General features: G+C 42.6%; 3 protein-coding genes across 6 annotated transcripts; 2 read left to right on the forward strand and 1 right to left on the reverse strand.

Moving 5' to 3' along the window:
* Positions 1 to 575: 575 nt before the first annotated feature.
* Positions 576 to 15,166, forward strand: LOC139397748 (polypeptide N-acetylgalactosaminyltransferase 3-like). Its single transcript, XM_071144213.1, has 11 exons — positions 576 to 956; positions 1,303 to 1,878; positions 2,602 to 2,774; positions 4,808 to 4,957; positions 5,398 to 5,632; positions 5,787 to 5,904; positions 6,101 to 6,301; positions 12,235 to 12,366; positions 12,589 to 12,690; positions 12,803 to 12,955; positions 13,165 to 15,166. Exons 2-11 carry the CDS (start codon positions 1,379 to 1,381, stop codon positions 13,276 to 13,278), a joined length of 1,878 nt encoding a protein of 625 aa, XP_071000314.1. The 5' UTR covers positions 576 to 956; positions 1,303 to 1,378; the 3' UTR covers positions 13,279 to 15,166.
* Positions 15,167 to 15,178: 12 nt separating this feature from the next.
* Positions 15,179 to 49,776, reverse strand: LOC139397764 (cysteine/serine-rich nuclear protein 3-like). Of its 3 annotated transcripts, XM_071144216.1 has the most exons (7): positions 49,556 to 49,596; positions 48,640 to 48,683; positions 32,853 to 33,024; positions 23,268 to 23,447; positions 19,465 to 19,724; positions 18,559 to 18,855; positions 16,085 to 18,272 (listed from the first exon to the last, which is right to left on the reverse strand). In XM_071144216.1, exons 4-7 carry the CDS (start codon positions 23,416 to 23,418, stop codon positions 17,166 to 17,168), a joined length of 1,815 nt encoding a protein of 604 aa, XP_071000317.1. In that variant the 5' UTR covers positions 23,419 to 23,447; positions 32,853 to 33,024; positions 48,640 to 48,683; positions 49,556 to 49,596; the 3' UTR covers positions 16,085 to 17,165. The 3 variants fall into 3 exon arrangements, with proteins under 3 accessions (XP_071000315.1, XP_071000317.1, XP_071000319.1); XM_071144214.1 differs by lacking the exon at positions 32,853 to 33,024 and having other exon boundaries at positions 15,179 to 18,272; positions 49,556 to 49,776; XM_071144218.1 differs by lacking the exons at positions 48,640 to 48,683; positions 49,556 to 49,596 and having other exon boundaries at positions 32,853 to 33,121.
* Positions 49,777 to 83,787: 34,011 nt separating this feature from the next.
* Positions 83,788 to 107,434, forward strand: LOC139397796 (xin actin-binding repeat-containing protein 2-like). 2 transcript variants are annotated; one of them, XM_071144228.1, is made up of 9 exons: positions 83,788 to 84,176; positions 88,861 to 89,438; positions 90,399 to 90,527; positions 91,409 to 91,501; positions 91,778 to 91,835; positions 93,457 to 93,545; positions 93,953 to 103,886; positions 105,531 to 105,661; positions 106,069 to 107,434. In XM_071144228.1, the coding sequence occupies exons 2-8, from the start codon at positions 89,379 to 89,381 to the stop codon at positions 105,620 to 105,622; spliced, it is 10,455 nt and encodes a 3,484-aa protein (XP_071000329.1). In that variant the 5' UTR covers positions 83,788 to 84,176; positions 88,861 to 89,378; the 3' UTR covers positions 105,623 to 105,661; positions 106,069 to 107,434. The 2 variants fall into 2 exon arrangements, with proteins under 2 accessions (XP_071000329.1, XP_071000337.1); XM_071144236.1 differs by lacking the exon at positions 88,861 to 89,438 and having other exon boundaries at positions 83,866 to 84,176.
* Positions 107,435 to 111,008: the final 3,574 nt, after the last annotated feature.

The following is a 111,008-nucleotide window of genomic DNA, read 5'->3' on the forward strand; positions in this document are numbered from 1 at the left end:
TCCTTTTCTTCAGGCTAAAAACTTAAGCTTGGACTTTGTTTCTAGTGTAAACCGCAACGTTAAACGTGTACGTCTTTACTGAGCCATCTGATAAGTTATTCTGTAGCTACCGGTTTTGCTTGAATATTTGACCATTCAATATTTGACCGACAGTTCGCTCTCTTATTGTATGACTGACTATACATAACATTATCTAGCATAGCTCAAATTAATATACAGCTATGCTCATTTATTTCTGAAGGGTAGACCTATACCGCGTCTTATGTAGGCGACATTCTGTTATTCTTCTAAGTAGCCTGATTGGATGCGGTGCTTATGAGAGAGGTATAGGATACGTTCCTCCGCTATTTGTAACCCAGCAACCGTCTCAATGAATGGCTGGCTGAACAAATCCTATTATTTTAAGAATTGACACCATTATTAGATCAGTCCTATCCCGCAGAGTCGACTATTTCCAATATTGCCTGAGACAAAGTGACTGCAAGATAATACTTTTTTTATTTTTTTTATTTGGGGCACACGGAGAGGTCTAGCTTTGTAGCTGGAGTAAGTCAAAGTGAGTTTTGCAACTGACACAAATAGACGCATACTTTATGTGCCAAATGACAAATTCATAATTTGTTCTCAGAATGCCTGCTGCTTTGCAATGTTTCACTCGTAATAATTGCATGGCTTTGGGGTTTGACAGAAAGATCCGTTCTACGTACACGTGCCAACTAAAAAGGGTTCCACCCTCTACCTGAAAGGAGCGCACCTGGATCCAACGAGACGGAAGTAGTTTGTAGAGATTGAGAAACGCTCCACAACTGACTCTATTCTTTTGGGGCAACAATATATCTGGAATCCGCATATTTTGAAGAGGATTTTCTTTTAGCGATATTCTTGACATAAATTAATTGACTTTTTTTCATCAAGGGTTTGGATTGCAGTTCCCATCCTTATTATGTAATGTCCAGGTAAGTCACATTATTTTTCCGAAAAGAATGTTAAACTGCAGTGCTATGACGAGTACATTGTATAGTAAGTAGCCTGATCTCTCCTGTCGTTTAGGAGACAGTAAAACGTTTCTCCAACTCTTTTAATGGACAAAGTACTAGAGCCAAACAATCACATATCTTGTTACTTTCCTGCTTTCACGTGTGGAAGTTCATAATTCAAATAGCATGTAACAGTTCATTCTGTTCACAGCTTTGAAGAAAAACGTTTTTTTTTCCCATGCATGTGAGACTGAGTTATGATCTTGCTTATTGCCTCAGTTTATTTGGCACATTTGTCACATTTCTTTCTAATTTACTTTTTAAGGTTACCTCCTTGCAACTGACTGTGTGTTTGGTGAAGTGCTGTGTCAAATAAATCTACCCCACCCATCTCCAGAAGAATGAGTGGTTTCCGCAGAGTTTTCCGAAGGCGATTACACCCCTTGAAACTGGTGATAGTGGCCCTTATCTTTGTCACATTTTTGTTCCTTATACAACGTGAGGTAGTAAGCCAAAGTCCCACACAAGAAGAGCCCTGGCTGAAGGAGATAGCTGTCAAGCGGGATGCCGTGCTGGGCATGGTGATGGGGGCAGTCAATAACTTCAGGGACGCCATGCCAAAAATGCAGATCAGAGCCCCAGTGCGCCAGCAGGAGACTGCAGGGGACTTTTCCTGTTTGTCAGGGACTTACACGGCTGCTGAGCTGAGGCCAGTCCTAGAGCGTCCACCTCAGGACCCCAACGACCCCGGAGCCTCTGGGAAGCCCTTTCACACAGACAAACTGAGCCCTGCTGAACAGAAGGAGAAGGATCGGGGAGAGGAGAAACACTGCTTTAACCTCTACGCCAGCGACCACATCTCTCTCAGCCGTGACCTGGGCCCTGACACCAGACCACCGGAGTATGTTATTTCTCAATAATTAACTAGCCATTTTTGTACTGTTATGGTAGCTTTCACAGTTGTTTCCATATACATGCTCTAAAATGTATTGCCGCAGTGCCATATGCTTCAGTTCAAACCAACATGGCCATGTAAAAATGTCTAGTAAATCTTGGGGTCAGTGGCCCTGTTTATTATGAAAATTCTATCATTATCGGTTCTGTTGTAAAACAATCTAATGTGAAGCGAACATCTCGAAGGAGGTTTCTCCTCATCACATAGCAGCTCCACCGTGTGGTGTTCAATAGAACCATTCCTCTGTAGAGGGATTCAGTTTCCATATATTTATATGTTTTGTCTCAGTGGCTCAGTATGAAACCAAAGTCACATACTGAATGACCACAGGAAGGAAGGAGAAAACAACATTATATAATGTGTCTCCAACGGACAGAATGGTTTTAACCCAGACAAGTCTTTGATATTTTCTTTTAGTTATTGAGGAAAATTTCACTCCATAGTTTTTCTGTCTGAAACATTGTTTCAGCATGTGTGCCCAGTAACTGTGACTGGGGGACTGTGTCTGAGTTTGTTGGCATTTTCAAGGGAGTCCCATATCCCAATGACACAACTGAAACATGCATCTCTTTAAGGGAGGACTTCAGATGTTTCAGCCACAGTCCTGCACTGAAAGCCCTCTCAGGGACCATAAAAGACACCACCTAATTTTGTTATTTTCTTTTGCAGATGTATCGAGCAAACATTCAAGCGTTGTCCACCCTTGCTGACCACCAGCGTGATCATTGTGTTTCACAACGAAGGTTGGAGCACTCTGCTGAGGACGGTGTACAGCGTCCTCCACACCTCCCCTGCCATCTTCCTCAAGGAGATCATCCTGGTGGACGATGCCAGTGTGGACGGTAAGGAACTAACCAGCCGGCCAGGCAGATGGCAAGACCACCGTGTTCTCACTTTTAATTTTAGTCAGGCAGCCTGCTTGGCGGCCCGCTGGTGTGCCATGAAATGTGCAGGCTGGCGCCCTGGCTTCTTGTGAAGGGGGTTATAGCAGGAAGCAGCACTGCTAGTGAGAGGGGCTAGCTAGTCTGTGGAGAATTGAGTCAGAGTTTGCTCTTGTAAACAGGCGTCAGGCTGAGGGAAACAAGGCCGAGGGAAAATAGGATGGTCATTCCACCTCGAAAAAGCATAAGAAAGATGATTTTTAACACCACCATCTTAGATTGTTCTGAAATCGTTTCTGTAATTAGAAACCGATAGGATTAGCATTTATGCAACATTATTTTGTTGAAATATAATTTTATCTCTGAGAAATTAAGCTAATTGATAACACCCAAATTTGCCATTTTAATTTATAGGATCCATATATAGTACCTAACATCCGATTTGGACCAAACTTTTTTCTAACAATGAGTTAGAAATTAAGCGGGCCTCCCGAATGAAGGCACCGCCTTGTGGCGGACCTGGCGCCTGCAAGCTGACTTCGGTTGCCAGCTGGACGGTGTTTCCTCCTACACATTGGTGCAGCTGGCTTCTGGGTTAAGCGAGCAGTGTGTCAAGAAGCAGTGCAGTTTGGCAGGGTTGTGTTTCGGAGGACACGTGGCTCTTGACCTTCGCCTCTACCGAGTCCGTAGGGGAGTTGCAGCGATGGGACAAAACTGTAACTACGAGTTGGATACCATGAAAAGGGGGTGAAAGTATACTTTATTACAATTTTTATGAAGAATCTAAAGACATTTTCAAAAGCCCCCCCCCCCCCCACACACACATACACACACACACCCCATGCCAATCCCATCCCGACAACAAGTATATAGTATCACTTCTCTGTGTCTGACAAGTACTAGCTGAGCTGCAGCTCAGAGCATTGATTTTTCATCCTATGTTATGTATTCTCAGTGAATTTGGTGACAGTTTCTTTCCCCTGTTTAGTGAAATTAGTCATTGAAGTTGTTTGGTTTATGCCCCATCCTACATCCTGATTTTGCCAGGTTCTGACCACTAGATGGTGCTGTTCCTGCTATTAGGTGATTCTTTTCTAAATAATTTTTGTACCTAACATCCAATTAGGACCAAAACATTTTGTAAAAACGAGAAAGACATGAAATGACGAATCCAAAGAAATGATCTATAATTATTGAACATTATGTGAATCCTGTACATTTAAAATGGCAAATTTGTGTGCAATCAATAAACTAGAATTTAGCTATCTTGTCTGTTTCTAACTACAGAAATGTTTTCAGGACAATCTGAGATGGTGGGTCTCATGACTTGCTGATATGACATGGAACGTCCCAGGATGTTTTGCTAAAGGAAATAGTCAAATGTTAGTGAACCGGGAGAGATGGGTTAGTATGGGGACAGCTGAGGGTTGTAAATAAGATTAGAGAGTACTGTATATGTGAGTGACGATAGCTGTGAATAGCAGTAGAAGGTGTATTGTTGGCAGTTAGGGGTGGTAGGTTTGAAATAAAATAAAAATGGAGGGATTAGAAATTCTGCAAACCATTATTTTGATATAACCCCAAAACTATCTGCAATATTATACCTGTGATTCCCCGCAGGCAATGCAACCCCATTATGTGACACTCAAAACTCTGTCATTTGTTGGGAATAGCCTGCTATTAGATGAAAGCCAGGCATCTCACTCACTCTTTCATTCACTCCGTTGAAGTGTAAGCTTCCACACTGGGGGGCCAAGTTGAGGTAGAGGCCTACTCCCCCGGAAACAGTCACTGCACTGAGGTAGGAATTTTAGCAGAAGATGAAATGACCTGATCATTTCATTGTATTTTGCTTATTGGTTTATTTTTACATTTTAAAGCTTTTTGTCTGTAGGTCGCTCTAGTAAGTCCTCTCGTATTCAACCTGATTGGCACTGTCCATTTATAGATTGGCAGTTCCACAGCTAATGCAGTTGGCTAATTTCCTTTCACAGATGCATTGAAGGAGGAGCTGGATGAGTATTTGAAGCGGCTGCACATTGTGCGCGTGGTACGTCAGCGCGAGAGAAAGGGCCTGATCACTGCTCGGCTGCTGGGAGCCTCTGTGGCCACTGGAGACATCCTCACCTTCCTCGATGCTCACTGTTAGTCCACACACACGCACACACACCATAGCAGTGACGTCAAAACAGCTGAGTCATCAGACTGGAACAACCAGAACAGCTCAGCCTTTTAGACGTTTGTTAATCCACCTACACACTAATACTCAGAATGCTAGCAAAATTCACATGCTGTTTAGTGCAAGGCATTAATACCACAACATATTATTGGTATTGGACTGTAACATATCTTCTGTTTTTGCGGTGGCTGCTTCCAGGTGGCCTGGTAAAATATCAAATGAGTGTTACATTTATTTGTTCAGCTCACAGGTGATTTAACTTGTGGTATTTTAGGTATATTCTCAAAGGGATTGCTTTTGTACCACAGGCTTCCATGTTCCTTGTCGATAAAGTGTTTCACATTTAAAATGCAATGCTATTTAGTGGTTGTATTGTTCGGCTGATGGTGAATGCGTATCCAACAGGTGAATGCTTCAATGGCTGGCTGGAGCCTCTACTGGCCAGGATAGCAGAGAATTACACTGCGGTAGTGAGTCCTGACATCACAACCATTGACCTCAACACCTTTGAGTTTATGAAGCCCTCGCCATACGGACAGAACCACAACCGTGGTAACTTTGACTGGGGCCTGTCCTTTGGCTGGGAGAGTCTACCGGACCACGAGAAACAACGGAGAAAGGATGAGACTTATCCTATCAAGTGAGAAGAACTATGTGAATGCCTACTTTCAGGCATGTCAAACACCTCTGTGTATTCCTTGATAGGTGGTTGTGAATGGTCTATTCCTCAGCTGAGTGTAAAAAAATCAAAAAGATCTGGACCCTCTATTCAGTGGATTTCTTTTACTTCACAGGACACCAACTTTTGCTGGGGGACTCTTCTCTATCTCCAAGGACTACTTCTATCTTATCGGAAGCTATGATGAGCAAATGGAAATCTGGGGAGGCGAGAATATCGAAATGTCTTTCAGAGTAAGAGAGGGATCACTTGCCTTTCTACATAGATAGATGGACAACAGCATGTGTTAGGGTGTCTTCAGTGCTATTGTAAGTGATTCATCCTGTTTTCATATAATGCAGCAATACCGGTTACAGTATAGTCATCGTGCCAAGTATTTCTAACAGTGCTGGGTGTGTTACCTACGTCTGTCTGCCTGCCTGTCTGTAGGTGTGGCAGTGTGGGGGTCAGCTAGAAATAATCCCTTGCTCCATCGTGGGTCATGTGTTCCGCACCAAGAGTCCGCACACCTTCCCCAAGGGCACCCAGGTGATCGCACGCAACCAGGTGCGGCTGGCCGAGGTCTGGATGGATGACTACAAGGAAATCTTCTACCGACGCAACCAACAAGCTGCACAGCTGGCCAAAGACGTATGTGGTATTTCTGAGTGACATTGTTATATTTTTGTACATTTAAACTCAGATAGGCAGGCTGATAACCCCAGAAATAGGACAGGCGTTCTAAAACCATTAATCCATCCCCTACAGCAGGGATAGGTAACTCGCGTCTGGTCCCCCTTTTGAAGGCCCTTGTGTGTGTATTTTATTTATTTACAGTATACCAAATATTAAGAATTAATATTGATTTGCACCACCCCTGCTGTAGGAGTTGAGGTCAGGGCTCTGTGCAGTCCAGTCAACTTCTTCCACACTGATCTCGACAAACCATTTCTGTATGGACCTCGCTTGGTGCACAGGGGCATTGTCATGCTGAGACAGGAAAGGGCCTTCTCCAAACTGTTGCCACAAAGTTGAAAGCACAGAATTGTCTAGAATGTCATTGTAGGCTGTACTGTTAAGGGGCCTAGCCCGAACCATGAAAAACAGGCAGTTTGGAACTCGGTAGTGAGTGTTGCAACTGAGGACAAAAATGTATATGCACTTCAGCACTTGGCGGTCCCATTCTGTGAACTTGTGTGGCTTACCACTTCGCGGCTGAGACGTTGTTGCTCTTAGACGTTTCCACTTCACAATAACAGTACTTAAAGTTGAACGGGGCAACTCTAGCAGAACAGAATTTGACATGCTGATATTTTGGAAAGGTGGCATCCTATGATTGTGCCACGTTGAAAATCACTGAGCTCTTAAGTAAGACTATTCTACTGCCAGTGTTTGTCTATGGAGATTGTATGTCTTTGTGCTTGATTTTATACACCTGTCAGCAACAGGTGTGGCTGAAATAGTCAAATCCACTCATTTGAAGGGGTGTCCACATACTTTTGTACTTATAGTGTGTGTGTGTGTGTGTGTGTGTGTATGTATAAATGACTGAACAACTTACTGTTACGATTTAGAATAGTAGAATACACAAGATGCAATTTCGAAATTTGGTTGAGCATCAGCAGTTTTCATCTTGTGATATCAGTCTCTGATAGTCTGTCAATTAGTCCATGTCAACAAACATTTTGTAGATTGGAAGGTTAGTTTAGCGGACAGCTATCTAAACTTGTTTTCACGGTCGAATTACCGGCCAGGTGGCCCCCATTGATTTTGTTAGTCAGTCTCACTCAGATATCATATTAAACACGGCTAACCTTTCTCTCCACCCTATGGGAGAATGTATAGAATTGCAGCAAACTTGCTTTAAAACTGCAACAGTTTCTCTACACCATGGCAAAATATGTAGAACTGCACGAAATCATTGACATTTTTATCTCGGTTTATATGTTTGTCGTGGGCCCCACCGCCAGCAAAGTTGCCCACCCCTGCCCAACAGTAATGTTTTAACAGTAGCAGTTTGCTCTGGACACACTGATGTTCTCATTCTGACTGCAGATTAGTTATTATCCCACTTGTAAGGGAACATTATTATAAGCCTTCCTCCCCTCGGCAGCCTTCCTCCCCTCGGCAGCCTCCTGTGCCACACTCTGGGCCTAGGCCGCCTGTTGGTTACGTATAGTCTGAACAAGGTCACATATGCAAACACATTCTCCAGAAGGGAACATCAATTTTGATGTCCATTGTACAGTAAGTACAATGGACATTGTATGAGATGTGAAATAAGAAGAATTGACTAATATCCTTTGTGACTGAGAGAAATCCATTTGAGGAAAACCTTCTGTGCTCAAGGCTATTAGTAGTTTATAGTTGTTAACAGGCAGGATGTCTCTAATAGCTTCATGGAGCACAGCTACAGCAGTTATCAGCACACACACTGCTGTTTACATCATCTGCGTCACTGTCTCTCTCAAATGCTCTCATTACTGAAAGCCTGTCTGGAGAAGATTTCTCAGTTCCGTGAAATACTCTGCGTTTGTGCTGTGTGTGAATCAATAACTGAGTAATGTCTGTTCTGCACTCTTTTGAAACGTTGCACGCTGGGTTGATTCCATGAATAAATTTAAATGAAGCAAAGAGAGGGAAAAGGCAGACATTTCTGGACTAGAGGGTTCATCATTTGCAATGGTATTTCAGCTGAGTTGTCTTATGTACAGATTTAGGATCTTAATTTGAGCCAGTTTGCTACAGCAGGAAAATAACGAAATTCAGAAGCCTTTTTAATACTCAAATACACTATAAGCATTGCAGGAAAGTTCTCCTGCAACGGGAGGATCAAATTAAGATTCTACATCTGTATGTGTACAAAATATTTTTGGTGCGTGCAAATGACTTGAAACGGGATTGGGTAGACTGAAACTCTGCCATACATGGCGCTGTCTTTCGAGCCGTCACCCATCAAGTCAATCAATCAATCAAACTTTATTTTTCACATGTGCCGAGTACAACGAGTGTAGACCTTAACGTGAAATACTTACATACAAGCCCTTAACCAACAGTGCTGTTCAAGAAGTGTTAAGATAATATTTACCAAATAAAGTAAAGTAAAGTTTTTTCTAAATAACAATAAATAAATGCATAAAAATGAAATATATAAAAAATACATAGTAACACAATTACATAACAATAACAATGATATTTGCGGGGGTACAGGTTATTTGAGGTAATTTTTACATGTACAGTTGAAGTCGGAAGTTTACATACACTTATGTTGGAGTCATTAAAACTAGTTTTTCAACCACTCCACCAATTTTTTTGTTAACAAACTATAGTTTTGGCAAGTCAGTTAGGACGTCTACTGCGTGCATGACACAAGTAATTTTTCAAGCAATTGTTTACAGACAGATTATTTCACTTCTAATTAACTGTATCACAATTCCAGTGGGTCAGAAGTTTACATACACTAAGTTAACTGTGCCTTTTTAAACAGCTTGGAAAATGTCAGAACATGATGTCATGGCTTCTGATAGGCTAAATGGTTAATCCTTGGAAGCAATTTCCAAATGCCTGAAGGTACCACGTTCATCTGTACAAGCAATAGCACGCAAGTATTAACACCATGGGACCAAATTTGATAAGCGGTCTTATGGCTTGGAGGTAGAAGCTGTTAAGGAGCCTTTTGGTCCTAGACTTATCGCTCCGGTACCACTTGCCATGCGGTAGCAGAAAGGACAGTCTATGACGTGGGTGACTGGAGTCTGACAATTTTATGGCTTTCCTCTGACGCCACCTATTATATAGGTCATGGATGGCAGGAAGCTTGGCCCGGTGATGTACTGGGCCGTACGCACTACCCTCTGTAGTGCCTTGCGCTCTGATGCCGAGCAGTTGCCAAACCAGGCGGTGATGCAACCGGTCAGGATGCTCTTGATGGCACAGCTGTAGAACGTTTTGAGGATCTGGGGACCCATGCCACATATTTTCAGTCTCCTGATGGGGAAAGGTTTTGTCATGCCTTCTTCACGACTGTTGGTGTGTTTGGACCATGATAGTTCTTTGGTGATGTGGACACTAAGGAACTTAACCCTTGACCCGCTCCCCTACAGCCCCGTTGATGTTAATGGGGGCCTGTTTGGCCTACCTTTTCCTGTAGTCCACGATCAGCTCTTTTGTCTTGCTCACATTGAGGGAGAGGTTGTTGTCCTGGCACCAATCTGCCAGGTCTCTGACCTCCTCCCTGTAGGCTGTCTCATCGTTGTCGGTGATCAGGCCTACCACTGTTGTGTCGTCAGCAAACTTCATGATGGTGTTGGAGTCATGTTTGGCCATGCAGTTGTAGGTGAACAGGGAGTACAGGAGGGGACTAAGTACACACCCCTGAGGGGCCCCAGTGTTGAGGATCAGTGTGGCAGACGTGTTGTTATCTACCCTTACCACCTGGGGGTCGCCCGTCAGGAAGTCCAGGAACCAGTGGCAGAGGGAGGTGTTTATTCCCAGGGTCCTTAGCTTAGTGAAGACCTTTGTGTGCACTATGGTGTTGAAAGCTGAGCTGTAGTCAATGAACAGCATTCTCACATGGGTGTTCCTTTTGTCTAGGTGGGAAAGGGCAGTGTGGAGTGCGATTGAGATTGAGCCATCTGTGGATCTGTTGGGGTGGTATGCTAATTGGAGTGAGTCTAGGGTGCCTGGGAGGATGCTGTTATGAGCCATGACCAGCCTTTAAAAGCACTTCATGGCTACCGACGTGAGTTCTACGGGGAGGTAATCATTTAGGCAGGTTACCTTTCCTACCTTGGGCACAGGGACTATTGTGGTCTGCTTGAAACATGTTGCTATTACAGACTCAGTCAGGGAGAGGTTGAAAATGTCAGTGAAGACACTTGCCAGTTGGTCCATGCATGCCCTGAGTACACGTCCTGGTAATCCATCTGGCCCTGCAGCTTTGTGAATATTCGCCTGTTTAAAGGTTATCACACAGTCATCCAGAACAGCTGGTGCTTTCGGGCATGCTTCAGTGTTGCTTGCCTCAAAGCGAGCATAAAAGGCATTTAGCTCATCTGGTAGGCTCGCTTCGCTGGGGAGCTCGTTGCTGGGTTTCCCTCTGTAGTCCGTAATAATAGTTTTCAAGCCCTGCCACACCCGATGAGCGTCAGATCCGGTGTAGTAGGATTCAATCTTAATCCTGTATTGACACTTTGCTTGTTTGATTGTTCATCTGAGGGCATAGCGGGACTTCTTATAAGCGTCCGGATTAGTGTCCCGCTCCTTGAAAGCGGCAGCTCTAGCCTTTAGCTCGATGCGGATGTTGCCTGTATTCCATGGCTTCTGGTTGGGATATGTGTACGGTCACTGGGGGATCGACGTCGTCGACGCACCCGACGACTGCGGTGGTATACTCCTCAATGCCATTGGATGAATCCCGGAACTTATTCCAGTCTGTGCTACTAAAACAGTCCTGTAGCATCCGCGTCATCTGACCACTTCCATAATTGGCGAGTCACTGGTACTTCCTGTTTTAGCTTGTAAGCAGGAATCAGGAGGATAGAATTATGGTCAGGTTTTCCAAATGTAGGGCGGGGGAGAGCTTTGTATGCATCTCTTTGTGTGGAGTAAAGGTGGTATAGAGTTTTTTTTTTTTTTTTTTTTTTTTTTCCTCTGGTGGCACTTGACAATTTTGTAAAACTGATTTAAGTTTGCATGCATTACAGTCCCCGGCCACTAGGAGTGCCGCTTCTGGATGAGCATTTTCTTGTTTGCTTATGGCCTTACAGAGTTGGTTGAGTGCGGCCTTAGTGCCAGCATCGGTCTGGTGGTAAGTAGACAAATAATATAGATGAGAACTCTCTTGGTAGATAGTGTGGTCTACAGCTTATCATAAGGTACTCTACTTCATGCGAGCAATACCTCGATACTTCTTTAATATTAGACATTGCGCACCAACTATTATTGGCAAAAAGACCCTCCCCTAGCTTCTCTGTTCTGCCGGTGCATTGAAAATCCTGCCAGCTCTATATTATCCGTGTCATCATTATTACAGTTCCTAATGTCCTGTTGGTAGGATAATCGTAATCATAGGTCATCAATTTTATTTTCCAATGATTGCACGTTAGCGAAGTAGGATTCTCAGAAGGCAGCCCGATCTGCGTCCTTTTTTCCTCCGTCTTTTCTTCACGCAAATGATGGGGATCTGGGCCTGTTCCCTGGAGAGCAGTATATCCTTCTCGTCAGACTGGTTAAAGGAAAAAGTTTCTTCCAGTTTGTGGTGAGTAGCGATTCTGATGTCCAGAAATTATTTTCGGTCATAAGAGACGGTAGCAGCAACATTTGTATACAGAATAAGTTTTAAAAAGAAGTTACAAACAACGCAAATCAAACTAAATAGCACAATTGGTTAGGAGCATGTAAGACCTCAGCCATCCTCTTCGGCGCCATCTTCAACCACGGAGCTCCAGCGTTAGACGGGCTGTGGGGAAGTGGTAATGAAGGCTTCCCTCCCAGTTCAAAGCCTGGACAGTGTGAGTAATTAAGAAAGTTCTACCCCCCCCCCCCCCCCCTTTAATGGCTGCTGCCTGGAATTGTTTCCACAGAGGGCCTTCGGAGACGTCGCGCAGCGTGTGGACCTCCGGGAGCGGCTGCAGTGCAAGAGCTTCTCCTGGTATTTGAAGAACGTGTATCCAGAGGTCTTCATGCCCGATCTCAACCCACTCCACTTTGGCTCGGTAAGCCCCCACGTCATTATCCCCTCTCCTAGGCTCTTTCCTGACCACAGAGAGATACAGTATGTCTGGCCACAGTGGGTTTCCATTTAGCAGCTCCAGAGGGCTCAGAGGAGGGCTCCAGGCCAGGGGAGTGAGCATCTTCGCACCACTTAAGGTAGACGCAGCTGGGCTTGTTTGAACCGCTTGTGTGGCTCACTGAAATCCCTTTCCTTGTGCCTCCAGGTGAAGAATGTGGGTAAAGACTCGTGTCTGGATGCAGGGGAGAACAACGAGGGAGGGAAGCGGCTGATCTTGTATCCATGCCACGGACTCGGAGGAAACCAGGTCAGAGGGAAGGGAATAAAGTGACTGGGTTCAGTCATGAAGGAATTAAGTACTTTACCTGTCACTTTCGAAATCAAGAGGATGACTCATCGTGCTCTTTGTGATCCCTCAGTATTTTGAGTACTCGACCCATCACGAGATCCGGCACAATATTCAGAAGGAGCTGTGTTTGCATGGGACGGAGGCAGACGTGAAGCTGGAAGACTGCCAGTATAAAGGCCGCATCACATTTGTAGGAGCAGAACAGAAGTGGGAGTTAAGGGAGGTGAGACCAAAGACCCACGTCTCTACTCTAATGGGCTCAGTCAAGATTTCTACTTGAAGTCCTGAGGTTCATCCTTTTGACTGTGAAATAATACCAAATTGTTGGGTGTTGATGCCTGCTTCTCTTTCATTGTCTTCACCATAGACGTGGATGTTAGTTATTTCCTACTGAGGATGTTGGTGACTAATCTGTTTCTTCTCTCTGCGTAGAACCAGTTATTCTTCATCCCGGGATGGAATCTGTGTCTGAGTGCCCGTCATGAGCACCCCTCCTTGGTTGCCTGTAACCCCTCAGACAGATACCAACTGTGGCTCTTTGTCTGAGGACATGACACATGGACCTCGGCACTAGTGATGACGTGTGCCTGGGCATTCTAGGACCTTTTAGAACAAGTAGCAATTGGCGTGCATTTTTAAACATATTATCAAATTGAATGTGTATTTATTTTTAAATGTAGAAGAACTGCTGCTGGAAAGTTGGGGATTTTGAGGAGAATATGCAACCTCGGGAAGGAAGCATTCAAACTGATACTGAAGACTTAAAAAGGAATACACTTTTTTATTTTTATCACAGTTCGGGTTAAGGGATTATTTTTCTTCTGCCATTCAAGCCAACCGCTGCTTGTGGATTGACGGCACTACCTGGGACTGAAATGAGTGACTTTGGATGGGTACTTAATGAAGAGATTTCCACTTGTCTTTGTCTCTTCTGTTTCTGTCTTACTCCAGAGGGAAATCAACGTTCCATTTGATTGTATTTAATTACAAAGGCTTGTTCTTTATTGCCTACACTGAATAATTTATTAATGCAGTAGATATGTGAAAACCAACAACAAAATAGAGTCTCAAACAATGCAATAGTGAACGTGCCTTTTGCATGAACAGAATAACTAAGATTGTATGCACCAAAGACTCGTCAAGGGTTACTTTTGTATTAAAAGAAATGTTTGTATTATAGGTTATTCAATATCTACCACTACTGCCTCTTTTTGTTATGCAAAGTAATTATATCAGGAAGGTACTAGACATGCATTCTCCCTTACCACCGCTATAGGGTCTGATTCCCCTCTCACCCAGCTGGTTTTCCTCACAAGCCAATTGAGGATCAGAGGCGCTGTCCATACAGTGCCTCTGGTTATCTTATGTATATACTGTACTTTATGAACAGATAATTATGATTTAAATGTAAATTCTCCAAAGTTGCATTTTAACCAAGGGGCTTGAGTTGTGTGCTACTGTTATAGTTGGCATCCCAAATTCATAATGATCTGGTATTTGCAAGATGAGTCATCTTTTCTTTTGCTTTTCCGTATTGCTTTGACGGGGAGTTCAGAGGTGTTTTAATCATAAGTATGTTTACCTTTCTGGGACAGGCTTTAGTAACGTAACATTTTCAAACACAATTCCACAGTCACAGAGGTGGTATTTGAAACAATCTGTTGTGTACAGTTTGACTGCATACCCCCCAAAAATGTAACTTTATATCTCTACAAGAATAGCTGGATTTTTCTTGGGGCCCCAGCCCCCAGGTACTTTAAGCAAAACATTGAATAAAGTAAACTGTTTTAGATGTTAGGGAATAATGTAAGGTTGACACATCTTAACAAGAGGTACTTTTGGATAGTTTAGTTCTTTGTAATGTCTTTTTCTATGCTTGACAACGCATTTAGAAAAATATTTTTCTTTAGAATAAAATGCATTTACATGTTTTTGTATAATGTTCATGGGGATTGCAAATGTTTTTTAATATGTAGGCTAAAATGGGATCTGAAGAAAGGGAAACATTTTAAGCTTTGTTTACAACATGGAATAAATGATTGTAGTTTTGATTCAAGTCTGAGTTCCCAGTATCCCACAAACATCAGTGTTTTGATCCAAGGATGTGGGATAGATTTGTATAAACTGTTTGTGTCAGTGTTAACTGACAATGGAATGTTAGAATTTTGTTGAATTTGGGGATATGCCTGGTCCTGGAACCGAATGCCCTCGTGACTGACTCTTCTATTTGGATACTTGAGGTTTTTCATTTCTTATGTTCAACAGGAGAGGGCGCTATGCACAAAATAAATCATCCTTGACGCATCCCTGTCCGTAATTTTTACTGGGCCTTCAGTTATTGCAGGTGTACCCTTTCTCTAAACACACGTACAGCAGATATTTTTTTTACAGAAAGAGTTCAAGCTAAAATCATTAAACATATGAAGAAAAGTAACACATGGTTTAATTTTATTTCCAAGCGATGTATTGTTAAAAAGCAGAAACACAACAAAAACAAAACATTTTGGCTTTATCTAACGTTAAGAAACCAAAACACATATTGAAACATTTATACCATTTTGGGCAAAAAAGATTGTTTCACAGAAGCAAACATGATAGTAACCAACATAATGAAATCAGGCATGTGGAGCTGTACAATTCACAACCATCATAAAACAAGTGAAATTTAAGACCAAAACGTGTTTTTATTCAATACAGACTGTTCAGTATACCACAAATACACATTTAAATATCATTCATAATAAGCACTGAAAATCATACACACAGCAGAATGACTCAACTGGATAAAATGTCACTATGTTGCCTTCTCTTAAATGCTTTGGCACTGATACTAAGTCATACTAATACAGTGGTACTGATTCCCTGACAGCTGGATACACTTGACTTTGCCACTGAGGTGGTAACATTATTACTCACCTCAGTGAGGAGTCAGGAGCAGAAACTTAAATCAAGTAGTAATCATATACAGGAGTGTATGAGCATGTTGGATGACTACTCCCACTTTAGGCTTCGAATAGGACATGCAGGGGTTCCCACTCTTTTTTATGGTGAGGGAATGTTGGTAGTTAATTGTAAAGGCTGTTTGGAGTCACTGCTGTCCCTAACATTTCAGAACAGTTAAAGCAATACATATCTGGAGAATTTAGTTCAATGGCCTTTTATTTGTAAGTTATTTGAAGGTGGTCACAGTTATTTACAGATTTTTGGCTAATTATACTTTCCTACCAATCACCCGTGCTGATCAGTCATTTCTTAACTCGGTGCTGATATGAATCATTGGTGTGATTTAACCTTTGATTGTCCAACCTCAAATGTTTTTTTATTTTATATATATATATATATATTTTTTACAGTAACTGAGATCTGCATTTCATGCGCAACACTGATGTGGCTCTCAAGACTATGACGTGTAGTGATCGTTTGAGCTGTCGTTAAACACTTCCACGTGTAAGTTTCATTTTGCATTTCCTGTTACCATTGCACCGTTCAATAATTGCGTCACACAATGTTTGTGCAGACACAAACATCAATCTCTTCATGTATTTACGGTCAGTCGTCATACGAGAATGGAATGCGGAGCTAAATATGTCCTTGAAATCATTCCCCTGTCCAACTCAGCAATATAGTGTCCTCAGTTAAAAGAGTTACATATTTTATATTGACATGTATTTGAAATGAGGCCCCCATAAAATAGTAGTTATTGATTGGATAGTTGTATATGATCTTTGAGAAATGAAGGTCAAAGTGCCGCATTAGTATATCACCTTCACAAAAGTGCAAACAGCTGTGAATCATTTAGACTTCAATGTCATCCATGAAATAATGCTCTTAGCGTTACAATTCCAAATAAATAACAAAACGTTGTAGTCCGTTTCAAGCTTTTCCAAACAATGTAAAAGATCACAGGCGACAACACAATAAAGGTTTGTACAGTACATTAATACAGATTTTATAAACCCAAATTGAACATGGTCAATTTCTCATAAATGCCATTTGAAAGACCCAAAATAACATGCATTTATAAATATCAAACCATTTATAGGTATACACGTACTTCAGAACCAATAAATAAACTGGGGACAATTCATTTTTTGCACATTTGACATATAGACATAGAAAAGTTCCATTCACAATATATCCTTAAAACTTTACCTTTAAAATGACAAGATACATTGCACGGGCGTACAGCTTTCAGTTTTTGTTGACTGATTCCATCTCGCAGTTTAGAATACTAGAAATCAAGGGTTTCATTAGAAATGTTTCTCATCATGGAACCTGTAGCTAAATAATGTCATCTAATGTATAGTCTTGTAAATGACTTGGTAAGTTGAGCTCCCATTAAAAGGCCATATTCTCCATAAATAACACTTGGTCAGCCTTGTTCATTAACAAAAGACAACATGAAGCCTACACAGACAGGTGAGTTAGGCCCACTAAACTGGTGCGACCTGGGGGAGATTCTCTGCTAATGCAGGGATCTTTGTGCTGACTGCTAAAGAAGGCCCTTCAGATAGACCATTAACGCTAGAGACTTCCTTTGGCTGCTCTGCCACAAAACACTTCTTATTGTTCAGGTAGTTGTTGTGGAACTCCATCTGGCTGAGGCCCCCAGGCTGCTCAGGGAATGTTCCTTTAGACGGGACCATGTTGTTCCCCAGGTCAGGTGTGCAGCAGCCCATGGCTGTGGTTGCTGCTGTGCCATTGGTCAGGGTGAAGTGCTGATTGGCGTACTGTTCCTCAGCCTGGCGGGGGTAATCTGTGTACTGCTCTGCAATGTCCACGGCCATGTTAAATGGTCCTTGTGGCACGGCACCGTTAGTAGTGCTTACTGTGTGTGGGAATGATAAGACCTCTCCATAGGGTTCACTGGGTTGGCTGGCTGTCCCGTTGGCTGAGGCAACAGCACTGGGGGTCTCCAACTGATAATAATCTGCTGGGGTGCTGAATAAATAAGAGTTTCCATTCATGTGGTCGTCAATGTGGTTGTCGTGTGGCAGAGTGGCATCAGAGTAACACAACACAGAGGACAGGGGGGCAACCTCTGTGTTGGCGACAGGCGGCTTGCTGACTCCATTCTCAAAGTCCTCTGACGTGTCCTCCTCATCGCCATCCTCTTCCTCAGAGTCACTGTTCGCCAAGCTCTGAGTGCTGGAGTCAGACAGTCCACTGCATAAACTGCTGCTGTCCTCTTCATCCTCGTCATCTTCCTCATTCTCCTCGTCATCCTCATCTTCGTCTTCATCATCCAGAGGCTCGTCCATGTCGTCAGCAGTCTGGAGGTGCATGATGGCAGACTGTTGGACTGTTGGGTCTGACAGAGAGTATTGGGTCTGGACCAGCGGGTTGCCATAGCCGTTGCTTTCGCCATGGTAACCGTTGGCAGGGGAGGCCTGCTGCTGCTCGCGGCTCTTCTCCAGCTCTAGCTTCATGATGGTGTGCAGGAAGTGGGTCCGCACGCGGATGGGGTTAAACTCCACCCGGCCGGCCGCGTTGCTACAGCCCTCCTTGGTACAGCCACAGGGAAAAGACATGCGGTCCACCTGTAGATTGGACCACCTTGGGTTATATGACCATATATTCTGCAGTTTGCATGTAATAGATTAATGAATGTAATACTTTGGCAATATCAGATAAGCTACTGTAAATGATACAGTACTTTCATCTACAACTTCTAAAATATTTGATCGCTTAATCACCCTTCTATTGAAATGCATTTGCCTGAAGACTAGGGGCCGCATAGAAGGCTTAATTCCAGAGCGGATAGAGTGGCACATCTGTGTCAATATGAGAGCGTGTACAGTATGGTCAGACTACCCAGGGATTTACCTGGCACTTGATTCCTGCTACGCTGCATGCACAGGTCTCTGGGTCACAGAACACTCTGCAGTCGCAGCCACAGTCCTCCCTGGACACCCGGATGGCCCGCAGCTCGTGCTTCTCCTCCACGTCAATCTTCTTCACCCCCGAGGTCCGCAGCAGAGCCCGGCGCTTCTTAGTGGTGAGGGGCTGTAGAAAGAAGTACTCGTCCACCTCTGTGTTTTCCAGATCAATGTCATCGTCAGAGATGTCCTCTGCCATGAGCGTGTTAGCCTCTTCCGACTCCACTGTACCGTTCTTAGTCAGCTGAAAACAAACGAGAAGGGATCAAATTTAGTCCGGTTTGAACCAGCTGAAACCAATGACATGCTGCTTCTCAGAAGAACACACAGAGTGAGCAGTTGGAAACATATAACATTCTATATTTATAAAAGGACACAATTTGTCATAACTGTATTTATAAACTGGATGGTTCGAGCCCTGAATGCTGATTGGCTGACAGCCGTGGGTTATCAGACCGTATGCCACGGGTATGACAAAACCATTTTTTACTCTTGTAATTTCGTTGGTAACCAGTTTATAATAGAAATAAGGCACCACGGGGGGGTTGTGGTATACGGCCAATATACCACAGCTTAGCGCTGTATCCAGGCACTCCACGTTGCATCATGCTTAAGAACAGCACTTAGCCATGGTATATTGGCCATATATCAAACCCCCTCGGGCCTTATTGCTTAAGTATTTCTTTATTTTATTTAACCTTTATTTAACTAGGCAAGTCAGTTAAGGACAAATTCTTATTTGCAATGACGGCCTACATTGGCCAAACCCGGATGACGCTGGGCCAATTGTGCGCCGCCTCATGCGACTCCCAATCACGGCCGGTTGTGATACAGCCTGGATTCGAACCAATACCTTGAGTTTCATGGAGTTGAGTTTCTCCTCCTTCAGATGGTCTCGGAGCATGTCTCTGTGGATTCTCTCTTGCTCCAGGGCAAACTCTCCCAGGGAGTACTGCCTGACACCGCTGTGTCTGTTGGACATGCCCAGAGTACTGCCCCCCTGACTGGGCACACTGGTGAAGCCCTGGCGCCGGCTGAAGTAGTACACCGTCACATTGTCAAAATGTACCCTCCTTGTTCTCACACGCTTCTCCCTCTTCAGTATAGAATCAGCTACAGAGTCAAAAGACGAGGGGAGAAGATGGTGAAAGGAAGCTGGTGATAGCCCACTTCTTCATACATATAAATAATAGGGAAAGCAGGGTTATTGGCTCATACATGGATGAAAGATTAACCAGTTCGATGTGGTGGAAAGAATAGCCCATTTTAAAATCAAGAAAAAGAATGTGAAATCACCAGTATGAGAAAAAGCTAGATTAACCACCTTGACAACATACACGCACACTGTTTCAAGAGAAAGCACTTATTTAAAATCGGAATCATGTACATAGGAAAGAGTTGTATGTTGTTGCTCACCATGTGCTCTCAGTGGTGTACAGTATGTGTGTAGCCATACTATAACAAGATAAAACGCTAGTCTGCTTGCTTACGATTTGCAGGATTTGAATGCCTGCTTTTATTTGACTTTTAATGAACCTCGGGAGTCCTCTTGCTAACACTCAGACAACTCAACCCAGCTTAGTAGAGCAGTGTTTCATCATCCCAACTCTGCCAATTGGCATGTCAGTACTACGTGTGGTTTTTTAAAGGACCGTTCTATGAGAGGGAGGGAAGGAGGGAAGGAGGGAAGGAGGGAAGGAGGGAGGGAAGGAGGGAGGAAAAAGAAAGCAAAGACAGAGAGCATAAATAATCCCCCTCCTGGCTCAGATCTGGAGTGGTTGAGCACAGCTTTCCCAGCGCTCACTTGATGTCAGAAAAACAGGACAAATGGGAACCATCTGGTTCCAGCAGCACTCCACCCTGTGCCATAAGGACAATGCATTCATTACAGGCATGGCAGCGCCAGTCTGGCCTTGTTGATGGGAATTTCGCTTTATCCCCCCCCCCCCCCCCCCAAAAAAAAGTTTATCAGACTTTGTTTAGGGTATCCATGTGGTTTTACTGAATGAGAAATCAATTACATGCAGAGGTCATTTTCAAGCTTGCAATACGTAAGAGAGTTCGATATCTCTGTATTTCTTCCTATTTCTTGTTCGGCCATCTTCTAGTGACTTGTGATATTAGGGTTGCTATGACCATGTAGTTCTAACAATAAATCTGTGAGAATACATAGAAACCCTTCGTCAAAGACCTCCCGATTCAGATTCAGAAATTCCAAGGCTTTGTTTTGCTCCTCTAAAAGCAATTCCACAAGGAGAGGGGCTGGACTATTTCCCCAACACTAACGCAGCCCAAGACGGAGTTGTACTGTATTCTCCAGGCAACAATGCTACTGTACATCTCAGCACCACGCCTGACACAGTGCGACACCTCTTTAGTGAGGAGAAGCTCTGGGAGCCGTGTGCTCTGCTGCATGAACTGCTCTCTGATTCCCTTGGTTTAAAGCAACATCCTCCTGGTTGCCTTTATCTGCAGCAGCTGACCCAGAAGGCTCAGGAGTCTGGGGAAACAGCACCCTTGTCCCTGATCCCCTTGCCCCCCATCCCCACCCCCAAACACGTGCGCACGTATGGACCTACACAAACACAAGCGCATACGTGCACACCAGAGGAGGCTGGTGGGAGGCGCTAAAGGAGGAGGGGCTCATTGTAATGGCTGGAATGGAATAAATGTTTGATATCGTTACATTTATTCCCTTTTCAGCCATTACAATGAGTCCGTCCTCCTATAGCTCCTCCTACCAGCGTCCTCTGGCACACACGCACATGTAAACACAACACAGGGAGGAGCCCTGTCACTTACACCCACAATAAACCAGGGTAAGGTTACTGTATCCGTCTTTCCCCAACACACAACATAGATCTGTCACCTGAGGAACCAACCACTGACAATCCACACATTTTCCCCCAGGCTGACTACCAATAACATCATATCTGCTCATAGAAAAAAACAGGCCATCTAAAACACAGGTCTTTTTTAAAATTTTTATCAGTGGCACCATCAGAGGTGCCTGCCAAACTGACTGAAGCATTTCCGATGACAAGCTTACTCAACTCATAGCTTCTCAGAGCCTGCCAGACACACCACAACGCTAGAGACTAGAGAGCATCAGCTCATTCATCAGGCTGTACTGTGCTGTGCCTGCTGACGCAACACCTAATGAGAGACTATTGTGCTGCTGCGGCGCTGCATTCATTCCCCTTTATTACAGCCCAGCTACACCAGCCCAGCACAGTCTATCCAGCCGTCCTCATAGCTACTCAGCTGTCCACACAGACACCAGCCCAGCACAGTCCATCCAGCCGTCCTCATAGCTACTCAGCTGTCCACACAGACACCAGCCCAGCACAGTCTATCCAGCCGTCCTCATGACTACTCAGATGTCCACACAGACACCAGCCCAGCACAGTCCATCCAGCCGTCCTCATGGCTACTCAGCTGTCCACACAGACACCAGCCCAACACAGTCTATCCAGCCATCCTCATGGCTACTCAGCTGTCCACACAGACACCAGCCCAGCACAGTCCATCCAGCCGTCCTCATGGCTACTCAGCTGTCCACACAGACACCAGCACAGTCCATCCAGCCGTCCTCATGGCTACTCAGCTGTCCACACAGACACCAGCCCAGCACAGTCCATCCAGCCGTCCTCATGGCTACTCAGCTGTCCACACAGACACCAGCACAGTCTATCCAGCCGTCCTCATAGCTACTCAGCTGTCCACACAGACACCAGCCCAGCACAGTCTATCCAGCCGTCCTCATGACTACTCAGCTGTCCACACAGACACCAGCCCAGCACAGTCCATCCAGCCGTCCTCATGGCTACTCAGCTGTCCACACAGACACCAGCCCAGCACAGTCCATCCAGCCGTCCTCATGACTACTCAGCTGTCCACACAGACACCAGCCCAGCACAGTCCATCCAGCCGTCCTCATGGCTACTCAGCTGTCCACACAGACACCAGCTCAGCACAGTCCATCCAGCCGTCCTCATGGCTACTCAGCTGTCCACACAGACACCAGCACAGTCCATCCAGCCGTCCTCATGGTTTCTCAGCTGTCCACACAGATACCAGCACAGTCCATCCAGCCGTCCTCATGGTTACTCAGCTGTCCACACAGACACCAGCCCAGCACAGTCCATCCAGCCATCCTCATGGCTACTCAGCTGTCCACACAGACACCAGCACAGTCCATCCAGCCGTCCTCATGGCTACTCAGCTGTCCACACAGACACCAGCTCAGCTCAGCACAATGCCCTGGATTGCATCTCTTCTCCTCTTTTAAAGCACATCCATTGATGCAGCTTTTTGAATTTCCTCTTCAACCGAGTTATCTGAATGACATTTCTAACCGAGGGTTGTAATTGTGCTTCAGCAAGTCATCACAATGACGTGTTATTGTCATGCTGTTTCCTAATACACTCAACGTCCATTTTAGAAGCAACAATTACGATACAGAAGTATAATCTGAATGACACATGCTTCATTCAAAAAGTCTCTTTCACTAAACTACAATATGAATAATGCATGTAGCTTTTTGTCTGTTCGTGTCAGACTGTATCAGTGTTGAGTATACGTATAGCGGGAGAGAGCAGTGTGTGTGTGTGTGTGTGTGTGTGTGTGTGTGTGTGTGTGTGTGTGCGCGCTCACGGGTGAAGGGGCCTGAGGCGGAAGGGTTGACACTGTCACTGCTGTCTCCGCTCTCGCTGCAGGAGACCTCGTCATCAGACTCCTGCAAGGAGGAGCACGGCGAGGAGGACGCCTCCACCTCGTCAAACTTCCTCTTAAGTATACCGCTCATGGCCCTCCTCTCTGTCTCCGCCGCTGCACCTGCAACAGCCAGCACAAGGAAGGGTACACATTATTTAATGCCCAGCTTAGGTCCCGCCGGCCTCCACAGTCCTCCTCAACACAGTCAATTAGCAGTGAGCCACAGAACACAACAACCCCTCCTGCTACCCAGCCCCCCCCCCTGCTGTCACTACCTACCCGATGGTCCCCAGGCAATTGATCACCTTGACACAAAGGAGCTCGGGATGCGAGGCGAAGGATGCTAATTGCATGACGTGTCTACCTTGTTCACTCTGCTGTCTTTGATTGAGCGACGACAGAAAAGGGACACTGGGGTGAGATTTTGCTTACTTTGCCCTGCATTCATGATGGTATTTCTAAAAACACTGCCTGAATATTTTTTTATCACAAAAGAACAACATGGAGCAAAAATTAAATGAGACGTTTCCGCCCAAAGCAGGATTGTAATATCTGCCCACAGCAGCATATGCAAACTAAAAACATAATGTGACTGTACTTAATTGCTGTTGCACCTCAAAAACACAATGCATGCATCCAGCCGGCTACTGATTGAAAATATCCCTTGGCTTCAAAATTAATTAATTTCCATCTTATGGGAAATTTAAAAAAGGCCTGACTGCGGCTTTACTTATTCTGGGATAGGCAGTGAATTTAAATATGCCTGAATGTGTGTGCATGCACACGTGAATGTGTGCGCGTGTGGCCGTGCGTGCGCATGTGTGTGCATAAGTAAAATAGTGATTTTGTAAAATGTGTAATGTTGCACATTCAGTGCTCCCTAGGGGGGGTTCCAATCTGGGGCATGACTGAAGATAGTTTATAGTGGTTAGGAGGATATTATGACTGACATGGTTATACCCTCTATAGAAGAAAGAACGTGAAAATGTTCAAATGGACCGGGGGGAGCACCCAGAGGGATGTGAAGTGCTGCTGAAGTCAGAGTGTTTAATAGCTCCCAGGTTCATAGAAACTGAGGACAGGCCCTGGCTGCATCTCAAATTGCACCCTATTCCCTATATAGCACACTACTTTTGACCAGGGCTCTGGTCAACAGTAATGCACTACGGTGTCTTCAGAAAGTATTCCTACCCCTTGACTTATTCCACATTTGGCTGTGTTACAGTCTGAATTCAAAATGGGTGAAATAATATAGTTTTCCCCCCTCATCCGTCTACACACAATACCCCATAATGACAAAGTGAAAATATTTTTTGAGAAATGTTTGCAAATATATTGAAAATAAAAGACAGAAATATAAATTTTAAAAATTTAAAAGTATTGAGTATACAATACATGTTAGAATCACCTTTGGAAAAAGCAACTCCAGTTTTATATCAAATCAAATCAAATCAAATCAAATTTTATTTGTCACATACACATGGTTAGCAGATGTTAATGCGAGTGTAGCGAAATGCTTGTGCTTCTAGTTCCGACAATGCAGTAATAACAAGTAATCTAACTAACAATTCCAAAACTACTGTCTTGTACACAGTGTAAGGGGATAAAGAATATGTACATAAGGATATATGAATGAGTGATGGTACAGAGCAGCATAGGCAAGATACAGTAGATGGTATCGGGTACAGTATGTACAAATGAGATGAGTATGTAAACAAAGTGGCATAGTATAGTATAAAGTGGCTAGTGATACATGTATTACATAAGGATACCGTCGATGATATAGAGTACAGTATATACGTATGCGTATGAGATGAATAATGTAGGGTAAGTAACATTTATATAAGGTAGCATTGTTTAAAGTGGCTAGTGATATATTTACATCATTTCCCATCAATTCCCATTATTAAAGTGGCTGGAGTTGAGTCAGTGTCAGTGTGTTGGCAGCAGCCACTCAGTGTTAGTGGTGGCTGTTTAACAGTCTGATGGCCTTGAGATAGAAGCTGTTTTTCAGTCTCTCGGTCCCAGCTTTGATGCACCTGTACTGACCTCGCCTTCTGGATGATAGCGGGGTGAACAGGCAGTGGCTCGGGTGGTTGATGTCCTTGATGATCTTTATGGCCTTCCTGTGACATCGGGTGGTGTAGGTGTCCTGGAGGGCAGGTAGTTTGCCCCCGGTGATGCGTTGTGCAGACCTCACTACCCTCTGGAGAGCCTTACGGTTGAGGGCGGTGCAGTTGCCATACCAGGCGGTGATACAGCCCGCCAGGATGCTCTCGATTGTGCATCTGTAGAAGTTTGTGAGTGCTTTTGGTGACAAGCCGAATTTCTTCAGCCTCCTGAGGTTGAAGAGGCGCTGCTGCGCCTTCTTCACGATGCTGTCTGTGTGAGTGGACCAATTCAGTTTGTCTGTGATGTGTATGCCGAGGAACTTAAAACTTGCTACCCTCTCCACTACTGTTCCATCGATGTGGATAGGGGGGTGTTCCCTCTGCTGTTTCCTGAAGTCCACAATCATCTCCTTAGTTTTGTTGACGTTGAGTGTGAGGTTGTTTTCCTGACACCACACTCCGAGGGCCCTCACCTCCTCCCTGTAGGCCGTCTCATCGTTGTTGGTAATCAAGCCTACCACTGTTGTGTCGTCCGCAAACTTGATGATTGAGTTGGAGGCGTGCGTGGCCACGCAGTCGTGGGTGAACAGGGAGTACAGGAGAGGGCTCAGAACGCAACCTTGTGGGGCCCCAGTGTTGAGGATCAGCGGGGAGGAGATGTTGTTGCCTACCCTCACCACCTGGGGGCGGCCCGTCAGGAAGTCCAGTACCCAGTTGCACAGGGCGGGGTCGAGACCCAGGGTCTCGAGCTTGATGACGAGCTTGGAGGGTACTATGGTGTTGAATGCCGAGCTGTAGTCGATGAACAGCATTCTCACATAGGTATTCCTCTTGTCCAGATGGGTTAGGGCAGTGTGCAGTGTGGTTGAGATTGCATCGTCTGTGGAGATTGCATCGTCTGTGGACCTATTTGTCCTTGTGTTTGGGGTTATTGTCCTTCTCAAAGGTGAATTTGTCTCCCAGTGTCTGTTGGAAAGCAGACTGAACCAGGTTTTCCTCTAAGATTTTGCATGTGCTTAGCTCTATTCCATTTATTTTAATCCTAAAAAAATGTCCTAGTCCTCAGTGATTTGTGATACTCAGTGATGTGTTGTGTTGGATTTGCACCAAACATAACGCTTTGTATTCAGGATATTTCTTTGAATTTTTTTTTGCAGTTTTACTTTAGTAAACAGGATGCATGTTTTGGAATATTTTTTCTGTAAAGGCTTCCTTCTTTTAATTTAGATTAGTATTGTCATGTAACTACAATGTTGTTGATACATCCTCTGTTTTCTCCTATCACACCATTAAACTCTGTAACTGTTTTAAAGTCACCATTGACCTCATGGTGAAATCCCTGAGCGGTTTCCTTCCTCTCCGGCAACTGAGTTAGGAAATACACCTGTATCTTTGCAGTGACTGAGTCTATTGAAACACCATGCAAAGTGTAATTAATAACTTCACCATGCTCAAAGGGATATTCAATGTCAACTTTTAAAATGTTTACCCATCTACCAATAGGTGCCCTACTTTGGAAAACCTCCCTGGTCTTTGTGGTTGAATCTGTTTTTGAAATGTACTACTCGACTGATGGACCTTACATGTGTAGGGTACAGAGATGGGGTAGTCATTAAAAAAATCATGATAAACCCTATATTTGCAGAGTGATTCCATGACACTTATGTGACATGTTAAGCAAATATTTACTCCTGAACTTATTTAGGCTTGACATAACAAAAGGAGTTGAATACTTATTGACTCAAGACATTTCAGCTTTTCATTTTTTTTTATCAATTTGTTTAAAAAAAAAATATCTAAAAACATAATTCCACTTTGACATTATGGGGTATTGTGTGTAGGCCAGTGACACAGCATTTATATTGAATCCATTTTAAGTTCAGCCAGTAACACAACAAAATGTGGAAAAAAGTGTGAATACTTTCTGAAGGCACTGTATATAGGGAATAGGTTGCCATTAGGAATAGAGTGCCATTTGGGATGCACACCTTGCCGAGTCACTCATCCTCCCCAATGCCACTACAGAGGCCAGTGGAGAACAGCCACCAGTGACAGCCATTAAACTCTGACTGATGGTGTAATTAAACAAATCAAAACAAGACCTGGGTCATCAGTCAACTGCACAAATACTACTGTAAGTGCCAAATTAGGCTACTGTAATAAGTGTTGAATTGTAACTGTCAAACAATGGGTTGTTGGAACTTGCTGCCTTTCCTCACAAATCATTCTCCATATTTCCATCAACATGTCTTCAGCCAGCCATTGCTTATATCAGTAATCAAGTTGCAATTATTTTTGATGCATTTGGTCTAATATGTCCCTAAACACAGTTGATGTAGTGTATGTGACAACAACAGTCTGGCTTTTGGTTCTCTTACTACATGATGTGGGATGCCATCTTCTAAAACACATCTAATAAGATTTTTTTATGTTTAGGGGGTGGATCAGCTTTAATATTGCAAATAGATTGTGGCTTCTATCAATGTAATTGTCTGCATCATTTCCAATTCCATATACAGTGAGGCAAAAAAGTATTTAGTCAGCCACCAATTGTGCAAGTTCTCCCACTTAAAAAGATGAGAGAGGCCTGTATCTTTCATCATAGGTACACTTCAACTATGACAGACAAAATTAGAAGAAAAAAATCCAGAAAATCACATTGTAGGATTTTTTTATGAATTAATTTGCAAAATAAGTATTTGGTCACCTACAAACAAGCAAGATTTCTGGCTCTCACAGACCTGTAACTTCTTCTTTAAGAGGCTCCTCTGTCCTCCACTCGTTACCTGTATTAATGGCACCTGTTTGAACTTGTTATCAGTATAAAAGACAACTGTCCACAATCTCAAACAGTCACACTCCAAACTCCACTATGGCCAAGACCAAAGAGCTGTCAAAGGACACCAGAAACAAAATTGTAGACCTGCACCAGGCTGGGAAGACTAAATCTGCAATAGGTAAGCAGCTTGGTTTGAAGAAATCAACTGTGGGAGCAATTATTAGGAAATGGAAGACATACAAGACCACTGATAATCTCCCTCGATCTGTGGCTCCACGCAAGATCTCACCCCGTGGGGTCAAAATTATCACAAGAACGGTGAGCAAAAATCCCAGAACCACACAGGGGGACCTAGTGAATGACCTGCAGAGAGCTGGGACCAAAGTAACAAAGCCTACCATCAGTAACACACTACGCCACCAGGGACTCAAATCCTGCAGTGCCAGACGTGTCCCCCTGCTTAAGCCAGTACATGTCCAGGCCCGTCTGAAGTTTGCTAGAGAGCATTTGGATGATCCAGAAGAAGATTGGGAGAATGTCATATGGTCAGATGAAACCAAAATATAACTTTTTGGTAAAAACTCAACTCGTCATGTTTGGAGGACAAAGAATGCTGAGTTGCATCCAAAGAACACCATACCTACTGTGAAGCATGGGGGTGGAAACATCATGCTTTGGGGCTGTTTTTCTGCAAAGGGACCAGGACGACTGATCCGTGTAAAGGAAAGAATGAATTGGGCCATGTATCGTGAGATTTTGAGTGAAAACCTCCTTCCATCAGCAAGGGCATTGAAGAGGAAACGTGGCTGGGTCTTTCAGCATGACAATGATCCCAAACACACCACCCGGGCAACGAAGGAGTGGCTTCGTAAGAAGCATTTCAAGGTCCTGGAGTGGCCTAGCCAGTCTCCAGATCTCAACCACATAGAAAATCTTTGGAGGGAGTTGAAAGTCCGTGTTGCCCAGCAACAGCCCCAAAACATCACTGCTCTAGAGGAGATTTGCATGGAGGAATGGGCCAAAAAACCAGCAACAGTGTGTGAAAACCTTGTGAAGACTTACAGAAAACGTTTGACCTCTGTCATTGCCAACAAAGGGTATATAACAAAGTATTGAGATAAACTTTTGTTATTGACCAAATACTTATTTTCCACCATAATTTGCAAATAAATTCATTCAAAATCCTACAATGTGATTTTCTGGATTTTTTTCTCATTTTGTCTGTCATATTTGAAGTGTACCTATGATGAAAATTACAGGCCTCTCTCATTTTTAAGCGGGAGAACTTGCACAATTGGTGGCTGACTCAATAGTTTTTTGCCCCACTGTGGTATATATATATATACATTTTTTTCCTTTATTATTTTCCCCTAACCCTACCACCGCTCCCTTAATTGGAGTAAACTAATTGACAACACCACTTAGGCTTCTACTTCCAGCTTATACATACTATATTTGTTTAATGGACACAGTATATTTTACAATAGTTCTATTTTGTTTGTTTTTAGTCCCATCCTTCAGCTACCATCAACCCCTCCCATCCATCTTTTAAACATCATCCAGTTTTGATTTATTTTTGTCATACATTTTTCAACTGTGCTGTGATGTTTCACGTCAGTTCTGAACCTTTCTATTCTCATAGTTTCTACAGATTGTAAATTAAAGATAACAATTTTGGCTAAGAGTATTATTATATTATTTATATATTGACTATGACTTTTCAGATCACCCAGCAGTGCTATTTGCGGAGTTAACTCCAGGTAAATGTTGCAATTCTTCAGCCATTCCTGAACCTGTGACCAAAAACAAGCTACATATGGACAGTACCCAAACAAATGATCTAATAATTCTGTCTCTTCCCAGCAAAATATTCAGAGCTGGGATAATTGTACCCCCATATATATAACATTATATTGGTTGCAAGAATTTTGTATGATAAATTAAATGGAAAAACTATGTTTTGAATCCGCCTTCGTTTTGTGTATCAGTTCATAAACCATGTGCCATGAAATACATTTTACATCTGAAATCTCTTCCCAACTATTTTGCAATCTGTATGGCACAGCTGTCAATGTTTTGGTCCTTAAATGTAATTGGTATACTTTTTTATTCATCACTCTCCGACTCATCTTTGACACGGAAATAAAGAAACAGTGTTCAGCTTCAGTCTCAGTCCCAGTATCAGCCTGAGCAGCTTGTGGTGGAGTTCCATTCAGAGAGACGTGCCCATTCATCTGGAGCCGCTCTCTGCTATCAACTCATTACACATGCAAATACTGCTGCTGCCTTAAGGACAGTGTATGCGCCCCTATGTAGTGCATTACCTTCACATACATCCCAAATGGCACTATAGTCCCTATATTGTGCACTACTTTTGCACTATATAGGGAATAAGGTGCCATTTGGGACACATCCAGTGTGGTGGAACCTGGAGAGAAATCACGCCGCTGCCAAAGGACCATTGTTCCCAAGTGTCTGTGGTTGTACTGTGACATGGGACTGCTTGCACCTGGAGGAGATCCAACGTAAACTACAGTACTTAGCGCTGTGGAATGTTCAATGTTTGGCACCAGGTCACCCATTTTAATGATTGTCTGTCCCTCTGCACAGTAGACCAATTATTCAAATACACTAAAGCTAACATATGGAATTGTTTGTTTGGTTTTGAATTTTAGGACCCCTGTAGGTATTGAAAAAAAACATTAAACCATTACTACTATAGACCATAGAAACGCATTGAATAACACATTCATAAATGGCAAAACAGACAGATAAAAAATAAATCATGAAGAATATGGATTTAACGTGTATTTCCTATATATAAGAAAGCTAATTATTTGTTTTTTGGGGGGGAACACACATATTTAGCCTTTTTTATTTTGGGGCACACTACCTCCGCACTTCCATAAAAATGTTTCGACCGGTAACGGTGTCCAGTGAGAGTCTCATCTGTCCATAGAGTGGCCATATTAGTTTGTAGCCCAAACAGTTCGGACGCCACAGACGTTTTTGTGAAAAGACACATTTTCGGGGTGTCTTATGTTCTGACAAACACCGCTGTAGCTTGGCCAGCTTCCACGGAGGATTAAAACAAACTCTACATATTTTGAACCAAAACATATCAGCGTTTCCTGTTGGTACCGTTGATGAAATATTGAATCAGTCTAAAATGGTTACTGGCCCTCATCATTTAGCATTAAAGGTTGCACAAATAATACAGCTATCAGAGACTGCCTGAATGCAAATACATTTTTATGTAGCCTATAACCAATGGAATTACATTTTTATGTAGCCTATAACCAATGGAATTACATTTTTATATAGCCTATAACCAATGGAATTACATTTTTATATAGCCTATAACCAATGGAATGACATTTTTATGTAGCTTATAACCAATGGAATGACATTTTTATGTAGCTTATAACCAATGGAATTACATTTTTATGTAGCTTATAACCAATGGAATGACATTTGTATGTAGCTTATAACCAATTGAATTAAATGTTTAAATGCATTAGTTACTTAGTACCTCCTTTTCTACGGTTGCCATAATGGGCAGCTGGACAATCCTCACTGTAATTCAGGAAGAATACAAAATAGTACAGACAATTTAGTTCTATTTTCCACATGGGATGGCCCAAGTCTATTTTGTAATCATTTTAATTAGTTCCCCATTGTTGGAAATCCATTCGTATTCTTAGCCCTCAGCAGATGCTGCAATATGCTATGATAGCCAAAGTGGTTTCCATGGCGATGCCAACATATGAGCAGAAATAGTGATTTCATGTCTGAAAGTGATTCTGCTCCAGTCCTCATGTCTGTGAAACATAAATATGACTACATCTGACAACACATTATCACAGTATAGTTTAAAGAGGAAGATTTGAGGCACACAATTAAGAAAAATTGAATAAGATGGATATAGCTACACTCAAAATCCAAATCAATGCATATCGTTTTCTGTACGAACAAGGATTACGCTTATTTCATATTGTAGCTGTCCTAAAATAGACCGATCCAATCTGGATAGGGTATCATCTCCTTAACACAGTGAATAGGCATGACATCAAATGCAACTCAGTGGTTCATGCAAGCAGACTTCACTTCTTCGGGGCTTAGCAGCACAAGCCAGAGAGCAGAGCTAGTTCCTACTCGACATTTCTTTGTCTCCTCCACTGTTGTGTTCCAACTAATCATGGCTAGGCTGGGCATACACCACAGTGCAAGAGAAGATGCTGGGTGGAAATAATGCAGCAAAAGTCTGCTTGCAAAAGCCCCTCCCTGTGCTGGCTTCACTGAGCGCACACACATGCACTGTACAAAACAACTGTATTCCTTTATGAACTGCATCCACAGCCCTACGTGACACACGCATATTCTGAATCAAAACAGATCATGTTCCCCGTAAGGTTCATCTATCACTGTACACAGAGGTGACACAAAAGCCTCACGCTGCAGACCTGCCATACAGAGAGAGTCACAACGAAAGCTCTCGTTCCCAAGCAATACTAACAAGCCCCAGCATCTGTAGCAAGTCGTCACACATCAGCCCTGCAAAAAAAAAAAAAAAAAAAAAAAAAAAAAAAAAAGATAACAGGGCACTTTGTGCCAGCCCTGTTAGAAACCACTGACCTGTGTCCACTGGCGTGTTCCGACTCCTCTGGCCCCCTTTATTAACGTGACACTTGGGAGAAAAATCTAAATGAAGCACTTAGAATGAAGTGAAACATGATAAATGATAGGCTCCCATTTTGCTTTAGTCCACTGACTTGCTGCGACCCCAGTACTCTGAGGGCATGAGAACCTGGTGAGAGGGAGGGAGAGGGAGACACACAGAGACTTGTCAATTTCCCAGCCCTGACGGCCACTGCCGGTACCGTATGCTTTATTGTTAAATGACAATATTTAACTCTCCCTCTCCCTTCCTTTATTGTTTAAACGACAATAGGTGCCTCTCTTTAACTCTCCCTCTCCCTTCCCTCCTTCTCTCTCTTATTCACCCTAGCCACACAAAGACTCATTAGTTGCTGCCGGCTGAAAGGCTGGAGCCTGACTGGAGCAGAGGGAGGCAGCCTGTGAGATCACATGGGTGGTATGTCTGAGAGAGAGTCAGGCGTGCCTCTGCTCCTGCTGTCTGCAGATCATTTTACCAGCATGAGCCAGGGAGGGAAGAGAGAGAGAGAGAGAGAGAGAGAGAGAGAGAGAGAGAGAGAGAGAGAGAGAGAGAGAGAGATGCTGAAGAAGCGAGAATGGTGAAGGGGAGGGGGAGGGGGAAGAGAGTTAGAGCGAGTGAGTGAGTGAGAGAATAAAGAGGAGAGAGAGGGGCAGGGAGAGGAAGAGAAAGATTTGATTTCAGGCACAGCACAATAACCCAGTCCGATGAATGGGCACAAGGCTTAAAACCGCAGGAGAAAACATTGTGTGGTTCACAACATCGACATTAGAAGCCAAATCTCCAAGAAGTGAGAAATCCAGCATGAGAACATTCTTTGTGCTTATTTTAAAAGTCTTCTATCCACGGAAAAATGATGTATGCCTCAGACAAAAGGGAATTACCACATACAAGCTAATTAAACTTAAGTTACCATCATAGGGATCACAGTGAATGCTACAGTATATGACCCACAGCCTGTATATCTATGTAATAGTTATCCCCATTGAAGTGATTACAGTACAACCACTTCCTATCCCAGGAAGTCCTGGTGATTGTAAGTGAGGCCACGGCCAGTGAAGTGAAAGAGGAATGATATCATTCTCACACTCAATTAAAGCACTGCACTTCCTCCAATAGCTTTGGCCTAATCTACTGCATTACAGCCAGCAGGGAAATAGAATCACCGCTGGAGCAGTCCTGTATTAAGGAGCATGGCACAATCACTAACGTGGCTGATTGCAGACAAAAGACAAACATACAGAGCCAAAGTTACAACAAAGGTCAATAAATCTACTTCATTACACGCACAAACACATTCTATTTACTCCTCTGCTGAGGAAATGTGTATTCCAAGATGAAGACATGTAACAAATTGTGCCAGTGCCTTATACACAGTGCATAATGTACATTAAATCCACCAGTGCATCTGTCAAATGCCGATGTTAAGTGAGCAGTTTCAGTGTGACGAGCATGTTTTTTGACAGTGTGACGGGATTACATTGTTTTATTGATGAACCATTAAAACCCAACTGCCATTCCTCCCAGGTAGTGGCAGTCTGCTGCTTCACATGTGTCCTCGCTGAACCTACTGAAATTTCCCTTGACAGAGATTCTGCTGCCCTCCTCCTAACCTCTCCTCTCCTCCTCCCAGAAGACTTATCTTCCACTCTGCTGTGACAAGTAGCCTAAATCAAGTCCTGGCACAGGATGAACTCACCAACCACAGACAGACCATTACAGTATCTACAGTGAGGCATGTCACCTTTACACTTCGACCTACGGCTCTTCGACATGAACCACGATGCTTGAGTCATATAGCTATTATACAGGGACTGAAGAGGACCTCTGTTGACAGGAGGCTACAGTTGATCCCTATGTTGATTAGTCCTCTATGCCAAAACAGTTCATAATTTAAACCAGACCCTGGTCACTGTGTTGCCTTGGGTCGGGTTTTCGAGCCTATTTGTTGATCCCTTTGTGTTACAGTAGATCCCTTTGTGTTAACTAGCATATGTTTTCTGTAACATCATTTATGAGACCATATTAGTCTGAAGGAGGTTTTTATACTTTGTGAACGCAGCGAGAAGTCATTCTGGCCTTTAAGAGACGTGGCTGCTTTGGTACAAGTGATTAACATACCAGCCACAGTGCACATTGTGAACAAGCCCAACGGTTATGCATATTGATAGCGATCTGTGAGCTGCTGAGCTCTCCAACACAAGATTAGAGTAAATCAACTCAAGCTGGACCAGATGTATCACAAGACATGCAAGTTTAATGTCATTCTTTCAGCATTGCTCTACTGCTTTAATAACAGTGGATACTTCAATGACAGTAGGTTAGGCATAGTGAGTTGGTGACTTGTCAAAATAAAAAAGACATTTATGAATGATAAATAGCACACAGCATAAAAATCTAGTGAGAATATATAGTGCATTCAGAAAGTATTCAGACCCCTTGACTTTTTCCACATTGTGTTACGTTACAGCCTTATTCTAAAATGGATTAAAACGAAATGTTTTCATCAATCTACACACAATACCCCATAATGAAAAGGTTTTTAGACATTTTTGAAAAATGTATAAATAAAAAACATATTTACATGATTATTCAGACCCTTTGCTATGAGACTCGAAATTGAGCTTGGGTGCATCCTGTTTCCATTGATCATCCTTGAGATGATTCTACAACTTGATTGGAGTCCACCTGTGGTAAATTCAATTGATTGGACATGATTTGGTAAGATCCCGCAGTTAACAGTACATGTCAGAGCAAAAAACAAGCCACGAGGTCGAAAGGATTGTCCGTAGAGCTCCGAGACAGGATTATGTGGAGGCACAGATCAAGGGAAGGGTAACAAAACATTTCTGCAGCATTGAAGGTCCCCAAGAACAGAGGGGCCTCCATCATTCTTCAATGGAAGAGGTTTAGAACCACCAAGACTCTTCCTAGAGCTGGCGACCCGGCTGAACTGAGCAATCGGGGGAGAAGGGCCTTGGTCAGGTAGGTGACCAAGAACACGATGGTCACTCTGACAAAACTCCAGAGTTCCTCTGTGGAGATGGGAGAACCTTCCAGGAGGACAACCGTCTCTGCAGTACTCCACCAATCAGGCCTTAATGGTAGAGTGACCAGACATGAACCACTACTCAGTAAAAAGGCACATGACAGCCCGTTTGGAGTTTGCCAAAAGGCACTTAAAGACTTTTAGACCATGAGAAACAAGATTTTTTGGTCTGATGAAACCAAGATTGAACTCTTGGCCTGAATGCGAAGCATCACGCCTGGAGGAAACCTGGCACCATCCCTACGGTGGCGGCAGCATCATGCTGTGCGAATGTTTTTCAGCGGCAGGGACTGGGAGACTAGTCAGGATCGAGGGAAAGATGAACGGCGCAACGTACAGAGAGATCGTTGATGAAGTCCTGAGCGCTCTGGACCAGGTTCTCAGACTGGGCGAAGGTTCACCATCCAACAGGACAATGACCATAAGCACAAACCCAAGACAATGCTGGAGTGGCTTGGGGACATGTCTCTGAATGTCCTTGAGAGACCCAGCCAGAGCCGGGTCTTGAAACCGATCGAACATCTCTGGAGAGACATGGTAATAGCTGTGCAGCGACACTCCCCAGCCAACCTGAAAGTGCTTGAGAGGATCTGCAGAGAAGAATGGGAGAAACTCCCCAAATGCAGGTGAGCCAAGCTTGTAGCATCATACCCAAGAAGACTTGAGGCTATAATCGCTGCCAAAGGTGCTTCAACAAAGTACTGAGTAAAGGGTATGAATACTTATGTAAATGTGATATTTCAGCTTTTCTTTTTTTTAACCTTTTTTTGCGTTGTCATTATGGGCTATTGTGTGTAGATTTATTAAATCGTTTTTTTTCCCCCATCAATTTTGGAATAAGGTTGTAATGTAACAAAATGTCAAGGGGTCTGAATACTTTCCGAATGCACTGTACACTGAACAAAAATATAAATGCAACATGTAAAGTGTTGGTCCCATGTTTTGTGCACATTTTGTTTTACATCCCTGTTAGTGAGCTTTTCTCATTTGCCAAGATAAGATGTCTATAATAAAGCCCATTTTGTGGGGAAAAACATATTCTTATTGGCTGGGCCTGGCTCCCCACTGGGTGGGCCTATGCCCTCCAAGGCCCACCTATGGCTACACCCCTGCACAGTCATGTCACATCCATATATTAAGTCCTAATAACATGTATTTAAATTGACTGATTTCCTAATATGACATGTAGCTCAGTCAAATCTTAGTAACTGTTGCATGTTGCGTTTATATTTTTATTCCGTATACTTTTACTCCGTACTATTTACCCCTTACTTCTTCTCTAACTAAATATCCATCATTTTCTAAATGGAATGCAGTACCTTATCTGTATTCTGTTGTATCCTTCTCTTATGGGTATCACATACTTTATGCAGCTACATTACATAAAAATGCAAAACATAAGCTAGAGAGATGGCATTTTGTTATAAACACTACCATTGCACCACGGCTATTGACCTATATTGTCTGATTTGCAAGAGGAGTTTTTGATTTTGATGAAGCAAGTTTGTGACAGCAGGCATGAAAATAAACATACAGAAAAATATATTTTAATCATCTGTGCCCAAGCTGTGCTGTTGTATTGAGGTCATATGCTAATGACATGTCTGACCCAGAATGCTCAGTCAAGACATGATATTAGAAAATAGGAAATATAATTGAAGAAACATTTTGAAATAAATATATTTACTGTATCTCATGCATTGGTGAATAACTAATAATACTGTCCTAGAGTCATATTTCCTCCATAAACACATACCTGTTGTTCATCATAAACACAGGGTCAAATAGGCATTTCTGTGTAATTATCTTAAATCTTGAAGCCGACATTGTGTGGATTGGCTGAGCTGTGACTGAGATTGTATCTGATTAATATGTGTTATCCTACACATAGTTTTTAAAGCCTACATGCACATCTCCACCTTGAGTTTGTGCTTCTTGCTGATCGTTTTAAACTAATCAAGGGCTGAAGAAGCATTAGCAGGAGCCCATATTTCAGGTTTTACTCTATTGAAAATCATATGCACAGTCTCTCTAGATCCCTTGACACTGTAGTAGTGGTGATGTTGTTGCATAGGTGATTTAAATATTGACTGGCTTTCATCAAGCTGCCCACTCAAGAAAAAGCTTCAAACTAATTCAGGTTATCAGTCAACCAGCACAGGAATTAAATCATCAACATGTATGTGTCACACCCTGACCTTAGAGAGATGTTTTATTTCTCTACTTGGTGAGGTCAGGGTGTGATGTGGGGTGGGCATTCTATATTTTGTATTTCGCCGAGTGTGGTTCCCAATCCGAGGCAGCTGCCGATCGTTGTCTCTGATTGGGAATCATACTTAGGTAGCCTTTTTTCCCACCTATGTTGTGGGATCTTGTTTTTGTACAGCTCTTGTAGCCTACGGAACGGTACGTTCGTTTTGGTTTCACTTTGTTATTTTGTTGCTGGTTCTCATTGAAATAAATATGATGACCACAAATTACGCTGCGCCTTGGTCCCCTTCAAACAACGTACGTTACAGTATCGATCAAATCTTTACTAATGCTGCAGAAATTTTCTTTACAGCAGTATCCGAAATCCATTGGATGTAGTGATCACAATATAGTAGCCATATCTATGAAAACCAAAGTTCCAAAGGCTGGACCTAATATAGTGTATAAGAGGTAATACAATAAGTTTTGTAGTGATTCCTATGTTGTTGATGTAAATAATATTTTTGGGGTCTGTGGTGTGTAATGAGTAGCAACCAGACGCTGCACTTCTATGAAATTGCTTATTCCAGTTACACTTAAGCATTCACCCAATAAGAAAATGACTGTAAAAATGGTTAAATCCCTGTGGATTGATGAGGAATTTAAAAGATGGTATGTTTGAGAGGGATGAGGCAAAAGGAATGGCATATAAGGCTGGCTGCACAACTGATTTGCAAGTGTACTTAAAATTGAGAATTCATGTGACTAAACTGAATAAAAAGAGAAGAAACTATACTACGAAACAAAGATAAATGATAGCAAATGATAGTAAAAAGCTTTGGAGCACTTTAAATGAATTTTTGGGCAAACTCACTCTATCATTCATTGAATCAGATGGCTCATTCATCACAAAACCCACTAATATTGCAAATCACTTCACTCATTGGCAAGATTAGCAAACTTAGTCATGACATACCAGCAACAAACGCTGACACTACACATCCGAGTATAAATTAACAAATTATGAAAGACAAGCATTGTAATTTTGAATTCCGTAAAGTGAGTGTGGAAGAGGATGAAAAACGTATTGCTGTCTAACAGCAATGACAAGCCACCAAGGTCTGACAACTGGGAATATTACTGAGGATATTAGTGGACGATATTGCCACTCCAAATTTGTCATATCTTTAATCTAAGCCTACTAGAAAGTGTGTGCCCTCAGGCCTGGAGGGAAGCAAAAGTAATTCCGCTACCCAAGAATAGTAAAGCCACTTTACCGGCTCAAATAGTCGACCAATCAGCCTGTTACCAACCCTTAGTAAACTTTTGGGGAAACTGTGTTTGACCAGATACAATGCTATTTTACTGTAAATAAATTGACAACAAACTTTCAGCACGCTTATAGGGAAGAACATTCAACAAGCACGGCACTTACACTAATGACCAATGATTGGCTGAGAGAAATTGTTGATAAAAAGATTGTTAGACTTCAATGCGGCTGTTGACATTATCAATCACAATCTGCTGATGGAAAAACATATGTGTTGTGGCTTTACACCCCCTGCTATATTGTGGATAAAGAGTTACCTGTCTAACAGAACACAGAGGGTGTTCTTTAATGGAAGCATCTCCAACATAATCCAGGTAGAATCAGGAATTCCCCAGGGCAGCTGTCTAGGCCTCTTACTTTTTAAAATATTTACTAATGACATGCCAATGGCCTTGAGTAAAGCCAGTGTGTCTATGTATGCGGATGACTCAATACTATAATCCCTGCAAAACTTAACAAAGAGCTGTAGTTAGTTTCAGAATGGGTGGCAAGGAATAAGTTAGTCCTACATATTTCAAAAACTAAAAGCATTGTATTTGGGACAAATCATTCACTAAACCCTAAACCTCAACTAAAACTTGCAATAAATAATGTGGATATTGAGCAAATTGAGGTGACTAAACTGCTTGGAGTAGCCCTGGATTGTAAACTGTCATGGTCCAAACATGTTGATACAACAGTAGCTAACAAGCGGTGCTCTGACTTTTTAACAACACTATCAACAAGGCAAGTCCTACAGGTACTAGTTTTGTCGCACCTGGACTACTGTTCAGTCGTGTGGTCAGGCGCCACAAAGAGGGACCTCGGGAAAATTACAATTGGTTCAGAACAGGGCAGCACGGCTGGCCCTTAAACGTACACAGGGGGCTAACATTAATAACGTGCATGTCAATCACTCATGGCTCAAAGTGGAGGAGAAATTGACTTCATCACTACTTGTTTTTGTAAGTGTTGACATGCTGAATGCCCCGAGGTGCCTGTTTAAACTATTAGTACACAGCTCAGACACCCATGCATACCCCACAAGACATGCCACCAGAGGTCTCTTCACAATCACCAAGTTAAGAACAGACTGTGAGGCGCACAGTACTACAAAGAGCCATGGCTACATAACTCTATTTGTCACGACTTCTGCCGAAGTCGTTGCCTCTCCTTGTTCGGGCGGTGCTCGGCGTTCGACGTCACCAGTCTTCTAGCCATCATTGATCTATTTTTCATTTTCCATTGGTTTTGTCTTGTCTTCCCACACACCTGTTTTCAATCCCATTCGTTAACTGTTGTGTATTTAACCCTCTGTTTCCCCTCATGTCTTTGTCAGAGATTGTTTTATTGTCAGTGTTGTTTATTTGTTGTATTGGTGCGCGATGGGTCCTCGTACCCATGTTTTTTCATGTCCGTACTATTTAGTGTTATGGAGCATGTTCTGTGGACAGTTATTAAAAGACTCCATTTACACACTATTTCGACTCTCCTGCGCCTGACTTCCTTGCCACCTATACACATATACACGTTGACACTATTCCACATCAGGTAACTGATGTAAGTAGTAGAATCAGATTTTAAAACAGATAAAAATACAACTTTATGGAACAGCAGGGACTGTGAAGAGAAACACACAGGCACAGACACACAAACATACACGGATAAGACATGCACTCTACACACACCTACACATGGATTTTGTATTGTAGATATTGGATCGTAGAGTAGTGGCCTGAGAGAACGCAATTGATGTGTTGTGAAAAGTAATGTCATGTAATATTTTAAATTGTATATAACTGGCTTAATGTTGCTGGACTCCAGGAAGAGTAGCTGCTGACTTGGCAGCTAATGGGGATCCCTAATAAATACCAATACAATACAATAGGAGCAACCTGGTCTCAGAGCATTTTGTATTATTCTGTACATAAATCTGTGACACTCAATTTAGTATGATATGTTACGTTTGGTATGGTTACATAAGACAGATGGTTATGTAAGGTAAAAACGAAAGGAAGGTGGTTGGTTGGGGTGGATGGGTGTCATTTGGAATGTAGGCTGTGGTGTCTATAGTCAGTTCCCTTGTCTCTAGCTTCACAATATCAGAGTATAACGCAAATGTCTAACAGCCCAAAGGTTGCAAGTTTGAATCTCATCACAGACAACGGTTATCATTTTAGCTAATTAGCAAATGTTCAACTACTTGCTACTTTTTAGTTACTTTACAACTACTTAGCATGTTAGCTAACCCTTCCCCCTAACTACTAAACTTAACACTAACCCCTAGACTCGCTAATGTTAGTGAGCTAGCTAACGTTAGCCACCTAGCAAGAATTCGTAACATATACGTTTAGCAAATTTGTAACATATAATACAAATTGTAATGCTAAACATATATGAAATGGGTGATGGACATCCACAAATGAATACATACCATACGAAACTCAACATGCCTCGGATTTACGTACAGAATAATATGAAATGCTCTGAGACCAGGTTGATAATGGACATTGGTGCAGGGAGTGGGCAATGTATTTCTGATATTGTGAAGCTAGAGACAAGGGAACCGACTATAGACACCACAGCCTACATTCCAAATGACACCCTATTCCCTACATAGTGCACTACTTTTTGAGGGCCCATAGGAAATAGGGTGTAATTTGGGACATATTCCTGTCGCTCTCTCTCTCTGAAGCCTGGGGAGAGGACCTCGCCAGTCTTAGCTAACACTCAATATGGCGTCTCATTCCAAAGTGCTAGTGTTTTAATTGTCATCATTCAGCACTGTGCAAACATCCACGCAACCCAGATGGCTAGGCTGATTTTTGTCTAGTGGGAGATTCAGCTATGTGCCAATAGGCAGACTGTCTGGGCGACTAGGGCCATTAAAGCCATACAATGAGATTGCACAGTGAAGAAGAAGAACCCTAAACCACTAAAGATCTTCTGCCATGTTAGCAGTCCAAGGTTGGGCTTAACCTCATAAATCACTGGTGTGAGGCACGGCCATAAACAGCAACCTTTAGAGGCAGGCAGGGTCTCAGCTGGGCTCCCTGAGGAGAAGCTGTGGCCTGGATGATTATAGATCTACAGATGATGTCGATGGAGGATTCCTGCAACCGATGGCGGAGGGAACATAAACACAACGTTGATGGATTTCACATTCAATGGCACTGTTTAAAAATAAATTATACATGAAAAGGCCACAGAGGAATATGTTTGGTGAGGGGGTCAGAGGGGACTCGCTCTCTCTCTCATAATCATGGGTTCAGGAATAACAGAATGCTCAAGGCAATTTTGTCAAAATTGAGTTATTGACATAGCCTTGTTCTGTTCAATTTTCTCCTCTATATAGTACTCTAAATACCCAAATTCATGTTGTTAAATTCAAAAGAATACAAGATAGAAAAATTGTTGACACCATTCAAATCAATGAGGGTTCGGAACTTTAAAGCCAATTATCTCAGAATCATCTTTTGCAGATAGAACCTTATTGTCCCAAGCTTCCGGTATATCAATCTGCACACAAAATCGAATGACATGCATTTGCATACTTAACTATGAAATAATTAAATATGGTGGAGAGGGCATATTTATATTCAAACACTCAACGTTTCTGAGGCACCAATAACACAATAATATAATCTACATCTTACTCATCCATGATCAGATCATGGTCAAATTAAATTGAGAGGAGAACAACAAAGAGTCCAAGAGAATTGGAAAGTCACATGCACAAGGAACCATACACCAATTAAACACAAAGGAATCCATTTAAGGAAATGTAGCACATCTACAGACTTATGCAAATCAGACTTTCGAAATGCGCTCTGTACATTTGTTAACTTGCAGCTGCCTGAGGCTGTAGACTGCTCCACACACATGAAAGGAAAGGAGGGAGTCAGACCAGCCCACTGCTGTACACGGAGAGAGCTTGCCTGCCTGCTGCAGCTAGCACAGGGACCATTGATCTATCTCCCCCTCCTCACAGAACAATAGAGGAAACGCCAGCGCTGTCTTTTATCAATGCAGGTCCAGGGATAAGTGAGATAGAGGCTAATGCCATGGCATTAGGATGTTTAGGGTGATATTATATCAAACTGGGCTGCTCTGTTCCATTTCATAACATCGATAATGCATCGACATACAACTCCAAATAATATGAGTTCAGAGTTGCTAAGGGGGATGTTGTCATTACAATTCAATGATGGGTAAATAAAATAACATTATGTTGTATGCACCCAATATGGTTGGTTATTGTTTGGTTATTTTCAAAGGCAATTTGTGTATAAAAAAAAAGCAGGTCATTTTATTATTTACATTTCCTCTTTTAAACATGCATTTATAAAATGCTACAGTATTACTAAAAGGCAAAAGCTGATACTTTTGTGTTGAGTGATGCTTGCAAGAAGCAGCACATGAATTCATCTGACATTAGTCCGACAACATTCACTGAGTATACAAAACATTAAGAACACCTGCTTTTTCCATGACAGGTGAATCCAGGTGAAAGCCATGATCCCTCATTAATGTCACTTGTTAAATCCACCCCAATCAGTGTAGATGAAGGGGAGGAAACAGGTTAAATAAGGATTTTTAAGCCTTGAGACATGAATTGTGTATGTGTGCCATTCAGAGGGTGAATGGGCAAGACAAAATATTGAAGTGCCAGGCGCATCGGTTTGTGTCAAGAACTGCAACGCTGCTGGGTTTTTCACACTCAAACAATTTCCTGCATGTATCAAGAATGGTCCACCACCCAAAGGACAGTTGGGAAGCATTGGAGTCAACATTGGGGGGGGGGGGGGGGGGGGACTCAATATTAGGAAGGTGTTCACTGTATATCAATCCCTTTTGTCTGCCATAATTAGTCAACCGAATGATGCAAAAACAGCTAAACTTGTTGGTGTAATTCCAGTCATGCACTGTGGAGGCATAATTGGGTACTTTCACCCTAGTTGTCAATCACAATCCTCAGCCAAATTATTCATAAAAGCATATTTTATTTATGGATGCATTTTCCCAAGCTACCTAAAAGTTTGCATAAGCCCTAGCTCTGGCAGAGACAGAACTGCCAAGGCACCTCACAGAGACATAGATGCTTTCATCTCTCATACAAGCGGAGGGAGCCAAGGTGGTGTTGGTCCATGTTCGGCAGACATTCTTATGATTTATATATAGTATTATCTGTTGAGATCTTCAAGCATTTTCACATGCAAAACATTAGCTCTGTTATTTGGGAAAATTCATGAAGCAGGTTATACTGTAGTTGTAGGTGGACAGTGCAAATCTAATTATATTCATCTGAAATGAGAGAGCAAGAAATAAAGATTTCAATTTGAAGATATATTTTATTTGTACTATAAATAATCTAAATAGACCAAATGAAAACATATCGCCTTTGTAGGCTAAAAACGATATGCAGCTCTCACATTTCGGAGGCTAAATTTAGCCTAATTAACTAACTTCATCCTAACAGATACGGACTCGATCAAGCCGCCTCGGAGATAGAAATAGAGTCATCACCACCAGACAAACTCAGTTATCCATATACAAAAACATCATTTTACTCACATGATTTTCTTTGTCACTAGAATATCTACTGTAAATGAAAATCGTATACAGTCCATGAATGCAGGGGGATGCAAAAATATGATCATATTGTTATACTCACATAAATATAATGATTGTTTTAATTATGTGGTTACATTAAATCAACCCTTGGTGATTCACACATTTACTGTAAAAAAAATATATATATTAATTTGACAGTATTACATTATTTCTGACTAATGATCTGACAAAATAAAAACATATACCACAATGGTAGTCAATTTACCAAAGAGTTTTTCGCCACATTAAAACTGGTTGCCATAGTGATGGCAGGCATAATGAGCAGATTAACTGCATGCTGGAAATCATTTGTTGAGAATTTATTCAGAGAAATGTGACATCCCCAAACTCGTAGGAATAGGAAAAGGGGTGCTCTTAATTTTCCATGGAATCAAAACAAATTGAGAAAAATTCACTTCCAAACGAAAACAAGTCTTGATAAGTATGCAGGCCCATTACCAATGAGAGTACATCAAATGAGATAGCATAATTATGGTTATAGGTTATAGTTGGCATAATTATGGTACTGTATCTATCACATTCAGAGTTACTAACAGTAGTAAAATGCAGGATTTACAGGGCAATATGTTTATGTGGGCTGGGCTCCAGCAACTAACTGTTCATGTCAGATCCTAGTCATTTATTTCCAGTGATACAAAATAAACTACAAGACATAGATAGACTGGGACAGTAACCGAAAGGTTGCTGGATCAAATCCCCGAGCTGACAAGGTAAAAATCTGTCGTTCTGCCCCTGAGGAAGCCAGTTAACCCACTGTTCCCCGTGCGCCGAAGACGTGGATGTCGAGGGCAGCCCCCCCCCCCCCCGCACCTCTCTGATTCAGAGGGGTTGGGTTAAATGCGGAAGACACATTTCAGTTGAATACATTCAGTTGGACAACTGACTAGGTAGCCCCCTTTCCCTTTCCTTATAAATAGAACCATCACTTTAAGCTCATCTAAATAAAATGGAGGAGAAAAAAAAACAATTTCAAGTCAACCTATAATAAGCAGGAGAGAGAAAGCACTTTCCACATTGGTGTCATGGCAACATCTCATGGGAGCCAGCCAAACCCTGAACAACCTCGCTAGCCTGCACAGAGCCAGACCAAAGACCCTCAAGGACTCGTCACATCATAGACATTAAGATTAGAAACCAACATTCCTTCTGAGAGTGAGACAATTATTCTGTTTATATGAGTTGATATTTGTGCTGTTTGACTTAATTCAATACTGGAATACATATTAAGTCGATAAAATGGATTGACATGGTCTTCCATTTGCAAGAGGGGTGTTACATTTAGTTGAGACATTAAAGCCTTCAGGTGAGAAAATAAGAATATCATAAAATCATTGTTTCTCCAAGATAGATTTTTAAAAAATAGTGTAATTGTTTTTTTTATGATTTTGTTTCACTAAACAATAAACAGACAATGTCCTGTTCAGCCTACAGACATGCTTCCTACAGGGCAGAACATTCCAACTGATAAACAAGATGTGAACCGGTGATCTAAGGCACAAGCTACTCCCTACCCAAAACAATCTTCTAGCTTGACCTTTTTGCTCGTTTTACAAGTCACTATGAATGGAGCTGCAGGTCAACTTTAAAGCCAAGCATGAATCCCTGTCATTTCCACATAAAAGGATGCCAAATTGATTTGGCGCTGAATGTGAACCTCCGTGTGAAGACTACTCACCCGCGCAGGAGTCGTGCAGGGAGATTCTACTCTGTACGGTTATCTTTAAAAGCCGTGCCACCTTCCCTGTGAATCTTTAATGGACCCCATTCAATGTGACAGAGCCCAAGCCATCTGTGCTACAATATGTAATAGCAACACATGGCAGATTCAATGTACCAGATTAATGATCCAGCCTAGCACCCAGTAAATACATTTAGTGAATGTTTCAATGTCCCCTAACTATGTCACATGTACTAATTCTATTATATTGCTGATCGATTGGATATACAAACAGATGGATCAGGGAGGACAAAATTCACAGCCAAGGTAAGAGAAGGAGCTCCACTCTTGCCTCACAGATATCAATCTCTTTGCTGGAATGTGTGTGTGTGTGTGTGCTGCACATTGCTGTCTCAGTGGCTACTTCCTGTTTGACAAAAGAGGATGGTTGAGGGACAACAAAGAGGGTAGTGCTGGATAATGAGGCACGTTGCCATATTCAAACCCAGTTCACTGCTTTACTGGCACAGCGTGTCTTCCCAGCTGCTGCCAATGCTGACATCCAATTACATGACCTTTGCCATCTAACCCATTTTGATAAGGCATTGAATAATCAGCCTTGCAATTATACCTAAAATCTAATGCTATTTTTCGTTTTTTAAACAACTAATTGACCGATGTCGATTAAAATATTGAAATTCTATTTAGCTTTTTTTCTGAGCTCAATGCACAGTTTCTCTAAAGATGAATCAGATCAAGCCCGAACAAGGCGATGTATGAGTTATAGTTTCCAACAGGCCAATATTCTACATAGTATAGTGCAGAAAACGTGGTAATTGACTACAATGCCCATAATCCATTGCATTCCTACTTGTCCGGTCTGTGTGGCAACGGAGAGAAGAACGTGAGATTGAGAGGGATAGAGAGCAATTGCTTCGCGAGGCAACTCTACCTGAAAATACATGATCTAAGTGATTGATAGTTGGTATTCAGCAGTCATAAAAGTATACCTCATTTACTTTGAAGAACTACAAACATTTTGATTTTGTCAGCATAGGCAGCAGCTCTAAAGAGATGAGATGATGACCTGGAATGAAATAATAAAGTCATAAAATAAAACGAATGTAATATACACAACAACTGAAATATTTTAGTAAAGTAATGTAAATAAATGATGGTTAATAATAAGCCAAAAAAATTATCAAAACTGAAATTTAAAAAAAATATATTATTTTTTAATAACCTAACCGAAACGACCGCAAAAAGCACACATTTTTTGGTCTTCTAAAATGGCACTCATCATACTGACGTATACTACTACTTGGTAAAGCCTGTATTGTGTCTGTTGAAGAAAATAAAGGCACATCCACCATCAAGGACTACCTTTTCAGCCTATTATCAACAAGGCCCTATAATGTAAGCCACTGGGTGTTTCCCCGCATCAAAAGCCATTGGGAAATTATTTCATGTACTGTAGATTCTGACACATTGCAGCATGTATTGAGTACCTAATGTCTTATTATAATCTCATAATGATCATGACTGAATAACAGCCAACATGCACATGTCATAGATGTTACAATGTGTTTTGTATTCATTTAATATACCAGAAGCTGTGCCTTGTCTAACAATTCCTGACTACTGTATCGTTGTTTCTACTTCATAACCAGTCACTGTTGAGAAGACACTGTAACACAGTTCTCTCTCTGAATATCAAGATCAAATCTTAAGATAGCTTGTTGAGATATTTTGTAGCAAAACTGCAACAGCTGTGCAAAGCTTTTAATTGATTCTCAGAGCCAACGAATTCTACCAAAGGCAGGTGGCATCACATTTCTGCATTCCACTGAAACACATGACATGTTAGGCAGTATAAATGAGAGATACAATATACTCAGCTAGTCTTACCTTAAATAAAAGATGTAGGTATGCTGTAGCAAATTGTCTCTATTCTGTGGAAGAAAATAAATTAATTTAGATGTAAATGAGCCTAGAGTCAACTATTATTTCCAGAGGCAGTGCCACATAAAAATCAGGTTGAAAGTGACTATAAAATATAACCACCAATGAACTCAAGGTGATACAGGTAACAGAGAATCTGTAAAGATTGACCCGTTGGAAATTATGTGTTTTTCATTATTCCTTTGAATAATAGTCACAGCAGCGTTAAAAATAACTACTGTAAATGAATAAATTGCTCAGTTAAACATGGAAAATGTATCTTGTCATGCCAGCAAGCTCTGTTATAGGAAAAAATATACTGAAAATGTGTGTTGATTAAAATCATGGTAGTAGCCGATTGGCAGTGCTCTTTCTGCACTCACCCTCTCAGTAAGAGAGAGGGAGTAGAGTGTGCACTATGCCTGACACAGATACATGTTCTCCAGGAGGACTCTGCAGAGAGCCAGCCTCTCCCTCTCCCAAATCTCACTGCTCTGCATGGGAGCATTTTAGCTACTTGGGTTCACATGTATGTACAGATACTAATAACACACATACAGGCATGCATTTAAACGCGCGCGCACACACGCGCGCACACGCACCACACACACACACACACACACACGCACCACACACACACACGCACCACACACACACACGCACCACACACACACACGCACCACACACACACACACACACACACACACACACACACACACACACACACACACACACACACACACACACACACACACACACAATATTCAATTATATGCCCCAATATATACACAGATCATACCGTCAATGAAAACTGTAACCAAACACATGATTTAACTCTATGCCAGATTGATAAGGATAATAAGGTTCAAGTTGCGGCACTTACCATTCATTTCATGTTTTAGCCGTTGCAACGCCTGCTTGTTCAATGACGTCCCTCTCTCTGAGTAGCCTAATTAAGCATCTAAATTATACGTGTTTTTTTTGAGAATGTCATTCACTCCATTCATAAAAAAGCTTTTTTAGGCGCACACTATTTAAGATTTGCCTACCTGGCACAGTCGTGTCACATCCACAGTGCACATTCATAGGCAGTTCTTCCGGTTTCTCTTGGAACAATGGTGCAGCATCGGTCTGACAGATACATCAGCAACGTGACTTCCCTTAACCAATCATTTCACATGGTTTAAGGAATCAGGAATCGTCCTCTCAAACCTTTATAGACGGTTTTTGCCTACTTTAGGCAAAGCTGGGAAGACAATGTGCATCAATGCTAGCAACTATAGCCAATGGCAATATGGCGTTTATACACTCAACGTGGATACAATTGTATATTTTAAAGTCAACGGTGTCGAACTTGGCATATGCATAACCTTGTCCCACGGAAGTGTCTGGGAACGGGATTAGTTTATAAATGACAATTAAAAATAATCACATGGTGTTGTTCTCCTACCACATTTAATTTCAATATAAAGTATTCATAAATAACCTATGAATATAGTCACTACCATCTTCTCTGTTTTAATGTATTATGTTATTGACAAAACATTGTAGGGGAGTGGGGTAAAATTAGCTATTTTTTACATTCAGCATCACACTGTCAAGGGAAATATAGTATTCTTTCTAACAAAGATATGTGTATATTTCAGGATGTTGCATATCCCTGAAATAATGTAAACATTACAGGTTTGGAAACATAGCTTGTCCCAAAAAAGGTGGTCTCTTGGCACAATTTACCCCGGTATGGGGTAAGTTTAGCCACGGGACAGGGTAAGTTAAGCCGCCTACAAATTTCTGTACTTAATGAAATATTACCTCTACCTTTTTAAAATCATGTCTATCTTTATTTGCCCCAAGGCAAACATTTTGACTATATTAGCCCACACAGCTACAAGGATGCACTTCCATGCTAGGTTTAGGACCTCATATTGAAGCTTTTAGAGACCCCCAACTGATGTATAGAACAATGATCTACTTTGGTTTAGATACAAGCGTCATGAAACCTCTAACACAATACATTCATTTGTGTTGGTAAAACTCGTTTTTCAGACCTAACTTGCGTACCACTTTTTCTATATGGTTTCTTCCCTCACAGACTCCATAAAATGATGGCATCTTCCTAAATATTTGGTCAAATTAATTTTGTGTATGGTTTCCTAGAAACAAAGGTGGCTCAATTTACCGGACTCTCCCCTATTAGTACACATTACATAGACCTAGAAAAAAAAAAATCTATAGTCTACACTATGTTAAGTATTTGGGAAATGATCAAAACCATAATCCTCGTGTTTACCACCATGATTTGCCTTGATTTAAGTTTCTGACTGTTGCAGATTGCTGAAGTACACTCCCATCTAGTGGATACTATATGAAGATACATTACTTTCTCAACAACGTGTGAGAGATGTTTACCACAGTATTGCACACCCTCTATTGATCAATTCCACCCAGGCCTATGGAAGAAGGGACTCAGAAGACCGACTTCTTTGAGATCCTAAGTCAAAGACGGTACACGTGTGCAGTAGCCTGTGCATTTCAGTCTACGTAGACACCCACGTTCTATGTACACAATGTTCTCTCTAACACCATGGCAGCTGGGTGGGGGATGTGCTTCTCTGAAAGAACAGTAGATGATGCTAGTAGTTCACTTGCAGCAGGGATGTGTAGAAATACACAATATGCTACGGTACTCATTCATTATGCAGTGATCATTATTTTTGAAATGTTTTCCTTATTTTACACATTCTCATTTACAGCAACGACCTGGGGAATAGTTACATTTTCAGTGCTGTTTCCTGTACTATTGTATAAAGAGCAATTCATCTACAAGAGGCCTGAATAGAGAATACACATATTACACTGTCACTGTAAATTACCATTTAACATCCAATTGGTTTGGACTATTTGTGTATTATGAACTACATTATTACATTGTTTCAATTGGATGAATACTGTAGTCATAAATGGTTTAAATGAGGGAAAACCATAAGGGAACCAGTGTCATCCCACTACTCAGATGTAATGTGTAATTCTCTGACACAGATTAAACCGTGTCTGGGTAGTAGATTATATTGTAGAAGAGGTTTGGGTTATTACTGTAACTAACATGCTATTGGCCATTTCACTGTCACTGCATTCTCCCAGCACTGTCATTGGGCTAAAAAAGACCCCCCCCCCCCCCCCCCCATCTAATCATTCAGCCTCCATAACTAATTTACATTGGCACTCAAGTGAGTCTGCAGGAATTGTTAAAAATAAAACAAATTGTGATACATTGCAGTGACTACAGTATGAATTGTGTGAAGATCTACCATTATATAAAATGATTTACTCTACTACTTAGATTAATGAAGTGAACTAACTGTTTTAAATTCATGTTGTGTTTTGTAATTCCCTCATCCTTGTTTTACTCAGGGTGACTATTTGTTTTTGGCATCTCCATTAGAATGTATCTGAAGAATTTCCTCTGCAATGCTTATTAGCCCCTGGCACATTACAAAATAGTATAATTATAACCAATGTGTTTATATTCTATGAGAAACAAGGTGCTCATTATTGACTTCATTAATTTCAAAGTTTGAGACAATAATGGCAGCTGTGCTATTATGACTAATGGTGAAAAGTCTGTGTTTGCCTGTTAAAGCCGTGTGTAGTAGTATCTTAATTGTCTTTGGTCTAGCTGCCTCCGGGGTGTGTAACACAAGCATTCTGAATAGATAGAGGATCCAGCTCAATGTGACACCCTGCTCTGGCCTGTCCTGAATTATGCAATCATCTCAAGTGAACTGAGGATATCTGATGTCCTTCCATCACCTTTGTATTTTGGAGACATGTGTCATGGTCGTGCATTAGGATGAAACCTCTCTTCAGTCACAGCAAGCAATGTCTACATTTAGGGAACATTTAAAAGTTAGGGTTTTAAAGTCATGCTGCGAGTTACGGTGTGGTCAAGTTGAAACGTTAACACTGAAGTATGAAATGTGGTGTAAAAAAAAGAGTGTTGAACACAGTAGAATTTCAGTGTGTGCGTGTCTGTGTGTGTGTGCTCCTCAGAGGTCTTAATGTCCAAAGCCAGTCAGTTACCTCAGTCTGTTGAAAGAGACCTCTCAGACTTCAAAGAAAGTGGAACCCTGTGGAGTGTATTGAGCTGTGTCCTCCCTCCCCATACATGTAGCCTGTGTACCTGGACCAGGCCGATACAGTTTCCCAACGATTGAAATTCAATCAACCTGCGTATCAACCTTCATAAGTGAGAGGAGCCCCGACCACAAACGCTCCCGTCTATCTCCAAACCACAAGTGGCCACTGCCTCTTAGGGCTGGGACTTGCCAGGGACCTCATGATACGATATTATCATGATACTTTGGTGCCGATACGATATATATTGCGATTCTCACGATTCTATATGTATTGTGATTTGATATTGTGGTTTTATTGCGATTCAATGTTCCAAACATATTGCTCACCATATGTTTGCTGCAGAGGCACAGGAGAGTTTGTTTTGGTGCAGGTACAGCCAACTAGTGCAAAAATACTATTGCAACTATACGATATATTGTCAAAAGTAATATCCCAAAATGTAACTGCATAGTCTTCCCCCCCACATCACTACTGCCTATAATACACCGGCTAAGGGAGAACTCCAAGTCAACAAGAAGAGAAGGGAGGTTAGGTATTTCAGAGGTAAGACTGAAGAATCCCTCAGCACAGCAAACTGGGAGTATGTTGTTCTCTCATGTTATCAAAACACTTGTATTTTTATTTATTCCATTTATGTAGATGGAGATATGGCATTTGGATCATTTTGAAGAAAAGCTTTGTGTAACTTGAGATATGCTGCATGGATTGTACGTCTCTAGAGCAGGTCTCAATTGAAATGCACTCGTAAAATAAATAGAGACAAAGTGGAGTTCTGAATGAATTTGTCTCAATACAAGTGCACCATTTCTTTCTGTGACACCATAAACATTTACGGAAGTGTGTAATTTACATGCATAAAAGCAGCAGGCCCACTGTTACCGAGTGATACAGTCCAGCTCTTTTCTTTCTTCTATAAACCATCATTATAGCTAACCTAACGTAGTAGGAGTAAAAGCAATGCCTGAAACTAGATCAAATCTAATTCAAATCTAATGTATTTATATAGCCCTTCGTACATCAGCTGATATCTCAAAGTGCTGTACAGAAACCCAGCCTAAAATCCCAAACAGCAAGTAATGCAGGTGTTGAAGCACGTTGGCTAGGAAAAACTCCCTAGAAAGGCCAAAACCTAGGAAGAAACCTAGAGAGGAACCAGGCTATGAGGGGTGGCCAATCCTCTTCTGGCTGTGCCAGGTGGAGATTATAACAGAACATGGCCAAGATGTTCAAATGTTCATAAATGACTAGCATGGTCAAATAATAGGTCTGGGACAGGTAGCACGTCCGGTGAACAGGTCAGGATTCCATAGCCGCAGGGAGAACAGTTGAAACTGGAGCAGCAGCACGGCCAGGTGGACTGGGGACAGCAAGGAGTCATCTTGCCAGGTAGTCCTGAGGCATGGTCCTTGGGCTCAGGTCCTCCGAGAGAGAGAAAGAGAGAGAGAATTAGAGAGAGCATACTTAAATTCACACAGGACACCGGATAAGACAGAAGTACTCCAGATATAACAAACTGACCCTAGCCTCCCGACACATAAACTACTGCAGCATAAATACTGGAGGCTGAGATAGGAGGGGTCAGAAGACACTGTGGCCCCATCCGATGATACCCCCGGACAGGGCCAAACAGGAAGGATATAACCCCACCTACTTTGCAAAAGCACAGCCCCCACACCACTAGAGTGATATCTTCAATCACCAACTTACCATCCTGAGACAAGGCCGAGTATAGCCCACAAAGGTCTCCGCCACGGCACAACCCAAGGGGGGGGCGCCAACCCAGACAGGAAGATCACATCAGTGACTCAAACCACTCAAGTGACGCACTCCTCCTAGGGACGACATGAAAGAGCACCAGTAAGCCAGTGACTCAGCCCCTGTAATAGGGTTAGAGGCAGAGAATCCCAGTGGAGAAAGGGGAACCGGCCAGGCAGAGACAGCAAGGGCGGTTCGTTGCTCCAGAGCCTTTCCGTTCACCTTCACACTCCTGGGCCAGACTACACTCAAGCATAAGACACACTGAAGAGATGAGTCTTCAGTAAAGACTTAACGGTTGAGACCGAGTTTGCGTCTCTCACATGGGTAGGCAGACCATTCCATAAAAATGGAGCTCTATAGGAGAAAGCCCTGCCTCCAGCTGTTTGCTTAGAAATTCTAGGGACAATTAGGAAGCCTACGTCTTGTGACCATAGCGTACGTGTAGGCATGTACGGCAGGACCAAATCAGAGAGATAGGTAGGAGCAAGCCCATATAATGCTTTGTAGGTTAGCAGTAAAACCTTGAAATCAGCCCTTGACAGGAAGCCATTGTAGGGAGGCTAGCACCGGAGTAATATGATCAAATGTTTTGGTTCTAGTCACGATTCTAGCAGTCGTATTTAGCACTAACTGAAGTTTATTTAGTGCTTTATCCGGGTAGCCGGAAAGTAGAGCATTGCAGTAGTCTAACCTGTAAGTAACAAAAGCATGGATTCATTTTTCTGCATAATTTTTGGACAGAAAGTTTCTAATTTCTGCAATGTTACGTAGATGGAAAAAATCTGTCCTTGAAACAGTCTTGATATGTTCGTCAAAAGAGAGATCAGGGTCCAGAGTAACACCGAGGTCCTTCATAGTTTTTTTTGAGACAACTGTACAACCATTAAGATTAATTGTCAGATTCAACAGAAGATCCCCTGCAAACTGGTCTTGACTAGAAGGGGAAAAAAACTGTCAGGGGAGGTTCTCTTCTGCACTGTTCAACCAATCCAGTGGATGTGGAGGAGGAGTTAAGATGGAGTGTATCCTTGTTTACGTCCAAAATCAGAAGTTTTCTTTCCATTTCAGCTGAAAACTGGAACATCCAGATGTTTGGGACTCGGCAGAGGCTATACACCAGCAAACATGATATCCTCTTTCATGTTTCATCCATCCCACCTTTTACAATCATAAGTGCTCGACATAAAAGCACTAGGGATAGTGTCAAAACCTGAGCAAGTGATGACGTTACCTCAACAAAACATGGCCTGAGTGCCGTTTTAAGTACACAAGTAGTACATTACCGCACACAATCTTCATTCAACATTCAAGGACTGCTGCTTCACCTTCGCATCACAAGTAGGTTTGGATAATGTTAAAAACTGAAAACAGTTTCAGTGAGTGAGGAGATAAACAGTCAAAAGCACTCCACGTCTCTGTGGGGTTTATGATGACAACTATGAGATGATCCAAGGTAATTGAGGACCCACCCGCCTAGATTTTTCGCACTCATTTATATGATTATGATTTCACTGTAGCCTATTTGTGATGATTAGGCAACATTCTCTTGGTGTCTAACCAGTGGCAGGTTGTGTCTCTGGTTCATTGAGTTGGGTGATTTTTTCCCCCCTTCCCCTTATCCTGATATAATACCTTGTTAGAATAATGTGCTTTCTGTCATGTCAGAGGGAATTCAAGCAGTCTGAAATCCTTGGGTGCTACTCCTACGATATACACTGAACAAAAATATAAATGCAACATGTAAAGTGTTGGTCCCATGTTTCATGAGCTGAAATAAAAGATCCCAGAAATGTTATGCACAAAAAGCTTATTTCTCTAAAATGTTGTGCACACATTTTTTACACCTCTGTTAGTGAGTATTTATCATTTGCCAAGATAATCCATCCACCTGACAGGTGTGGCATATCAAGACTGATTAAACAGAATGATCATTACAAAGGTGCACCTTGTGCTGGGGACAATAAAAGCCCACATTAAAATGTGCAGTTTTGTCACACAACACAATGCCACAGATGTCTCAAGTTTTGAGGGAGCGTGCAATTGGCATGCTGACTGCAGGAGTGTCCACCAGGGCTGTTGCCAAAGCGTTTGTTTATTTTTCTACCATAAGCCGCCTCCAACGTTGTTTTAGAGAATTTGGCAGCACGTCCAATCGGCCTCATAACTGCAGACCACATGTAACCACACCAGCCAAGGACCTCCACATCCAGCTTCTTCTGAGACCAGCCATCCCGAGAGCTGACAAAACTGTGGGTTTGCACAACTGAAGAATTTCTGCACACACTGTCAGAAACCGTCTCAGGCAAGCTCATCTGCGTGCTCGCCGTCCTCACCAGGGTCTTGACCTGACTGCAGTTCGGCGTCGTAACCGACTTCAGTGGGTAAATGCTCACCTTCGATGGCCACTGGCACTCTAGAGAGGGGAGATGGCATGGCGTAGTGTGGGCAGGTGGTTTTCTGATGCCAACGGTGTGAACAGAGTGCCCGATGGTGGCGGTGGGGTTATGATATGGGTAGGCATAAGCTATAGACAATGAACACAATTGCATTTTATTGATGACAATTTGAATGCACAGAGATAATGTGACAAGATCCCGAGGCCCATTGTCGCACCATTCATCTGCCCCCATCACCTCATGTTTCACCATGGTAATGCACGGCCCCATGTCACAATTCCTGGAAGCTGAAAATGTCCCAGTTCTTTCATGGCCTGCATACTCACCAGACATGTCACCGATTGAGCATGTTTGGGATGCTCTGGGTCTACGTGTACAACAACAGGTTCCAGTTCCTGCCAATATCGAGCAACTTCACATAGCCATTGAAGAGGAGTGGGACAACATTCCACATGCCACAATCAACAGCCTGATCAACTCTATGCGAAGGAGATGTTGCACTGCATGGTGGTTACACCAGATACTGACTGGTTTTCTGATCCACAACGCTACTTTTTTTTTAAAGGTATCTGTGACAAACATATGCTTATCTGTATTCCCAGTCATGTGAAATCCATAGATTAGGACCTAATGAATTTATTTCCATTGACTGATTTTCTTATATGAACTGTTACTCAGTAAAATCGCTGAAATTGTTGCACGTTGCATTTATATTTTTGTTCATTGTAGAAATATCTGAATTATTGAATTCAAGTAACACAGCCCTGTAAATGCTGGGTATTTGCACCCCGCAAGAACAAATAAGATTTGTTTTAATGGCCTAAGATTCAAACTCAAAATACATTATTCCTGCAAGTCAAAGACATTTGATTCCATTAAAATGTATACGAATAGGGATCTATGGATGACTCACCGTCTTGATACAGTAATAAGACCATTTAAAAACATTAAACATGACATCCACTTTGTTCCAGATTCGGGTGACCCTTAACTCTCATTACTATTATCTGATAGCAGTGTGAAAGTTTAGGTCAGGCTTTGACTAACTTTGTGGATTGTGAGCGTGTGGCTATGAGAGGACTAGACTTGTCTTGATTTGTCTAACTTTGGGATAGGAGAGCAGGATTAGGACAGACCTAACAGCGACCCTAATTGCTAGTCTAATGTTGCCCTGACCAAAACGTGCACCAAGTTTTGCTCCTCTGTAGGAAAAAGCCAATCCTCGTACTGTGTGAGACGGCAAGGCTCACGGTGACCACTGATTAGAATGCCCAGTGCATTCACACACTCTCTCTATCCAGGAGTGACCTGGTTGATATGTCTGGGATGAATGTCTGTCACTTCTGTCTGTGTCTAATTTGCTTGAGTAATATATTTTGACCTTCCCTGTATTATAAATAATGAGTTTTAATGACACATGCCCTCTTGTCATTTTCTTTACGGCCACCATCTTGTCCCCCTCTGTCTGTGGGGATTGTTTAATTCACTTTCATCCTGAATCAGATTATTGCTGTGGTCTCGTTTGCAACAAGGTGACCTGATATAAATAATGAGCATGTCTCATGCTGGTGGTAATTATACTCGATCAAGTTGTGGCATTGTGACTGAACTCATGACATTTAATTCTGTAGATTAGGGGATTCAAAAGCCAATCAAATTGTCAGTATGTTCTTCATCACTGTCATTTGTGTACCCCCCCCCCCCTGACAAAGTCACGGCTGGACTTCGTAACGTAATATAGGCTATGGCTGTTAACACAATGCAGGGTAATAGACCTCATTGTTTTTACATTAAATACCACAAAGCCTTAGCCGAGTCAATTGGGTAAAGAATTTTTCTCTAATGTTTCAGATTTAACTTTGCTTTATTGGATGGTTATGTTGTGCAAGAGACAACAAGCACGTAGACTTACACTAATACGAATATATTTTATTTGGAAAGGCAGTCCTATAGCAAGACATGCATGATTACTAGCTTCTTATTCTGCTAATGGAAGCCAATCTTGTCGCTTGTCAGCCCTGTGTACGGCTGATGGATCAGAGTGACAGGACATTAGTGAGTAAATGACAGCCGTGTGATCCATGACAGGCTCGCCATTGTCTAGCTAGTAGCTGTATGGCAGTGCAGGTAAAAGATTTGTGCTTGAACATGACTTTGAACGATCCCTACCATAGTTGAACACTGTAAGGTGTTGTGTGATTATGTTATGTTCGATTCATAGTTGAGAATTTTGTATAGGCTCTCTGCAATGCATTGCAGGCGGTCTTCAGTATAGTGTAATGACTTGACTCTACCATAGAGTGGCAGCCAAGAGTCTAGACACCAGAAAATCCAGTGTTCCTCAACCTTTTCTATTATGTACCATGGACTGACTCTTTGAGGTTTGGGCCCCCTTCTTGAAAGACTGCCTAAATTGAGCTCACAATGTGACAGACAGGTTCTGTGGCAGTTGATGTATTGGTTGTTTGTCAATAAGTTTGCCAAAACCAAATATCTGTAAAAAAATATATATATAATTTTTAAAATGTCGCCCTGTGTCAATATGTTTATCATAGCAGGATTTGACAGGCATTTTTATGTTACATATCAGTCTCGTGTTATTTCTTCTGAGATGGCCTCGTGAGTCTCTGGCTGCAGTGCATAGAGCCTTTTGGTTTTCTCAGATACAGTCAGTATCACACCCATGTCATCATGGCCTCCTGAGAAGATGTTGTTTCATGTACTGTACCTACTATACATAAGCAGTCATTTCAGGCAACACTCCAACGAGACACACAGCTACAGTACCAGTCAAAAATTTGGACACACCTACTAATTCCATTTTGTAATTACACAACAGTAGAATTACACGACAGTAGAATAATAGTGAAGACATCAAAACTATGAAATAATACATATGGAATCATGTAGTAACCATAAGAGTGTTAAATATATTAGGATTTGTTTGATATTCTTCAAAGTAGCCACCCTTTGCCTTGATGATCATAACCACCATCGATAAAAGACAGTACTGTGCAGCCGTCTTCATCAACCTGGCCAAAGCTTTCGACTCTGCCAATCACCATATTCTTATCGGCAGACTCAGTAGCCTTGGTTTTTCTAATGACTGCATTTCCTGGTTCACCAACTACTTTGCAGACAGAGTTCAGTGTGGCAAATCGGAGGGCATGTTGTCCGGTCTCTGGCAGTCTCTATGGGGGTACCACAGGGTTCAATTCTCGGGCCGACTCTTTTCTCTGTATATATCAATGATGTTGCTCTTGCTGCGGGTGATTCCCTGATCCACCTCTACGCAGACGACACCATTCTGTATACTTCTGGCCCTTCCTTGGACACTGTGCTATCTAACCTCCAAACGAGCTTCAATGCCATACAACACTCCTTCCGTGGCCTCCAATGCATGCTTTTCAACCGTTCGCTGCCTGCACCGGCACGCTGGACTAGCATCACCACCCTGGATGGTTCCGACCTAGAATATGTGGACATCTATAAGTACCTAGGTGTCTGGCTAGACTGCAAACTCTCCTTCCAGACTCATATCAAACATCTCCAATCCAAAATCAAATCTAGAGTCGGCTTTCTATTTCGTAACAAAGCCTCCTTCACTCACGCCGCCAAACTTACCCTAGTAAAACTGACTATCGACTTTGGGCGATGTCATCTACAAAACAGCTTCCAATACTCTACTCAGCAAACTGGATGCAGTTTATCACAGTGCCATCAGTTTTGTTACTAAAGCACCTTATACCACCCACCACTGCGACCTGTATGCTCTAGTCGGCTGGCCCCTGCTACATGTTCGTCGCCAGACCCACTGGCTCCAGGTTATCTACAAGTCTATGCTAGGTAAAGCACCGCCTTATCTCAGTTCACTGGTCACGATGGCAACACCCACCCGTAGCACACGCTCCAGCAGGTGTATCTCACTGATCATCCCTAAAGCTAAAACCTCATTTGGCCGCCTTTCCTTCCAGTTCTCTGCTGCCTGCGACTGGAACGAATTGCAAAAATCGCTAAAGTTGGAGACTTTTATCTCCCTCACCAACTTTAAACATCTGCTATCTGAGCAGCTAACCGATCGCTGCAGCTGTACACAGTCCATCGGTAAATAGCCCACCCAATTTACCTACGTCATCCCCATACTGTTTTTATTTATTTACTTTTCTGCTCTTTTGCACACCAGTATCTCTGCCTGCACATGTTCATCTGATCATTTATCACGCCAGTGTTAATCTGCTAAATTGTAATTATTCACTCCTATGGCCTATTTATTGCCTACCTCCTCATACCTTTTGCACCTTTTTTTTCCTACTATGTTATTGACTTGTTTATTGTTTATTCTTTACTCTATGTGTAACTCTGTGTTGTTGTTTGTTCACACTGCTATGCTTTATCTTGGCCAGGTCGCAGTTGCAAATGAGAACTTGTTCTCAACTAGCCTACCTGGTTAAATAAAGCTTTGCACACATTCCCATGGGTAAAATATGTTTTAACGGATGAACGGATGATCTCCGCTTGTGTCATGGCTCTTTTTTTTTATCTTAAGACAGTTATTTTTAGATAATTTCTTTGAGTTTCCGTCGTGGCTTTGAGGGTCTGGGATTGGGTGTCAGGCTCAGGCTTGACAGTGTGTCATAGGACAAGCACAGGCTAAATATATGTTCCTGTTACTATCAATGTGGACCTTGTGCTCATCCTAACATGTCCTGCTGTCTGCTTGACAGCCGCTGTGTTTGCTGTGTATTTCACACCTTAAGATATGTTTGGTCACAAGTCTTTGAAGCCGAGTTGGGTACATGGTTGCGTTGGGATATTTGTCATCTCTCAGTCCACACGTCACTTGTTTTCTCTGTGTGAATGCATCCTTTTTTAGGTGTCTCGTTTAGCTGGATTTTACACATTTGTCTGTTATGGTCTTGTTCCTAGCCTCACCATTATCTTTATACTGCTCCTCAGGGCAGCTGGGCCTCATGTTGTGGTAAAGTTAAGAGATGGACAAACTTCTGGTAGATGAGGGTGAAGTCACGGGGGATTGTTTTACAGAGACCTGAGGGTGTAAGTCACGGACAGCTGTGCGTGTATGTGTGTGGGTAGGCAGAACAGCCATATGTCTGCCTTGTTTCTGTTCGACATAATGATTTGTGGGGAAGGCCATACCTGACATTACATTTGAATGATGTGCCTGCTCAGGTAGAATATCTACCCAAATAGTTTATCAACCTCTGTGCAATCTTCTTATTACAAGTCATGTCAGACATCGAGCAAAATAAGTGATACTAATTCACAAAATCTTTGTTTTAATGGCTCTATATCTCCTGTGGTGTGACAGAGTAAAGTAAGAGGGTAAACCATTTGAATCACAATATGTGAGTCAGATTGGAATATTGGATGTGTCATTTTAATCATCCTCCCAAGTAGTAATCCTCCTCCCAAAAATCTGCCAATCTAATTTTTGAATTACATTTCAAAACTTGGCCACGGATCTAATTGAGGTGAGGAAAGCTCTCTGACTGGCGTAGAGCTCTCTCACATGTGCTGAATCCCTCCTATTTGTATTTGTATTTATTATGGATCCCCATTAGCAGCTACCCTTCCTGGGGTCCAGCAAAATTAAGGCAGTTATACATTTTTAAACATTACAATACATTCATAACAGATTTCACAACATATTAACTGTGTGTCTTCAGGCCCCTACTCTACTACCACATATCTATAACACTAAATACATGGGTACGTGTGTGTATAGTGTTATCATGTGTTTCTATTCATGTGTCTATGTTTTGTGTTGCTTCACAGTCCCTGCTGTTCCATAAGGTATATTTTTATCTGTTTTTTAAAAATCTAATTTTACTGCTTGCATGAGTTACTTACGTGGAATAGAGTATCATGTAGTCATGGCTCTATGTAGTGCTGTGCGCCTCCCATAGTCTGTTCTGGACTTGGGGACTGTGAAGAAACCTCTGGTGGCATGTCTTGTGGGGTATGCATGGGTGTACCTCTCACAAATACAAGTAGTGATGAAGTAGATCTCTCCTTCACTTTGAGCCAGGAAAGACTGACATGCTTATTATTAATGTTAGCTCTCTGTTTATATCCAAGGGCCAGCCGTGCTGCCCTGTTCTAAGCCAATTTAAATTTTCCTAAATCCCTCTTTGTTGCCCCTGACCATAAGACTGAACAGTAGTCTTGGTGCGACAAAACTAGGGCCTGTAGTGTGGTGTGGTGACCATGAAGAACACAGGTAGACCAAGCTAATGCTATACTCCAGTCCTTCAGCACTGACCCTCCAGCACCCAGCCTTCCGTCTCTACTCTGTCCTTCAGCACTGACCCTCCAGCACCCAGCCTTCTGTCTCTACTCTGTCCTTCAGCACTGACCCTCCAGCACCCAACCGTACGTCTCTACTCTGTCCTTCAGCACTGACCCTCCAGCACCCAGCCTCACGTCTCTACTCTGTCCTTCAGCACTGACCCTCCAGCACCCAGCCTCACGTCTCTACTCTGTCCTTCAGCACTGACCCTCCAGCACCCAGCCTCACGTCTCTACTCTGTCCTTCAGCACTGACCCTCCAGCACCCAGCCTTAAGTCTCTACTCTGTCCTTCAACACCCAGTCTTACGTCTCTACTCTGTCCTTCAGCCCTGACCCTCCAGCACCCAGCCTTACGTCTCTACTCTGTCCTTCAGCACTGACCCTCCAGCACCCAGACTTACGTCTCTACTTTGTCCTTCAGCACTGACCCTCCAGCACCCAGCCTTATGTCTCTACTCTGAATTAAACATCCAGCCCATACATCCAGCCTTTTCCCATTCTGCCTGCCTGCCTGCATGAATCCAAACGGGTCATTCCTCACATTGTCAAACTGCCATTTGGTTCTTTCCAGTGAGGAGTTTTCTGTGCTGCCACTAAGCTTCACACAAATTAGAATTTTTAATCCACCCACATCCTCGTGAGACCCAGACATCCTTGGTGAGAGGAAGCAATATGCTCTCTGCCTCAGCATGAATTATTCCAACAAAAAGTGTTATCTTCAGGCACACCCTGTCGCAGACCACCACAATACAGCTTCTTAGCCAAATACAGTCAGGGGTTTTATACAGTATATGGTGCATTGTTTTCTTTGTGGAACATAATGTAATAAAGCTCACTAGAAAACCCGAGAGGTGGGGCAAGTACTGGATTGAGCAGAGTAGCGTGATGCTGCCACCACATTCGTTTGACCGGTATGGTCAGCGTCAGAGGGTAGAACACCAAAACTCAACACAGATATAGCAAACAATGATCTTTATTAACGACATCATTTCACAAGACGGCGTGCATGAAGTGCTAGGCGACCTACCTAATTCCTGCAGTCTCTGTAACCCAATCAGAAGTGCAGCAATGACCTGAAGAAGGTGTAAGACACCCGTGCTATTAAGTGTGATAACGTGCTAAAATGTGACACTACACACACTAGAGAGGTATACAGTTAAAGAGAACTAAACATCCAAGGTTCTGCTACTACCTCACTGCAAACCGGGCCTAGCCCAATGAAACGCAATCGAACAACCATTTCAAATTCACTGCACACAGAGTCATAATAACCTACACACGGTCCAGAGACCCACACATGATAATAAAGTCTTAGACCCCCCCCCCCCCCCCTCCCCCATGGGGTTTGGCGTTTGGTGTGGCTAATGGCAATACGGCAGTGGATAAGTGTCCATGGTGCACTGAATAAGTCATACCATGGATCATTTTGCTATTTGATTTAGAATTTTAGGTATCAAAAAAATATTTAATTTGGCCTTTACCACTTTAGCCCGTAGAAACACATGAAACAATGTTTTTTTTTGACACATAATAAGGGGTTAAATATTATTTAACCTCTTGTTTTTGTTGGCACAAAACTACCATACTTCCATTTGTTTGTATTGTTTGTATTTGTTTGTATGGGTTATGTTCAGACGAGTCCTGTGACACTTGTTCGTGAGAGTCTCCCCTTTCCATAAGATGGTCATATTCATTTGTAGGCCAAACCGTTCAGACGTTTTCTTTTCGTCTCATGGTCTGACAAACACCGCTGTAGCTCGGCCACCTTCCAACTTCCAGATGCGGACGACCGACATAGGAGGATGCTATGGATTGAGATGCAGCCCATGCTTAAACTAACGGATTTTGATGCTGATTTTCTTATTGTGTTACGAAGATTGACGCAGGGGTGGTTTTAGCCTGATTAATTACGTAGAATAGAGGAGAACACTACACGCACGCTCTGTTTGCAAACACTGATCAAGCTTAGATAATTAATTTGCATGTCAAAGAACATGCTACAACACGTAACAGGTGTCTTGCTTTATCAAAGATCAGCTAGTATACCCCACCACATGCTCCAATCCTCCCTCCTCTTGGGATAGTACAGCTCCTATACCTTCTTTGCTAGCATCAGTAACTAAGATAAACGTATTGTGAGGGTCTGGGTAGGACAAGACTGGTGCCGTAGTGAGGTTAACTTTCAACAGCGTGAATGACCGCTGGCAGTTTCACCCTCGTTGAAACCGTCTTCCTTTTTCAGCAAACTGGTGCAAAGGGCGGGGCTATTTCAGCTAACCTTTTCACAGGCCGCCTATAACAAGACGCCAGCCCCACAAACCTCTTTACTTCAGTCTGGTTCTTAGGAATGCAGTTTCTACCATGGCTGGATCTGCCATCACCCTTTCGGCTGACATTTGGCCCAGATACTGTACTTGAGAGACAAAGAGATTGCACTTGGAGGCCTTGACCTTGAGATGAACCTGGCACAGCTTGGATAAAACGTCATACAAATGGAGGAGATTTTCTTGAAAGGTACAACCGAACACGATAACGTCATCCAAATGTGAATCTGCTAGGACTACGTCCATCAACCTCTGGAAGGTTCTTGGTGCATTGCATAAACCAAAACTTCAAACGAATTTAAACAAGATATAGTTTTTGGTCTGTCTTTGGGGTCCACTTCGACCTGCTTGTGGCCACTGGCCATGTCGAGGGTGGAGAACCAGCGAGCCTTGCTCAAACTGTCAAAAGCATTGTTAATTCTCAGGAGTGGGTAAGCATCTTCCTCAGTGACATCATTGAGTCTCCGATAATCAGCACAGAAGCGTAACGGGCTGCCCATGAGCTACATGACGGGAGGAGGATGCCAGGAACATCTGCTCAATGTGGTCTATGGCTTCCTATTTCAGTTGAAGGGTGATTCTGAGCGGGGCCATCTGCCTTACTGGTATCTAACTGATCCATCGTAAGGCGAGTTCGCCCTAGATCTGTATCTACTGAACTAAACACAGAAGTCTGTCGATGGAGCAGTTCACAAATGGAAGGAAGTTCCAAACCAAATTGTACCACAAGGGTGTTTACAGACCAGGGCGGCGTGACACCCTCTTCATTCCACTTTTCGGAGTCTCCTGCTTTACTGTGTACCTCCACCTGAGTGAACAGTGTGCCAATTTTCATGCCCAGTTTTAGAGTTTGGGCCTCATCAGTCACATTAATTACAGTTTAAGTCGGAAGTTTACATACACTGAAGCCAAATACAGCTAAATTAACGTTAGCTAGCAAGTGCAAGCTAACTAGCTAAATTGCCATACATGTTTAATGCTTTTCGACCTGTCCCCAAATTAATGTCATTGGTTCAGAGTTTGTTTTGATATTTTAACCTGCGTGTCGTGATCGCGTTTGGTGTGGGGGGGCAAAATCAATGTATGCACGATAGCGCACGCGTGCAGCCGGTTTGGGTTCCGTGTTAGGTCAGTAAGGATCACCACTTTATTTTAAGAATGTGAAATGTCAAAATAATGGTAGAGAGAATGATTTATTTCAGCTTTTATTTCTTTCATCACAATCCCAGTGGGTCAGAAGTTTACATACACTCAATTAGTATTTGGTAGCATTGCCTTTAAATTGTTTAACTTTGGTCAACCGTTTCGGGTAGCCTTTCACAAGCTTCCAACAATAAGTTGGGTGAATTTTGGCCCATTCCTCCTGACAGAGCTGGTGGAACTGAGTCAGATTTGTAGACCTCCTTGCTCGCACAAGCTTTAACAATTCTGCCCACAAATTGTCTATAGGATTGAGGTCAGGGCTTTGTGATGGCCACTCCAATACCTTGACTTTGTTGTCCTTAAGCCATTTTGCCACAACTTTGGAAGTATGCTTGGGGTCATTGTCCATTTGGAAGACCCATTTGCGACCAAGCTTTAACATCCTGACTGATGTCTTGAGATGTTGCTTCAATATATCTACATAATTTTCCTTCCTTGTGATGCTCATCTATTTTGGGAAGTGCACCAGTCACTCCTGCAGCAAAGCACCCCCACAACATGATGCTGCCATCCCGTGCTTTGCGGTTGGGATGGTGTTATTCGGCTTGCAAACTTCCCCCTTTTTCCCCCAAACATAACGATGGTCATTATGGCCAACAAGTTATATTTTTTGTTTCATCAGACCAGAGGACATTTCTCCAAAAAGTACGATCTTTGTCCCCATGTGCAGTGGCAAACCGTAGTCTGCCGTTTTTATGGTGGTTTTGGAGCAGTGGCTTCTTCCTTGCTGAACGCCCTTTCAGGTTATGTCGATATAGGACTCGTTTTACTGTTGATATTGATCGTTTTGTACCTGTTTCCTTCAGCATCTTCACAAGGTCCTTTGCTTTTGTTCTGGGATTGATTTGCACTTTTCGCACCAAAGTGTGTTCATCTCTAGGAGACAGAACACGTCTCCTTCCTGAGTGGTATGACGGCTGCGTGGTGCCATGGTGTTTATACTTGCGCGCTATTGCTTGTACAGATGAACGTGGTACCTTCAGGTTGCTGCCAAGGACAAACCAGACTTGTGGAGGTCTACAATTTTTTTTCTGAGGTCTTGGCGGATTTCTTTAGATTTTCCCATGATTCTCCCATGAGTATCAACTAGTAGATGAGTGTCCCACCAACTTAGTTTAGCATTGAGGTAGACCCCGGAAGTGTTCTTGTCACATCGAGAAGCCAGTCTAGAAGAAGGAGGAAGGGGGACGAGCATTTGGCCTGCCGTGCATGCCCCCTCTAGTTTCCCGGCAGGTAGGGGCAGTTTCGCCACATATGACTGTTACATACACATTCCCAGCAGACTTCGCCCCGGCCTCTGTTCCCTTGGTCAAAAGCAAGCCCACTTTATCCCAGAGCGCCGGGTACGCTTGTCACGTGTACCGGGTCAGCTGGTCTATTGGAGGGAGGGGCTTGGCCCCTTTTTTATCTCTGCGTGCAAGCCTTTTACCTCTTGTCGAAATCCTTCTACTACTCCGAGAAAAACCTCCATTTGAGCATCACTAGTTGACACGCCCCGAACCCTGGCATATGACTGTTACATACACATTCCCAGCAGACTTCGCCCCGGCCTCTGTTCCCTTGGTCAAAAGCAAGCCCACTTTATCCCAGAGCGCCGGGTACGCTTGTCACGTGTACCGGGTCAGCTGGTCTATTGGAGGGAGGGGCTTGGCCCCTTTTTTATCTCTGCGTGCAAGCCTTTTACCTCTTGTCGAAATCCTTCTACTACTCCGAGAAAAACCTCCATTTGAGCATCACTAGTTGACACGCCCCGAACCCTGGCATCGGGTTTATGTGACTATGTTCCAAACTTCTGATGACTTCCATATCGGAAGCAGTACTTATGGCCTGCTCCAGCGTAGCAGGCCTAGCAGACCGGAGACTGACTCGCGTGTCCCCACTAATAAATCCAGGGTTGTGGCCTCTGCAATTGGGTACGCTTTCTCCATTGACCAACATAGAGCATTGCCAAATTCACGGGCTGTTTCGTTATGCAGCCTCCCCCTAGCCAGTAAGTAAGTTAGCACGGTTCCCATTGCGACTGTCACAAGGGCCTAAACATTTCCCCATTGCATTTTTCAACTGTAATTAGCCACTTCTATCCTCAATGGAGAGGAGGAGACAAGTTAATGAAGGATTTTTAAGCCTTGAGATAATTGAGACATGGTGAACATCAAATCAAATTTTATTAGTCACATACACGTGTTTAGCAGATGTTATTGCGGGTTTAGAGAAATGCTTGTATTTCTAGCCCCGACAGTGCAGGATTAGCTAACAAGTAATATCTAACAATTTCACAACATATACCCAATACACACCAATCTTAGTAAATAAATGGAATTAAGAATATATAAATATATGGACGAGCAATGTCAGAGAGGCATAGACTAAGATACAGTAGAATAGAATACAGTATATACATATGAGATGAGTAATGCAAAATATGTAAACATTATTAAAGTGACTAGTGTTCCATTTATTAAAGTGGCCAGTGATTTTAATGTCTATGTATATAAGCAGCAGCCTCTAACATGCTAGTGATTACTATTTAACAGTCTGATGGCCTTGAGATAGAAGCTGTTTTTCAGTCTCTTGTTCCCAGCGTTGATGCACCTGTACTGACCTCACCTTCTGGATGATAGTGGGGTGAACAGGCAGTGGCTCGGTTGGTTGTTGTCCCTGATAATCTTTTTGGCCTTCCTTTGACATCGGGTGCTGTAAGTGTCCTGGAGGGCAGTTAGTTTGCCCTTGGTGATGCATTGGGCAGACCGCATCACCCTCTGGAGAGCCCTATGGTTGCGGGCGGTGCAGTTACCATACCAGGTGGCGATACAGCACAACAGGATGCTCTCAACTGTGCACCTGTAAAACTTGGTGAGGGATTTAGGTACAAAGCCAAATTTATTCAGCCTCCTGAGATTGAAGATGCACTGTTGTGACTTCTTCACCATACTCTGTGTGGGTGGACCATTTCAGTATGTCAGTGATGTGTACGTCGAGGAACTTGAAGGTTTCCACCTTCTCCACTGCGGTCCCGTCGATGTGGATAGGGAGGTGCTCCCTCTGCTGCTTCCTGAAGTCCACGATCATCTCGTTTGTTTTGTTGACGTTGAGTGAGAGGTTATTTTTCTGGCACCACACTCCCAGAGCCCTCACCTCCTCCCTGTAGGCTGTCTCGTCATTGTTGGTAATCAAGCCTACTACTGTTGTGCCGTCTGCAAACTTGATGATTGAGTTGGCCTTGCAGTCATGGGTGAACAAGGAGTATAGGAGGGGGCTGAGCACGTACCCTTGCGGGGCTCCAGTGTTGAGGATCAGTGAAGTGGAGGTGTTGTTTCCTACCTTCACCACCTGGGGGCGGCCCACCAGGAAGTCCAGGACCCAGTTGCACAGGGTCAAACTATTTAAGTGCCTTTGAACAGGGTATGATTGTAGATGCCAGGAGCACCTGTTTGTGTCAAGAACTGCAATGCTGCTGGGTTTTTCACGCCACCAAAAGAACATCATGCCAACTTGACACAACTGTGGGAAACATTGGAGTCAACATGTGCCAGCATCCGTGTGGAACACTTTCGACACCTTGTAGAGTCCATGCCCGACATATTGAGGCTGTTCTGAGGACAAAAGGTGCGGTGCAACTCAATATTAGGAAGGTGTTTGTTATGTTCTGTTAATCACTGATGTCCCCTTTAAGAATAGAGCGCCCTTGGTTATGCGCAGTGTTGTTCTAAGTTATTCTGGTACTAACTCATTTTAGTAAATGTGAAGCTCCAGTTCAATTTCTTGTATTCAGAGTCTTTCTTATTATATAAATAACTAATAAGAGCTAAGACACTACAATGGCGACAAGGATGATTACCTGCAGTGTGCATCACGAATGCAGATGGAGCTCGTAGGAAGAGAGGAAGATTTTGACCCTGTAGCAGAACAGCTAGCAAGCAGTGACGACGAGGGGAGAGCTGACGAGAACGAGGCGGCAGATCAAAGACCCGTGGAGCCGGAGGTAAAGAGAATGGCTAGCATCAGGAAAAGAGATGTGTTTGAAGACATGCAATAAAACTGGGCAACTTACATTGAACGACTGGAACAGTACTTCATTGCAATGACATTGCTGATAACAAGAGAGTACCAGCGTTGTTGAGTTTAATTGGCCCAAAAACGTACAGTTTGCTAAGAGATCTGACTGCCCCTCTGAAGCCCTCAAATAAAACATTCACAGAGATTGTGGAGATATTGCAAAATCACCTATCACTCCTCATCGCGGAACGTTTTCATTTCCAGAAGAGAGATCAGAATGAGGGGGAAGGTGTTAGTACATATGTAGCAGAGTTGAAGAAACTGTCTGAACATTGCCAGTTTGGAGAGAACATAAATTACACATTAAGGGATAGATTTGTTTGTGGACTGAAACATGAACACATTCAAAAACGTTTGCTCACAGAATCAGATCTCACGTTTGCAAAGGCTGTTGAAATTGCTGTGGCTATGGAAATCGCGACTAAAGATGCATTTGAGTTAAAGTAAAATAAATACTGACCTGTCACAAACTTCCCTGCACAAGTTTTCACACAGCCGACAGCGCCCCCGTGTGGCTGAAAAATGCAACAGGCGTGACAGAGATGGTCACAGAGATTGCCGTTTCAAAGACGAAATTTGTCACAAATGCAGTAGAAGGGGGCACATTCAAAGAGCATGCAGAGCAAAATTCAGTCACAACAGGAAAACTGAGAAAATGAAAGGGTCTGTGAATGCACTAGCAGAGAACAGTGGCAGTGATTCAGATGAACGATTAATTGGTACAATGGAGTTAAACACAGTGACTTCTCCCAGCAGTAGCATAATATGGGTGACACCAGATATCGACGGCAAACCCCTCAAAATGGAGCTGGACAACTGATCTGCAGTGTCTATAATTTCCACTACTGTCTACAATGAGCACTTCAAGGCTATCAAGCTGAAAATACACAAGTGTGTTGTTGAAGACCTACTCAGGAGAGAGATTGAGCCCAATGGGGGCATTGCAGGTTAGAGTGCGTTATGATGGGCAAACACAGCATTTATGTGGTGCCTGGAACTGGCCCCCCATTATTTGGCAGGGAAAGGCTTTCAAAAATAAAGCTGAACTGGTGTGACTTGAAAATGCTCCACACGTTCCAGTCCAAAGAGAAATTCACAGACCAAACACTGGAACACTTGCGGAAGAAATACAACACAGTTTTCAGTGATCAGATGGGAACAGTAAAAGGCTTCACAGCAAAACTTATACTAAGAGATGACGCAACCCCAAAACTCTGCAAAGCCAGATCTGTTCCATACTCCCTGAGACCAAAGGTGGAAGCGGAAATCGATCGCTTGCAGGATACAGGGATCTGACGAAAGTGGACAGAAGCGAATGGGCCACACCCATAGTTCCTATTGTGAAGAAAGAAGGGTCTGTTAGAATGTGTGGGGACTTCAAGGTAACCAATATGCCCTACCATGTCTGGATGAAATCTTTGCTGAACTAGCTGGTGGGAAACACTTCAGTCAAATCGATCTGAAACAGGCTTACCTGCAGCTACCGGTTGAAGAGAGCTCCAAACAGTACTTGACACTAAACACACACAAAGGTCTATACAGGTATAACCGCCTGGTCTTTGGCATTGCATCAGCCCCAGCCATTTGGCAACGAACTATTGACCAGATTTTGCAAGGAATCCCAGGAACCCAGTGTATCCTGGATGACATGATCATAACAGGACACACCGCAAAGAGCACCTGGCTAACTTGGAAGAGGTCCTGAAAAGACTGAAAGAGTATGGTCTACAGGCAAACTTACAGAAGTGTGAGTTATCCAAAGACAAGATTGTCTTCTGTGGACATGAAATTGACTGCAATGGATTGCACAAAACACAGGACAAAATCGAGGCAGTGGTATAGGCACCACGACCACAAAATATCACAGAAGTGAGATCTTTAACGGGACTGATCAATTACTACAGAAGATTCCTCCCAAACCTTTCAGCAGTACTCCAGCCTCTAAATCAGCTCCTGGAAAAGAATAGGACATGGCAGTGGACAGAACAGTGTGAAAATGCATTTCTTGAGGCATAATGGCTCATCACATCTGAACAGGTCCTGATGCATTATGACCCTGAACTGCCAGTGAAGTTGGCTTGTGATGCGTCCCCTTATGGCTTAGGGGCCATCCTTTCACACACACTGAAAGATGGGTCAGAGAGGACAGTTGCATTTGCATCACGAACATTGAATGATGCAGAGAAAAACTACTCACAAATTGACAAAGAAGCACTGGCACTAGTGTGGGGCGTCAAGAAATTCCACGCATACCTATATAGCAAGCGTTTCACACTGGTTACGGATCACCAGACGTTGCTTTCCATTTTCAGTCCAAAGAAAGGCATTCCGGCAATGACAGCAGCCAGGTTACAGCGATATGCCCTGTTCCTTGCCAGTCATATGTATGACATTGAGTTTAAGCCGTCGTCCCTCCACACAAATGCAGATGGATTATCCAGACTGCCGTGTACAAGAGAAAGACAAAGGAGTGTGGATTCTGTGGACATTTTCCATTTTCCAGTTATCAAACAGGAGACAAGGAAAGATGTGACCTTGTCAAAAGTGTACACCTACACCATGTCAGGATGGCCAGCTACTGGCAGAAAGGAGCTGACTCCGTATTTCCAGCGGAGAAACGAAATTACAACGTACCAAGGATGTTTGATGTGGGGAATGAGAGTCATGATACCCCAGAAATGCCAACATCAGGTTTTGCAGCAACTACATGAAGGTCATGTTGGAATTGTCAAAATGAAGCTGCTCGCAAGGAGCCACTTCTGGTGGCCAGGTCTGGATCAACAGATAGAAAATATGGTGAAGAACTGTAGTGGATGTTTGGAAACCCTTCACATGCCTGCTCCTGTCCCAGTCCACCCATGGGAATGGCCCACAGAGCCATGGCAGAGAATGCATGTGGACTACGCTGGTCCCTTTGAAAAGCACATGTTTCTGGTTATAGTTGATGCCCATTCCAAATGGCCAGAGGTGTTTTGCACTGACTCCACCACCTCAGCTCAGACGATAGAGTGTCTCAGAACAACGTTTGCACGCTTCGGATTGCTGCTGCAGCTGGTAAGTGACAACGCGCAAGCTTTTGTAAGTGACGAGTTTACAAGATTCATGTCAGTAAATGGAATCAAACACTCAACCTCAGCTCCGTACCACCCTGCCACCAACGGGCTGGCAGAACGCTTTGTGCAAACCCTAAAACAAGGACTCCGTGCAGCAAAACGAGAGGAAGGGACTTCGCAAACAGAACTGGTCAAGTTCCTGGCCTCCTACCGAAACACCCCACATGCCACGACAAATGAAAGACCAGCCGCACTGATGTTCGGGAGGCCTCTCCGCACACAGCTGGACATCATGAAGCCAAACAGGCGTAATAAAGTGCTGAACAAACAAGCCAAGATGCTCTCCGGTGGCCGGGAGCGCCATCTCCAAACAGGACAGGAAGTGATGTTGCGAGACTACAGAAGAGGAGGGAAATGGACAAGAGGGACCGTACACACACAAACATGACCCAGAACTTACCAGGTTCAAGTGAGCCCAGACATAATGTGGCGGCGTCACATTAACCAAATGCATTCCACGGAAAACAGCACAACAACCGAGAGAGAACAGGCACAGAGAGATCCTGAGAATGACACACAGGGAACTGTAGAGGACGGTGGGGCAGTAAAGAGACCCCAGGCTGAAAGAAGGGAACGTGTTGATGAAGGTGCTGCTATAGCAGAAGCTATAATGGAACAAGCACACACTGAGGATGTTCAGGAGCCTCCAGACAATCCGAGGCGCTGCCCACCAGACAGACTGGACTTATAAACAAACAAACAGAAACGAACTGTTCAAGTTCAAATTAAAAGATGCAAAATAACTACAACAAGTTCTGGGAAATATTTCAGTTGTGGTTTGGTACAAAATAACTCTGATTGTATAAGAGAAGGAATGTTATGTTCTGTTAATTACTGATGTCCCCTTTAAGAATGGAGCACCCTTGGTCAAGCGCAGTGTTGTTCTATGTTATTCTGGTACTATCTCGTTTTAGTAAATGTGAAGCTCCAGTTCAATTTATTGTATTCAGAGACTTTCTTATTATATAAATAACTAATAAGAGCTAAGACACTACAGTGTTCTTAATGTTTTGTACACTCAGTGTATATGAATGCATCTAAGAAAAAAAAGACATAAATGCAATAAATGCAATATCTGAATTGCCATCAAAATCACTGAACAAGAGTAAAATGTTGTATGTGCTAAATTTAAGTCAATATCTGCTGTTTTATAAAAATGCAAAACGTTTGGAGTATCTTCATCTATTGTCCAACTGTTGCATTTATTAGAATTGTTTTAAAAACCTTTTAACAATTTCGATGACCATTGCTAGTTGTATAGCACACATATTCCCTCTTAGGTGTCATCAACTACATAATCTATTGGCCCTGATATAGCAACAAACACATTATCTTTATATACTGTATGTACTGTAGCACTAAAGGCCCCAAACAGTCCTCGGACATCCACTCAGACAATCCCATAAGCCAGGTTAGTCTACCCTCTCCCATGCTTGAACGGTGGTAAACCCCTAGAAGCCAGTTCAGTGCAGCGTTCAGCACTCTGTTGTGTCTGAGACAGTGGCAGAGCTGTGTCTGCAGCTCCATGGCTGGTGCATGTAGGAAAATTTCCTCTTGATAAAGCCTACAGTGTTGGCTACACATTTATCCAGTCATCAGGGCGGACGGACAGTGCACTTGGTCTCCAATTACCATCTCACAAACACACACACACACACACACACACACACACACACACACACATACTGTGCCTGGTGAGGAAGCAGGTCCGCGGTCCACTGCTCATCCACGGTCCCCTGCCATTGCACTTGTCCTCTCACATCAGAAACAAAGAACTGCATAGAGCATCATAACAGTCTGATTTGATTTGATATTGGGGCTGTGTTGTGAATACACAGGCTAATGTACTCTTCCAGTGTTAATGCTTATGTAGATGCAAAAAAGAGACTTATGTACATTGACAGTTTTAGCTCTGAATCAATATGGACAATACTTGAGGCGAGGTAAATCACATGAAATATATGTACTTGAAGCTTAATGTCCTCAGCTTTGATATTCATAAGACATTATTTTTCTGTCTGTGTTTTACTGTTACCAACTGATTGTGTAATAGGCCTGTTGAATATGTCCACCTTCTTAGGCAGAAAGTTGACGCTAATCAGCAGCAAAGACTTGACAGAGATTGCAACAGAAAACGTCCCAATCCAGAAAACGATCATGCAAGGCAGTTATGCACAAAATGATGAGCCTGGGAGAAAGAGAGAGCGGGAGAGAGATCTGGAATTTGAATTGAACACTCCTCCTGAACAGTCACACATGAGCTGCCTCTGTCCGTCAGCTTTTTCAAATAAGGCATCCCCAAAAGGCCAAGCTGGGAGGGAGAGATAGAGCTGCTTTTCACACAAATCCCTGGTCTTCCTATCATCGGTGGTGCTCAACAGTCTACAGCAGCACAGGTTACATCTCAATCTGTCTCGCTGATCTGGGTAATCACAATTGGAAATCAGTTGGCACACCCGAAAAACTGACAGACAGATCCACACTGTTTGATGCGTGGTGGTGGCCGGGAATGCTTTCCCCCATAACTGATTGGCAGGGTTGGGTGAATGAAACCATAGTGGCTGCACCATGAGTGTAGAATGATGAATTTTGCTGCTGATAGCTCAGATGTTTATGTGTATTGTCTGTGTACAGTATATTTCAACAGAATCCTGTATTAGAGCTATTTGAGGACAAACTGGATTTAGTGCCAAATGGAATGTTGTTGCAATTACTGCAAATTACATTGCTATTTACTTTTGGAAGAATAGATGTTTACCTTTTTAAGCATAGACAGATTAAGTGTTAGTTAGTTACTTTCTCCAGTAATCCAACACCGTCTGGGACCTAAATATGTCTGAGATAAACATAGATATGGATATGTTCCTGAAACCCGGACTCCGAACTCCCGTTTAAATCCGGCACGCTTAATCCTGCCCTCAAACGCAGCACGTCTATATGTATCAGCGTTGATATGTCAGTAAGAAGAATAAAAAAACAACCGTTTTTTTTTGCTCAACATAAATATTTTATTTACCTCGCCGCAAGCCAACAGAATGCATTAGTGGGGAACAATCTGTGTTATGTGCTATGAGCTGCAGTGTGGGGTACAAAAGATCACAGTGTATTTTTGAGATATGTTAAAGAGGGAAAGCAGACGTTCTGAGGAAACTAAGGAAGGCAATAATTTGATCCAGGGGGAGGCTTTCAATTATTTTTTTTCTTCTCTCCTCTGACTGTTTAGCATTACTGATCTTCCCGGGCTTGGGATTACAGGCAGGCATCACACAAAGCTTTAAAAGTGAGGTTTGAGTTACTTGTGCTTTGCTGGTTGTTAGAGAGGTTTGGCTCTATCTACCTCCCCCTTCTCTACCTAATCCCCCAGAGAGCCTTTTGGGAACCATAGTCAGGGGCGTATTTTGATTTGCAAACAATTTTGAAAACAAAAGAGAAGTATTTCTGTGCCCTGTAGGGCTGATTAGCAGCTAGGAATATATACTCACAGCTTTAGCTTCTCGCTCCCCTAAGAGCTTTTATACAAAACACAAGAAGTAAGCATATTTTGTGTGTGATGTCACTTATCTTCTCCTCCGTGGCAATTAGGATACAGCTGTTGGATCTGTTGCAGTGAAATGTTTCTATCCTGTTTCAGACAGTGAGGATGGCATACCGCACAAAACTCACTGCAAATGATGTATGGAATGTGTGGGGAATTTATATGAATACAAAAAAGACCCATCTTGCAGTGGGATTTGGATTATTTTTAGGGTATGCTGTTAAGACAGGGAGCATGAATAGCACTGTCATCATTACTCCTTGGTTGTCCTCGCCCCAATCTCTCTCTGGGACAGAAATGTCTGCCAGTACATTAGACAGCACATCACAGACATCTCTCTGGGGAGACGTGCCTGGATGGCCTATCTAGGAGAACTGTAGGTCAGAGGAACAGACCACCAGTGTGACAGAGAAGTGTTTCCCAAATGGCACCCTATATCCTTCATAGTGCACTACTTTTGTTCCAAAGTACTGAACTAAATAGGAAATAGGATGCCACCACTTTTTAGACAGTATTTCTGAAAGTAGTGCTCAGGAGACAAAAGTGGTCCTGGAAAATATGTACAGATACAGTATGTGCACCACGTCATTGCTCTCTCTCTCTCTCTTTCTCTCTCGCTCTGCTGTGTGTGCTTCTTGCTAGTTGTCACTCAAATGGCGAGGGGCTGAAGCTCATTGGCTTAAATCCGAATTGCTAGGGGGCTGGCCCAAAAATTGGGGAAAATGGCATAGCACAACTTCTAGGAAACAGTCACTTTAAAACTAGGGATTTCGTGGATAATGTAGGTAAGACAGTAATTATGCTCATAGATTACGCATGTATGAACTACACATTGACACATTCAGCTCAAAGTGGGAGGTTAAAAAAATACAAACGTTAAAGAGCATGTCTTCAGTTGACCACAATATCAACATTTTGCAACGGTCTCCGGACTTGAAACCCATTGAAAACCTGTGGTTTCAATTGAAAAGGGCAGTCTATAAGCGCAGAAAAAGGATATCAAGGATCTGGAAGGATTCTGTATGGAGGAATGGTCTGTGTTCTAAAACTTTTTTAGAAAAAGGCAAAGTGAGGTATTGAAAACAGAGGTGTCAATCATTTTCAAATGTTTATTACAGATAGTGCACTGTCAATCAGTCGTATTATCGGATGATAAAAGAGTGTGATAAAACCCAAGACGCCTAGTAATTTATTGTTCCATATCTAATAGCATCTCACCTCATTCGGATGCACCCCACCGTGGTACCTATCTGCCTTTCGTCTGCCTGCCCTGCAGTGTTCAATGAGCTCAGGAGTAACGCCAACGACAGTAAGGCTCTCTCACTTCTAAAGCCAGAATCAAAAGCAGTTCTATTGCAGCAGTGCTGTACTTTACTGTACAGATGCTGTGAGGAGTCTAGTAAAATAGCACTATGTGACAACCAGTCTGTGAGAGAGGCCAAGGCTGGACACGGACAGTGACATTTGTCTCTGAAGTGCCTGCTTTAGGCACTTAGTGACGGGCATGCTGATTCCTGACATGAGGGTCAGTTGTAGACCACCAGATGGTGTTATCGCTGAAACCCTGGAATGGCTAATTCCCTGCAGTGTGCAGGATCATCACTCACTTCACATAAACCAGAGAATGGAAAGAGGTGACATTCACGTAACAGTAATAGCACTTGGTTATTACTCTACAGTTAGAATTGGTGACGGTACAGTCATTTCAGTTGACGTGTCTGACGGCTGGGCTATTTAATTAACACTGGCAACATTCTGCGTGATTCTCCAATGATTAAACTGTTGTATTAAAAGCACAGCAGGGAAAAGGTAGATTACATTTCTCATTGTAATTTTAGAATGTTCGGGAGAACATTAGCATTCAATAGGGAAAAAATAACTATTTGTAGACACACATTAAACAAACAAATGGGTTTTTTATTAGCTGGAATATGATGATGTTTCGCAGCCATAACATGACCATTACAGAGGAAGAAATGCTGCTCAATGCACATTTTCTTTTGCATTTATAATTTGGTCTGCATCTAACTGTAAGCCTACTGTACAACAATAAGAATAAAAAGCCAATAATACAATTCCCTGTTAAATCGTGTAGGGATTGAAACACGCCATTTGATGACTCAAAGGAGGGCTTACAATACATTTAAAGAATTCATTACAAAAGGAAAGGTAATAAAGTGCTTCTCTCAGGCAATGGAGATTGTGCCAGAAATACATCAGACAACGATATTTGATGGCTTTTGTGACTTAACTCTGTCTGAACTCTCTTAAACCCGCTCAGTAGAGGAGAACATGTTGTGCTTTCACCGAGTGTCTGTTTATATAAATATAGCTTGAAGACATGTTTCACTGGTCTCTCTTGAAAAGGTACAGGATGTGTACTGTAGGCCTATTTGCCATCCCGGTGTACTGTAGATCTTGGTCCTGGACCTTTCTTGTCTCCCTTGCATGTGCCGTTTTTTTTGTCACATAGAAAAAAATAGTGATGCGCATTCTGAGTCATTCCAGTGAGCCGCGTCATTTGGCTCTGTTGACGTAAAAGAGCCGCGTCATTTGGCTCCCAAATGGCTCTACATTCAAAATGCTTGAAAATCGACCTACTGTAGGACCATGTAAAACGTGCAAATCTCTAATGTAAAGCCAAAAATGTAGGCTCGCATTATGTCAGATGGTGATATGCACCTTCAAATACATTTTTTAGCTGGCCTTCAAAATATATACAGTGCATCCTGAAAATATTCAGAGCCCTTGACTTTTTCCACATGTTGTTACGTTACAGCCTTATTCTAAAATGTATTAAATCGTTTTTTAACCTCATCAAAAAATATTTTGTTCGCTTTGTCATTATGGGGTATTGTGTGTAGATTGCTGAGGAACAAAAATTATTTAATACATTTTAGAAGGCTGTAACATAACAAACTGTGGAAAAAGTCCTCACAGTTCCTCAATTGACAGCTTCATTAAATAGTATTCGCAAAACACCAATCTCAAAGTCAACAGTGAAGAGATGACTCCGGGATGCTGGCCTTCTAGGCAGAGTTCCTCTGTCCAGTGTCTGTGTTCTTTTTATCTGACTCTTTTCTTTGAGATATGGCTTTTTCTTTGCAACTCTGCCTAGAAGGCCAGCATCCCGGAGTCGCCTGTTTTGTGGGTACTATTTAATGAAGCTGCCAGTTGAGGACTTGTGAGGCATTTGTTTCTCAAACTAGACACTCTAATGTACTTGTCCTCTTGCTCAATTGTGCACCGGGCCTTTCTTTCCACTCCTCTTTCTATTCTGGTTAGAGCCAGTTTGCCCTGTTCTGTGAAGGGACTAGTACACAGCGTTGTATGAGATCTTCAGTTTCTTGGCATTTTCTCACATGGAATAGCCTTCATTTCTCAGAACAAGAATAGACTGACGAGTTTCAGAAGAAAGTTATTTGTTTCTAGATATTTTGAGCCTGTAATCGAACCCACAAATGCTTACGCTCCAGATACTCAACTAGTCTAAAGAAGGCCAGTTTTATTGCTTCTTTAATCAGGACAACAGTTTTCAACTGTGCTAACATAATTGAAAAATGTTTTTCTAATGATCAATTAGCCTTTTAAAATGATAAACTTGGATTAGCTAACATAACATACCGTTGGAACACAGGAGTGATGGTTGCTGATAATGGTCCTCTGTACACCTATGTAGATATTCCATTTAAAAAATCTGTCTTTTCAAGATAGAATAGTCATTTACAATATTAACAATGTCTACACTGTATTTCTTATCAATTTGATGCTATTTTAATGGACAAAAAATTTGCTTTTCTTTCGAAAACAAGGACATTTCTAAGTGACCATACACTTTTGAACAGTAGTGCAAAAATGAGCGTGGACCAGAATGACGTGCTCTCCCCACTATTTATTGTATCTGCAGTGACGATTCACCGTCTTCAGATAATTATTTTTTTTTAAACATTTTGCAGATAATCTTTGTTTGAAGCTCAAAAAGCAGTAGCAGTATGCAAATCAAGGAGCCAAATGAACGTCTCTTTCTGCGATGCAATCCCCAACGCTCAACAAAAAGAGCCGTTCAAGAAGAGAAAATGTCCCTTTATGAAAGATGTAAATGCATTTTGATACTGTACATTGTGTTCTCTGCAGCAGGCAGTGACAAATATATGAATTTCAACATTTTCCTTTATGGGAAACATTGTCTGTTGATTTAAGTAAAGGGCAATGAATGAGCTCACGCTGCAGTTTCTCTTGAGACCAGTTTAGATTGTTTGCTGAGTTTTCATATGTAAGATATTATGCATAGTGTGCTTGTCTGTCCTTACCAGTAGGCTAATATAAACATACTGTACGCTTACATAATCCCAGACTGTATTGTTACCTACAGTATGTATAGGGTTCTGTCCTACTGTATTCTAAAGCTGTCTGTAGAGAAACAGTAACTCATAGTAGCATGTATCTGGGGCCAGAATGAAAGACAGCATGGCACTTATCCCATGGAGCAGAGGTAGTGAAAGATACTGTCTCTGAAACAGTTAGCGCATTATTCCTTTCCTGGCACGCTTGACATCTGTTCAGTGATATGCAAAGGCTCTAAAGCCTTGTTCACACTGCGTGTCTTAACGCTCAAATCAGTTTTGTTTTTCAAATCCGTTTTGGATTATTGACTGTCCAAACAGCAAGTTACATGTGACCAAATCGGATTTGTGTGTGTTCTGACAGCAGTCATTTGCTGACATGGCTATGCTAGTTGTCATAGTAATGACGGGCATGTGAGCAGTGGTGAAGGCATATTGTTGGTGGTGCTCGTGCTTCCTATCACTCAAAAGTTGTGTAGCAAGCTAACGTAACAACAATGACTGCCATGGATGTTTCCCAGTTGATTTGCATGTTCAAAATCATAGTGTAAGAACACTTTTAAAGCCTCAAAGGAAAAAAATTATCCAACTTTTAAAACGAGTCCTTTTTGGCTATCCACACCAGTCAACTAGCTAGCTAGCCACACCAGTCAACTAGCTAGCTAGCCACACCAGTCAACTAGCTAGCCAGGTAACGTTAGCTGTTTAGCTCTCTAGCACGTTCACTAATGTGTTTGTAAACAATTAACACCTAGTTATCTTCCACATGTTCTTGTCAAACTGTCAACAGAGTAGCTAGTGACCAACAAGATATGCCAAATAACAGTCTAAAAACCACACGAGGGCAAATAAATCAGATTTGACCGTTCAGACATGTCACATGGCCAGGAATCAGATATGTATCTGTGGCTTGAAATATCCAATTCCATGTGCTTTTTTGGCTGTTCAGGATATGCAAAGAAATAGGATTTGAGTCACTTCAAACCAATGTGAACAAGGCTTTAGTGTCTGATGGAAGTCCCTTCTTATCTCCAGTGAGGGGCTGGGTATGGGAATGGGTCTACCTGACAGGCTCTGCTAGTGGAGAGGCTGCTGCTGCCTCCTCTCCACCACTCTGCATGACTTACCCCTCTGTTATGGATCAGAGAACTAACTCCAAGCAGAATAAAAAGAGCCGCTATGAAAATAAGATGAGGCTTAATAAATTCCCTGAAAGTTGGCTGATTGTATTCACATTGACAGTTTCTTTCACTCACTGAGATTGAATGGATAACTAACTTCGGCACCTCCCTACCCTTTAAGAGTAATGTGACTTGTTGTTTGGACATTTACTCAAGCCACGAGAAGCGTCCTGTCTCAAATGAATTGAGGCTGTCTCCATGATCAAGATTCATTGGAGAGTGTGGTGTTCGAAAGATCTTAGGTTTCCGTGTAGAGTGGCGGCGGTAGGAATGCGTCAGACGGGGTTCTTTAGGGCAGGTGACATATAGAGAGGCGGGTGTGGGTTACACATGGGGTAGACGGGCCCTGCGGTGATGCATGGCTGCCACGTCTGGCCTCCACACATCCCCGGCCTTCAGGGCATAGCAGAGTCAGCCTAGCACCGCTGCACTCCAGCTGGGCTAAAGAGGACAAATGAGAGGAGTGAGAGGAGCGAGAGCTCTCCGAACCTCAGGTGTCTCTTGCAATATCTGCCTTTAGCATTACATCACCGCTGACCCCATTCCAAACCCCTGGATGACGCATCACATGGGTCCGATTTCTCTCTAACTGTAACTGTTATCATTCAAATGAGCAGCACTTTCCTGGGATCGAGCAGCTCACGCTGCGAGGGGTAATTTAAGACTGTAGAACGGTAGAGATACCTAAAGCATTAGATATATGACTGAATGTGTATGTTTTTGGCGTGTATAAATAGGTCATGATGACAGCTGTAGTTGCAGAGTGGACAGTGAGCTATGATGGAATCTGTGATGATGAAACTGCAGTGTTCGGATTTATTAGTAGAGTAGGCTGTAAAAGAGGGTGGCCTAGGAAGTATTCACATGTATATTCCCCGGACTCAACATGGAAGGCACCAAGGCCTCACCCTCTAAAAAAAGCACCTCTGGCCCATCTTACGGAGGGGGGGGGGGGGGTCTAAAATAAAATCAGCTGTCACTGTCTGCTCGTTGGACAGAGGTGATCACGTACTGCTGGAGCTGGACTCCAACGCCAAAAGGGATTTGACTTGTGGCGAGGAAAGACGCCCTGCGGGCCAGGGGTTTCAGTGGCCTTCCTGTGGGATTCTATCGACTGAGTTGCATTTTTCTATTTTTCACAGACCTGGTAGGTGGAGAAGCGTCTTGGAGCAACTTTGTCTGTGTTGGTTGGGTGGTCTTTGACTTCTACATAGCTAATGTTGTTGTTCATAAGCCATTCAAAAGTGATTCATTGATGCATGCATAAATGGCTCCGTTTGCTACTTTTGCACATCATAGGCTTTCTGAGTCATGTAGTATTCATTGATTTCAGTCATTAATATGATGTTAGGAAGCAGAACAGTTGAATTAATATTCGCAGTGGAGAAATAAAAATGTGCTTTAGTTCTCCTTCTCCCATGTTTTCATTATGTGTCAGTATTCGATTATGTTATTTAATGCATGGACATAACTAGTAGTTAGAAGGAGAGCTGAGGGGCAAGGTTTTGTTCTTGTGCTGTTTGAAAGCCTTATTATTTTCCTCACAGAGCAGACATTGTCTTTGAGGTTCTTTCTTGCGAAGTAACAGGCAAATCAGAACTTCCCAAGGGCCAGTAGAACTGTAATTAAATATTTTGGATTCGGACAGTAAGCTAACCTTGAGTAATGTGAACTGCATTTTTATCTGGAAAATACTGGATTCGCCTCTGTAGCCTTATTGCCCAAGTGGACAGACTGTCATTCCTTGTCTCATAATCGCAGATAGCTGTGTTGATGTCATAGACCACAGCTGAGTTCAATATAGCTTTTGAGCTCTGCATACCAAAAGCAAGGCTCCTGTCTGTCTGAAAACAGTTCCTCAGAAGGTTATTACTGCCATAGACTACTGAGAGTTTTGAATGGCAAATACAATTAAACTCACTTGATGTATGGAGGTAAGAACATTGTAGGTGTGACCTCAGACACACAAAAAATGTATTTACATATTACTGTAAGTCCAAAACAGGACAGTGTCACGATTCTGGAAATGGGTCTTCCAAGCATTAAAAATCTTGTCCTCCCAGTTTGTCTCCAGCTCTCACTGAGAAATACGACTCTGCAAGACTCCAAAGTTTAAAATAGGTTGGATTTATTTTTGCAGGTAGTTGGCGCCTAGATTACTTCACTTTCCTGTTATGTGAGCTCTCAACTGAACATAACATGTCACAAGATATCCAAAGATTGTTGACACATTTCTGGGCCTTACAGTTTCCAAAATCCTTAATTAACATTATAGCTGCATGGCCTCCAGTTGCCAAAGGCAATGGTAGAGATTGAACTTTCTCCTATATCTGATATAAGAAAAATGTCCTATGGCGCCAGGTACAGTGCCTTGCGAAAGTATTCGGCCCCCTTGAACTTTACGACCTTTTGCCACATTTCAGGCTTCAAACATAAAGATATAAAACTGTATTTTTTGTGAAGAATCAACAACCAGTGGGACACAATCATGAAGTGGAACGACATTTATTGGATATTTTAAACTTTTTTAACAAATCAAAAACTGAAAAATTGGGCGTGCAAAATTATTCAGCCCCCTTAAGTTAATACTTTGTAGCGCCACCTTTTGCTGCGATTACAGCTGTAAGTCGCTTGGGGTATGTCTCTATCAGTTTTGCACATCGAGAGACTGACATTTTTTCCCATTCCTCCTTGCAAAACAGCTCGAGCTCAGTGAGGTTGGATGAAGAGCATTTGTGAACAGCAGTTTTCAGTTCTTTCCACAGATTCTCGATTGGATTCAGGTCTGGACTTTGACTTGGCCATTCTAACACCTGGATATGTTTATTTTTGAACCATTCCATTGTAGATTTTGCTTTATGTTTTGGATCATTGTCTTGTTGGAAGACAAATCTCCGTCCCAGTCTCAGGTCTTTTGCAGACTCCATCAGGTTTTCTTCCAGAATGGTCCTGTATTTGTCTCCATCCATCTTCCCATCAATTTTAACCATCTTCCCTGTCCCTGCTGAAGAAAAGCAGGCCCAAACCATGATGCTGCCACCACCATGTTTGACAGTGGGGATGGTGTGTTCAGCTGTGTTGCTTTTACGCCAAACATAACGTTTTGCATTGTTGCCAAAAAGTTCAATTTTGGTTTCATCTGACCAGAGCACCTTTTTCCACGTGTTTGGTGTGTCTCCCAGGTGACATGTGGCAAACTTTAAACGACACTTTTTATGGATATCTTTAAGAAATGGCTTTCTTCTTGCCACTCTTCCATAAAGGCCAGATTTGTGCAATATACGACTGATTGTTGTCCTATGGACAGAGTCTCCCACCTCAGCTGTAGATCTCTGCAGTTCATCTAGAGTGATCATGGGCCTCTTGGCTGCATCTCTGATCAGTCTTCTCCTTGTATGAGCTGAAAGTTTAGAGGGACGGCCAGGTCTTGGTAGATTTGCAGTGGTCTGATACTCCTTCCATTTCAATATTATCGCTTGCACAGTGCTCCTTGGGATGTTTAAAGCTTGGGAAATCTTTTTGTATCCAAATCCGGCTTTAAACTTCTTCACAACAGTATCTCGGACCTGCCTGGTGTGTTCCTTGTTCTTCATGATGCTCTCTGCGCTTTTAACGGACCTCTGAAACTATCACAGTGCAGGTGCATTTATACGGAGACTTGATTACACACAGGTGGATTGTATTTATCATCATTAGTCATTTAGGTCAACATTGGATCATTCAGAGATCCTCAATGAACTTCTGGAGAGAGTTTGCTGCACTGAAAGTAAAGGGGCTGAATAATTTTGCACGCCCAATTTTTCAGTTTTTGATTTGTTAAAAAAGTTTGAAATATCCAATAAATGTCATTCCACTTCATGATTGTGTCCCACTTGTTGTTGATTCTTCACAAAAAAATACAGTTTTATATATTTATGTTTGAAGCCTGAAATGTGGCAAAAGGTCACAAAGTTCAAGGGGGCCGAATACTTTCGCAAGGCACTGTATGTTGAAGCTACCTGGATTTATGGTGTTGGACCAGGGCGAAACGTATCTTATTTTGGGAGGTGGCTATGCTTGTCCCGCTCCCATCCCTCTTGACAGGCTGATAGGTTTACACTAGCATGCTGATCATGCCTCTAGGCTAAAATAGATGGTCCGTTACAGCTTTGCCCCAACACTGTCTTGTCCACACAATCCTATGATACTGTACTTATCAACAGCATCAATCCCCAGCAGGACTATGTACGCCTATCATTAGGTTTTCATTGTCTTCCTGGGTGATCAAACGTTTATAGTCTCAAATACGTTTATAGAATGTTTAGAGCACAAATAGATAAGTGTAACAGTGACTAGCCTATTTGTGGCTTCAAGGCAGTATGCATATCCTTCAGATAAAAAAATATATTATTTACAGCATTTAAAGCTATGAAATACAGTTTGATTTGAAGTGATTAAATCTATAATTTCCTGTCATAATTCATATTATGTAAGTGAAATATCATCTCCAGTCTATTTTTTGCTGATGGTATTCTTCATTTTTCATTCAGTTTGAGAAAGCAACCATTTGTGGCTGTACAGAGATCCAACTTTGTGTAATGCACGTTGAATCTGTTTTTAATTTGATTCATGCTGATTAGGCTTCATACAGCCTGCCAATTAAAAAAAAACTGAAATTCTCATGAATTAGGACTTTCCTCTTAATAAGTGTCCCTTACGTGATTCCAAAGTGATGCTTTTACGGTGCTGTATGTTCCACAAACCCCAAATTATCTTTAGTGCCTCTGTAGTGCAACGTGAAACTGTGCATCCATGCTTCCCTAAAACCAGACCACCAGAGCTGAAGTATGCCCCCATCACATGTCATGAGGTGTCCATGCTGGCTCAGCACCAAGGCTAATGTGCACTCTGTGTGGGTTATAAACAGTTTGGGGTGTCAGGGAAACATTACCATAACCATGTTTTACAGCACACCGACAAACATAAATCTTTATTCTCCCACTGTTTAATTGACCATCCACTGGGACGGCTGTAATTGATTTGAATGATGCTCCTGTGTTGGAGAGGGACTGTCTCATTCACTAGAGCACCTGTGCACCCTCATGGGAAACACTGTGAATTCCCTTTCTCCTGGATGTGTATGGTCGCTGTGTAAGAAACAGTTACAACAAAGAATGACTTCACCCACTCTCCATGTCACGATGTTGATTACAGAACAAAAAATTATAGTCTACTGTCAATGTTAGATTTAAAGATTGCAGTTGCCAGTCATTCATGTGGATGTTTGTGTATGTACCCTTCCTTTAAAATAATGCCAAATGGCAGAATGGCACATAAAGCGAACATACTGTCTATCCCTGTGCTTTAAGATTGGACTGTAAACTCGTTGTAAGGTCTTCAGCTGTATTAAAACAATTGTCACCAGTTTGCACTCATTTAATGTATGTTAACAGTCGAAAGCATGCCATGTGATTGCACTGTTCCCTTTATAAATGTACTGTGTAGCTACAAAATAGATCTCCTTCTCTTAAATCTGTGTCCCCTATTTGAACTGGTGAGGGAGGTATTGATATTGTAGCTCTGCAAAGCCGCCTGATCTCGCGCGCTTTGCGAAGCGAATATCCATGTAAACCCGCGAGATCAGACGGCTTGTGGGGCAATTGATATTCTGCAACTCCATGTAATGCACCTCTTTCATAAGCAAGCTTATTATCGCCCCCATGGCAACTCAACGCTGGTCACAGACAACACATTGCCCTAAATGCTCTACTAGTGAAATAGTCCAACCATGTGATTGTGTATAGCATAGACTGTTGGGTAAATGTTATAATTAATGACGGTTGTTCCCTTAGCTGCTGGCAGCGCAGGTGTAACAACCAGGTTAGGACTTCCTGAGGAAGCTGTGAACTCAGAGGAACAGGATTCACTCTGAAGACTCAGATCCCATTGACAGGAACCAACTGACAAGACCTCCTGACACCAGGATCCACTGACACCAGGATATATTGACCACCAGTACCCACTGACACCAGTAGCCACTGACACCAGGATCCACTGACACCAGGATCCACTGACACCAGTAGCCACTGACACCAGGATCCACTGACACCAGGATCCACTGACACCAGTAGCCACTGACACCAGGATCCACTGACACCAGTAGCCACTGACACCAGGATCCACTGACACCAGGATCCACTGACACCAGTAGCCACTGACACCAGTAGCCACTGACACCAGTAGCCACTGACACCAGGATCCACTGACACTAGGATCCACTGACACCAGTAGCCACTGACACCAGGATCCACTGACACCAGTAGCCACTGACACCAGGATCCACTGACACCAGGATCCACTGACCGTACCCATGGCCATGTATCAGCAGGCAGCTGACTCCAAGCAGCATGACAACATCTTCTCCAGCGGGGTAGGCAGGCACACACAATACATGATAAAGATATGGTCATACATTTATGGATGTATTCTTCAATGACCAGTTTTAGGCCGTACTACCTGACTTACTGACATACCTAACCATAGAAGCCTCTAACAATGTAGGTGATAAGATTTTTTTTAAATATATATTTTTAGTGTCCATTGTAATGAGCCAACTACATAATTTTTAGATGAATTGTGTATTTCGTCATGCCCACCCTGTTTAACCCTGCCATGTTTAGTGTGACTGTAAGGACTTGGGACGTTAGATTTTGCAGTCTAGAAGTCATTTATTCCACATTTTGAATCAGGTTGCATAATTCTGGTATTCACAGTAGATCATTCCGAGCATGTTCTTAAGCAGTTGCAGTCATGCAAAGAAAGAGTCAAAGTGTTGTGATTGTTGTGAAAGCCACTGATGGCTTTGTGGTGCTATGTTAGTGGAAAGTGATGACAGCTGACCAGTGGGAGAGTTCAGTGGCCCTGCAGACCCACGGAAACATGACTCCTCTCATGGGGCTCAGAGTGGAAACAAGGGCAGACAGGCAACACAATGGGCAATCTGTGCCCCCTGCAGGATCCCATTAGTCATGTTTTAGACCTCAAAAGCTGTCAACTCCACTCTGCAGGGTGGGCAAAACAACTATCTGCCTGGACAACATGCTGTGACGCACCACCCCCAAAAAGCAAGCAACTAGAAAGATTGCTCTGCCATTGTGTAAACATAATGCCACATGGTGTCAGGAGGCCTACATTGAAATGGGCATGTGTGTGTGTGTGTGCATCTGTGTGTGTAAACACTCTGCAGTCTCAGTACTGGCTGCTCCAGTATTTTCTATGAATTTGCAGAAGTCTGCAATGAAACCCAAGTTCAATAGGCATATCAGGCATAAGTCTGATCCCAGGCCATGTAGACATGCAGGCAGCTAATGATGTTTCACCGCTTCATTAGGTCATGGAGGAGTCGGAGGTCTGCTCCGTGCCTGGGGGGCTCGCCGGCATCAGGGCACAATTCGAGACCCAGGAAACTGCCACATCGCACAACGTCACCCAGTTCCTCTTCCGCCACAGAGAGGTGCAGGTACTGTAATTAATGCAGGCTAATCTCAGGCATGCGGTGTATGGGGGGAACGCGCAGATGTGGTATGACCTACGCTGGTTAAATCCCAGCCTACAATCTAGCTATCCATCCATCCGCACCACTGTGTCCCTGCCCGCATTACGTCCCCTGCCGAGTGTAAGTCACTCACTCAGGGAGCGACCACAAATCTGGGCGAATAGTCAATTATTGAAAATGCTGGGGAGGTGCCTGCTGCTGTATTATTTTTCTCCAAAGGCTTAAAGTACAGATGTTAGATTTCATTTGATGGACTGCTAGACAGTGCTGGCCAACTTGGCAATGGAGAAGAATACAGATCCCCGTGTCTGTCAAAACCCCTGGATTTCACACTCACATTGCTACTGCTTTAATTGCCACTATGTGTATAGCTTGGAATCCTCAGCTGAAGAGACACAAAGGGGCATGAAACAAATGAAGTATTCTTTGTCCCTGTATTCATTGTGATAGCTACCGTGTTTGATTAAGGTGAAGCTACTGTGTTTGATTAAGGTGAACCATCCATGGAACTGTCCCTTCTCGTCTGTCATCCTCTCTTTGTCTGTGATTAGTGTAATTTAACTGCAGTAAGCCATCTAATTATCAAGCTTCTATCCCATATTGTTCTCAGTGATGCACACTCTATCTGCTACTGTTTGAGCATTAATTAAACTCACTGCCGCTGCTGCTTGTGCTGGGCTGTCAATGAGTGTGAGCCATTCCCTGCTGTATGTGTGTGTGTCTGAGCGTGTGTGCGTGCCTGTGTGTGTGTGTGTGTGCCTGTGTGCGTGTGCCTGTGTGCGTGCGTGTGTGTGCGTGTGTGTGTGTGTGCCTTTATGTGATAGCCAATGTCTTCGATCTCACAGGAAGTGGAATTGAACTCTGAGTTGACAATGATGAGCAGCTCCAGGGAAGTCATCCCAGCCTCTCAGCAGGCTATTTCCCATCAGGATGAACAGGTACATGTAGACCTTCTGGATACGTCTGAGTCATCACACAACAGTGAAGCTGGGCTGAAAACCCAGACGTTAATGCCTTATATGTGTTAACAATTGTAAAAACTTTTTCATTAGAGAAAAGATCTTTACTGACCACGGTCAGTACGCTGACAACAAGAGACCTAGTAGAGAGTGGATTAACTCTAAACAGCTTGATCATTCAGTTAATGGCCATTACATAACACAGATTCGCTTTACATGTGGAAATTGTCCTAATAGACTGCCATTCTGATACAGGTCACACATGAAGAAAACTTGGCCTCCAGTTATGAAAACAACCATAACAATGAAGCAGGTAGGATGTTGCTACAGTTTATGTTCGTCATATTTTACAGTATGCACATCATTAAGATAAATAACACTGTTAAAATTATTTTTAATTAAATCATGAGGTTGATGGATGAATCTTGCATTCAGAAAGTATTCAGACCCCATCCGTTTGTCCACATTTTGTTACGTTACAACCTTATTCTAAAATGGATTTAAAACATGTTTTCCTCATCAATCTACACACAATACCCCACGATGACAAAGTCAAAACAGGTTTATAGAAATTATTGCAAAATGTATATAACAAAAAAACAGAAATACCTTATTACATAAGTTTTCAGACCCTTTGCTATGAGATTCGAAATTGAGCTCAGGTGCATCCTGTTTCCATTGACCATCCTTGAGATGTTTCTACAACTTGATTGGAGTCCACCTGTGGTAAATTCAATTGATTGGACATGATTTGGAAAGGCACACACCTGTCTATATAAGGTCCCAGAGTTGATAGTGCATGTCAGAGCAAAAATCAAGCTATGAGGTCGAAGGAATTGTCCGTAGAGCTCCGAGACAGGATTGTGTCGAGGCACAGATCTGGGGAAGGGTACTAAAAACTGTCTGCAGCATTGAAGGTCCCCAAGAACACAGTGGCCTCCATCATTCTTACATGGAAGAAGTTTGTAACCACCAAGACTCTTCCTAGAGCTGGCCATCCGGCCAAACTGAGCAATCGGGGGAGAAGGGCCTTGGTAAGGGAGGTGACAGAGAACCAAATGGTCACTCTGACAGAGCTCCAGAATTAATCTGTGGAGATGGGAGAAACATCCAGAAGGACAACCATCTCTGCAGCACTCCACCAATCAGGCCTTTATGGTAGAGTGGCCAGACGGAAGGCACTCCTCATTAAAAGGCACATGACGGCCCACTTGGAGTTTGCCAAAAGGCACCTAAAGGATTCTCAGACCAGGAGAAACAAGATTCCCTGGTCTGATGAAACCAAAATTAAACTCTTTGGCCTAAATGCCAAGAGTCACGTCTGGAGGAAACCTGACACCATCCCAACAGTGAAGCATGGTGGTGCCAGCATCATACTGTGGGGATGTTTTTCAGTGGCAGGGACTGGGGGGCAAGTCAGGATCGAGTGAAAGATGAACGGAGCCAAGTACAGAGGAAAACCTGCTCCAGACTACTCAGGACCTCAGACTGGGGCAAAGGTTCACCTTTCAACAGGACAACGACCCTAAGCAAACAGCCAAGACAACGCACGAGTGGCTTCGGGACAAGTCTCTGAATGTCCTTGAGTGGCCCAACCAGAGCCTGGAATTGAACCCGATCTAACATCTCTGGAGAGACCTGAAAATAGTTGTGCAGCGACACTTCCCATCCAACCTGACAGAGCTTGAGAGGATCTGCAAAGAAAAACGGGAGAAACTCCCCAAATACAAGTGTGCCAAGCTTGTAGTGTCACACACATTTGCAAAAATGTCTAAAACCTGTTTATGGGGTATTGTGTGTAGATTGATGAGGGGGAAAAACAATGTAATACATTTTAGAATGAGGCTGAGACGTAACAAAACGTGAGAAAAATCAATGGGTCTGAATACTTTCTGAATGCACTCTATATTGCTTTGTCCTCTTGACATTGTTAGAGGAGGAAGGTCCTAGACTTACAACCAAGGAATTGAGAGATCATTTTGAGAGAACCATCGAGGAAGCTGCCCCAAGCAAGCCAATGAAGGTAATTGGACATGCTTGTCTTAAACCCGTTTTACTTAAGTGGACAGAAACTGCATCATTTTGGCTTAGGTTACACACAAACCCTTCTGCTTTTTATCACCATTGCCGAACAAGTTATTAACTTTGAATTGAAATTTGTTGCAGTGTAGCTAATGTGTAAATACAGCTTGTTTAATAACACTATAAGACGTTTTCTCTTAGCTTGTTTTAAAAATGATCAAGATTCTTCAATTAAACCATGTCAGGCACCAATCCCTCAGTTAATAACAATGAGACTGGATATTGACAATTAGTGACAAACAAAGAGTTGGCACGCTATATATACATGTAATGTTTGCATTCAATTTTGTTTCTGAAAACATGTCAGGGACCTCTAATGACCCCAATCATTATTTTCTTCCCAAAAAGATTGGCCGAGCTGACATCAATAGGTCTCAGTGGGCCTCAAATGTATCACAAAAACAAGTCTCAACAAGTGAGATACACAATTTATCGTCAAGTAATATACAGAATTTCTCATCAAGTGAGATACATAATGTTTCATCAAGTGAGATATGGGAAGATTCTGCTACTGAAGCAATAGAGGACACATCTGCTGTTGCTGTTGACTACGAGAATACAGAATATTTCCCTCCGCCACCTCCAGAAGACTTAGAGTACCTCCCACCTCCACCCCCAGACTTACTGCAGGTCCCATCAGAAAGTCCAGATATGCCAGTAGAGTGCTACTACTCACCTGAGCCTCCGGAATCAGCTTACCCCTCTAAACGTCCACTCAGTAGACAGGAATACTTCAGGCAGAGAAACCAGTATGAGTTGAAGCGCCTTTACAAGCATATCCATCCTGAGGTTCGTAAAAACATAGAGATGTATAGTGATGCGGCTGAGTATGAGAACATCCGACAGGGGAGTCAGGAGGAGTTCACGGGGGAGACCAGGTATATATACGAGGATAACGGTAGCAGCCCCAACGACTGCATTAGCCCAGAAGAAGAGTACCTGGAATGGGATGAGATCCTCAGAGGGGAGGTGCAGTCAATGCGCTGGATGTTTGAGAACAAACCTCTGGATGCCATCAAAGACGACGCCTCAAATGAGGGTGACGACCAAAACATGGAACAGGAGATGATTGTTGGGAGTGATGTAAAAAGCAAAGCATGGATGTTTGAGACCAAGCCCATGGACACGTTGGGATCCAACAACATAGCTTCAACAAAATATAGAAACAGATTCAATAAGTTGGACAAAGGAGATGTCCGTGCTGCAGCCTGGTTGTTTGAAAACCAGCCTATGGAGACCCTGAACAAAATGCATGGTGATGAAGAGCTAACCAAAGAGATAGTATTTACCCAGGAAGATGGCAGCTCTACCATATACATGCTTGAATATCAGTACATGGAAACGTTAGGTCATACTGAGACCATTGATGACAGTCACCTCCTGAGTCTGAGGTCAGCGCTTGAGGATATAAAGGGAGAAGTGAAGACGATCACAAGCACATTTGAGACTCAGTTTATATGTGTCCTCATGGGACAGTCGGGCCAGATGTTGGAGATAACATCTATACGCAAAGTGGAGACTGAGAAGGGGGACACTAGAACATCAACCTGGCTTTTTGATACTCAAGCCCTGGACATGACTAATAGACTCCCTGCCCCAGTGAAACTTGTGTGTAGCCTGTCCATGGAAGACAACTACAAAGGAGATGTTTACAGGGGTAGATGGTTGTTTGAGACAAAGACCTTAGACTCCATTAACAAAGATGAATGGGAAAGCCCGACGCTGCAAAAGGAAGAGATAATCAGAGCTGATGTCCGAAAACATTGCTTAGCGTTTGAAACTCAGCCAATGGATTCTCTGAAAGATGATTCAAATGCGAGACCCCCGACTATCGAAGACGTTATTGGCGGTAATGTTAGATCTGCAAGACACTTCTTTGAGACTAGTCCCAAGGCAGCTTTGAAGGATATCAATGAGGTAGGGAGGCTCAAAAAGGTAGTGGCAGCTGAAGAAGAGAAGGGTGATGTAAGGCACCAAAAATGGATGTTTGAGAATGAACGACTAGAGAACATAAGAGATGAGAAGAAGGAGACTATTCGTACTGTGAACTTTGAAAATCTGACTGAAGAGGAAGGTACAAGCTACAATGCAGATGTCCGTAAGAATTGCATGGTATTTGAGACTCAGCCAATGGACACCTTGAAAGATGATTCAAATGTTAGAGCCTTTTCAAAGACGGAAATTGTCAGAGGCAATGTCAGATCAGCTAAACATTACTTTGAAACTGCTCCAGCTGACAATTTAAAAGACCTTGCTGAGGTTGGGAAACTACAAAAAATGGTGAGACTTGATGAAGAGAAGGGGGATGTGAGACACCAGAAGTGGGTTTTCGAAAGTCAACCCCTGGAGCACATTAAAGAGGAAAAGAAGGAAGTCGTCCGAACCATTAACCTGGAGGAAATCGATAAAGTGGATGTCTCAAACTACAAGCAAATATTTGAAACCACAGACTTAACCAGATGGGATGAATCTCAAAAGATACTCGTGGAGGGTGTAACATGTGGCTCTGTGAAATCTAACAAACATCTGTTTGAGTCTACACCAATGTACGCCATGCAAGACAGCTCTGGCCATTACCACGAAGTGAAAACAGTGCATCGAGAAGAGGTTGTCAAGGGAAACGTAACAAGCTGCAAATGGATGTTTGAAACACGCCCCATTGACCAGTTTGATGAAAGTATCACTAATTACCAAATTATTAAAGGAATATCCAAAGAAGTTGAGTCTGGTGATGTTAAAACTGCCAAGTGGCTGTTTGAAACACAGCCTCTTGATGCAATTAAATACTTCAGCAATATTGAAGATGAGGAAACTACAACCAAGGAAAGTGTTGAGATTGTAAAAGGTGATGTTAAAACCGGTAAGTGGTTATTCGAGACTAAACTAATGAATGTCCCATACGAGAAGGAGGAGTTGAAGAGTGAAAATGAGAGTGAGGAGGTACACAAAGGAGATGTAAAAACCTGCACGTGGTTGTTTGAGACAAAGGCACTGGACACTATCCGAGATGAAACCGAAACTGTTCTACAAACATGCACAGTAAATCAAGAAGATGTCCAGGGCAAAGATGTACGAATGGCTCGTTTTCTATTTGAGACAGAAAAACTCGAGAATATCACAGGGGAGGACGAAAGTTTTAAGAGGGTTACTGATATAGACATTCAGTCAGGAGATGTGAATAGAATTAAGTATATCTTTGAGAACCAGTCCTCTGATATCATGACCTCAACATCTGAGGAGGTTATGCAAATGCTCAAAACTACACAATCAGAGGACATCCAGAAAGGAAATGTGGGGAACTGCAAATGGCTCTTTGAGAACCAGTCGATAGATGCCATACATGATACCCAAGAAGAGGCTCTGGAGACCCGCACTGTGATGGATGTACAAGGAGGTAATGTGGACAAAGGCCGTTTCATTTTTGAGACCTACTCCTTGGACAAAATCCAGGAGGTGTCCTCGGAGACAGAGACGGATATCACAAAGTTGCAGAAAATCACCCGTGAAGAGGAAGAGAAAGGGGATGTAAGGAACTACACCATGATGTTTGAAACTCAGCCTCTTTATGCCATTCAAGACAAACAGGGTCATTATCATGAGGTCACCACTGTCACAAGCGAGGAGATATTGAAGGGTGATGTGATCGGGTCCCGGTGGTTGTTTGAAACTAAGCCTCTTGATTCTATCAGGGATACAGATGAGGTCTATATAATCAAATCTGTCACACAGGAGGATGTTCAGAAAGGAGATGTTACTTCAGCCAAGTGGAGATTTGAAACACAACCTCTTGATAAGATTGCAGAGGACATAAAAATGTCAGTTAAAACCGTTGAAGATATTCAAGGAGGAGATGTTAGAATGAATAAACAGCGTTTTGAATCTGATGAGCTGTCACAGAAGTCTGTGCGAACAGTTAATGTGAGTGAAATCCAAAAAGGTGATGTCAGGACAGCCAAATGGATGTTTGAAACTCAAACAATGGATAAAATACGTAGCCAGAGCGAAGAGAATTTAATAGAAACCGTCATGAAAGAGGAGGTCCTAAAGGGAGATGTTAGACAATCAGTGTGGCTCTTTGAACAGAATCCCCTTGACCATATAAAGGAGGTAGATGAGGACAATACAGTAGTTGTTCAAGAGGAGATCCCCAAAGCCGATGTAAAGACAACAACATGGCTGTTTGAAACAACTCCATTCCATGACTTTAATGAGAACAGTGTTGAGAAGTCAGAAATCCTAGGTAAAAGTATCAAAGGAACCCTTGAGGAACTTTATAGCCAGAAAATTGTTAATTCAAAAGGAATACTCATTGAAGCAGATGAAATTGGGGACATTAGAATGGCAAAATACCAGCTAATGAATACAGATTCTCCAGAGATCCAAAGAGAGGAAATTATCAGCGGTGATCTGAACAACATTATGATGAATCTTTTGAACCGTCGGGAAACAATTGAGAGGGGAGTAGTGGTAGAGTTAGAGGAGAAGGGTAATATCAGTACAACAGTGCATCAATTGTTCAACCAAGAGAGGGGCATCAATGTGGAAAAGGAGGAAATATTAAGAGGTGACATCCAGGAAGCTGTAAACAATCTTCTCAAGGAGGGAGGATCTGCTAAACGTGGTATACTCCTTCAAGAGGATGAGAAGGGAGATGTGCAAATGACTATTTATTCTCTTCTAAATAAACAAGAGGACATCAGTGTTGACAAAGAGGATATAATCAAAGGCAATATAAGGAATGCTCTCCAAAGACTATCCAACCCAGAAAACCAAGAGCAGATGAGGATAAAGGTGGATGAGACAGAAAAGGGAAACGTAAACTTTTACTCCACATGCATTGAATCTGGGGCGCTTGACTATCTCAAACAACTCCAGGTAGAGCCAGATGAGACTCCACCTGAAAAGATAGAGAAAGAGGAGATCATTAGAGGAGATATAAAGGGGACAAAGCTCATTCTTGGCAGTAGTCGAGCACAAATTGAGCGTACGGTAGTTGAAGAGGACATAGTGTGTGGAGATGTTCGCAAATCCGTCAAGGTTTTCATGAGCGAACCCACACACTCACTGGATGGCCTACAAAAAGAGCAAATTGTGAGGGGTGATTTGAAAGCAGCTATGAACTCACTGTCTCAGTCTGTAAATCAGACAGTGGTTGTAGAGAAAGAGGAGGTGGTGAGAGGTAACATACACGAAACCAGAAGACACCTTGAGTGTGCCCATAGACGGCCCAAAGAGGTGGAAAAGACAGAGATTGTCCACGGCAACATCAAAGGAGCACTGAAGTCCCTAGAGAAATCGGCAACCTCCAAAGTTGAAGTTGTCATCGAAGATTTAGTTCCTGGAGACATCAAAGGTACCTTAAAATCCCTGGAGCAGGCAAAGCAAACAGTCAGGGCGATCGAGAAGGAAGAGATTGTAAAGGGTAACATTCATACAGCAAAGCAGTGTTTACGAGATGCTTCTAATGACAGAAGGACATGTCAACAGGAAATAGATGTTCAGGGAAATGTGAGAGGCACTATTGAGCTCTTATTGGAACCACCAGCTTCTCCAAGAATGACACGGAGGCCCAGCTTCGAGGGTGATGTGAAAATGTCCATTAAGTCACTCTACGAGACACATGAGGTACATGAGACGGGGGAGGAACAAACTCAACCAGAGAAAGAGGAGGTGATAAAGGGTGATGTTAAAGGCACAATCAAATCCTTGCTGGAATCAGCTCAGCGTGCAGCTCCTAAAATCAGAGTGGGAGCTAGAAGGGTCAAAGTCCCTGTGAAATCTCCATTGCGCTCACAGCATGGAAGCCCTCTATCGCGTTCACAGCAAGGTAGCCCTGAATGTTCTGTTGCAACCAAAACTGAGAGTGAGACACTTAAAAAGAAGTCTCAAAGCATTGAAGCACAGAGAAACATACAAAAAATAAAGACAGCTAATTCGGCCAAAACTGAGAACTCAAAAGAGAATCAATCCCTCTCAACTCAAACCGCAACCAATGCATCTGAATCACAGACTACTCAACAATCAAAGACAGTAATGCAACACACGACCATCACTCAAAACCATGGCATTAAAACTTTGGAGACTAAGTTCCGTAACCTTAATTCAAGTCGAAAGGGTATGATCAGACTAGATAAAACCAAAGTGAAAACAAATGTTCATACCCCAACACGGACATTGTCTGAGTCGGAACTTTCTCTCCCTCCCCCACCTCCACCATGTGACGATCAATCATCCCTAACCCCAGCATCCTCTATCAATAGGCTGGACTTGGACCTTCCTCCTCCCCCAACTCCTCCTCCCCCACCACCTGTTGACTCTGAGCCTGATCATTTCCCTCCGCCACCACAGGATTTCCTTCCACCCCCTCCCTCACAGCATGAACTGGACTCTATGCCATACCAGACACCTCATCCATCACCAGCAAAAGCCACAAAAATGACGGTCAAAAAGGTGAAAGGTCCTGCATTGCATCAAGTCTCGAAACTTGAACCAACCAGTCAGATTCAGAAAATTCAACAGGCAACCTCGGAGAAACATACAACCACAGCCAACAAATCTGTGTTGGAAATTAGCAAAACTCAAAATCAATCAACTGTTTTGTCTGAAATCCCAAAACCCCCAGAATCACCACGACCATTAAAGAAAGTTTACGTCGCCCCTATAAGATTTACTCCTCCACCTTCTCCTCCTCCCTTCATGAGATCCACTAAATTCAAAACTCCATTAATACAGGCAGAGGAAAAGTACAGAAAACAGAAAGTGGATAGTACACCACCTGCTACACCGAGTCCCATTTTCATGCATGAGTCAGTCACTGCTGCGCTTGAAATGCTTTCCACTGAGGAGGCAGGTATGAAGCAATCAAAAAAGAGCATGGCGTTTGGTTTCACTCAAGACGTGGCTGAAAAGACTGTGACTAATGTTAAGTCAGACACACTATCATCTGATTTATCCAAGCAGGCGCAAATCTCAGATACTACTTCAAGCAAGACTTTGATCTCTGCTGTATATGGGAAAAATCTCCCTGAATCTGCGGTTATTTCTGCAACTAAACAGCATATTGTCTCTGATCAGACATCCAAAGTCGTCTCAGTTCAGCACCAGACCACATCTATTTCCTCCACAAAGCAACAGACAGTTACTGCAACTAAACAACAGGTAACTTCAGCATCCGCCAAGCACTCACACTCTGCTGTAAGTAGCTCTCAAGTCCAGATCTTATCCAGTGATGCTAAAAAAGTTGAAAATACAAAAGCAGATGTTCAAAATTTTAAAGTTTACTCTCAAGGAACAAAAACAGACGTCCAGAAGGATGTAAAAAATAAAGGTTCTCATAAATCTGAGGAGAAAAAGAACAAGGATAATTCTGCATCCCAAATTCCCGAGAAGGTTTCTGACCAGCCTACCGAAACAGTAAAGGGAACCCAAGAAACAAATGTCAAAGCAGCGAAATCAACCTCAGAAGACAAAAATAAAAATGACAATTCTGTATCACAAGCACCTGAGAAGGTTGCTAATCAACCTATCAAAGTAGAAAAGTTAACCCCAGAAATTAATGTCAAATCAGGCAAAAAGAAGAAGGCCAAAGGGACAGAAAAGCAAGTAGAAGTAAAAGAAACAAAACAGCCAGATGAAACTAAGACAGAAAACATTTCACAGGTGAAGGATGTGAAGGTGGAAGTAAAGGAAGTCACAAAGTTGAAGGTTTCTAGTGAGCAAACACATGCCCAGACTGACGTCAAGGTCAAGGAGGACAGTCAGAAAGCTCCTGCTATTAAAGACAACCAACCAGCAACTCAAACTTCTGCAAGAAAGAAGAAGAAGAAGAAGTCAAAAGCTAAAGATGGAGCTGCCACCACAGAATCAACTAAATCTCTTTCTGAAAGTTCCACTCAATGTCAGGAGATGCAAACAGCCCATCAAGAGGAGCAGATCCAGGTACATAAGGAAGTTATTATCACTGAAAGCAAAGTTGAAAGAAAAGTTCATCAAAGTGTCCAGCAACAGGGAACAGTTAAAGTAGAAAAGCAGGTCAAGCCATCGCAAAAGAAGAAAGAGTTGACAGGAAGCCAACAGATCCAAGAGAAACCAAAGGAAGAGTACAGAAATGTTCCAGTCAAAGTGGAAAGTGGAAAAATGACAAACATGTCAGCCCGAAAGGAACCTGCGAGGCCCTCAACAGAGAGCACTGAGGATTCTCAAAGACGAGAACATGCCCAGGAGTTAATCTCGCATATAACAGAGTTAGAGGGAGCTTCAGGAAAAATAGATTCTAAATCTGTGAAGACACTGCTCAATACTATTCCACAGTGGCTCATTGGTCCTGAGGAAAATCTTTATTTGGAGGGAACTGCAGTTGAGCATAATGTACAAAAGCTTACAGAAATTGTTTCGTATGTGAAAAAACTAGCAAAGGCAAAGTTGATGTGTTTAGAGGGGATCCACACTAATCTGGAGAAGCATGAGTGTGAACCTACTTCTAAAAAGATCATTGTTGGTGGTGCAACTCAAAGGATACATAAAATAAGTATTGGCTCTTTGAAAGTTGAAAGTCAAAAGAAAGTTGTGGAAAGCAAAGCAACATCACATGAAAGCAAAATGCAAGAGTTGAGTGTAAAATCCATGCGCTCACCCTCGCCACTACTAAGGATGCGCTCACCCTCACCAACCTTTATTACCATTGAATCTACCCGGAGAACTGACTCTCCTCAGAGAATAACCCCATCACCTATCCTAGCGCACAGACCAGCCACTCCCCCAACACCTCCCCCTCGCAAATCGGAAACTCCTACAACACGCATCAATAGGGCCACACCCTCTCCCACCTTCTCTAGGGCAGAGAACTTGGCGCGGCTAAAAGATACTACAGCCAAGCTTTCCCGTGGGGTGACGCCGCCTCCAGTTTTACTTCCTATGCAAGTCACAGAAAAGAAATCTGAGATTGTGGAATCCCCTGCATCATTCCATCGGCAGATCAAAATTGAGGCACAAGCTGAGGGAACTTCAGAAGTGTCAGACGCAACAATTGTCACTCAAGAGGCTCAAAAGGCTGATGTAAAGGTCACAGATAAAGAGTCATTCCATCAAACGGATAAAGAAGTCATGGAAGCTTCTGAAATGTCAGACTCGTCAATGGTGACTATGTCAGTGAGAAACAAGAGGGAGTTTTTTGAAGATGCTCAAAAAGCTGAGGTAAATAAGACCAATGTGCGAAAAGATCCCATCGACATCCCAGAGCACTTGGGCCCAGACAGGGAGGAGCACAAAACAACAAACCAAGAGAGTAAGGATGACACACAAAGCACATCTGAGAAGGTCACAGAGAACAATGCTGAAATAGTGGGATCTGCAAAGTCAACTGATAAAGAATTGATGGAAGCTTCAAAAATGTCAAACTCATTAGCAGCAACTACATCAGTGAGAGACAAGAGAGAGTTTTTTGAAGAGGCTCATAAAGCTAAAGTAAATAAGACGTATGTTCGAAGGGATCCCATTGACATCCCCGAGCGGTTGGGTCCAGACATGGAGGAGCTCAAACCAGAAAACCAAGAGAACGAGAAGGAGGACCTTCCAAAGGTGGACTTGTCAGGATTAGTCAACAAATTTGAAACACCGGAAGATAAAGTTTACGTCAGAAAGCCTATCACAATGAGAGAAAGACGTGAAAGTGAGATGGAATATACAGAGACTGAAAATACAGTTATTCAAGAACAAGAGATGCCAACGTTTGACATCAAGGCTATTAAAAATGTTTTTGAAATGGTTGAGCAAAGTCCCTCCTTCAAAGGGGAGAAAAATAAACAGGAGGAGCTGGAGTCACACCTGAGTGAAAACACTAGAGATAGTTCAAAGCAGGATAACACCCAGGAGACACAGAGGGGCTTCGGGCAGATCTCGCCCCTGCCTTCCCAGAAAGAAGTGCAAATCATGTCAGCAGACCCAACGGGCTTCTCTGAAAAGTCAGTCACAGAGCATTTCTCAAGCTTAGATGAATTCGGCAACAAGACAATTGGATCATTGAGCAGCACAACTGTTTCCCAGCACTCAGAGAGCACAATAACCCACCATGCCCCCTTCTCATATGCTGACGTGGTAAAAAAAAGGGGGGGGTCTGAGGTGACGCCGTCTGAATCCCCGGAAGAGGCTTCCACTGAAGAGTTGCTGAGGAATTTCCACAAAACATGGATGGAGAGTGAGAGTGTTTTCAAGAGTCTCGGCTACAGTGTTTCGGAGGAGAGAACATCACATGTTGTGTCACATCAAACAAAGACCGTTGTTACTGGTAAAGACAGTTGTACTGCCTGCATGATGGGACTTGAAACTAACAGGATATAATGGCATGTAAAAATGCCCTCTCCGATATTCAATGAGACCTAACATTTTTACATGTGCCTGATTTTAAATGGAGAGAGATTATTGTGAATGGACAAAGAACTAATGCTTCAATGAATGAGTCATGGCAAAAGAGCAAGAGCTAAGCATGATATGATGATAACATGAGGGACATTATGGAATAGAATCACACACATCCTATTTAAATGCAAGCATTCATGTTTGACCATAAAAATCAACACAAAGTACAAGTTTGGGTCAATACTGTTTGCCATCAGTAAAGAATGTTTGAGATTTCTGATTTTTTTTTTTTGATTTAATCTTTAATGTGATTGCACTTGTTTGAAGATGTATATACACAACCTAGTCTCAGAGCATTTTGTATTATTCTGTATGTAAATCCGAGGACACAATATGTATTAATTTGTGGATGTCCATCACCGATTTCATATGATATATTACGAATTACATTTTGTATTATATGTTACAAATGTGCAAAATATATAATATGTTACAAATTTTAAAAAAAAGGTACTATATGTTACGAATTTGCAAAACTAGCTAGCTGGCTAACGTTAGGGGTTATGGTTAGGATTAGGAGTTAAATTGAAGGGTTAAGATTAGGGTTAGGGGAAGGGTTATCTAAAAGGGTTAAGGTTAGGGTTAGGGGAAGGGTTAGCTAACATGCTAAGTAGTTGCAAAGAAGCTAAAAAGTAGTAAGTAGTTGAAAAATAGCTAATTAGCTAAAATGCTAAAGTTGTTCGTGATGAGATTTGAACTTGATGCTAGACTTACCCATCCACACGACCAACCACCCTACTTTTATTTTTTGCCTTTAGTAACCATCGATCTTAACATATCGTAACATCTTATACTTATTTGAGTGTTCCGGATTTACGTTGACTATGCTACATCTAGTCTATGAGACCAGGCTGGTATACATATACAGAGTATATACACGGAGTGTACAAAACATTAAGAATAATGAGTTGCATCCCCCCGTTTGACCTCAGAATAGCCTAAATGTGTCAGGGCATGGACTCTACAATGTCACGAAAGTGTTCCACAGGGATGCTGGCCCATGTTGACTTCAATGCTTCCCACAGTTGTGTCAAGTTGGCTGGATGTCCTTTGGGTGATGGACCATTCTTGATACACATGGGAAACTGTTGAGCATGAAAAACCCAGTAGCGTTGCAGTTCTTGACACACACAAACCGGTGCGCCTGTCACCTACTACCATACCCAGGCACTTAAATATTTTGTCTTGCCCATTCAACCTCTGAATGGCACACATACACAATCCATGTCTCAATTGTCTCAAATCTTAAAAATCCTTCTTTAACCTGTCTCCTCCCCTTCATCTACACTGATTGAAGTGGATTTAACAGGTTACATCAATAAGCGATCATAGCTTTCAACTGGATTCACCTGGTCAGTCTAGTCACGGAAAGAGCAGATGTTCCTAATGTTTTGTACACTCAGCGTATACTACGCATGATCATGATAATTATGCCTTGATAACATTTCTTAATATTATTGAGTCATTGTGTATGTTGTATAAAAATACTAGAATGATAACTTTTCTCTGGCAGACTCGAATTCCCCAGTCGGAGCGTTGCACTGTGTGTCAGAGGAGGGTCTAGCCGATGGAAGCTCTAATAGCGGACAGAAAAAAATTCCATAAATCCTGTTTCTGCTGCTAGCACTGCCAAAATAAATGAAGGTAAAGCACATATCACCCAACCAAGGTGAATTCAAAGTAAGTGGATTTTGGCTGTGAACTGGTAAGCAGTGCTTGAATGGGGGTTGCTGGATAGCCTAGCGGTTAGAGCATTGGACTAGTAATCAAAAGGTTGCAAGTTCATATCCCCGAGCTGACAGGGTACAAATCTGTCATTCTGCCCCTGAACAGGCAGTTAACCCACTGTTCCTAGGCCGTCATTGAAAATAAGAATTTGTTCTTAACTGACTTGCCTAGTTAAAAAAAAAAAATGGTTTTGCTCCTACAGTTTGTGTCTGCACACAGGACACCAATTGTCTTGTAATCTGTTTGCAAATTAAGCAATAACATGACATGATTGTGGAATCAGCTTCACTGTTTTGAATAATAATTTGTTCTGTCTCCTCCAGCCTTGGCAACTATGTCTCTCTCCATGGACATCTGTGCTGTTTACCACACTACAAACAACTCCAAAGGGAACTACGATAATGGATATGGACAGACACTTACCACTGACTCATCACCTCAGAGCAACTCGATTGGAGGAATTCACAGAGCAGCATAGGCTCAACTGAAAAAGACACCTTTGAAAAATAATTGATGAAATCAAATGACGAGAACAAACAAAATAGTAATAAGATACCTGTTGTGTGGCCTCTACAAGCCCACTCCCTACAAAAATCCTTTAAAGTAGGTGAGGACTAACTAAGCCGCCATGGCCTCCGCAGGACAATTCCCTGAAGTCACCCAAACAACAACATAGGAAAGTTATTTCCAGGAGCTCTCTTTGAAAGAGAGCATTTCCACCACCATGGCAGGTAGAAAAAGGCATCATGTATGCCAGAGAAAACTGAAGAAACTTCAAGCAGTCGATGGTAAGGCAACCTATGAGGGCAAAGAGACAGTTGGAATTGGAAAAAGTCTGAGACTGAAGGACAAAAGTACAAGTGCAATAGACACGAAAGGAGATGTGAATGGTAGAAATTGTGTATATATTTATATTGTGTGAGAGTGGAAGAAGATGGTTCAGAAAGTGCTTAGGGTTTGAGGCAAAGACGACTAGAATGACAGAGAGAAACATGAAATGTTATGCTTAGAAATTTGCTCAGGAGGCCAACCTCATTGGTCTTTCAAGTTTGATAATTGAAGACATTAGCTCTGTATTTCACATGGAATTGACCCACATTAGTCACGTTTAATTGATCTATAAAATATAATTTTGATAAGTTCAACGGGGCTCACATCTTCGGGGTAATTGATTTGTTAAATTTACCTTGTTCAGTCATCTATCAATTAGTTTAAGTCCATGGAGAGAGTATTGTAGATATCTAAGACACAGTCATAAATTTGTCTTGGCTTTTTCTTTCAACATATCAACATTTTTAAATTTACCTTTTTCTATCACCTGGTGTGCAGCCTAGTAAAAATGATCTTGGAAATACTTTCTTTATAATATATACAATATATATCCTCTTAATTGGTATTCATCATGTTTGTTTTGGACATTTATATCATATTTTGCAATGCAATTTTTTTTTTAGATTACCTTGCTTTGTATAAGAGAATTGTACAAGAGACTGGTTACTCAACAATTCATTCAAATGTATTGCTGATCCAGGGGCAATAAAATCATTGAATTGGTCAGTCTCAATCGCCTTCTTTCACATGAATTAAAGGTCCAATGCAAACGTTTTTATATCAACAAATCATTTCTGGGTAACAATTAAGTACCTTACTGTGATTGTTTTCAATTAAAATGGTCCAAAAGAAACAAAATAGCTTCTGAAGCAAAGAGTTATTTCTCAAGACAGAATTTTGCTACAAGTGTCTGGGAGTGGTCTGAGTGGGAGGGAAAGCTGAAAATGTGTTGTTATTGGCAGAGAGGTCTGGAACTCTATTTCCTATTGGTCTATTAACTAATTTATTGCATGGTGATGTCAGAATGGAAGGCGAAAACTCGATCCCACCAAAACATGCGTACATTTCAGGTGGTCTTTTCAAAAGCTGTGTAAGCTTTTGGGCTCCCGAGAGGCACATCAGTCTAAGGCAGCGGTCCCCAACCTTTTTTGCACCACAGACCGGTCTCGTACAGACAATATTTTACCAGATAGGCCGTCGGGGGGGTCACGATACGAGCAGAATATTATTAGGCCAATAAGTTTAGTATAGCCGCTTTTCATAACATTTTAGTTTAATTAGGTCTAACGTGATGATGTTATAGAAACATAAAGTGCATATTTTTCTCTAATGACCATATACAGTGCCTTGCGAAAGTATTCGGCCCCCTTGAACTTTGCGACCTTTTGCCACATTTCAGGCTTCAAACATAAAGATATAAAACTGTATTTTTTTGTGAAGAATCAACAACAAGTGGGACACAATCATGAAGTGGAACGACATTTATTGGATATTTCAAACTTTTTTAACAAATCAAAAACTGAAAAATTGGGCGTGCAAAATTATTCAGCCCCTTTACTTTCAGTGCAGCAAACTCTCTTCAGAAGTTCAGTGAGGATCTCTGAATGATCCAATGTTGACCTAAATGACTAATGATGATAAATACAATCCACCTGTGTGCAATCAAGTCTCCGTATAAATGCACCTGCACTGTGATAGTCTCAGAGGTCCGTTAAAAGCGCAGAGAGCATCATGAAGAACAAGGAACACACCAGGCAGGTCCGAGATACTGTTGTGAAGAAGTTTAAAGCCGGATTTGGATACAAAAAGATTTCCCAAGCTTTAAACATCCCAAGGAGCACTGTGCAAGCGATAATATTGAAATGGAAGGAGTATCAGACCACTGCAAATCTACCAAGACCTGGCCGTCCCTCTAAACTTTCAGCTCATACAAGGAGAAGACTGATCAGAGATGCAGCCAAGAGGCCCATGATCACTCTGGATGAACTGCAGAGATCTACAGCTGAGGTGGGAGACTCTGTCCATAGGACAACAATCAGTCGTATATTGCACAAATCTGGCCTTTATGGAAGAGTGGCAAGAAGAAAGCCATTTCTTAAAGATATCCATAAAAAGTGTCGTTTAAAGTTTGCCACAAGCCACCTGGGAGACACACCAAACATGTGGAAGAAGGTGCTCTGGTCAGATGAAACCAAAATTGAACTTTTTGGCAACAATGCAAAACGTTATGTTTGGTGTAAAAGCAACACAGCTCATCACCCTGAACACACCATCCCCACTGTCAAACATGGTGGTGGCAGCATCATGGTTTGGGCCTGCTTTTCTTCAGCAGGGACAGGGAAGATGGTTAAAATTGATGGGAAGATGGATGGAGACAAATACAGGACCATTCTGGAAGAAAACCTGTTGGAGTCTGCAAAAGACCTGAGACTGGGACGGAGATTTGTCTTCCAACAAGACAATGATCCAAAACATAAAGCAAAATCTACAATGGAATGGTTCAAAAATAAACATATTCAGGTGTTAGAATGGCCAAGTCAAAGTCCAGACCTGAATCCAATTGAGAATCTGTGGAAAGAACTGAAAACTGCTGTTCACAAATGCTCTCCATCCAACCTCACTGAGCTCGAGCTGTTTTGCAAGGAGGAATGGGAAAAAATGTCAGTCTCTCGATGTGCAAAACTGATAGAGACATACCCCAAGCAACTTACAGCTGTAATCGCAGCAAAAGGTGGCGCTACAAAGTATTAACTTAAGGGGGCTGGATAATTTTGCACGCCCAATTTTTCAGTTTTTGATTTGTTAAAAAAGTTTGAAATATCCAATAAATGTCGTTCCACTTCATGATTGTGTCCCACTTGTTGTTGATTCTTCACAAAAAAATACAGTTTTATATCTTTATGTTTGAAGCCTGAAATGTGGCAAAAGGTCGCAAAGTTCAAGGGGGCCGAATACTTTCGCAAGGCACTGTATGTAATAAAAACATGACAACTTACCATGTCGCTGAATCAGTGGGAGCCCTGAGCTTGTTTCCCGGCAACAAGATGGTCCCATCTAAGGGTGAATGGAGACAGTGACACCCGAAGCGTGTTCCTTAGGTCCAGTCTACTCCGTGATTTCGTTTTTGTTGCCGTCATTGCGGAAAACCCGGCTTCGCAGAGATAGAAGTGGAAGCAACGTTTTCAGTGCTTTTGTGGCTATCTCAGGATATTCCGCCTTGATTTTAATCCAGAAGGTCGGCAGAGATGAAGTTCTCAAACATACTTTTAAGGGCACCGTCATTTGCATCCTCAAGGAGTTGATCTTCTTCCTGCACGGACATGGACGATTCACCTGGGACATTCACAAATGGGTCGCAGATCCATTCCTTCGCACTTCGTGGGTCTTTGGCGGTTGGGAAGTAACGCTCAAACTCCGTTGACAGCGAAGCTAGAGCACCAGCTGGGAGAAAGATGGCCCCGTCTCAGTCTCTCCCAAAAATCCATGCTAATGTTGGGAACATGTCAAATATGCTCCTGTCCACTCGCCGTCCCCACAGTTCCAGTTTAGCTTTGACTGCAGCCACTTTATCTGCCGACTTAAAGATAGTTGTCCTTCTCCCCTGAAGTGACAGACTGAGTTCATTGAGCAGGTTGAATATGTCGCACAGGTAAGCGAGTTTTGCGAGCCATTCCTAGTCCTTTAAATGTGCTGCCAGTGGTGACTTTTTCTTTTTAAAGAAATCTCTACAGCGGCTCTCGTAACTCAAACACTCTGGCAAGTGACCTCCCCCTGGATAGCCATCTGACTTCTGTGTATAAGAGAAGGCATTTGTCCTCTGCGTCCCATTTCCTCGCAAAGCTGCCCAAACAGACGCGAGTTAAGGGCGTGTGCTTTGATGTGATTGATAACTTTAATATCATCCAATACAAGGTTCGATTCAGGCGACATTTTCTGCTAGCCAGCATTTCTCTGTGAATGACACAGTGCGTAGACTCACATACAGGCGCAACCTCTTTAACCGGGTAGTGAAACCAGACAGCCGTCCAGTCATGGCAGCAACCCCATCTGTGCATACGCCAACACTGAATGACCAATCCAATTTTCCTGACATGTAATCATCCAAAGACTTGAATATTTCTAAGGCTGTTGTGTTAGTCGGCAGGGATAGCACACACAACATATCCGCGTGCACATCATCCTGAAATGTATATCGCACATAAACAAGCAGTATTGCCTTGTTGTCGACATCGGTAGATTTGTCAACCTGGATTGCATACCACGAGACTCGTTAAGCCTCTCTAACAATTGTGCCTTGACGTCCTCCCGCTCTTTCATCAATTTGCCTAGTGACGGTGGTAGCTGAAAGAGGAACCTGTGCTATCTTTTTAGCTGCAGCCTCTCCTAAGAGTTCACTGCAAATGTCCTTAGCAGCAGGTAGAATCAACTCCTT

The sequence above is a fragment of the Oncorhynchus clarkii genome, chromosome 3 (genome assembly GCF_045791955.1).
Source record: "Oncorhynchus clarkii lewisi isolate Uvic-CL-2024 chromosome 3, UVic_Ocla_1.0, whole genome shotgun sequence".
In the NCBI taxonomy this organism is placed as follows: domain Eukaryota; kingdom Metazoa; phylum Chordata; class Actinopteri; order Salmoniformes; family Salmonidae; genus Oncorhynchus; species Oncorhynchus clarkii.

What these genes read in the sequence shown, in the direction of transcription:
- LOC139397748 (XM_071144213.1), top strand. Translation starts at nt 1,379, where the DNA reads ATGAGTGGTTTCCGCAGAGTTTTCCGAAGGCGATTACACCCCTTGAAA. An exon ending in CCTGACACCAGACCACCGGA is followed by an intron (nt 1,879 to 2,601) that starts GTATGTTATTTC and finishes TTTCTTTTGCAG; the next exon opens with ATGTATCGAGCAAACATTCA. An exon ending in ATATCGAAATGTCTTTCAGA is followed by an intron (nt 5,905 to 6,100) that starts GTAAGAGAGGGA and finishes GCCTGTCTGTAG; the next exon opens with GTGTGGCAGTGTGGGGGTCA.
- LOC139397764 (XM_071144214.1), bottom strand. Translation starts at nt 23,418, where the DNA reads ATGAGCGGTATACTTAAGAGGAAGTTTGACGAGGTGGAGGCGTCCTCC. An exon ending in TCAACTCCATGAAACTCAAG is followed by an intron (nt 18,856 to 19,464) that starts GTATTGGTTCGA and finishes GTTTGTTTTCAG; the next exon opens with CTGACTAAGAACGGTACAGT. An exon ending in TAGCAGGAATCAAGTGCCAG is followed by an intron (nt 18,273 to 18,558) that starts GTAAATCCCTGG and finishes TCCAATCTACAG; the next exon opens with GTGGACCGCATGTCTTTTCC.
- LOC139397796 (XM_071144228.1), top strand. Translation starts at nt 89,379, where the DNA reads ATGGCCATGTATCAGCAGGCAGCTGACTCCAAGCAGCATGACAACATC. An exon ending in CCCCAAGCAAGCCAATGAAG is followed by an intron (nt 93,546 to 93,952) that starts GTAATTGGACAT and finishes CTTCCCAAAAAG; the next exon opens with ATTGGCCGAGCTGACATCAA. An exon ending in AACAAAGACCGTTGTTACTG is followed by an intron (nt 103,887 to 105,530) that starts GTAAAGACAGTT and finishes TTTCTCTGGCAG; the next exon opens with ACTCGAATTCCCCAGTCGGA.